Below are 135,304 nucleotides of genomic sequence, written 5' to 3'. Positions count from 1 at the left end.
ACCACTTTAGCACACCTTGTGCGGGGTGAATCACCTTCATTTTGAGCAATATATTCCATTTTGATTTGTTAAAAAAAAAATCACAATTTTTTTTTTTTATATTTTATCTTGTTCTTATCTATACTCCTTTAATCTAACTAGTCGCAATTGAACCGAAAGTTACATAATACATTCATGTTATTTATCACCTGAAAATGGAGAAAGAGAGAAAAATTAGGTGCAGAGGGAGAAAGGCGTGCAAGAGAAATAAATGGAAGGAACTATACAAAAAAATATGTGCTTTAAAATATGTTATAATTAAATAATCTAAGAGACATCTAAACGATGTAATTTAGCCAAAAAAATCTCAATCTGGTTGGGATTTTACACCCAATCTGTAATTAGAGTACACTATGGGTTTTTATTCATAATGCACTCTAATTACAGATGCATGAAATTTATAAGAGGAAAAAAATACATGAAATGAACTTTTTATATGAAAATTAGATCTAAACCGATCAATTAAATGTGATGTTTCTAATTTATATTATCACCTATCACAGTAGCATTTTTTCTCACTTTATATAACTAATTCACAAAAACCTATTTTGCGCCTCCAAACCCCATCACGAGGACACCCATTTTTATTATAACAATCGACGAAATTAGTACAAGTTCCTGTGTTGTAAAATAAAAATAAACAAATATTACTAAAATTGAATGAAATATTGTGTATAAGATAAGAAAACAAAAATATGAAAACTAACTTACTTTGACTCTCGACTACAACAAGATATAGGGAAACAAAAACTATCACAGTATAAACAAGCTTAAGAATTTTATCCATTTTTTCACCTTTGCATATAAGAAATATAATGTTGTTTGAACCCTTTATATAGTAAAAAAGTTTTGTTCCATGTCCATGTCAATTAATTTCTTTTTACTAGTTTATTGTTGTGAGAAATTCATAAATAGAATTAAAATAATTATTAAATTCCCTTTCAACTCAGAATAGATCCCAAGTACAAATATTGATTTTAATTAGAGTTCATTTTTTTCTTACCAACCTTTCATTATTTTTTTTATTTTTTATTTTTTTATTTTTTTTTTGTAAAGTCTTTCATAATAAAGAGATGAGACCAACATTATATTAGATTGGTATGAATGGAACTACTCATGTTTCTTTAAAATGGTATCATGTTCAAATCTTGTGGATAAATAAAATGTAGTTAGAAAAGGAGACCCATTATTTTTTTTTGTTTTTGGTGGTGGTCGGGGTTTGAACCTCGAACCTTGCATATTTTATGCATTGTCCATACCAAATGAGCTATGCTCACGAGGACAGAAAAGGAAACCCATTAAATATGTTCATTAAAATTCTCTGGTCGAGATTAGTGAAAAATAGCTAGTGGATACTCTGTTGCTATAACATGGTAAATAAAAAAAACAAGAATATCAGAAAAGAGAAATAATATTGTAGAACGACGACACATTTAGTTTTAGGAATGATACGCAAATCAAATGATAATATTTTTATGTATTAATTGAATGTTTTGATAAGTATTCATCATATGCAAGTTTTTACTGTCCTTTGCCTTTAACTATCTAAGTTGTCGATTTTTATTAGTTGATTTTAGGAGTTATTTAATATTTATTTTTTTAGATTTTTTTTTTTTACCAAAGCAAAATTAACTATCATTTATCAACCATTGTTCAATACAAGAAGGATAAGAATCAAAAATACGGTGACTAGCCCAAGAATAGGACGCCCTAGCTAAAGTATGAGCAACCATGTTCGCTTGTCTCCTAACAAACTTCACCTCGAAGTTGGAATGTAAAGATAACTGATAAATAATAAGTGAAACAATAGCACATAATTCTGAATCACCATGGACCGGAGACGATAAAGACTGCACTAAAGAAGCGGAGTCGGACTCGAAAACAACCTGGTCCCATCTATTCACATCAGCAAAGTGAATGGCATCGAGTAAAGCTACTGCCTCCCCCTCCAAAACTGTCATATTTGCCCGCTGCCATTTCGTTTGAGCCCGAATAAATTGTCCACGAGAGTCTCTAACACAACACACAAAAGATGTAAATTTGTTACGATCATGAAACGCGGCATCCACATTACACTTCAGCCACGTCTCGCGCGGTTTCTGCCATACTAAACTATTACTTTGCATTATATTTTGTCTGTGTTACACAACCGGTGGTGAGGGATGTTTATGAACCTCTTGCCATTGTTGCCATGCATCTAGTGATGTCCTTCCGATGCTTGTTGAAGTATGATGAACGTCATTCCAAATAGCATCATTACGAGCAGCCCAAATTTGCCAAAGAAGTAAAGCCACCCGACCAGCAATATCTCGGCTTTCTGAACGGCATATATCAAAAACAAAATCTGCTAAACTACTCATAGTTCCAACTTGCGATTGCAGCACAGTCGAAAGCCCTGCGCAATACCAACTCTCACGCGCCACCGTACAACCCACAAAAGCATGCCAATCATCCTCAACAGCCGTATTACACCAGGGACATATCACCTCGCATTGTACATGTCGTGATTGTAATCGGAGATGCGTCGGAACACACTCCCTGCAAATCCTCCATAACAAATTATGTGCTTTATGAGGGGAATTCACATTCCAAATTCCATGCCACTCTCCTTCAACATGGAACAGATCACTATGTAATAACTCCATCATTGCCAGCTTATAACCAGTCTTAACAGTATACCTCCCATTACGTTCCATTATCCACGTTATTCTATCATTATGAACCTCCGTAAACAAAGGTGTGTTGAGAATAGCTTGCACCATATCATCTGAAAACAAAGATTCAATTTTATCAATGTCCCAAATTCGTTCCTCATCGGCTATCAAGTTAGACACACACAAACTATGGACACCTTGACTTTGTGGGGATTGAATCCAACTACCATGGACACCTCGAACCCACGGATCATTCATCACGCTGACATGTTGTCCATGTCCAATTGTCCACCTACTACCAGATAAAAGTAACTGACGCGAATTCCAAATACTCCGCCAAGCAAAGCTCGGGTTATTACCGAGTTTAGCACCCAAAAAAGACGATTGGGGAAAGTACCTCGATTTAAAAACTCTAGCAACCAGAGATTCTGGTTTAGATAGAAAACTCCATCCTTGCTTAGCTACCATAGCGAGATTAAAAGCTTTGAAATTCTGAAACCCCATTCCCCCAAACTCTTTGGGGCAAGCCACGCGTTCCCAAGCCATCCATTTAATCCCTCGATTGTTACTTCTTCCTCCCCACCAAAAAGCATTGATCATATTCTCAATATCATCTATAACTGAATTAGGTAGAAGGTAAATACTCATTATGTATGAGGGAGTAGATTGTAACACAGATTTGATCATAACTTCCTTTCCTGCCTTCGATAATGCTCGTCCCCTCCATGCATTTATTCGTCTCCAGATACGATCCTTGATAAAAGAAAAAACGGACTTCTTATCTCTACCAATCATCGAAGGTAATCCCAAATACTTTCCGGTACCCATCATATGTCGGACGCCAATAATGCGTGACAAATCCTCCTGCGCCGCCCCACTCATATTGCGACTGAAAAAAACCTCAGACTTAGATAAATTAATTTCTTGGCCAGATGCTGCCTCATAAGTTTTAAGAATACTGAGTAATTGTTGTACTTCCACCTCATTGGCCCTACAAAACAAGAAACAATCATCTGCAAACAACAGATGTGACCCTACCGGTGCACCGCGACACACTTGTACCCCATGAATATCACCTTTATTAACTGCCTTATGTATAAGGGTCGAGAGGCCCTCAGCCACCAAAATGAATAAATATGGTGATAACGGGTCACCTTGGCGCAACCCTCGGCCGGGTACAATAGGCCCCACCATGTCAAAGTTCATAAGCACCGAATAAGTAACAGAACTAACACATCATCATCCACTGGATCCATTTTTCACTGAACCCCATTCGCATAAGCACACCACGAAGAAACCCCCAATCCACTCTATCATAAGCCTTGCTAATATCAATCTTGAGAGCCAATTCCCCTCTCCCCTTTGTCTTCCTCTTCATTGAGTGAATTATCTCGGTAGCTATTAACACATTGTCCAGTATAGAGCGGCCCTCGACAAAAGCTGACTGCTCCTCTGATACACATTTATCCAAACAACGTGTCAGACGATTAGCCAGCAACTTCGACACCATTTTATACAAAACATTACAAAGAGATATAGGCCTAAGATCCTTCATATTATCCGGGTCTTCACACCATTTTTAGATCTTTAATTTAACAAGGTGTTTATGCTTTCATTTCCTTCGTTGACTAGGACCTTCTTTTTGTAGTTGTGTTTTCTTTCATTTGTTTAACTAATATATTACTTTACTATTTTTATATTGCAAGAAATTTATCATTGAAATTAAAATAATTATTTAATTCCCCTTCAACTCATAGAATAGATATCGCATACAAATATTGCTTGTAATTAGAGTTAGTTCTTGTTTACCAACCTTTCATAATTTTTTTTTTAATTTTTTATATATCCTTTCATAATAAAGAGGGGAAACCAACATTATATTATTGTGGTTAAATAAAATGTTCTTAGAAGGGGAGACCTCATTAAATGTGGCCAATAAGTTTCATTGGTTGAGAGTAGTCAATGATAGCAAGTGTATACTATACAACTCTAAGATGATGAAAAAAAAGGCAAGAAAAATCATGAAAGAGAAGTAATATTTCAGAGTTGTGCCACATTTAGTTGATGGAATAAAACAGACGTGATGATAACATTTATATGTATTAATCGAAAGTTTTAATAAACCATTTGGATTGACATGATGGTGTTGGCTTGGTACATTGGAGTGTGTTAATGTCTTTCCGTTATCAATTTTGGTAGGTTAATTGTCTTTTGTTATTAGTTAATTTTAGGAGTTATTTTATATTGTTTATTTTTTTAGCTCTTGAATTCAACTGCGGTCTTTAAGAGCGGTTTCTCATTCTATGAATCATATTCATTTTAATCAATTTATAGATGATAATTTGTTGGTTGACTTACCTCTTTGTGGTCATAAGTATACTTGGTACAAAGGTGATGGGATGTCCATGAGTCCTATTGATCGGTTCTTGTTATATGAGGAGTAGTGTTTGGTTTTGCCTAGTTGTATGCATGTGGCTTAGTTGAGGGGCTGTCGGATCATTGTCTTTTATTGTTGACTACTGATGAGGAAAATTAGGGTCCTAGACCCTCCCATATGTTGAAATGTTGGGCGGTTATTTCGGGTTACAAACAGTTTGTCAGTGACAGGTGGAAGTCTTTGCATGTGGAAGTCTTTGTGTTGAAGGAAAAATTGAAGTTAATTAAATTGGCTTTGAAAGAGTGGCATAATTCTCATGTTCGAAATTTTCCAGGAAGGAAGCATGAGTTAAAGGATCATATCTTAGTGTTAGATGGTAAAGGAGAAGATGGCTATTATTTGAAGACAAAATTGATGAATTACATCGTGTCACTTCAAGTCTTCATTCATTTGCTCGTGTAAATTACCATTTGTTGGCTGCAATCTCGGTTGTTATGGCTTAAAGATGGGGACACGGACTCTAAATATTTCCACTCTATTATGGCTGGCCGACGTCGGGGGAATGCAATTTCCTCTCTTGTTGTTGACGGTATTCACGTGGAGGGTGTCCATCCTATTCATGCTATAGTTTTTTCTCATTTTGCCTCTCATTATAAGGCGCCTCAGATGGATAGGCCGGGTGGAGAATCTGATTTTTCGAACTTTGCGTTACACAGAAGGTGCAAGTTTGGTTAAACCTTTTTGTGTAGACGAGGTGAAGGAAGCGGTGTGGGATTGTGAATGTTATAAAAGTCGGGGTCCAGATGGTGTTAATTTTGGTTTTCTTAAGGATTTTTGGGTTGAATTACATGTAGACATTATGAGATTTGTGTCCGAATTTCATCGGAATGACAAACTTACAGAAGGTATTAATAATACTTTTATCGTCTGTTAGCCTGTAATTTCGACAGGCTCATTTAATATGGTCAACATTTGGTTGACCTTTAACTTTGCAGGAATTGAAGTCTTTCTCATTTCAACTTGAGGATTTTGACAAGATGGCAGGCCTAGGGCGCATGGTTTGAAGTTCGGCAAAGCAAGGCTGAAAGAGCGATCACGTTGAAGTCAAGCATTCAAGGCGGGAAAACACGATTTCAAGCTCAAAAGCGGTTCCACTAGTGGAAACGTGGGGACAAGCGGTTGTCCAAGATGGAGAAAGTGCTGATCATGAGATTAGTGTTCGCCAATTATTTTCTTTTAGTATAAATAAGAGTTTCCAAGTTGGAAAATCGGTCGCAAATCATTTATAGAAATTCTACAACACTCAAACTACCGGCGTCTAGGGAAACGAGTTATACATAATGTATAATGTATGTAAACTGATTTGTAGACCACTTTACTTTTAATGCAGTGGATTTTACATTTTCCTTTAAGTTTATGTGTTTAAACTTTTACTCTTTCCTTTGATTTTGTCTTGCTTTTACTTGCAATCTCAAACCTGTCGAGAGACATCGCCTTTTTATTTCAAAACCCGTCCTGCTCTGTAAGTAATTTGAGTGCATCTCGTGGCCTTTTTCAAACCGTTTTCGATCAAAACCTTTGCACAACATGTCCTGAGATTTCTAGTTCGGTCTCGCTTGTAATAATTAAAACTAGCCCGTAGTTTTCCGAAAACACCAGTAAACACCGTCCTTCTTAACCAAAAACACTCGTGCACCCCACAACGAAACACTAGGCTTGATAAATTACTCCTCTAAAAACTCTTCCAACTGCTTATTCAAATCACCCAATTCCGACGCGGACATCCGATATGGTGCTATCGAAATAGGACTTGTTCCTGGAACCAAATCATTTGAAAACTCCACTTCTCGCTCAGGTGGTAAGTCGGTAATGTCATCTGGGAAAACATCTGGAAACTCTCACACTAGCGGCAAATATCCAACTCCTTTCTCATCACCTTCTTTCAACGAAGCAAACATCATAAACACACAAGCTTCACTATCCAAAGACTTCTTCACTTGCTTTACGGTTAAGAACGTCACACCAACTTCATCTACCTTTTGCATCCAAAGATACCTCCCCTTGCCAGATCCACCATGCCTGAAGCATGATGCTTCTCCCCTACTTCTCTCAAACCCACCTAAAAGAACGGAACAACACAACGAGTATCGAAGTTATTCTCATACCACTAGCATACAACATGAAAGATCACCCGGTTTTGGTCCGGACTAGATTGACATGGCTCTGATACCACATTGTAATACTCTAAACCTTTAAAGCGATAAATCACGCAAATAATACAATCATACAAAGGATTTAGATGAACTTCTTCTATAAGTCCAAACATGCATAACTAAATTTTCAAAACATAGCAGCGGAATAATATCATAACATCTCATCAACAGATAAATAAAATCTCCAAAGTAGCCATGCCACATATATCAAAATACATCACCAAATATAAATCTCAAATCCCAACATACTGAGTGATAATCTCATAAAGACATGAAAATAACGACAAACGACCGACATCCTAATCAGAGCCCTAAACTAAGACTCCTAAGAAAAGAGACGAGGTAGCTCCAAAGCTAGCCTCAAGCATACTCACAAGAAAAGCAAAGCAACTAATCCTGCAAGTCGTCTACCCATTCATACAAATAGGCAGGCGGTCAACCAAACGACCGCTAGGGGTTAGATAACATTCAACAATTAAAGTATAATCCAACATAAGAATTCAAGGATTTCATGCATAACACACATACATATTCGTCACTCCTGGAATACAAACATAACATGAATATTATCTCCAATTCAACATGAATCATATATTATCATATTACTATCCTAGCATAGCACATCAAGCATATTCATTCTTTAATCAAATCATTAACAACAATTTAACACCTTAACAACATCAAGCAATACAAACATTTCTCACCTCAGTCCTTGTTCAGCTTAAATCAACTCAACAAGTACAATTCATCATTTCAAAAGTATAAGTAAGGAAATCATCGTCACCAAAGAAATCACCAATCTCGTACATATAATTCAAACTTCATTAATATCACCAAAATAACTATCATCAATTAAAATCACCAAGTGTATAAGTATCACAAAAAATAACAAACATCATAATGTACACATCTGCACATAAATTTACATGTTTCACCAAGCACATAAATCACCAAGTTTCACCAAGTATAGGAATCACCAAGTTCACCAATGCACATAATCACCTAGCACATAAGCAAGTATGACACTCATCAAATGTATGCAATGTGCTCTAGACACGACTCTATATGCATGTGGTACCGATCATCGCGCTATATATACAACTGTATCGTAATCATCCCTCTAGAAACAAAATAGTATCGTAATGATCACCTCTAGATACAAAATAGTATCGCAATCATTGCCTCTGGACTTGACACTTATGAATGCATGAACATATGACTCAATAATGCATACGTTCATTCAACAAATTGTTACCACCCACATCAACATTTTACATACATGCGTTCCTCACCAATATCATCACCAATTTGTATGTATGAATTCATCACCATTTAATAAAACATCATCATTAAAATCATCATCATAATCATCATCAAAGCATAATCACCTCAAAGTCACATTTTGCATAAACTATGGACAACTATCCACATGAAGACATTCATCATATTAAACACCCAATCATCATTGATTCACTCTTAATCTCGCATTGTGAAAGACAATTCAAAACATGTAACACATAAACTTTTTTTAATTTCTTTTCTAATAATCAAATAAATTTGGTTAATCATTTTGCTAAACGACAATCCCTTTGGCAAAGATAATTTACTACTTTATTACTTTTTTCAATTTGGTACACTTTCAACTTGTTCCCACTCTCTCAAGAGTTTGTACATAATTTTTCTTTTCTATCTTGTCGACATCTTCTTACAAGGATTTTAAACCAGGAGCTTGGTAGTGTAACACTCTAGACCCCGAAAGCAATAATCATGCAATAATTCATAGATTTAGATGCTACTTCTACATTTTTCCAAACTATGCATAACTCGGTTTCTTTAAAATTTTGCAAAAGAAGACATTCAACATACACAAAATCTCAGCACCAAGTTTTAAACCTCAAAATAATAATCTCAACATGTCATGTATCACATTTCACAAATACATCATAATACAATTCAATTCTCAGCATAAATAACAATAAGTCTCAAGGTATCAAAATAAAGGCTCAAGACGACACCCCTACATCAAAGACTAACTAGACTCTAAGCGGAAAATAAACGAGGAAGCATCCATGCTAATCCTCAAGCATCAAAGATAGTAGTCACCTCAATCCTGCAATTCACATACGTCATTAAAATAAATGAAGTGGTGGTCAACCGAACGACCACTTGGGGTTAAATATCGTACACATAATCAAATATTATCAAGTGAATAGCATTAAAGGATTTCATTATACACGTAGGCATAAGCATTCATATCATACTATAAAGCTATCAACATGTGAATTGCAACACCCTAAACCCTTAAAGCGATAAATCACGCAAATAATACAATTATAAAAAGGATTTAGATGTTACTTCTTCTATTAGTCCAAACATGCATAAATAATTTTTCAAAACATCGCAGCGGAATAATATCATAATATCTCATCAACAAATAGTTAAAATCTCCAAGGTAGCCATGCCACATAATTCATAATACATCACCAAAATAAATATGAAATCTCAACATACTGAGTGATAAAATCTCATCAAGACATAAGACATAAACAACATACAAACATCATAATTAGAGCCTGACACTAATACTCCAAAAGCAAAAGACGAGGTAGCTCCAAAGCTAGCCTTAAGCATACTCACAGCAAAGCAACTAATCCTGCAAGCTATCTACCCATCCATACAAATAAGGTAGACGATCAACCTAACGACCACTAAGGGTTAGATAACATTCCAAAATTAAAATATAATCAAACATAAGCATTTAAGGATTTCATGCATGACACCTATACATACTCAACATTCCTAGAATACTAACTCCACATGAATATTATTTTCCCCCTAACATATCATATCAAACATATTCATTCCTTAATGAAATCATTATTCAAAGCCCAACATCTTAACAACATCAATAAATACAAGAATTTCTCACCTCATTCCCTATCTTGCTCAATCATTAAACTACGCCACATTTATCATTTAGGAAGTATAAGCATACATGCAACTCTACTCATTTTTTATAAAGCACATATTTTCTCCAATGCATACAATTCATCTAATTCACATCAATCGTATGGATCACATAAACTCTTGCTTAATCAACTCAACAATCACAATTCATCATTTCAAAAGTATAGACAAGGAATTCATCATCATCAAAGAAATCACCAATTCAAATACATATGATTCACTCTTCATTATTTTCACCAAAATAACTATCATCAAATAAAATCAACAAGTGTACAAGCATCACCAAAATAACAAACATCAACATGAACACATCTCCACACAAATTCACATAAATCACCAAGTTTCACCAATTCACATATTCACCAAGTCACATAGTCAAGTATGACACGTTTTCATCAATTATCAAATGCATGCAATGTTCTAGACTCTTCTAGATGCATGTGGTACCAATTTTTGGACATTTGGAGGTAATATTAACGAATAATCCACCCATCATCTGGATTCCCATCTTCGTGATTAATTGGATACAACCAGATTTATTGTTATCGATTCATTCCCCCATCTTCTTGATTTTCCCATCTTCGTGATTACAATACTCAATGAATGCATGGACTTCAAGTAAAAACTCGACAATGTATAACTCAAAACTCATCATCATTATATAATTTACGCCATTATATAATATATGTATATATATATATATCCCATCTTCGTAATTCTCATCATTAACACATCATTTGCATCGTCAAGTAATTACAATCCATATATCACAAATCATCATCAATTAATAAATCATCATCATTAAGATAATTATCATTAATAACTATCACCTCAAGGAAAACAATAATGTTTCAAAATCACATTTTGCATAAAATACGGAAAATTAACCACATCATGACATTTATCATATTAAACACTAAATCATCGTTGATTCATTCTTATTTTATCATGTTATCATGAAGGTAACGCCATATACAAGTTATCCGGTCTTAAAATCTCTTTTTGGTAAAGTTCGTCTATTTTCACAAAAATCAACATCTTCTAAGTAATTTATCAAAGACAAGTCATACATGTTAAAACACCTCAACAAAGCATATCCACATATCACATATAATCACAGTAGCATATACATGTCCACTTTACAAGCCAGTTCTGATTAATTACACAAATTCACTAAGTTCGTTTCATTTTCCCTTTTTTTCAAAAGAAAAACCATTTTCAAAGCAAAACTAAGTTTAAAGCTCGCACACATCTTTCAAAATCATTTTATAATCATTACTACATAAAACAAACCATAACCCTAGCAATTTCCTTGAGAAAAACAATTTTCGGAAAATTATGCGTTCTTGAACATTTTTCAAATAATTTCAATTAAATTCACAAATCCAATCTCAGTTCAATCCATTTGATGTTTCTAAAGGTTTAGAAAGCATAACAACAGTTAAATACATCAAAAGAATCATTTAGGGATGTTTGGAACGACCCCAAATTCCCGGAACCTCCAAAACTGAGGGTTCTGCCTTGTGTCACTCGCCACAACAAGTGATTACTCGTCGCGGCGAGTTGCACAACACACATCAACCCAGAATTTTGGTTTCTCTTAGGAACTCACTCCAAATTTTCACAAAAACCCCAATCCTGATCCTCTTTGACTAAAATTCATTTCCCAAACTTTGTTATTAGTTAACATACATCAAAAGGCAATCAAAACACTTACAAACATGGAATCATAACCTCAATTCACATCAAAATCATCATCAATCTCATTTTTCCCCAAAAACTCATATTTTCTCATTTTTATTAAAACTTTACTAACAACCACACCAATTCAAACCCCACCAACATAGAAACATGCATAATCGTTTATGAAATGAATTTACACATGTTTCAACAATAATCACTCATCAATTCATGTTTCACACTTAGTTAAGCGAAAATCACCAAAACAACTTATCACCAACAACAACTATGAATTTAAGCATATAAACATATCAATTCCATTAAGTTTAACATACCCATAATTACACACAAATTAAGAGCACGAAATTCATCATAAAAAATCACAAAAAGTCATAATTCATAATAATTACTTATGACCCATAATTGAAAAGCAGAAATTATAGCTTAATTGATGAAAGGAATCTATCCCCCTTATCTCTAGGTCTTGAATTAACTAGCTTAATCCTCAATCTCCCTCTAGCTTTCAAACCCCAAGTTTTCTCTAGCTTCCTCTTCTTTCCTCTCTCCAAGTTTGTGATCTACTTCTCTCTTTACCTGTTAAGTTTGTGAAATGAAATAATGAATGACTTAACCTAGTTTTCTCATAAGAGTTAAGTATATATATCACCGTCTAATTGGGCTAAGGTTTCTAATTGTCAAAATGGGATTAACATTCTTACCAACAAATTTTCAACAGTTACTACTCACTTAAACCGCTTAAACACCGAATAATTACCATCTCTAAATAATTACCTCAACTCACTAGTAACTTAGTAAAAATAATCATTCGCACTAAAACGTCTAAAATATCCTTCTTAATAAAAATGACAAATTGACCCTTAATCGCCAAAAGCCCAAAATACCCCTTAGTCTAAAAATGACTAAAATACCCTTCTAGGCCAAAAATCCACTAATCCCAAATAAAATACACACAAAGACAATTAAGCACATATAAACACACATGAACACATATAACAAATAATTAAAATAATTCTAGCGAAAATAGGCTGTTACATGAATAATTAACATAATCAAATCATCACTTCATTCACAATATTCAAGTATACAAACATCACCATTCATTCAAGTTCAAGTACACAACTTCACAAGTTACACAAAATTCATCAACACATAATTTAACCAAGGCACATACTTCACATAACTCATGTGTATATAATTCTTTAGACACGACTCTACATGCATGTGGTACCATTGGATGTCGGAGGTAATTTTACCGATTGATCCCTCTATATTTCTCTGCATATCTCTATATATAGGACTTATGAATGCATGGAGGCCAAATATTGACTCGATAATGCACAACAACAATTTACTCTACATATTCTCCACGTATTTTCACATGTCCCATTATCAAACAATACATCCACACATCAACATTTATAAAAAAAATAAGTCATCTCTTCATATTCATCATCAAGCATTTAACTCCACATATTCATAATCAAAAATCACAACCAATTGTCAAGTATACATTACTACAAAGAAACAAAATCGCTACATATTTTACATAATAGACGAACTATTAACCACATCATGATATCCAAATTATCAAAAAACCAAAAAACGTTAGTTCACTCTTATTTCATCATATTATCATGTCCACAAAGTTATTTGTAAGTTATCCGATCATTAAACCTCATTTTAACAATGTTCGTCCATTTTCACAAAAACTAGCATTTTCCAAATAATTCACCGAAAACAAGACCTTCAGGTTCAAACACATCAACAAAGTATATACATATACCACATATCATCACAGTAGTTCATGCATATCCAAATCATAGCTTAATTCTATTTAATTCCAAAAATTCACTAAGTTCGTCTACTGTTCCCCCTTTTCAAAAAGAAAGTCATTTCCAAAGTACGACCAAGTTTAAGCTCATATACACCATGCCTAATCATTGTAAAATCATTGTTACAGATAATAAACCCTAAGCCTACCATTTTCCTTAAGAAAATTGAGTTTTGGAAAATTTCACCTTCTAGAACATTTTCAAATAAATTTCAATTCGATTCACTAAAATTATTTCAATCCAATCCAATTGATGTTCTAGTATGTTTAAAAGTGGAACGCCCAAAATTATGGGTGTTGCACTGAGCAACTCGCCATGGCAAGCTCCAGCTCGCTAACCCATCCAATTTTCACTCCAAAACTTCGATTTTGATCCCCTTTGACCCAAATTTGTCCCCCAAACTTTGTTATTAATTAACATATATCAAAAGGCAATTAAAACACTTACAAATATGGAATCATAACCTCAATTCACATCAAAATCATCATCAAGTCCACTTTTCACCAAAAAGTCATATTTTCTCATTTTCATTCAAACTTCACAAACAACAACAACAATTCAAACCCCATCAACATACAATCATGTTGATGACAGTACGTCAATACCAATTTTCTAGTCATATTTGTGTCCTTTTTGTAATGTTTTGAGAGTCAAATGCTTGAAGACATGGTTAAATCAGCTCAAGATTCATAAAAGAGAAGTTTTGCACAAATTGGAGAAGAATGCAAGAAATTGGAAAAGAATGCAAGAAATTGGAGATGAAATCGTGCCACAATGGACTTGAATCGTGGCACGTTTGAAGCGTGGAATTTACCTGAAGATACTGGAAAAATCGTGGCACGATGGTTTAGTAAATTTGCTGCCACGTTAGATTAATGAAGGAACCGTGCCACGATGGTCGTGAAACATGGCACGATGGTGGGATTTTCTGAAACCCTAATTCTTTGTCTATAAAAGCCAAATGCGATCAGAAGCTTAGGGTGCGATTTTGGAGACCTAAACAGAGCATAGACAACACCAGGAAACCGCAGAACACGCAGTGGATCTCACCAAACTCATAGTTGGTTCTGATTTATTTATGTTCACTATTTTCCATGTATTTGATTGTTTAGTTATGAGTAGATAAACTCTGAGATTGATTAAGCCATGAGATGAATCTATGTGATCTGTGATGGTGCAATTTGTTAAGAACTCTCTTTAAAATCAATGAAAACCTAGTCTTTATTCAGAATTATTTGTGCTTAATTAATGCTTTTCTTATGATTGTTTGCATGACTACTAACCCTAGCTTCTTTCAACCATATAAATTGATCTTAGGAATTGAATGACTACTAACCAGAGCTTTTAATCCTGAAATAGTAATTCTGTTTAATTCAACATAGGAACCTAGAGATAGGAAATTGAGAGTTATGACTTATGAATTAACGTTCTCACCATGCTTCCGCAGTAATTCAATTGGTTTAAGAGATTAAAATGTTATAACTTAGGAAAGGGTTTTGAGTCAAGAGATTGATCAAAACCACTTAGTTAATCCATCGTAAAGCTAGGTTAATTTCTTTGAGAAAGAAGTGAGCCAAATTACTCACAGTGAGCAATAGAGGATTCAAAAGGCTTGATCATCTGTTTTAATCCAATTATCAAACCATTTTATTTACTTTGTTTAAGTTTTATGAAACCTAATCCAACTGCCTAGGGCAACCTTTGAATTTAATACATCCTTTATTTTAACGCTTTTGCCGAGTAGAAATTGAAACAATCCATGTGGATACGAACTTATAAATTTTATTACTTCGATATATTTTTAGTACACTTGCTAAAAGTCTATCACATGTATAATCATTTATTAAGAGATTAGGAGCAGATTTGAACAATAATCACTCATCAATTCATGGCTTACATTTAATTAAGCAAAAATCACAAAAACAACTTATTTCAAGCATCAACAATGAACTTGAACACATAAACACATCAATTCCATAAAATTTAACATACTCAAAATTACACATAAATTCAACATCAAAAATCAAGAAAGTCATAATTAACACAAAAGCACTTAAAACCCATAAGCTAAAACTTAACTATAAGTGATTATATGAACACAATTATCTATCCCCCTTACCTCAAAGCTTCGATCTCACAAGCTATGGCTTCAATCTCCCCTCTAGCTTGCAATCCCTAACTTTCCTCTTCTCCAAGTTCTTCTCTTCTGCTCTTCTCTCTATTCTTCCCACTTTCACTATCTAGCCTCTATTTGATATGAGATGAAAATGTTTTAACCCTAATTTCTCTACATGAGTTAAGTATATATACTACTCTCTAATTGGGCTAGGTTTATAACGTTCACAATTGGGCCTAACAATCTTACTAACAAATTCTCAAAAGTTACTACTCATTAATCCGTTAAAACATCGAATGATTACCATCTCTAAATAATTACCCCATCTCACTTGTAACTTAGTAAAAAATAACTATTCTCACTAAAACGTCAAAAATAATCTTCTTAATAAAATTACTAATTTGCACACAAAGATACCCCTTAGTCTAAAAATGACTAAAATACCCTTCTAGGCCAAAAATCCACTAATCCCAAATCAACTACACACAAAGACAACTGAGCACATATAAACACACATAAATATATATAATAAATAAATAAAATAATTCTATCTAAAAACGGGCTGTTACTAAAAATGTATGTTACCATAACCATAATAGCTCCATTTGTTGTTTTTGAATTCATTTAATCATAAAGTTATTTTAATACCCAAATTGGGTTCCCACACATTAGGGTTTCCGACATCATAACACAGAGTTTAGGTATCTAATCATTTGGGATTGTTTGTAAGTCTCTAAAAACTTTCTACCTAACATATTTGTGTTGACCTATTTAATGTTTGAGTTATCCATAGTTTAAATTGCTGATGATTTTGCACTCCGAATAAAATATAGATCTTAACGGTGCAAACATGCATCTCACCGAAGCTACAGAAAAATTGTGCAAGATTGGAAAAGAGGTACTTTTACATTGCTGAATAGTAGATTCTTAAGAAAAGGATGAGCTTTCGTGTCTTATGACCAAACATTTGGATGTAAGATGAGCAAAAATTTCATTTTACATCGATAGCTTTTAGAGTTAGATAGAAAAATAAATATGTGTAGGGGTGAGCCAAGTCCTACAAGTCAAGAATAGTACAAAATACTAGTTAAATATTATTTGATGGCTATAAAAGTGATACTATTTGATATTTAAATAGATATTTTTTTGTTTATAAGCAGGAATGATCAAAATATAGATTTTGAGGATGGTTGTGTTGGTAGACTTTTTGTGTCTGGTTAAGATTGCAGGTACATGATATTGAACATATGTGTAATATTGTTAGAGAGAAATTATAAGTGTAATAACATTATGACAACAAAATAAACTGAAAGACTTAGATATAATAGAGAAATACTTTTTACCTTATCTTGAGCATGCATTTACAATAACCATCAACGCATTTAAATGCTATTTGACGAGGACATGAAAACAATTTATAACACTCGGCGTCATCAGAACATTGTCCTGTAGTGTAAAATAATATAAATACAAATAATTAAAAATGGTAGAAAGATTATGTATAAGATAAACAAACGTAAATATGCGAATGAGTTTACTATGTCCTCCACCGTCGACTAGAACGAGAAAAAGGGAAACAAAAAAGATCACAACATAAACAAACTTGAAAATTTCCGCCATTTTTTTAACCTTTGCGTGTAACAAATATAAAATTGTTTGATCACTTTATATAGTAAAAAAGATCATGTGATGTTTAAGTCAATAAAATATTTTTATAATAATTTTGTTATTGCAAGAAATTCTTTATTAAAATTAGATTAATTATTAAACTTATCTAAAGTGGATTGATGTATTATGTTTGTCCCTTTAGTTCATAGAATAGATTTCACATAAAAATATTACTTGTAATTAGAGATCATTCTTGTTTAACAACCTTTCATTATTTTTTTTTATTCTTTATCTATCCTTTCATAATTGATATAGAAAAATCATTATTATATTATATTTTTGATAAGCCAAACCGCAAGTGCACGGTCTATCGAAGTAGTAGTAAAAGAGAGTATCGTTCCGTTAGGGATTTGTTCAATTTAACTAACTTTTAGAGAATGATTAGAGGAGAAAAAAGATTATACAGTGAGAGGTTCAGTTGAGTAAAAGTAAATAACAATAATAAAAAGAGAGCCTTGGGATCATTGGTTCATCGTAATGATGAATCCTTCACAAACAAACCCTTAAACTTATAATTCTACGTAAGTCCAAATTTCTAAAGACAAGTTTCTCTTTAGCGTATCAAAGCTTCTCTCGAAGTCAGTGAGTGTGTTCCTCCAACAACCACACCTATTCTCATGGGTGATTGCCTTTGGAACCCTTGAAGATCGAAACTTTATATGTCTCAAGGTTTGCTAGACTATTCTCATGTTTCACAATCCTTGTCTAAATTCACTTGTTCGAATATCAAAGCTCCGCGTTTGATTTATGAATTGATATTTGAGATGATGAATTAACAATTATCAAACCCTCCGCGTTCGCTTCCACAGTTTGATAATGGTTAATTCATGTTAAAACGGTGAATTTAGATTAGAAATTAAGGTTACATATAATTAAGGTTTAAGGCTTGGTTTGATTCGGATTACGTCATTAGACTTATCCAACAATCCCAAGACAAAGAAGTCTACTTGCTCATGCTCATCGTAGACATGGAGAAGAAGAGAGAAAGCATAAAATAAATAACAAGAAAGTAAAGAAATAAAAAGGAGAACTTTATTAAGAAAACAATTGTCACTATTGAATTCCAAGAAATAAAGATGAAAATTTGTGATGGAGAGCTACTCTATTTATAGCTTACATTCGACTTAAAATCTAAGCAATTACAAGGGCTTTTCGGTAAAACTAAAACAGAGTAACTTGGGCCCTAAGCAAAAGCAGCAAAAGGAGCTTCTAGGGGGTGGCATGGCCGTGCCACATGTTGGCACGGGCCGTGCCAAGCTTCTGACTTAGGGGAATATATTTTTGTTCCCGAATCTTTCGTATTTTCGCTCCAAATCAGCTCCAAACTCCTTTCTTTTGCTCCAAGACTCCTTCCACCAAATATCCATTCCTGAAATATAATAATAGGCAATTGAAGTAAAATAGCTCAAAAAGGAAACAATATTAAAATAAAATAAAACTAAATCTAAATAAAACGAAACTAAATAATATATAAAAATAGACTAAATAATGACTCATCAAACTCCCCCACACTTGAGTCTTTGCTTGTCCTCAAGCAAAAGGCAATAGACATATCAGCAACAAAAAAGATTTAACATGGCAACACAATTGAAAACTCATGTCTCTCTTAAGGTTTTATTTCAAAGTACACTAATCACAATCTCAAGTATTCCTTGTGAACCTATTCAACCCAACACCAAGTCTCAAGTGAGTGTGTGTGTGCAGTCCAACCCTTTTCTTGCTCCTGTATAAGATAGATATTATGAGGAACAAGTTCTAACCTTAACACTAAAGTAACCGAGAAATGTCCTTTCTTCATTTCATATAAGAGAGATGAGAATTTAGGTAGAATTAAATTAACAAGTTAAGCACAAGGGGCTGCAGATTGCTTAGGGGCTATCTATCCGCATAGGAAGTCTTTATGGAGAGGGTGTCCTTTCCCCCTAGATTCAAAATCACCCTAAGTAGTGCTGCAAAATTTTTAATCATCTCCGCGTAGGAAGTCTTTATGGAGAGGGTGTCCTTTCCCCTAGCTTTGATGAATTTATTTCCTCTTTTGAGGGATTTGGAATTTAAGCTCAATTAGGGAGTCACCACCACATTTAGGAAGTCAGAGAGAGGGTATCCTTTCCTCCACATGTTGGTGCCATTCTCCCGCCCCATTTTAGTTTAACATTATAAATATAACAATAAAGCACATTATTTCCCACACAAACTTATACTACTTTTACTCTAAAGACTTTTAAGGGTCTAAGTTACCATTAAAGTTAGATCGTGTTCCTTAAAATACCTACTCATTCACTTACTCAAAGATTGCAACTGAGTGCTTTTCTCATTGGAGAATTTTTCACAATAAAACAAGATGCGGGTATAGAAGAGCACTAAAAACACAAGAAATCACTTTCATGTACAAGAAACAACCTTTTAAGAAGAGACAACAAAAATTTTATGCCATAATTTTCATTAAAAATAAGCTACTTAATTATGCCTTTCGGTATAAAAACAAACAAAAGAATAAAGTTAAAGGGAGTTTGGAACACTACGACTCTAGACACTTTATTAGGTTCCCCCCACACTTAGGAGAAGCATTGTCCTCAATGATTCAATAGAAAAGCAAAATTAAAAGAAAAGAGAAGGAGAAGAAAGAGGAAGAAGAAGAAGAAGAAGAAATAGTAGAAGAAAGAGTTAGAGGAAGAGAGAAGAGAGAAGGGAAGAGAGGAAGAGGAAAGCTCACAATTTATTGAGGTCCGTAAGGAGGACCTTGGAGATGGAATTGGTGCATCATCCTCTGGAGCATCTCATTGTTTTCTTCCGTCATACGGTTGCCCCTTTGGACATCATTTATTTGCCCCAAAATTTCAACGCCTTGCCTTTGTTGCTTGGTGCTTATCCTCTCAACCTTAGTTCGCATCCATGCCCATCGTTCATTGTCATTGAGCTCTCCGGCTTCTTGGTCATGGTGCTCTCCCTCATGGTGCAAGTTAGCACCTTCTCCTTCATCAAGATTTTGCTCTTCATGTACCTGGTCATCATCAACATACAACAAATTTGCTTCCACCTCGATGCTAGTCCGAGATGGGTTAGGAAGTAGTAACAAAATAGGCACATTGAGCTTGAGTTGGTATTTCATGGGTGGACGATGTTTTATGAAATTCATTGCAATGAGGGTGTCTATGTTCAACCTATTGTTTCCCTCAATTTGTTTTATCCCCTCATCTTCACCCACTCCAAATTGCCTAGCTATGTATTTGATGATTCCACCCACCACTATCTCTCCCTTTCCGGCAGGCCTAATACCTACATGGTCAAGGTATTCACGTAAGTAGAAACAAGTGTTCACGGGGTGGTTATAAAGTGATGACAGTGCATCAACATTAGTTATTTAGTCATATTTAGGTCTTTATTATAGCATTTAGAGAGTCAACTGCAATGAATTCATGGTGAAATCAAACCAAAACAGGAACAAGAGCTCAAGAGAAGAAACAGGAAAATATTGCCCAAGTATAAGCAAACGTGCCACGTTGATAACTGGTCGTGGCACGTTGGAACGATGTGGAGTTCATGGTGACAATCTGGAAATTTCGTGGCACGAAGGAAGACACAACGTGCCACGATGGGTTGATGAACTTGCTGCCACGTCAGATTAATGAAGGTATCGTGCCACGATGGTCCCGTAACGTGGCACGATGGTGGGCTTTTCTGAAACCCTAATTTTCTTTCTATAAATATCCAGCTGCTAGCAAGGGTTTTGGTACTGATTATTATTGCGATTTTGAGCACTAAGGACGACAGGAGACCAAGGAACGAGCCCTGAATCTCATACCAACACCCCGTTGGTTAGATTTATGTATGTTTTCTCTTGTTATTTCTTATGATCGTTTAACTATGAGTAGCTAAACCTTTAGTTTGGTTAGGCCATGATGAAACTCTTGTAATATATGATTTTGTAGTTGAACTCTCTCTATAATCAATGCTATTCAGTTTTTATTCAGAATTACTTGTGTTTATTGCTTTTCATGATTATTGTTTTGTATGACTACTAGCCCTAGCTTCTTGCAATCACATGAATTGATCTTAGGAATTGAATGACTACTAGCCCTAGCTTTTAATCCTGAAATAGTAATTTTGTTTAACTCAACACTAGGAACCTAGAGATAGGAAATTGAGGGTTATAATACATGAATTAACGTTCCAAAATTGGTTCCGCGGTTATTCAATCACGTTAAGAGATTAATAGGGTTATAACTTAGGAAAGGGCTTTGATGCGAGAGATTGATCAAAGTCACTTAGTTAATTTATCGTAAAAACTGAGTAGCAATTGAGAGTAGAGAGAGGAAGACTTTTTCATATAAAGCAATAGTGGATTCACCGGCTTAACCATTCATCTCAATATAATTTTCTTTCAACTCTTTCAACTTTAATCAACTCTGATTAAAACAAACTTTTTCTGCCTAGGGCAACCAAATATAATTTTTACACATCCTAACGTATAACGTACTTGTTATAATTGAAACTAACACAGTCCTTGTGGATCGATATTTATTACTACTTCGATAGTTTTTGGTACACTTGCCAGATATCTATCAAGTTTTTGGCGCCGTTGCCGGGGACTGTTGATTTATTTCAACAAGGCAATTACGTTATAATTTAGGATTTCTGCAATTTTATTTTCTGTTTTTAGTTTTATTTTTTCTGTTTCAGTATTCAATTGATTTCTTTGTATTGTGCAGTGCTACTAAGGTATTTGCTGTTTATGCGAGGTAAAGGGAGCTCCAAAGATCTCGAATTCAATCCAGAAATAGAAAGGACTGCTAGAGCACTCCGGAAAGCTACCCGGTTGAAAAGGTTGTCTCATTCTGTTCCACCGGGTGTTCGAGAACAAATACCTGAGCCACTCTCACTTGAATTTGAAACATCTGCTTCTCCTCAATCTGCTATCATGGGAGAACCTGCACCAAGACCAAAGCTAGGGGACTACGGGTTAGCAACTCATCGCGGTCAACTGACCCACACTTTTCAACCAGCTAACCCCGTTGCTTTCGACATCAAGACAGCTGTCCTCAACGGTTTGAGGGACAAGCAGTTCGACGGGACTGAAGCTATGAGTCCTCATGAACACTTGAGCCGCTTTGCTGAAACTTGCGAGTTTTGTGTGCAACCAGCCACCGTGACTGAAGCACAAAAGAAACTAAGGCTGTTCCCTTTCACCTTGACGGGAAGAGCAAAAGATTGGTTGCTAACAATTCCAAACGGGACTGTCCAAACATGGGAAGAGTTAGAGCTGAAGTTCTTGGAGAAATATTTCCCTATGTCTAAATATTGGGAAAAGAAGATGGAGATCTCTAACTTCAAGCAAGGAGAAGGAGAATCATTGTATGATGCTTGGGAGCGATTCAATTTGCTTCTGAAGAGATGCCCTAATCATGAGTTCACCGAGAAACAATACCTCCAAATCTTCACTGAGGGGGTGACACCAAACACTAGAATGTTCTTAGATGCTTCCGTGGGAGGAAGTCTTAAGAGCAAGACTGATCATGAAGTTCAAGCCTTAATTGAAAACATGGCGGGCAATGAATATCGTGCTGAAGCTAAGAAGAAAGAAAGAGGAATGTTTGGGGTAAGTGAACAAACATCATTCCTAGCTAACCAAGCAGCCATGAACAAACAAATAGAGGCTCTAACTAAGGAGTTTCAAGGGTTTACTTTGGCTTATAAGCAACAACAGGTGGCTGCAATCAAATGTGACTTATGCGGTGAAGAACATCCCAATGGTGAATGTGTTCCAGAAGGATCAAGTGAGGAAGCTAATTTCATGGGAGGTTATCAAAGGCAAAATCAATACTACAACTCAGGTATCAACAAGCATCCAAATCTCAGTTACTCAAATAACAACGCTTTGAACTCTCAGATGCTTAATCCTCCACAACAACAACAACAAAGGAAGCCTTCAGATCTTGAGGAAACTATGATGAACTTTATGAAGATGACTCAAGGCAACTTTGAAGAGATGAAGAAGAGTCAAGAGGCTGAGAGAAAGAACAATGAAGCCTCCAGGAAGATGCTTGAAACTCAACTTGGGCAATTAGCTAAACAATTGGCTGAACAAAACAAAGGCGGATTCTCAGGTAACACACAAGACAACCCTAAAAATGAGTCTTGCAATGCTATTGAGTTGAGGAGCAAGAAGGTATTGACACCTCCAGTTCCAAAAGTTTCAAAGAAAGCTGATGAAGCAGTAGTGGAGGAAGAAGAAGAAGGTGAAGTTGAAAAGAATAATGAGGTTGTAGTTGAAAATGAAAGGAAGAAAAAAAATAGAGGGAGAAAAAAGTGAGAAATTGATTGATGAAGATTCAATCTTGAGGAAGTCTAAGAGTCAAATATTGAAGGATGGGGATCAGCCACAAGTTGTTCCATCATATGTGAAGCTTCCATACCCTCACTTAGCCAAAAAGAAGAAGAAGGAGGAAGGTCAATTCAAGAAGTTCATGGAGCTTTTCTCACAACTTCAGGTGAACATTCCCTTTGGTGAAGCTCTTGATCAAATGCCCATGTATGCTAAGTTCATGAAAGACTTGCTGACTCGAAGAAGGAAACCAAAAGATGATGCAAACATTGCACTTTCAGAAAATTGTAGTGCAATTCTTCAAAAGAAACTTCCACCCAAATTAAAAGATCCAGGTGCTTTCACTATTCCTTGTTCTATTGGATCGGTAGACATTGGTAGAGCGTTGTGTGATTTAGGGGCAAGTATCAACTTGATGCCTCTTTCAATGATGAAGAAGCTTGGATGTGGGAAGCCAAAGCCAACAAGAATGACCATTACTCTAGCTGATCGGTCAATCTCTTACCCTTTTGGTATACTTGAAGATGTGCTAGTTAAGGTCAATGAGCTAGTATTTCCTGCTGATTTTGTAATCCTAGACATGGCTGAAGATGAAGACATGCCACTCATTCTTGGAAGACCTTTCCTTGCAACCGGTCAAGCTTTGATTGATGTTGAAATGGGCCAGCTTATGTTAAGATTCCACAACGAGCAAGTTGTGTTTAATATTTTTGAAGCCATGAAACATCAAGCTGAAAATCCTAAGTGCTACCGAATTGATGTTGTTGATGAGATAATTGAAGATGATTCTCGTAAGCCTCAACCAACACAACCTTTAGAGAGAACATTAGTTAATTCTATAGAGAATGATGAAGATACTGAAGATATTGAGGTAAAGGATTGTGTCAAGCAACTTGAGGCAAGCAAGCAACAAATGCACCACCCGCCACTTGAAAACATACTTGGTGAAAAATATGGGGGATCGAAAACATTGAACAATGAAAAAGAAAAAAATCCAGAGTTAAAAGAACTCCCTCCACACTTGAAGTATGTCTTTCTTAGTGAGGATTTTTCCTAACCAGCAATCATCAGTAATACATTGACACCTTTAGAGGAAGAGAAACTAATGAGGGTGTTGAAAAGTAATCAAGGCGCAATGGGATGGAGCATTTCTGATCTAAAGGGTATTAGTCCAGCCTATGGCATGCACAAAATACATATGGAGGCTGAATACAAACCTGTGGTTCAACCTCAAAGAAGACTAAACCCAACAATGAAGGAGGTTGTCAAGAAGGAAGTATTGAAATTGCTCGATGCAGGTATGATTTACCCTATTTCTGATAGCTCTTGGGTAAGTCCTGTTCATGTGATGCCTAAGAAGGGAGGAATGACGGTAGTGGCTAATGAAAAGAATGAATTGATACCCACACGTACCGTCACTGGTTGGAGAATGTGCATAGACTACCGGAGGCTGAATTCTGCAACAAGGAAAGATCACTTTCCATTACCATTCATGGATCAAATGCTAGAGAGATTGGCTGGTCAAGCCTTTTACTGCTTCTTGGATGGGTATTCAGGGTATAATCAGATTGCAGTGGCTCCGGAAGATCAAGAAAAGACTGCTTTCACCTGTCCGTTTGGTATATTTGCTTATAGGAGAATGCCTTTTGGGCTGTGTAATGCGCCGACGACCTTTCAAAGGTGTATGCTCTCCATCTTCTCTGACATGATAGAGAAGAACATTGAGGTATTCATGGACAACTTTTCTGTGTTTGGTAAGTCTTTCGACCAATGCTTGTTCCACTTAAATGAAGTACTAAAAAGATGCACCGAAACTAACCTTGTTTTAAATTGGGAAAAATGTCATTTTATGGTTACCGAAGGTATAGTTTTGGGACATAAAATAAGTGCTAAGGGCATAGAAGTGGATCAAGCAAAGATAGAGGTCATAGAGAAACTTCCACCACCTGTTAATGTTAAGGGAGTTAGGAGTTTCTTGGGGCATGTCGGTTTCTATCGGCGTTTTATAAAAGATTTTTCAAAAATTTCTAAACCCCTTTGTAACCTCTTGGTCAAAGAAAATGATTTTGATTTTGATTCTGAGTGTTTAAACGCTTTTTCTTTGATTAAAACCAAGTTGGTGACTGCACCAATAATCATTGCACCCGATTGGGATTTACCGTTTGAACTTATGTGCGATGCAAGTGATTATGCTGTTGGTGCAGTCTTAGGCCAACGAAAGAACAGATTTTTCCATGCAATTTACTATGCAAGCAAGGTTTTAAATGAAAATCAAGTTAACTATTCCACTACTGAAAAGGAGTTGCTTGCAGTAATATTTGCATTGGAGAAATTTCGTTCTTATCTAATAGGCTCCAAAGTCATTATTTTTTCAGATCATGCAGCTCTTAAATATCTCTTGACAAAAGGTGATTCAAAGCCTCGGCTGTTGAGGTGGATCCTATTATTGCAAGAATTTGATCTAGAGATTCGTGACAAGAAAGGAGTGGAGAATGTAGTAGCTGATCACCTTTCAAGGTTGGAAAATGAGGAGGTGACGAAGAAAGAGAAGGCTATCACAGCAGAATTCCTAGATGAAAAGCTGATGGCGATTGAAGAAAGGCCTTGGTTTGCCGACATGGCGAATTTTAAGGCCGGTAATATAATTTCGGATGACATGGAACAGCACCAGAGGAAAAAGTTTTTCAAGGATGCAAACCACTATCTGTGGGATGATCCTTATTTAATTAAGGTAAGTGCTGACGGTTTGATTAGACGTTGTGTTGCAGGTACGGAAGCTAATAGTATCATGTGGCATTGCCATAGCTCAGCTTATGGGGGCCACCATAGTGGAGAAAGAACCGCTGCGAAAATCTTGCAAAGTGGCTTCTGGTGGCCCACTCTCTTCAAGGATTGCCAAGAGTTCGTAAAGAGGTGTGATGAATGCCAAAGAACAGGTAGTATCTCAAAGAGGAATGAAATGCCCCTAACTGGAATCATTGAAGTTGAACCTTTTGATTGTTGGGGCATAGATTTTATGGGACCATTTCCCTCCTCTTACTCTTATCTCCATATTCTCGTGTGTGTTGACTATGTTACCAAGTGGGTTGAAGCGATACCATGTGTTGCTAATGATGCTAAAACTGTGGTTAATTTCTTGAAGAAAAATATTTTCACTAGGTTTGGAACCCCTAGAGTTTTGATCAGTGATGGGGGGAAGCACTTTTGCAACAATCTTCTTGAAACTGTGCTTAAAAAGTTTAATATCAAACATAAAGTTGCAACTCCCTATCATCCTCAAACTAGTGGTCAAGCGGAGGTTTCAAACCGTCAGTTGAAATAAATTTTGGAGAAAACTGTAGCGTCTTCTAGGAAAGATTGGTCTAGGAAGTTAGATGACGCTCTTTGGGCATATAGAACTGCGTTTAAAACGCACCTTGGGATGTCCCCTTATCAGTTGGTTTACGGAAAGGCTTGTCATCTCCCGGTTGAATTGGAACATAAAGCTTACTGGGCTATCAAAGCCCTAAATTTTGATCAAACTTTAGCTGGAAAGAAAAGGTTATTAAAACTTAATGAGCTAGAGGAGATGAGATTGCGTGCGTATGAGAACGCCGTAATTTACAAAGAGAGAACTAAGAGGTATCATGACAAGGGGTTGGTGAGGAGAGAATTTTATATTGGACAACTTGTTTTGCTGTTTAATTCCAGGTTGAAGTTATTTCCCGGGAAGTTAAAATCCAAGTGGTCCGGACCATTCGTGATTGTAGATATGTCTCCTTATGGAGCAGTGGAGCTTAGTAAGCCTGGTGAGCAAGAAACTTTCAAGGTAAACGCACAAAGGCTGAAACCATACCTTGGAGGTGAACTCCCAAAGAATAGAGCGGGAGTGGTGTTGAATGATCCTTAGGGGTCATCATAAGTCAAGCTAGTGACGGTAAAGAAGCGCTGGATGGGAGGCAACCCATCGGATTTAAATCCACTCAGGTATTGTTTTTATTTATTTATTTATTTCATTTTCATAAAACAAAAACAGCAAAAATATTTTTAGAAAGTTGAAAAGAATTTTTTTTGTGAAAACCTAGATCATCGTGGCACGATGGTTCTTCATCGTGGCACGTTTTGAGAGTTGCTCCAACATTGTTTTCCACTGGAAATTTCGTGGCACTAACACTCTCAGAACGTGGCACGTTTGCTGGAAGAACTAAGAACGTGGCACGAAGGCTCTATGATCGTGGCACGAAGCTACCCAAAACGATGATCGTGCCACGCTTTTTTGCATCGTGGCACGTGAGTGGGAAGTTTTAAATTTTTTAGACCATTACAAATAGCTTCGTGGCACGATATCCTTGTAACGTGGCACGATGGTCCTTATTCCATATATACCTAGTTCACAAACTTCTCATCATTTCCATTTCCCCTACCAAAACTCTGCCAAATTTTCGTCTCACTCATCTTCAACCTCAAAACTTTGTCCTTTAACCTCAATTCATCATCTCCATCACCCCTACAAACAACCTAACCCATACATATATCCAACCAATTAATCTTTAACCTCAAATTCAACCAAACCCTTTTCTCACTAACCCTAACTCCGAATCTTCATCTTCCTCTACCCCAAAACATCCAAACCATATAACCTAACTCCACAAATGGCCTCAGCATCCAAGAAACGCTGCAGAACAACCCGCAGCACTCAATCAACCCAACCACCACAACAACCCGACTACGAGAAATTTCAGGATGACGAACATGCCGAGAGGTTTGAAAAGATCAAGGGGTTTAAGTTTTCTGGTGAAAGGAGGTTTGATTTCATCAACCTTCAGAGGTATCCTCAATTTGAAACAACTATAAGAACGCTTGGGTGGAAGAAATTGAACGACATGGTTGAAAAAGAAAGCAATCGCACCATTGCCCTTGAGTTCTTTGCTAATGCCTTTGGAGATGAGGATAATGTGGTTTATGTCCGTGGAAAGCAGATAGATTATAGCCCTAGAGCCATCAATGCATTTCTAGGGCTAAAGCCTCCAAGATAATGTCACGTAGAAATGAGGAGGTCCAGGAGCTCGAATAATTTTCCTTCTGATGATGTGCTTCAGCAGATTTTGCAGGAAATTGGCGAAGAGGGTGTTGATTATGTTAGGTCCAGAGCTACTGGGTTTCCTACTAGGATGGATGTGGTGGACCTCAAGCCACAATACAAAGCTTGGGCTTCATTCATTCATTCTACCTTGGAAAGTGTTTCTGCTACATCTGAGTTGCCTATGGAGAGGTTGTATATTCTAGAGGCCATTATCTTTGGCTATGGGATAAATGTTGGGCGACTGATCAATTTGAGTATTAAGGAAATGGCAAATTGCGGGACTTCGGTGCATTTGGGGCATGTTTGCTTGATTAATGCTTTGTGTAAGAAGGAAGGTGTCCCGGAGGAGCTTGGAGACATCATGCTTAAGTCAAAGGGAGCTATTGATGATACTGCTATGGTGAAGTTTGAGAAGAAGAAAAGTCGTGAAGGACACCCGGTTCAGCGAGAGCGTGGAGGACCATCTCAGGCACAGCCCATGCAGGAGGATGCGCCTCAATACCCACCACTACACCCGATGATGCTTGATTACTTGGGAGGTATGGCTTGCTGGGGCCCAGGATACATCATCACAGCTGTGTGTGGACGGTCCTTACTTTGGAGCGGAGCTTTCTCTTGCCGCTGATCAGCACCGTCAGAGGTCCCTTCAGAGCAATGCTTTTGATAGGTTTGGCATTGAAGCCAACATGGAGGACTACATTATGGAGCAGAGGAGACGTGCTGGAGAGAGAGAGGGTCGCCTTCGATCCGACTTTGCTCGTGGGAAGGCAGCTAGTGATCAGAGTGTGAATGAATTTTATGCTGGCTTGCAGGGTGATCAGGAGGCCACTGATGATGATGAGCAGTGATGGACTTCGAGTCCAATTTTACTTTTCAGCTTTCAATATTTTGTTCTTTTTATTTTGATGTAATTTTTTTTATTCCGTTTGAACATTTTGTTGGTTTGCACCTTGTTTAACTTTAATCCCTCGTTTGTGATGCTTTCCTTTGTTTATTATTAATGAATCTGTTTGTTTGTGGAATTTTATCAGTCTCATAACAATGCTATACCAATGATATGCCAAAGAGTTCAAGGAGGATGATGCCTAATTGATTCAAAGGGAAGTGTACGTCAAAGGAAATAGGTAGCCACAACTCCCAGATATCTCAACTCGTAAGGTCCATAGCCAAATTTTTATTTTTTTCAATTTTACATATATGAGTGTTCCATGCAACTGTTGTTTCTAGAACTTGCGATATTTCTCTATTTGTTGATTGGTCTTGTTTTGTACACACTAAGGCAAAATGCTTGATACCTTGAGCCTTTTTGAGCCTACCTTGATCTATGCATTATTTATCCTTTGTAAAGCCAATTTGAGCCATTAGGTATAGATCCTTTTTGTTCGGTGACGAGCCACATTACAAACCTAGAAGACCTTAGGATTAAATGTCCCAGTTATTTGTTTGAAGTAAGCTCTTTAGGTTGTGAAATGTTCAAGTTTGGGGTTGCTTCTGGAATTAGCAACTCACTAAGTTTGGGGTGGGGGTACTAGAGAACTAAGAGAAGAGAAATGATTCAATTTTATTAGTTATCTCTTGAAAATAAAGCAAACAGCACTTGAAATGGTGCAGAAAAAAAAAATGATGAATGAAAAGAAAAGAATCTTGTGTATGAGACCAACAATGTTTATATGTCTCAGAAAAAAAATAATAAGTTCTCTAGTACTCTTTGTATTAAATTTGAAAGGAAGGATTGGTTTTTTGTGATGTTACCAAAGATATCCAAGTAGTATGAGCTTAACTTCATTGTTTTATAACACTACTTCCCAAATATATCCACCTTTCACCTAAGCCCCGTTATAACCCTGAAAGACCTTAAAGTGTGTACTTGACTCTGACTTTGATTGACAGTTTAGAAAGTTTTCAAGCTTATGGTAATACAGCAGACCTGCATGATGATTGTGTGACCCTATTCAAACAATTGCGTGGAGTTGTGGATTTGGGAAAGAGTTAGGGATCCGGTACATCATTACACCAGAAAGGAGTGAACTTTTTAAGCATATCATTGGTTGGTAAGTTGTTATCTCACTGCGATTTTTCCATTTACAAATTGATTCCTTGAGGACAAGGAATGGTTTAAGTTTGGGGTTGTGATGACAGTGCATCAACATTAGTTATTTAGTCATATTTAGGTCTTTATTATAGCATTTAGAGAGTCAACTGCAATGAATTCATGGTGAAATCAAACCAAAACAGGAACAAGAGCTCAAGAGAAGAAACAGGAAAATATTGCCCAAGTATAAGCAAACGTGCCACGTTGATAACTGGTCGTGGCACGTTGGAACGATGTGGAGTTCATGGTGACAATCTGGAAATTTCGTGGCACGAAGGAAGACACAACGTGCCACGATGGGTTGATGAACTTGCTGCCACGTCAGATTAATGAAGGTATCGTGCCACGATGGTCCCGTAACGTGGCACGATGGTGGGCTTTTTTGAAACCCTAATTTTCTTTCTATAAATATCCAGCTGCTAGCAAGGGTTTTGGTACTGATTATTATTGCGATTTTGAGCACTAATGACGATAGGAGACCAAGGAACGAGCGCTGAATCTCATACCAACACCCCGTTGGTTAGATTTATGTATGTTTTCTCTTGTTATTTCTTATGATCGTTTAGCTATGAGTAGCTAAACCTTTAGTTTGGTTAGGCCATGATGAAACTCTTGTAATATATGATTTTGTAGTTGAACTCTCTCTATAATCAATGCTATTCAGTTTTTATTCAGAATTACTTGTGTTTATTGCTTTTCATGATTATTGTTTTCTATGACTACTAGCCCTAGCTTCTTGCAATCACATGAATTGATCTTAGGAATTGAATGACTACTAGCCCTAGCTTTTAATCCTGAAATAGTAATTTTGTTTAACTCAACACTAGGAACCTAGAGATAGGAAATTGAGGGTTATGATACATGAATTAACGTTCCAAAATTGCTTCCGCAGTTATTCAATCACGTTAAGAGATTAATAGGGTTATAACTTAGGAAAGGGCTTTGATGCGAGAGATTGATCAAAGTCACTTAGTTAATTTATCGTAAAAACTGAGTAGTAATTGAGAGTAGAGAGAGGAAGACTTTTTCATATAAAGCAATAGTGGATTCACCGGCTTAACCATTCATCTCAATATAATTTTCTTTCAACTCTTTCAACTTTAATCAACTCTGATTAAAACAAACTTTTTCTGCCTAGGGCAACCAAATATAATTTTTACACATCCTAACGTATAACGTACTTGTTATAATTGAAACTAACACAGTCCTTGTGGATCGATATTTATTACTACTTCGATAGTTTTTGGTACACTTGCCAGATATTTATCATAAAGCATTGCCCAAAGCATGAAGAGTTCATCGGTTCTAGTGTTCCCTAACTCGGTTCTACCCCAAATAGTGCAAGTCATAACCCTCTGAAGGTACCTAAGCACGGGGTTTTGAATGTTACTAGCTTTGTTGGCTTTAGAGACAAAGTCCCTACGGCTGGTGATACGTTCCCAAAAGGCAGCGGGATGATAGTCATCCGGCTTTAAACTTTGATCCCAAGAATCATGGATATACCCCTCGTTTGCAAAGCCTAATGCATCACAAAAGTGCTGAAGAGACATATCATAATCAACATTCATTAGCCGAAAAGCAACTCTATGGTTAGGGTTATCATAATTCAACCTATCCTTAGTGAAAACAATAGAACTTAGAAATTCATAGGTGAAATTCTCATAACCTCGCATAGGTCTCAGCATATCAATCCAACCTAGATTTCCTAGCAACTTATAAACATCATCTCTAATTCCTAGCACATTCAAACTATGAGAATCAAGATATTTAGAAGGATGCAAGGGTTTAGAGGTTAGAATTTTGTATCTATCCCTTTGCTTGTTGTCCTTGAACTTGATTCCATGATTCTTTTCTTGTGCTTGCTTTTTTGAGGGAGGTCCTCCTGATGAGCTTGCTGGTTCTTTTCCACTTCTCCTTGAAGCCATTTGACTTTAGGTTGCCTTTGTGTGGTTTGGTGAAGGTTTAGGGTTTGGAAAGAATGTTGATGAAAATGGTTGGTTTAGGTTTGGGTTTGATGTTTTAGTAAGGTTTATGAGTTTGGGTGTGGAGATTGGTTAAGAATTTGTGGTTTTTAGGTTAGGGTTAATGGAATAAGGGTTTGGTGAATTATGTGTTTGGGTGGATGAAAGTTGTTTTTGATGGAAGGGTTTTGTTTAGAATGAAGTTTAGAGTTGATTTAGGGAAGAAATTGATTGGTATGGTGGAGATTTGATGGAGATATGAAGGTTTGAAGGTGGATGGTTATGGAGGTTTAGAGAGAAGTTTGAAAGATGAAAGATGTTTGTGGTTTAGAATGAGGAAGAAGAAAGAAAGATTTTTAGGTTATAAGTGGTAAGAAGTCGGGCACGGCCGTGCCACATTTTGGCACGGGCCGTGCCAAGTTTCTGGAGTTTGTTGGGTTTTGGCTTTGAAAATCTGGCATGGTCATGCCAGCCTTAGCACGGGCCGTGCCAACCTTCTGGTCAAGGGAGTTCAAAATTTTCAGTTTTTCTCGAATCACACTTGGACAATTACCTACAAAACAACTTAAAACAAAGGAAAACAAACAAAACAAAAGCAATTAAATGCGTGGGTTTCCTCCCACGAAGCGCTCTTTTAGAGTCATTAGCTTGACGGTTAGAAAGAGTCCTTAGAATGGATCAAAGAGATCATGTTGTGTAGATGACACTATGAAGCGTTCTTTCACATCATGATATTTAAACAATGCACAAGAGTAAGGAACGGAACCTTTCATATCATTTTCCAACTCAAAGCCTACCATTTTATCACTCACTTGAAAGACAATCCTACCATTTTGAACATCCACAAGGGCTCCCGCAGTTGCGAGGAAAGGTCTACCTAGGATTATAGGGACGTCATCGTCCTCTTCAATGTCAACTACCACAAAATTAGCTGGGATGTATATGTCTTCTATCTTAACGGGTATGTCTTCAACAAAACCAACTAGATTTATAGTAGAGCGATCAGCTAACTTCAAGACCAACTCGGTAGGTTTCAACTCTCCTATTCCCATCCTCTTAAAAAGGGACAAAGGTAACAAACTAACACTAGCTCCTAAGTCACACAAGGCTTTGTCAACGGTCTCACTCCCGATCATACAAGGTATGGCAAAACTACCTGGATCTCTAAGCTTAGGGGGTGTCTTTTGGATAATTACACTAGTGTCCTTAGCTAAAGCTATTGTCTCACTATGCTCTATAGCCCTTTTTTTTTTGAAAAAATTTCCTTTAAAAACTTAGCATATAGAGGCATCCTAGACACCGCAAAGGGGATCTCAAAGAAAATTTTCTTAAGGATGTTGACAAATTTATTAAATTGACCCTCTAAGTTGAGCTTAGAAAGTTTTAAAGGGGAAGGAGCTTGGGTCTCATCAATCGGTTTCTCATTTTCTATCACTGTTTTATCACCTAAACGCTTGACACTCTCTTTCTCAATGTTTTTAACCTTAGCAATAGTTTCTCCTAACTTTCTACCCCAAAAAGAAATATCATTGACATGGGCTTTGGGATTGGCTTCGGTTTGACCAGGAAAGACTCCCGGTGTTTGAGAAAGGGTAGCCACTTGTTGGGCTATTTGGGAGATTTGGGTTTCAAGCATTTTAGAATGAGTAGAGATAGAATCGACTTTGGTATTGAGCTTGGAAAGGGAATCAGTCAGAAATCCAGTTTGGTTTTTGAGTTCTAGAAGTTGTTTAGATTGATTTGCAATGGAATTTTCCAATAAAATTTCCAAATTAGATTTCTGAACGACTCTCTGGTTGATTGCATAGCCAGGTGGTGCTACTTGTCCATAGGGATTTTGAAGATTTTTATAAAATTTTTGGTTTTGTCTCATCCTTTGGTTGTATTGAGCATAGTTCATTTGCTCAACACCATTGATAGCACTACCGAGTTGGCAATCAACACCAACATGACCAGATATACCACAGATTTCACAAGAAGGAGATGCAGAAGTAGAAATGATGGCACTAACATTTAGTTTTTCAAATTTTTGAGTTAGTGCATCAAGCTTAGCAGCAAGGTGATCATAGTTATAGACTTCGTACATACCTGCCTCCTTTTTGGAGGGTGAAGAACTAGTGATGGCTCTCTCGTTGGTCCACTTGTAATGATTTTGAGCCATATCTTCAATCAAGGCATATGCCTCCGTGTAGTTCTTGTTCATTAGAGCTCCACCTGCAGCTGCATCAACAGAAATCTTAGTGGTATTATAAAAAGTGTGGACTATGAGCCACTTCTCTAAACCATGGTAGGGACAAAGTCTAAGCATTTCCTTGAAATGCTCCCATGCATCATAGAGAGATTCCTCATCTTTTGGATTGAACCGTGTGATTTGGTCCCTTAGTTTAGCAGTTTTAAAGGGGGGAAAGAATCGGGCAAGGAATGCTTGCCTCATTTGATCCCACGAAGTAATGGAACCGACTTCAAGGGAATGGAACCAAGTGCTAGCTCTATCCCTTAAGGAAAAGGGAAAGAGTTGAAGTCTTATGGCCTCTTGGTTCTCCTTTATGGTTCCACTAATTCTTAGGAAAACAGAGATGCGACGATGGGGATCCTCGACGGGGGATCCCGAAAACTGATTTTGCTGCACCAAGTTAAGTAGGGCAGGCTTGATTTCGAAGTTGTCATCCTCAACCGTTGGGTACACAATAATATCTTGTGGCTCAGCCGTAGACGGCGTTGCATACCCTTTGAGAGTGCGGTTAGCCATGGCGGTATTATTTCGTGCGTCTCTCTTTCTTCTATGTAAAAACCTTTCGATCTTGGGAATGGATACCACTCGATTTCTGGTTTTTTGGATAAAAAATTGAGAACCTAAGAAGTTAACGATAACAAAAAGAAAAGAAAAGAGTAAAAGAAGAAAACTAAAAGAAAAAGAAGAGAATTCTAATCACTAAGAAAAAGTTAATTAAATTAGTTAACTCCCCGGCAACGGCGCCAAAAACTTGATAGGCCAAACCACAAGTGCACGGTCTATCGAAGTAGTAGTAAAAGAGAGTATCGTTCCGCTAGGGAGTTGTTCAATTTAACTAACTTTTAGAGAATGATTAGAGGAGAAGAAAGATTATAAAGTGAGAGGTTCAGTTGAGTAAAAGTAAATAACAATAATAAAAAGAGAGCCTTGGGATCATTGGTTCATCGTAACGATGAATCCTTCGCAAACAAACCCTTAAACTTATAATTCTACGTAAGTCCTAATTTCTAAAGACAAGTTTCTCTTTAGAAATTAAGGTTACATATAATTAAGGTTTAAGGCTTGGCTTGATTCGGATTACGTCATTAGACTTATCCAACAATCCCAAGACAAAGAAGTCTACTCGTTCATGCTCATCGTAGACATGGAGAAGAAGAGAGAAAGCATAAAATAAATAACAAGAAAGTAAAGAAATAAAAAGGAGAAATTTATTAAGAAAACAATTGTCACTATTGAATTTCCAAGAAATAAAGATGAATATTTGTGATGGAGAGCTACTCTATTTATAGCTTACATTCGACTTAAAATCTAAGCAATTACAAGGGCTTTTCGGTAAAACTAAAACAGAGTAACTTGGGCCCTAAGCAAAAGCAGCAAAAAGAGCTTCTGGGGGGTGGCACGGCCGTGCAACATGTTGGCACAGGCCGTGCCAAGCTTCTGACTTAGGGGAATATATTTTTGTTCCCGAATCTTTCGTATTTTCGCTCCAAATCAGTTCCAGACTCCTTTCTTTTGCTCCAAGACTCCTTCCATCCAATATCCATTCCTGAAATATAATAATAGGCAAGTGAAGTAAAATAGCTCAAAAAGGAAACAATATTAAAATAAAATAAAACTAAATCTAAATAAAACGAAACTAAATAATATATAAAAATAGACTAAATAATGACTCATCAAACTCCCCCACACTTGAGTCTTTGCTTGTCCTCAAGCAAAAGGCAATATACATAGCAGCAACAAAAAAGATTTAACATGACAACACAATTGAAAACTCATGTCTCTCTTAAGGTTTTATTTCAAAGTACACTAATCATAATCTCAAGTATTCCTTGTGAACCTATTCAACCCAACACCAAGTCTCAAGTGAGTGTGTGTGTGTGTGCAGTCCAACCCTTTTCTTGCTCCTATATAAGACAGATATTATGAGGAACAGATTCTAACCTTAACACTAAAGTAACCGAGGAAAGTCCTTTCTTCATTTCATATATGAGAGATGGGAATTTAGTTAGAATTAAATTAACAAGTTAAGCACAAGGGGCTGCAGATTGCTTAGGGGCTATCTATCCTCATAGGAAGTCTTTATGGAGAGGGTGTCCTTTCCCCCTAGATTCAAAATCACCCTAAGTAGTGCTGCAAAATTTTTAATCATCTCCGCGTAGGAAGCCTTTATGGAGAGGGTGTCCTTTCCCCCTAACTTTGATGAATTTATTTCCTCTTTTGAGGGATTTGGAACTTAACCTCAATTAGGGAGTCACCACCACATTTAGGAAGTCAGAGAGAGGGTGTCCTTTCCTCCACATGTTGGTGCCATTCTCCCGCCCCATTTTAATTTAACATTATATTTTTGGCACGGGCCGTGCCAAGCTTCTGACTTGGGGGAATATATTTTTGTTCCCGAATCTTTCGTATTTTCGCTCCAAATCAGCTCCAGACTCCTTTCTTTTTCTCCAAGACTCCTTCCATCCAATATCCATTCCTGAAATATAAAAATAGGCAATTGAAGTAAAATTTCTCAAAAAGGAAACAATATTAAAATAAAATAAAACTAAATCTAAATAAAACGAAACTAAATAATATATAAAATAGACTAAATAATGACTCATCAATTTTCTATGAGTAGAACTAGAGTCACATATCTTGAACTAGAGTCACATATCTTGAACCAACGATGACATCACTGGATTGTTAGCCTGTGTTTTTAAAAGTTGTTCTCGACATGCAGTTATTCTAGTCGAAGTTAAGTTTATATATGGTGTTAAGTTGGAGGAAAATTATATTCGACAGTGTGTGGTGAATCTTGACATTTTTCAGTGTTCAACTTTGACAAGATAGAATTCAAATTCTTTATGAAAAGACAAAGTCAAGAGTCAAAGACATGTAGAAGCACGTAGAATATGTCTAAAGCTTTTGGTTTTTGACCATTAGTTTTAGTTATTTCTTTTCATGTATATATAAAACTTTTTCATAAGAAATAGGGGTCAAAAATCATAATCAAAATTCTTACACTCGAATTATCCAAGCATACGGAGAGAAAAGAGTAACAAGAATGTATGTAATTGATTTGATGAACCATTTTACGTAATGCAATGACAATTCATTCATTTTAAGTCTTGTGCTTTCATCTTTAAAGTCTAGTTTCCTTTTCAATTTCTGAAAAACTTATTGGATTCTGTCGAACATGGCAACAATCTTCATCTTCTTCATGTTTAATCTCAAGAACATCATGAACATTCAAACATTTTCTGGAAAAAATCATTGCACAACATGTCTTAGGATTTCTAGTTTGACCCTACAAGTAACTAATTTAAAACTAGCATTTTGTTTACCAAAAAAACAGGTAAACAAATTAGCCTGACCAATGGGACCCCGTTTGTGCAATCTTTTATCAAGAAAATTCCATTTCTTAAGAATTTTTTTTCAAGTGTGTTGATAATTGTTCTTGGCAAAAAATCTTTTTAAAAACAATTCATTTTGTATATGCGTTTAAGAAGTGGCAAGACCTTTCTAGAAATGGCTAGTCCAAATACAAACATTTCTTCTACATCTAAAACACAAAATAATCCTTAAACCACACAAGAACAGTCAACCCATGTGCCATTTAATATGGCACTAGTGTGTCAACTGCTATGGGAGTAACTGCTCCCACACCAGTTTTGACGGTTATTGGGGTAACTACCCCCATATCTGTTACGAAAACAGCTACATTAACACAACCAAAATTAGTGGCATTCCTGCCACCACCGTTAAGTTTCCCAATGACCCCTAGGGGGTACTAATCCCTTAATTGCACTTTCTGTGGATACTATATTCCCTTCTATGCCACAATTTACATTACCAATGGTCACTAGCTAGGATTGTCCCTATGGTATGCCAACAACAATGATGACATACCTACAAACAAATGCATCTACGTATGTAGATAATGCAACAAATACAATTTCCCCTTATAACACACATTTGGGCTTAGGTTCAGCACTTAGCAATCCTAGTCAAAATAGTCAACCATCCTTAACCACAACTTCTCTCATGTCATAATACGTTATTCTTAACATGTTTTTCAGTCAATTTCAGTAGGTTTTACAAGCGGAATAGAGGAGTATTAAAACAATTGCTTATGATTTTGGGACATTTGTAATGTTTTCTATATTCGAGTCTGTAATTTTATTCTTCCCGAAACATAGCAATTTTAGGATGTTTGCTTGTAAATTCACGAATAAATCATGCATATCGGCAAAGCAAGACATTTGAAGATTTGTTAAGACCTTGGAACAAAGGGAGGAATTTTGTTCCCAAGTTCCAGGACATCTTACATAGAAGCAATCACCCAAAAAAGGTGAAGAAACGGACTATTTCAGCACTTGTCGCACTCACATGCTCCCAGACGCACAGATGGGGGCTTCATGCACCCTTAAATTTGCACCGGGGGACCTGACGCATGAAAAGAGGTGCTTGACTTGACACTCACATACGCCTAGCGCATGACCCTGGGTGCCTGTGCCTTGCGGACCAAGGCACTGTTTTGTGACTTTTTGGTGCAAAAAACCCTTAATCCTAGCCTAAGTTCAGGTGGAAACTCTCCCTATAAATATCATATTCCTCATTCAAAATTTCTCATTCAGAACGAAGCGGTTCAAGAGGAAGTCAAAAACTAGGAGCTTCAAAGGAGAGTATCTCTCCTTACTCAAGGTTTTTCTAGGGTATGTTTTATTTATTTTGTAATTTGTTTTTAGTTACCATGGGTAACTAAATGTTTTTAGGCTAGGGTTCTAAAGTCTTTTATTCAGTTATTTTCTATTCGCTATTTAGTTTTGCAGTAGTGCTTAAGATTTCTCTCCTCTGAAGCATAATCCTGATTTAGGCACTTAGGTAGTGGCATGGCCTAATACTGATATTCATATCTTGATATTTATATCTGTCTAACAGGAAGTAATTAGTTAGTAACTAGCGAAACAAACCGCAAGATGTAACAGCCCGATTTTCGCTAGTTTTAATTTATTATTTATTTGTGTGTATTATATGTGCTCATGTGTGATTATTTGCCTCTGTGTGTATTTTTGGTTGGGAATTGTAGAATTCGGTGTTAGAAGGGTATTTTAGTCATTTTGGACTTGGGGGCATTTTGGTCATTTTGAGAGTAAGGGTAATTTTGTAATTTTGGTTGAGGATTATTTTTAGTGCTTAGCGAGTGTTATTATTTCACCAAGTTACTAGAGAGGGTGTAGTAATTATTTTATTTACCGGTAAGTGACCGTTAGTGTGATGTTTTACCGTTAAGTGAGTTAAACCATTTTTGGGTGTTAGAATAGAAATGGGTGATAGACGTTTGGCAAGTGCACCAAATACTATCGAAGTAGTAAAAATATCGATCCCACGAGGACTGTTTTAATCTCAATTCAGCAATAAGGTTAATATTTAGGATGTGTAAAATATTTTGTTTGCCACTAGGCAGTAATTTGATTTGATTGCATAAAATTAAATAACATAAAATAAAGATTCGGTTAGAAAATAAGAGAGAGATGAGATCAGGTCTTTCGAATCATCTATGTTTCCCTAATTGGTATACTGCACCTATTCTTATGAATGATTTTCTAGTTCCACGATAGTTAACAAAATAGTCCTAATCAATCCCTTGAGTTAGGACCCTCTTCTCAAACTACAACCTCTAATTCCTTAGGTGGTCTAATAATCTTTGAAGGTTTAAGCACGTCAACCTAATATCACTAACAAACGATTATCCATTCCTATACTAACCCTGTTTATTAGAACAATTCAATTAGGTCTAAGTAGAAAGCTATGGTCAGTAGTCATTCATTCTCACTAAATCATGTTTATATTTGATCAGGATATAAAAAGCATTAAGAACAATTGAATTGAATAAAAACTAGATTATCATTCACAATAAATAGAGTTTCACAGCAACATGGATCAATTAGGGTTACAAAGAATCATCTCAGACCTAATCCAAGGAAATTAGCTAGACATGATTAAATACATAAACAACATAGTAAAGAAAATAAACCGATAGAGTTCCGTCGATGTCAACGTTGCTCCTCAAATTAATTCCAATAGTTGGTGTTGAGTTGTCATGTATCGTGATGCTCCTTTTGTTACTTGCCTAGCGTTTTTCTACTCTCCTCCAATTGTGATTCACCGGCTGCGTTTCTTTCCCAAGCGTGATCTCTCAGCCTCCTAAACGTGAATCATTGTTACTTTGACGCTTCTTGCTTTTATAGGCTTAGCATGTTACGTTTTCTTTTCTTTTTGCTCAAGCCACATATTTCCTTTTTATTTTTATTATAATGACCCATGATAACACCAAGCCCACTTGTTTCTTCTTTTCACACCTTCCATTTTGTGACATTCTTTTGTTTCCTTGTGCCTGAAACTGACTTTTGTTTAAATTGGCAAATCTGGCCGCGCCAAAATCGTACCACAATTTGGCCTTAAACCCTAAAAATCCTTCCAGATCCTTCTTGCAATCGTACCACGCCAGGAGGAATCGCACTGCGATTTGGCTTCTTCAAAAACATGCGTTCTGACTTCAAAAATCGTATTGCGATGGTGAAAATCGCAATACGATTGGCAGCTTGCAGTTGTTCCAATTTTCTTGCTTTTCTTGCTCTTCTTGCTGCTTAAACTTGCTTGTGAACTCAAAAATATCATGAAAAAGACTCTAAAAATAGTGCATGACTGACTGTCATCACAACCCCAAACTTGAACCATTCCTTGTCCTCAAGGAATCTGGTTGCAATATTGACAATCGACAGTAAAATAACAATTACCTGATCAAGCGATAGTACCCAAAAGTTCAACACCTTACTAGCTAAAGATGAGCTAGTTTGACTTGTTCGCTTCCACCAATTCACAACTTCACGCAACAATTTGAATAGGGTTCACAGTCGACATGCAATCTACATATTATCATACGCTTGAAAAGTTTCTAAACGTCAATCAAAATCAATGTCAATGCACACTTTGAGGTCTTTAAGGGTTATAACGGGGCTTAGGTGAAGGTGGGATAATATTTGGATAAGTAGGCTACACAAAATTTGAGTTAGGCATTCCTACGGAAGTTAAAGCACAAAATTCAATCCCTCATTCATTCACCTTGTGGAAATACAATCAATGCAAAGGTACTAGAGAATATTTTTAACATTTAGGGACAATCGAGTTTGAAGTTACTCGGATTTTCAATGTTTTGTCCCTTTTTTCAGCATTCATTTTCATTTTTTTTTCATACACCATTTTTGTGTATATTTTGCATGGCAATTTCATATTTCTTTCATTTTTGTTCTCTTATTCTCTAGTACCCCCCACCCCAAACTTAGTTGGTTGCAAATTCCAATAGCAACCCCAAACTTAATCTTTAGCAACATTCTACAATGCCTTAACTCAGAAAATACATTAAGGGACAAGTCCTAAAAGTCTCTAGGCTTGTAATGTAGTTTGTCACCGAACAAAAAGTTCTAATCCTACCGGCTCAAATTGGCTAAGAAATGGATAATATATAACAATTAAAATCAGGGTAGGCTTCAAAAGGCTCACAGGACCAAGCACTTTTGCCTCAGTGTGCCAATGACAAAGATCAATCAACAATAGAGAAAAATCGCAAGTTCTAGAAATGTAGATGCATGGAATATTCTAATATATGTAAATTGAAAAATAAAATTTGGCAATGAACCTTATGGCTGAGATTTCTGGGAGTTGTGACTACCTATCTTGAACTTCCGTACACTTCGCCTTTGAAATACCAAGTCACTCCTCCTTTTGAACTTTTGGAATATCACTTTGATCAAACATTTGTTACTAAGCTGGAAAAAGTCAACAAACAAGCAAATTCATCAATAATAAACAAGTTTAAGAACAATTACATTAACGGGGGGTATAACCGAGTTAAACAAAAATGAAAATTAAAGACAAATTGTTTGACTCAACAGTAGAAATAAAATTTGAAAATAAAGACATAATAAAAAGGATGGGTTGGCTCCCACCAAGCGCTTTCTTTTACGTCATTGAGCTTGACGCTTCAACCACTGTTAGGGTGGCAAATATGTCAGAAAGAACACATCATCCTTCTTCTTCCTCTTGTTTGGTAGGAAGAAGTAGATGCTCCCATGCGCTCACAGTTAAACCTTTGGAATTTAAGCTCTCCCACCTTAGAGAAGGACAATCAACCATCTGCACACGAGTGATTTCCTTAACCCCTGTTTGTTCAGACTTCGGGAAAATGTCAGCACTCCTCACTTTTGGATTTTCTTCCACCACAAACTTGTGACACTCAATCTCCATCTGAACCAGCTTCCTCTGAGACTCATGTGCTTTCTCAACAAGATCACCACACTGAACATCAAACTTTTCAAATAAAACTTGATTTGACACCAAGAAATCATCTAAAATATTCTGAAGTTGAGTATTGTAATCGATGTTGATCACCTCTTTCTTCCCTTCACCATCACTACCTGGTTGATTCGCCTCATAATGACCACAACTCGAGATTTTGTGGTCCAAAATTTTGATCTTAAAAGATAGCATATATTTTTCATACTGCAACTTAGCAATCTCTTCTGTGTCATAGAGGAGTAACCTGTCTATCATAGCTGCAAAACTTGGATAAACTTTTCAGTAGCACAGTACAATGAGAAAAAACAAAGAGCATAATATTTTTTTCTTATATATATACAAAAATATAAATGACTGAAATCCTAAATAAAAACAAAATTGCCAAATTGAAATGACTCAACAGTCCCCGGCAACGGCGCCAAAAACTTGATAGACGTTTGGCAAGTGCACCAAATACTATCGAAGTAGTAAAAATATTGATCCCACAAGGACTGTTTTAATCTCAATTCAGCAATAAGGTTAATATTTAGGATGTGTAAAATATTTTGTTTGCCACTAGGCAGTAATTTGATTTGATTGCATAAAATTAAATAACATAAAATAAAGATTCGGTTAGAAAATAAGAGAGAGATGAGATCAGGTCTTTCGAATCATCTATGCTCCCCTAATTGGTATACTGCACCTATTCTTATGAATGATTTTCTAGTTCCACGATAGTTAACAAAATAGTCCTAATCAATCCCTTGAGTTAGGACCCTCTTCTCAAACTACAGCCCCTAATTCCTTAGGTGGTCTAATAATCTTTGAAGGTTTAAGCACATCAACCTAATATCACTAACAAACGATTATCCTTTCCTAGACTAACCCTGTTTATTAGAACAATTCAATTAGGTCTAAGTAGAAAGCTATGGTCAGTAGTCATTCATTCTCAATAAATCATGTTTATATTTGATCAGGATATAAAAAGCATTAAGAACAATTGAATTGAATAAAAACTAGATTATCATTCACAATAAATAGAGTTTCACAGCAACATGGATCAATTAGGGTTACAAAGAATCATCTCAGACCTAATCCAAGGAAATTAGCTAGACATGATTAAATACATAAACAACATAGTAAAGAAAATAAACCGATAGAGTTCCGTCGATGTCAACGTTGCTCCTCAAATTAATTCCAATAGCTGCTGTTGAGTTGTCATGTATCGTGATGCTCCTTTTGTTACTTGCCTAGCGTTTTTCTACTCTCCTCCAATTGTGATTCACCGGCTGCGTTTCTTTCAAAAGCGTGATCTCCCAACCTCCTAACGTGAATCATTGTTACTTTGACGCTTCTTGCTTTTATAGGCTTAGCATGTTACGTTTTCTTTTCTTTTTGCTCAAGCCACATATTTCCTTTTTATTTTTATTATAATGACCCATGATAACACCAAGCCCACTTGTTTCTTCTTTTCACACCTTCCATTTTGTGACATTCTTTTGTTTCCTTGTGCCTGAAACTGACTTTTGTTTAAATTGGCAAATCTGGCCGTGCCAAAATCGTATCACGATGACAATAATCGTACCACGATTTGGCCTTAAACCCTAAAAATCCTTTCAGATCCTTCTTGCAATCGTACCACGCCAGGAGGAATCGCACTGCGATTTGGCTTCTTCAAAAACATGCGTTCTGACTTCAAAAATCGTATTGCGATGGTGAAAATCGCAATACGATTGGCAGCTTGCAGTTGTTCCAATTTTCTTGCTTTTCTTGCTCTTCTTGCTGCTTAAACTTGCTTGTGAACTCAAAAATATCATGAAAAAGACTCTAAAAATAGTGCATGACTGACTGTCATCAATGGGTTAGGCCCATTAAGGTGTGGTGAGTTAAGCCCAATTAAGGGAGCCTATATAAACTAATGTTAGTGGAGAGATAGGGTTTTACCACATTTTTTCAATTGAGAAGAGAAGAGTTAGAGGCTAGAGAGGAGAACAAGAACAAGGGCTAGAGCTAAAAGAGGGGATTCATCATCTAGGAGCTAAATTGAAGCTTGGGTTAGAGAATCTTGGTGCTAGAGGTAAGAGGGTTAGGTTTCACTCATAATTTCATAACTTTTCCCTTTTACCCATTTTTATGAAATTGATTAATTGATTTTAATTGGTCTAAATTCGTGCATGATTGTTGTTGTTATGTTTGAGAACATGATTTGTATGATAATTGTGTTGTTGTTGTTGAATTTTATGTCAAAATGGGTATATATGAATATGATATGTTTTTGTGTGAAATTGATGAAGAATGAAGTTGTGGTTGTTAAATTGTGGATGATTTCATGATTAGATGTTTTTGTTAGATGTGTTGTTGATGAATTGATGCATTGGGTATCATGAATTGGTGAATTATGATGAGATTTGTTGTTGTTGTTCAAATTTGTGAAGTTGTGTTAAGTTGTTCATGTGAAGGACCAAAATGAAGTTTTGATATATGAAGTGGTTGACTGAGTTTTTGATGTTGTTAGGTGAGTTTGACTTGGTAGGATTTCTATTTTCATGTTATGATTGTGTTAGTCGAGTCGTTTGGGAGAAAACGGGATTTTCGTGTGAAAATTCGAGTGTTAACCGTTTGAAAAATGAGTGTGATGTGAGGTTTTGTAAAATGATTTTGGGATGGTTGAAACTTGAATTTGTCTGTACATTATGTTAGAGCTAAGTGTCAGGAGCGCGTAGGCGAAAACGGCATCGAAAACGGGTTAACGGTTTGGATTTTACGCGCGAAAACGTGAAAATTGGAAAATCTGATGCTGTCTGTCAGGTGGCCATCATACTACGATTTTGGCCATTGTACTACGATTTTTGACCAGTTTTTGGAGTGTTTTCGCACTGGAAAAATCGTACTACGTTGGAGAAAAATCATACTACGATTTTGCCTGACCAGAAACTTTGAAAATGCATTTTTCTTCAACCAAATTGTTTCCAAACCTATTCCTAAGTGTAGGAACTTTATCCTAATCATCTAGGGGGTGTTTTTATGAAAGAAATAACTTTGTTTAAGGGGTCTAATGAGTTCTTGTGTTGCTTTACATTGAATTCAGTAATTATGAGATGATGTATGAATGTTGTTGAGTGAGGAATATGATGTTTGTGATCATATGTTATATTTGTTCCTTTATTTAGATTGTAAGGAATTATGTGGAAATGTGGCAACTATATGTTGATTTATGTGAAGATGATTGTTGGTGTATTTATGTGACAACTACATGTTACTTGTGTTGTGAATGTGTTGGTGATTGTATATATGTTATGTGGTGGATTGTTGTTGATTGCATATATACAAGTATTGTTGGTGTTGAGGTGAATTGTTTGTGTGAACATATGCATTGTAGTTGAGTCATATGTTCATGCATACATGACTGATGGTGGTGGATTTTATATCCAGTTGAGGTGATTACGATGTTTTTGTTGCATCGAAGGTGACGATCTGGAGGTGTTTTGGTACCACATGCATCTAGATGAGTCTAGAGTCATTGCATAAATTGTTGGTGAATTGAATTGCATTGAGATGTGCTTGATGGTTGCATTGCTAATTGTAATGGTGAATTGAATTGTTAATTGTTAATTGTCAAGGTGAATTTGTAATATGTGTATGATACACTTGTTGATATGAACTTGGAATAATGGTAATGAATGATATGAATGTTGTTGATACTTGTGAGTATGTGTATATTTATTAATCATCATGCTTGAATGTATCTTTCATTTCCAATGTTCTTGATTAAGTCCTTTATGGATTATGATGATGTAATGCTAACCCTCAGTGGTTTACCACCTACCTTTGTGTATGGACGGGTAGATGGAGTGCAGAATGCTTAGACTATATGCTTGATGTTGCCGAGGAGCGGAGTTCCTCTTTTTATGTGCAAGTGTCTAGATTATGGCTCTGATCTAGGATAGTACTTGCATGCTAGTTTTTGTTTTGACTATGTAGTTTGGTGTTGTGAAATTGATGTATCTGAGAGATGTATTTATTGTCATGAGTTTTGGAGATGTTACTCATATGGTTTTATATATGTTCTGCTGCTATGTTTATGAGACTCGACAATTTATACATATATGTTGTTTTTTTGTTTGATGACGTAGCATCTATTTCTAGAATATATTTGTATATTCGCGTGTTTTACCACTTATTAGAAGTAGGGTATTACACAAGTGAGCGTACCCTGATAGTACATACTTAGGGAGGTGACATTGCTAATATTGATGAACATGTTGAAATCAGATAGTAACTAGTTAGTAATTTAGGAAAATATATATATATATATATATATATATATAAACACACTTTTTTTTTAAAACAAAACCACATTGAAGTCGATTGATGATTGAATTATTCATTTTTATGCATTTAAATTCACACCGTTTGTTGACATTTTTAAAGTTAAGAAGGAAAATTCTTACTTAATTGGTATTTTTTTAAGTAGTTAATTTGTATATCTATGTTTGTTATAATTTTGGTTCTTGCATTGGATATTCACCTCAAATATAATATTTTGTTTAAGATATTTTTGGAGTATTAGATACAAAATGAGAATTCACAAAATACAAAGACGGCGTCCAATGAACAGTCCTGAAAATGTTGAAAAGAAAAAGGAAAATGGAGTGAGGTGAGAAATAAATGTTGAAAAGACGGAGTCATATGCTAGGCAGACACAAAATGAGGGGGGAGAGAGGGGAGAATGGAGTGAGGTGAGAAATAAATGTTGAAAAGAAAAAGGATTAGTGTATCAAGGACAATACAGACAGAAGAAAGGCAGCTGTGAAGGAGGTTTTGGTAGGGATGAGGATTTTGATTCAGGTTAGTTTCAGCAAGGGAGGGTTGTTGATCGATTTCCATGGAATTATGGAGAACCAAGTGATACCTCATATCTAATATTCAAGGAAACAAGGGATGTAAGTGTTAAACCGATTAGGTTACGAATAAATGTGGTGGACGATTTTTATAAGTGATAGATTGTTAATGTTGGAAAATGCCTGCATAATTTCCCTCCTTTGTGAACTTAAAATAGGCACTTTAGCGGAAACGTAAAATGACACACAACAAAATTTTAGCGTGGAAAACCTTCTCAATGTGAGTAAAGAAAAACCATAGGACTCGTAGGCCACCTAAATCTCCACTATAATAATAATGGGAATACAACTCTCTATAAGCTTGTAGATACAACTTCAATTTGTAGATACAACTCTCACAAATTGGCTTACTATATTTTTCTCTCACACTCCTATGAGGAACTCTATTTTTCTCTCAACTCTCTATAAGTGAGGATTGTTGTTGTGTTGTGGTGTGTTTGCTGAAGCTCTTCTCTATTTATAGAGAGATTTGAACCACAAGCATTAAATGCTTGGTTCTCACATTCAAACACTATACTCCACCGTCCTTGACTTTTGTACTACCATTTTCCATGCTTTCAAATTGCTTCTAACACAGATTGAAGTTAAGCACCGCAAGCTACATTCTATAGGCATGTAGGAAAAGAAATTTCAACATCTCTCATAGTGCCTTACTATGGCTGGACCCCATAAATTCTTCCCCTCCATCCATAGGGGTACTATCTTTAGATTAGTTCGGGGTTGCTGCCATGCCTACAACTTCTTTACAAAACTCTATCTTCTCTTTTGGTAGAGCTTTTGTCATCATATCTGCTCCGTTGTCATTGGTATGAATTTTCTCTATTTACAGCAGTTTATTCTCTAACGCATCACGTATCTAATGATACCTCACATCAATGTGTTTTGACCTTGAATGGTATGTCAAATTCTTGCTGAGGTGAATTGCACTTTGACTATCACAATAGAGAACATAACTTTCTTGATTATGGCCTAACTCTTGCAGGAACTTCTTCATCCAAATCATCTCCTTACAACCTTCAGTGATTGCGATGTACTCTGCTTCTGTGGTACTTAAAGAAACACACTTTTATAGTCGCGATTTCCATGAGACAGCTCCCCTTCAAAAGTAATCAAATATCCGGATGTAGAATTTCTTGAATCTACATCTCAGGCCATATCAACATCTACATATCCAGCGAGCATATGATTTCCCTTGCCAAAACATAAGCACTTTTTGGCAGTTCCTTTTAGATACCTCAGTATCTATTTCACAGCACTCCAATGTTCCTTTCCTGGGTTTGATAGGAATCTACTCACGACTCCTACATCGTAACCGATGTCTGGCCTCGTGCAAACCATGGCATACATAAGGCTACCCACAGTTGAAGAATAGGGCACCTTGCTCATTTCTTCTTTCTCTTGGTGATTCACATTATGTCTTACTGAGTTTCAAATGACTAGGTAGCAGAACATGCACACGTGTCTTACTGACTTCCAAGAATCTTCTTCAGTGCACCCAAATAGCAAAAGATTTGCTCAATGCTTTCTTTAAAGCGGAAATCTTTGCCTTATCTTTTCCAACAAAAAACATATCATCAACATACAATAAAAGTATGATGGATTCTCCATTTTCATAGTTCTTCATAAACACACAATGGTCTATTGACGTCTTTGTGAAGTTGTATTGGGTCATGAAGAGATCAAACTTGTTGTACCATTGTCTTGGAGCCTGCTTTAAGCCGTATAGACTTTCCTTCAAGCGACACACAAGGTGTTCTTTGCCTGGTTGAACGAAACCTTCAGGTTGCTCCATATAGATTTCTTCCTCTTGGTCTCCATGTAAGAATTTTGTTTTAACATCAAGTTGTTCTATCTCTAAGTCTAGTTTTGCAGCTAGACCAAAGATTGCTCTAATGGATGTCATCTTCACCACCGGTGAGAATATTTCTTCAAAATTAATGCCTTTCTTTTGATGGCACCCCGTCACGACAATTCGTGCTTTGTACCTGGGGTTTGGGTTGTTCTCTTCAGACTTGAGTTTGAACACCCATTTATTTTTCAATGCCCTCTTTCCATCTGGTAATTTTACCAAGTCATACGTCTCATTCTCCTTTAGGATTACATCTCTTCTTCCATGGATTGCAACCATTTTTCTTTATTGGTTGTCTCTATGGCTTCCATGAAGCTTTGAGGTTCCTCTTCCTCAGTTAAATTTACATATTCACCTGAGAAGTATCTTCTTGATGGTTGTCTAGATCTTGTTGATCTTCTCAATTGAGGTTCTTGTTCCATCTCAACATCATCATCATCATCATCATCATCTGCCATCTGCTCTTCATGCATTGCTTGATTTTGTTCTATCTGATCAGGCTCCTCCATCTGATTGGGTTCTGTTAGCTGATCACGATCGTAATTCATTTGAGGAATCTCTCCCCCTGAATTGTGTACCACAGTGGTCTTTGGCTTCTTAGATTGAATGTCGTGGATCGTCTGATCTTTATAGAATACCACGTTTCTGCTTCGAACCATCTTCTTAGTTGCAGGATCCCATAATCTAAAGCCAAGTTCATCTCTTGGTGAACCAAGGCATATGCACTCCTTCGTCTTAGCATCTAGCTTTGCTCTTTCATCTTTTGGAACATGCACAAATGCCCTGCATCCAAAGACTCTCAAATGACCATATGAGGCTTTTTTTCCATACCACACTTCATCTGGTATCTCTCAATTTAAAGGTCTTCAAGGAGACAAATTAATCAAATCAACTGCAGTTCTCAATGCTTCACCCCAAAATGATTTGGGAAGTTTTGCTTGAGAAAGCATGCTTCTGACTTTCTCTGCAATTGTCCTATTTATCCTTTCAGCTACTCCATTCATCTGAGGAGTCTTGGGAGGAACTTTCTCATATCTTTATTCCATGAGATTTACAGTAGGCTGCAAATGGGCCTATATACTCTCCACCATTGTCTGTTCTTAAACATTTCAGTTTTCTTCCAGATGCCCGCTCTACAGAGGCATGGAATTCTTTGAAAACATGAAGAACTTGATCTTTCGTCTTCAATGGATACAACCACACTTTTCTAGAGTGATCTTCAATGAAGGTAACAAAGTATTTTGAACCACCAAGGGACCTTTCAGATGTAGAGTAAACATCTGAATGAACAAGATCTAGGATATGCTTTCTTCTTCTTGCATCATCGATCTCTGAAAAGATACTATGTGTTGTTTGCCTGCTAGACAATCTTCACAGGATTCAAGTTGTTGACCCTTGATGTTTGGAAGATGATTCTTAGCAAGAATCTCCAAACCTTTCTCGCTCATGTGGCCAAGTCGTTTCTGCCACGGTTCTTTGCTCATGTCTTAAGATACATTGATATCTCCCTTGGTTATCTTTCCCTGCATAACATACAGAGAGCCTTCCTTTTTCCCACGAACAATGATCATGCATCACTTACTGAGCTTCCAACTACTAGCTCCAAATTGGTTTATCATACCAACATCATCTAACTTTCCTGTCGAGATAAGGTTTAGACGCATGTCTGGAACATGTCTAACCTCCTTCAACATGAGCTTATAGCCATTCTCTATAACCAAAGTCACCTCGCCAATGCCAACAATCTTGCTTGTGACTTGATTGCCCATCTTCACCATACCAAAGTCTCCTTTTTGATATGATGAGAAGAATTCTGCATGAAGGGTTACATGAAAGGATGCTCATGAGTCAATTATCCAAATGTAGTCATCAGATGCTACATTTAGATAGTTTTCATCTTCAACGAGAAAGAAATTCTTGTTAGTTGCTACGACTGCTGTTGTGGTACCATCTTCTTTCTTCTTTGGATCGATTATATCAGGATGGATCGTTCCAGCCCGCTGATCTCTCTTAAAGAATCTGCACTCAAACTTTCTATGGCTTGGTTTTCCACAATAATAACAACTTAGTTTAGTGCGAGTCTTTGATCTGCCTCGTGATTTTTCACGACCACCTTTTTCATGGTTCTTGCTCCTTCCTCTATTGTCAACGACGTTTACTTGGAACTGATTGTTCAAGCCTCTTTCCCTTCATCTTGACTCTTCATTTAACAAGAAATCAGTAACTGAATCCATGCTATGTTTTCAATCAGGAGCAGAATTGCTGAGAGTGACAACTAGAGTGTCCCAACTCTCAGGTAAGGAGTTGAGAAGTAGAAGTGTTTGCAACTCGTCATCTATCTTCATTTCTGTTTTTGTCAGCTGATTTACAATACCTTCGAAGGTATTTAGATGCTCGATCATGTTTTGACCGTTTGAGTATTCTAACTTCACTAGTCTTCTAACAAGGTGTGCTTTATTTCTGGGTGTCTTCTTTTGAATCAACGATTCAAGCTTCGTCCATAACCCGTACGCATTGGTATAAGTTGATACATGCTCAAACAAGCTTCGATCAATGTATTTTCGGATCATAGCCACTGTTTTCCGATTCTCCGTCTCCCATTCCGTGTCAGTCTTCTTCTCAGGTTTATCCTTTTGGGTGATTGGCTCATGGAAGTCTTTGCAATACAAGTGGTCTTCCATCATTGGCTTCCAATACGTGTAGTTGTCAGCCGTTAGCTTGAACATATCACAATCATGGCTGATTGAACCCTCCATCTTGAGTTACACATGAAATAATTTCTTTATCCAATGTGACTAGTATCGTATACTAGAAAAAACTATGAGTTCGTGAATAGTGCACCAGGAAAGTTCCCATGTAAGAGAGGCGGGTCAATAGAAACGCTTAAATACCAAGTTTTCCTTGCCAGAACAACTAGACATGCAATATATCACTACCTCACTTTATTTCTAGTGACAAGAAATTTCTTTTCTGATGTGGAAGATCAAACAATGTAGCTATTTTGCCATTCAAAAAAAAAACAATGTTGCAGCCACAGAGCATACTAATAATTATCTTGTAGATACGACACCTCAGAGTCGCAGAGCAACGAGTGCTCTGATACCACTGTAGGGAAATGCCTGCATAATTTCCCTCCTCTGTCAACACAAAATATGCACTTTAGCGGAAACGTAAAATGACACACAAAAAATTTTAGCGTGGAAATTAAAACCTTCTCAATATGAGTAAGGAAAAGCCACGGGACCCGTAGGCCTCTTAAATCTCCACTATAATAATAATGGGAATACAAATCTTCACCCTCAGGTGGACCTAACTATGCATCTCAATTTGTAGATACAACTCTCACAAATTGGCTTACTATATTTTTCTCTCACACTCATATGAGGAACTCTATTTTTCTCTCAACTCTATAAGTGAGGATTGTTGTTGTGTTGTGGTGTTTTTGCTGAAGCTCTTCTCTGTTTATAAAGAGATTTGAACCACAAGCATTAAATGCTTGGTTCTCACATTCAAACACTATACTCCAGCGTCCTTGACTTTTGTACTACCATTTGCCATGCTTTCAAATTGCTTCCGACACAGATTGAAGTTAAGCACCGCAAGCTACTTTCTATAGGGATGTAGGAGAAGAAATTTCAACATCTCTCATAGTGCCTTACTATGGCTGGACCCCATCAGTTAAGCACTAATAAACAAGGTTGCATTAGTGAATATTATTAAGATGACTAGATTTAATGATGGTTAAGACCTTCGTTGAACATCGAATGTAATGATTGATTTTGGTCCGTGTACAAAGTAACTAAATGTTTCAAGGATCTGAGTTTGAATTTATTCAATGTTTGAGTGTGAGTAAGGTATTTCCCTCATCAAATAGTTGTATGATAAAAATATTAAGTTCTTAAAGAGACTAGGTGTTGAAATTTAGGAGAATTGATTTTATAAAACATGAGATAAGTAAAGTATGTGGTGTTAGGCATTTATATTTGGTGTGAGTTTGTGAAGCTAGTGTTGGTAGTTAGATGTAGGTGAAGGGTATGTTTCTAGGGAGTCTTAGAAGTAGTTATTTTGATCTTTTTATTATCGGAGACATTTAAGTTGGTACTCTAGAAATGAATGGGAACTATGAAGGATTTTGGTTTCACACTTTGGTATCATTTGGAAAAATCTATTGTTGCTACTAATCCGTTAAGTAGATGAAGCGGTGAAGTGGAACGACATTGATGGTTATTCAACAAGTACTTTTGGCAATGTTTAGTGATTTTCAATTGCACAAAATTCGCAAGAGTAAGATGAGTTTTCATACTCATCTTACTTTCGAAATTGATTGAAAAGGTGTATTTTGGAATGGTGTCGAGAAATGGTGAATAATACATGGATTTTGTCAGTATGAAAGAGATGCCATGATATCTGGATGACCTTAACGATTGAAGTTAAATCAGAAACATGAAGAGTATGACATCTACAAATATTATTCATTAGTAAAATAATATTTAATAGGTTTGTATAGGGATGTAATGTTGTTTGGGATTAGCGAATTCGATATTTATGTTTGTTCAGACACCAACCCCAAATAGTTGGTGTCACATTGAATGATTGGTAGCGGCCCATTGATGCTAATAGGGTTTTTAGGTGTTTAAATGCATCTTGACGTGTTAAAGGTGTGTGTATTAAGATGCAAATGGAATATAACATTTTAGATTAACTTGAAATTTACTTGAAATGTAACGATTTATTTTTCAAAATATTTAACTCAAAAATTTCCATAATTTCCTGTGTTTAAAAGATTTTCCGAAAAAGAATATGCCTTACTCTTTTTCCCCAAATTAGCCATAACAAATCAAGATTACTACAAACACGAATAGGATTCAATTTCCACAACTTTTTATTTTGCTCCATTACATAAAAAAAATTGAAATTGAACTATGAGATTTTTCTTGACAATAAATTTGTCTCTAAACTACCATCTTGTCTTCTCAAATACTAAAACAAAACTATTTTGATCATCAATTTACTACTTATTAATACCCAAAATTAATTTAGCAACTTTAAAACTTCAAGTTCTAAATGTAAAATAATTTTTTTAGCTTCTTAGATGATTATAATTATACTCACAGTAAAATACATAGGTAATTGTTTATCAAGATCAAAGAATATAAGCTGAGACCGAATTATTAAATATGACTATGATGCAGGGATATAAAATCCTAACAATCAAATTTAAACTTAAACTATAATCGAAAACACATTCAAGAACATCATAACACTCGTGTGAGAATAATACTCAACTTTATTCTTGTGAACAAACACCTTGATATTACTCCACAATGTCCTCCTTGGAATAGCCATCATATAATTCATACAAGAGAAACATATAGGTATGAAGGGGTGAGATATGGTGCATGTGATTTAAAGTAGTATATCTATATAAATTGATGGAAATATGTTAGAACACTAGTCATTCTAGTGAAGAAAGTTGGAAAGAAAAACACTATGAAAGAACTAGTGTGTGGGTGTGACTTAAAAATGTCCCACATTGGAGGGTCACCCCAACTAGTAAGTGTTTATATATGGGCAAAGTGATCTCCAAGGGTGTGCCCTTGGGGTACCCAATTTTGTGAACGGGTGAACACTTAAAAAAAATTGATATTTATATTTTTTTGACACTTGAAAATGTTAAATTAATTAATTAATTAATTTAATCATTATCCGTAAGCGCTACGCGTAACAAATAAATTTGTTACGATCCGACCCGATCTAGAAGCATATCCAGAAACTTCCGGATATATCCAATTAAGAAACAAAACGCGTTTGCTTAAGGATTAAGCAGACTTAATCCCCAAGTCACTCGTTTTTTGTTACAAACTCTCCCTATAAAAGGCGAGCTCGCCCCATTTGATTCTACACACCGAAAATTCACAGTCGATGCTTCCTGTGTTTTTTCCTCTCTTCTCCCTCCGACTTGTTTTTAACAAGTTTCTTCTGCTTCTACTCCTTTCTGTCCCTTCGGTATTAAGAGTGTTCTTAAGACCATAGTCCCTTGGTCTTAAGTTCATAGTCCCTTCGATAATATATGATTCTTCGGAATATAGAGTACTATTAAGATCATATTAAAGAATGATCTTAACAGTATATATATATATATATTATTTTCCAGAGAAATGGTGGTATCACCATATTTGAGTGGTCGTAGTGCCATATTCATGTTTTGGAGAAGTTAGAATGGTGGTAACACCATATTTGAGTGGTCTCAGCACCATAATAGAATGGTAATAATACCATATTAATTTGAACGGTTTCGAATAGAGCGGTTACGTACCGTATCGAGTGGCTTCGATCAAACAATTGAGCCATATTTTGAGGGTGTAATTCTCGAACGATTTTTCTACAGTGCAGTAGTTAGTCGAACAGTTGTAGCTGGGCTTGTTTTATCCTGGAGGCGGCGTGGTTGATAGTCTACCTTGCACAATTTTGGGTAGTGCCACGAAACGTCTTAAAGAGAGCGACCTGGTCGTGACTCAACCAAGTAACAACTTCGGTAGATAATAGAATTTGGAGATCCAAATACAACAGTTTGGAAATCCAAAAACAACAAAATATATGCACAATGATACATTAATAACACCAAACCATCTAAGGTTTGGATATAACAATATAAGAGAAATATAACAAATGCAGTGTTCTTACTCTTATACTCCTTATGCATGTTGTACCAATAACTTATACTTAATAAAGTAAACTCAGTAGAAATGATAAGTCAAATAAGAAGAACACGTCTCTAGTTGGATTTCATTACAACACAATCTTTTGTGCAATATTGGTATGTGACTCGTTAGGGATGTCTAGCTTCATAAGTAAGCCCCATTAATAGGGTAATAACAAGAGTCATTTTGATTTAACACTGAATCATAATCACCCCATGGTACGCTCAACAAACCCCATGGGACCTAAACCATTCAATGAATTTAAGACATTGACTTGCATGTCTAATAACCTACATGTGATGCATGTTTCAAAACATAAAATAAAAACAAATATCATCCTTTAATTAGCAATATCTTAAGCTTGAAGGAAGTATTTCAATTAGGGAATCCTTAGTAACAAATTGCAAACTGTTTGCTAGCCTACTTTACTAAATATATCTCACTTTGAGCCAAGCCACAATATAACCTTATTGACTTTGAATGACCATTTAGAATTATTTCAAATTCATAGCTAGGTAAAATCACACGAGGACTGGAGTGCGGCAAATTGCTTGACCGGTCTAACTTGCTTTATGAGATACATAAGTGTGACTTAGAATTGAATGTGGTTGAAAGTATGAGTATCTTCTCTAAGCTTATCCTACTTGTATGGAAGTGGTAAATTAGTCAAGTTTAGAAATGGGAAGAGCAACAATTTGAGTACAATTTCCGAAAAAGTATGTTTAACTTCTGAAATTCATGTAAATTCTAAGTTCTTGCTATTTTTTTGGTTGAGGACAAGCAACAGTTGAAATTTATGGTTAAGATGATGGAGCATCATATTATGTTTTAGGTTATGTTTTTAAGTTTTTTTTCCTATCATTTGAAGACAAATAAGAGGTCATTAAGAGGAGTTGTCAATGGTTTGAGTAACATTTGTTGTTGTTTTCATTCGAGTCGTTGTAATTCACTTTCATCCATAATCATGCAGTTTCATAGGTGTTTTGAGTCTTTTTGTTGCTAAATCTTGTATTTCGTCAAAGCAGACACCACATGAATGAACAAGGGATATGCAGAATGCATTTCAATATTTCTCTCTCCAGATTTTGTCCATATATTTTCTTTTCTTTCTTGCCGACATCTTGTTACAAGTAAGGATTCTGAACCCAGGAGCTTGGTAGTGCTCTTTTTCTACTGAAAATGTACGTTACCTTAACCATAATATCTCAATTTGTTGATTTTGAATTCATTTAATCATATAGTAAGTTTATGTATTTAATAATTTGGAATTGTATGAAGTCTCTAAAAAATTTCTACCAAACCTATTTGTGTTGATCTTTTTTATGTTAAGAGTTATCCATAATTTAAGAGGTACTTTTACATTGTTGAATGTTTTTGTACTCCGAAGCTAAAAAAAATTGTGCAAGATTGGAAAAGAGGTTCTTTTACATTGCTGAATAGAAGATACTTAAGGAAAGGATGAGCTTTCTTGTCTTATGACCAAACATTTGAATCTGAAAAACATTATGTGTAATATAGTGAAATTATGTGTAATATAGGGAAATTAGAGAGAACATGATACTGAACATATGTGTAATATAGTTAGAGAGAAATTATACGTGTAATAACATACGAGCAATGATACGTGAACCACCATATGTGGCATACCACTTCCTACACCCTTCCACTTGTCACAATTAATTATAAAATAATAAGTCTATGCCTTGTCAACAAAAAAAATTGAAAAAAAAAATGAATTATTTTGTTTGCTCTCTCTCTCTCTCTCTCTCTCTCTCTCATCTCATCATGTATGTTCTCTCTTCGTCTCCTACCCCTCCGATTGCGAAAACCCCATGCTTCGTCTCCTCCCACACGCCTGGCAGTGCCGTCACGTTCTCTTACTGTCGTCGTCGGAAACTCAATCTCTTCGTCTCCCCCAATTACCGGTGACTTCACTACCTTTGTCGACAGACTGTCTCTGATATTGATTATGTGGAAGGTGAGCTCTATCTTATTGTTGATTCTTCAATTCATGGGTGTTGATGGCTTACATTTAGGTTTTTTTGTGGTTTGAAGTTTGTTTTCAGAAATTGGTAAACACTTGAGTGAAGCTTAGAAATTAGAATACAAGTTTAGTTTTATAAATCAATTCTGATATGTGCACATAAAAATTGAAGAACCCTAAACACTAATTTTAAAATTAGTTATCCAAAATTAAAAATTAGTTTTGAAATCCTAAATCCAAAATTGGGGAACACATAAATTTCATTCCTCGTTGTTGATATCAAAACTACGGTCGTGATAACTTGCCGTTGCCTCATCTATACTTTCTTGGCTTTGTGTCATCTTCAAATTCATTGTTTGTCTAAACTCTAATTTGGTTTTCTTCTCGTAGGATTGGATTATTTTCAAATCAGTGACATATGCTTGATAGATTTAAATGATTTTGTATTTTGTTATTTTTGTGCCCTTTCTCCTGATCTCAACAAACAATTTGTGTTTATGTTAAATGATATTTGAAATTTTATAACCTTTTGTTAAATAGATCATTTTGGTCAAGTTTCTCATATATATTAAGAGTCACTTTGATGTATGCTTCTAGTTTAAGCTTATTTGATAGCAGTTTTTGGTTTCTTTGTATTCTGCTTATGGTTTTGGCTTGGTGTAATAATTGTGCTTATGCTTGTTCCTTTTGATATATGGAGCTGGTTATACCAATGTTTTAGTAGGACAAGATTTTGCAAGTAGTTTTTTTTTTTACATTCCTGCGACATCCGTATGTTTTGTCACAAACGTGCGTTTCATTCTGTTCAGCTTCTGCTTGCCCTGTGTGCCACTGGTCATATGTCCATTGTATGTAATTATATATTAAAGCTATTATAATTTGATTCAGTTTAATTCGTGTGTCATTGGACCTTTGAGAGATGTCGGTAAACACATAATCTTTATAATTTGTGTGGCATGGTTTTAGGACCATATATGCAATTTAGCTAAGATATTGAAGATGTGTAGTTAATGGTGGGTGGAATTTGATGTTATCAGTGTTTGAGTTTGATCGATAAAATCTTTAGAGACTGGATTAGTCTCTTAATAACGTTTTTATGGAGATTGAGTTAGTTTCTTAGTTAATGATGGAGGCGTAATGCATATTAGATTTCACAATAAGATGATTCAATAAAATGATTCAATAAAAATTTATGTTGTGAGGTTGATAAACTTATAGGTGACCATCTTTGAATGCATAACAACAATTTGGTTACGCCTTTGAAAATTTGTGGTTATATGCTTCAATTTTTTGGTTATATGTATTTTTCTTGTGAAAACAATATCATTTTTCCAATAAATATCAAAAGTGACCACCTTCTATGTTTCTTTATCTCTTAATTCTAGGCAGAATGTTATGGGTGATAGAATTTGCTAATTTATTATAGTGTGCCTAGACATAAATATGAGTCCTTGCTTTGGTAAAGTTGTTGCTATGCTAAGTTTAAAGTAATGTTACCAATTAGACATAGATACGAGCCCTTAATTTTCTCACTATGATGTTGGGTCTGGTTTTGTATTAATAAAATTTCCATGTTTCCGAATAACAAAACAATTGTTTGGCTATAGATTTTTAGCAGACACGTGAACACTATTGATTTGTTTTAGAACTAGTTTAGTGGTAACCAAAAGCACTTTTATCAAACTTGTGAACTAAACTCCCATGGCTTGTTGTTGCGTGAGAAGTAAATTTATCTCGTAAAGAGAAACATGATAAATGCAACCATGTTGATAGTTTAGTAATTCTTATATCATATTAACCTCCACAGGTTAGTGAAGAGTTGAGTGCAACTTAAGAAGAGGCTGCAGATGAAGTTGTTAGGGAGGCGTTAGACCGGTCGCCAAGTGGATATATTAAATGGAAGCAAATTCTTCTCACGGTCAGTTAGTTGCTAACAATCGGAAGTTGCGTGAGGCTAACAGTCGGTTAGTATTTTAAATTGTAGTAGTAGCTTATCAAGATATTCAAATAATTGTTGCAGTGTCTTATATTAGATTTTAATGCATTAGGTTGGTATCAACTAAATTCTCTTTTGATTTTTGTATAGATCATGCCTCTTAAAATAAAAAAAGTAAGAAGGTCAATATTCCACCAAAGAAGCGGATGATTTTGTTGTATATAAGGTGTCAATTGGATGCAAGTTAACACCATGGCAGCGGAAGATTTTTCTTGTAATGAACATCTGCAAGCATCAACCTTGATCACTCGAAATAAAGATAAGCCAAGCAACCGTGTGGAGAGTGGGCTTATGCGGACACCATGGGTGAAGGGTGATATGAAGACGAGGAATAAAGATAGTGAAGTGCCATGATGAAATGGTTAAGTAAATTATTTTTAAATGTTTTGAATTTCCTAGGACCCTGTCATGGTGATAGTATTGGTGAAACATAATATGTTTTTAGCCAATGTAATGCCTTTAATGTGATATCCTTTTAATTGATGTAATTACTATTAGTTTTCAAGAAAAACTTAATTTTGTGCCACACAAACAGGGAATCGGAAAACTTATGGCCCTCCATGTTTCCTGGAATCTAAATTGTGTCTTTGATCTCATTTGACACCTTTTATAAGCTGCGAGTATTGCACGCATATGGACGGACAACTTATAAATTCTGGAAAATAATGGTCACGCACCTGAAAAATTATGGTCGCACAGACCAAAATATTTGGTTAACTATCATTTTCCCGTAAAAATAGTGACATTTTAGGCCAATCGAGCGATGAATCACGTTTTATCACGGAAGTTACGGTATGTTGGACCGTTAACATAAGTTATTAACGACTGCTAACCATGACTTAGGTGAATTATTTTATATCTATGACAGTCTTTAGGAAAACTAACCACATTTCTGATGCAGTTAACCACTAAATATCAAAGGCGTAACCACAATTTCTTTCCCTCACCAACTTGTCGTTCCCATTATTCCTCCACATGATATGAGGGAAGAGAATATATTTGGACACACTTGTGAGTAAAGTGATGTTAATAAAGTGAGAGATGCAATATCTTGTAAGTTTGACAGACTTTACAAATACTAACCAAATCGAGGAAACATTTAACAAATATTTATCAAATGCGTAACTACTATTAGTTTTCAAGAAAAACTTAATTTTGTGTCAGACAAATAGGGAATCGTAAAATTTATGGGCCCTCCATGTTTCTTGGAGTCTAAAATACGTCTTTGATCTCATATGAAGTTTGCGCGTAAAGATGAACACTTAGAAAACCTACATAAAATAATGGTGACGCCTCTTAATAATTGTGGTCACATTGTTCATTGTTTTGGTTATCTAAAATTTTAGGATGGAAAAACTTAATTTTGTGTCATACAAAGAGAGAATCACAAAAGTGGTCACTACTCACTACTAATATTTACATGATAGGTTGGCTTAAAATGATATAGTTTTCAGAGGATAATTTGAGATAACCAAATATTTAAAATATATAACCACAATTTTACAAAGGTGTAACAATCTTTTTTTCCCGTGTTCAAAATTACTCGTCTATAATTTTACTAACCTCACAAAAGAAGTTATTTATGGTTGGAAAGACTTTTAGTGCAGTGATCAAATTAGATTATGTGTTAGATTCACCTAAAACAAGATTATTTATACCTGGGAAAGATAAACTAGCCAAATATATGGTCTGCGTGACCACATGTTTTAAGGTGCGTGACCACTATTTTTTCAGAAATTAGAACTTGTCCGTCTTTAGGCGTGATAAACTCGCAGATTGTAAAAGAAGTTATTTATGGTTGGAAAGACTTTTAGTGCAGTGATCAAATTAGATTATGTGTTAGATTCACCTAAAACAAGATTATTTATACCTGGGAAAGATAAACTAGCCAAATATATGGTCTGTGTGACCACATGTTTTAAGGTGCGTGACCACTATTTTTTCAGAAATTAGAACTTGTCCGTCTTTAGGCGTGATAAACTCGCAGATTGTAAAAGAAGTTATTTATGGTTGGAAAGACTTAGTGCAGTGATCAAATTAGATTATGTGTGTGAGTCGCCTATAACGGGATTATTTATACCTGGAAAAGATAAACTAGTCAAATATATGGTTTGTGTGACCATATTTTTACAGGTACGTGACCATTATTTTTTCATAAATTATGACTTGTCCATCTTTAAGCGTGATAAAATCACAGATTGTAACAGAAGTTATTTATGACTTGACGCTGCACTACTAAGATTACCCATTAAATCTTCATAAAGACGAACAATTACGAATGCAGAGAAAAATAATGGTAAGGCATGTTAAAGATTACAAGTAACTTACAATTAGTGTTCAGTCATTAATACTACTGCTACAATAAAGCTCTAAAGAACTAAATATTTACCCACAAAATATAAAAAGTAAAACAATACAACACAATTTAAGCAAATAATAAGATTACATCCCAACTGTTCCATCTGAAACCCCTCTAATAGAATCTGAATTCTGAGAAGGGAACAACACATTGTCATAAAGAAGACTAGCAACAGTTGCACCAACCAAAGGACCAACCCAATAGACAGCTTGATTCCTGCATGTTCTAGCAATGGAAGCAGATCCAAAAGCGCATGCAGGGTTGATTGACCCACCAGAGAATGGACCTGTTGCTAACACACCTGCTCCTGCTATTAAACCAATTACAAGTGTTCCTGTTGAACTAACTTGACCATGCCTAGTGTCCCTTACATCATAAATTGTGTACACTAACACAAATGTTAGAATACCCTCTAATATTGATGCTCCAAATCCTGTCATCTCTTCTGCAATTGAATATGTTGGCACATGCTGCAAAAAATATACAAGAGTGTATGGGCCATTATTGCATAAGTACTAAAAAGATGCGCATGTCCTGATAAGAAATCTCACTTCATCCATTAGTGAATTAAGGGTAACAAATCTCACTTCACTTACAATCCATTCTTTAAGTAAAACTTCAGTGGACTAATCATCCTATCATGCATTTTGATGTGAACATAAGAGTATGAATTTTCATATTAGAACGTACCGCGAACCGAAATAACGTACCGACTATGCATACCCCCCACGTACCAAATTCTTTTGAGGGTTTGATGCTTCATAGTCTTCAATGTCATAACATTAGCTAACAACACACTTGTACTCTCTTGATTTTCTTCCATATTCTGAAATTTATAGTGTAGCTCTTTTTTTTCCACCAACAATTATTAAAATACACACATTACATCATCAAAGCACTAACATCTACAACTAAACAACTATTGATTGACAAGAATACGATGACAAGTTAATGTAACCAGTTTTTAACTAAAGTGTAACCACAATTCTTTTTATTACAAAATTATTGCCAAGTCACGACGTGATATCAGTGAGGGGAACAACTAAAGTGAAACTAAATAATTGAGAGAACACTTGTGATTTTTGACTAACAATAGTGCAATGACAAGTCAAGTCAATGTTATTCTATGTTTGACAGGTTTCAGACGAACTAACCACAAATGAGCTGCACTTAACTGGTTTATAAAATAGATATAACCATAATTCTTTTCATTACCAATTGGTGGCTATTCAATGAGTCAGAACCTTTTTTATAGCTTTGAAATGGAAATTCGTTTATGTAGCTTTGAAATCATAGTGAAAATAATGTTATTCAGAAAATCTAAAATATTATGTGTTCTTAGTTTTAGTAACGTTCAAAGACTGCAAATATTACTATCCAATATATTCTAGTAAACACTCACCACAAATATTAAAAGAAAAATTGAAAAATAAGTTAAGTGTTTGCATAAGCTATTGTAATCTACCAAACTTTCTTATTCCTTAGTAGAATCTACATTCAGTTTCACAACACACAAATTCTAAATACCAAACCTTATTTTACTAATGGAAGAACAAATTGGTGACCTTCCACGGAGAGAGTAAGTTTCAAACTGCGAGATACAGAGACCGTCGACGAAATGAGACTGTGAGCCGGAGGAAATCGATGGTGGGTTTTGATCTGACAGCAACATGCACAAAATCGACGGTGACTCTGCGTGGTGGTTTTGATTCGACGGTTAATTGGTGGAGATCGGTGGTGGTTGGAGACCGGGGTTTGGGTTGGTGGGGGAAGATGGAGAGAGATAACGTTTTGAGAGAGAAGCAGAGGCTTTGTGTTTTGTTGAGAGAGAGAGTGAATAGTTATTAAATGTTTTTTTTATTGGCTATTTCTTTTACTTTTCTTTTTTTAATTCCTCTTTACCATGTCAACATGAATCAATTTTTAATCATTTTACTTGCCATGTCAGGAGTGGTAGAATGGTGTATCACCAAAAGGGTGTTCACCAATCTTTTTCCATAACATTATGACCACCAAAGAAACTGTTGGAACATGTGTGGAAATTGAGTAAAAAGACTATAAACACAAATTCCCATGTTGGGTAGAACTAGTGTTGTGTGAATTGAAAAAAAGTGGAAGTCCCACATCGGATGGAACACACACATTAGTAGTGTTTATATAGTGGGGGTGTACCTCTAATTAATGGGGGTACATAAGCACTAGAGAAAAAATATATATTGATATATATTTTATTATTTGGAAATGAAATGATAAATTAAATAATTAATTTAATCATTATTAGAAAGTGCTTTCTTAGTCCCCAAGTTTTGCTAAAATATTTTGGTACATAATATAATATATTTTTGTACTAAATTTAATATATTTTAGTACTCAATTAAGATATTTTTGTACTAGATCTAATATGTGAATTACTTAATCGCAAAGTAATATGTTACTTGTTCCCAAAGTTTCTCATATTACTTGTTCCCAAAGTTTCTCACTTATTAGTTGTGAATTTTCTCTATAAATAGAGAGCTCACACAGTGCATTCTACACACCGAAAAGAATTTCATTGAGTTGTCGGGAATTCTTTTCTTCTCTTCTCCCTCCGACTTGTGTTAACAAGTTTCTTCTGCTTCTACTCCTTTCTGTCCCTTTCGGTTTCAAATAGAGCGGTTACGTACCGTATCGAGTGGCTTCGATCAATCGATTGAGCCATATTTTAAGAGTGTTCTTAAGACCATAGTCCCTTCTTCGGTTTAATGTCCCTTCGGAATTAAGAGTGGTCTTAAGTTCATAGTCCCTTCGGAATATAGAGTACTATTAAGATCATAGTCCCTTTTCGTAATACTAATGTCCCGTCGGAATTAAGAATGATCTTAACAGTATATAAATTATTTCAATAATTTTCTATTTAATGAGAAATGGTAGTATCACCATATTTGAGTGGTCGTAGTGCCATATTGATGTTTTGAAGAAGTTAAAGTTAGAATGGTGGTAACACCATATTTGAGTGGTCTTAGCACCATAATAGAATGGTAATAATACCATATTAAAGTGGTTTCAGTATTAAAGAGTGGTCTTAGTACCATATTTGAGGGTGTAATTCTCGAACGGTTTTCTACGGTGCAGTAGTTAACCGCACAGTTGTAGCTGGGCTTGTTTTATCCTGGAGGCGGCGTGGTTGATAGTCTACCTTGCACAACTTTGGGTAGTGCCACGAAACGTCTTAAAGAGAGCGACCTGGTCGTGACTCAACCTAGTAACAACTTCGGTAGATAACAGAATTTGGAAATCCAAATTTAACAGTTTGGAAATCCAAAAACAACAATTTTAAGACGTTTCGATCTGCTATGTCTACCGAAGAAGTTACTTATTAAGGTTAAGTTGTCCCTAAATACATTAAGGATAAATCAAGCTATAGAAATACATCTTTCGACAGAAACAATGAAGTTTCTGTTGTTATAACAACAACACTAATAAATTCACATATAGCTTTTAATGGTAAAGCATGGAGTTAATTGTGTCCCTCCGGATATCCATATAGTTCGACGTATATTGCATAACAGAATGCTAGTTAAATCCTATTTATTTGATAGAAGGATTAATTATGCATGCAATCTACACCATGAAATTGCTAACCGCATGTTTATGGTGCTTAAGTAATATGAAGTGCTTTGCTTTCCGTCGCCTATTAGAATTATTTTTAACCGATCCTGCTCTAATCAAAGCTATTTTTATATAGCTTGAATGTACCAAGCATGTGGAGGACAATTTTACCAATCATTACTATTTATATGTGAAATGTGAACATTGAAAAATCAAAGAATGAACTTATTCAAAGAGGTTTTTTCGATGAACTGGAAATTATACGAGAAATTTGTTCCAAATGTTTCGTATAAATAAGAAAGAATCTGAATTTCAGATTTCTATTGAATAAGACTGAGTTGACTCAGACTTAAGAGAGACTTGTGTACCATGCATTTTTGTGAGAAAAAATTGCGCCTTTGATGGTATGTTAAAAATTAAATTCTCCTTCTATTTTGTTAGTTGTGTGATTTTAATATTTGACATATCAAAATTGATCACGAACAAGTGTTTAATTTTAAACTTGAGTAACTTGGAATTAATTCTAAAGTTATATGATTGAACAATTTTATTTATTGCAGTCAAGATATATGAACCAAAAGTTCATATAAATCAGAATTTAGAGAATATGAATCTCTAAACATAATAAATTATGATATGTGTGAATTTGATGACACATAAATTAGAAATGATAAAATGATATTTTTATCATATTTATTAATGACTGTGAATTTTGGAAAATAAAATTGATATGCTTGAATGTTCAATTTTTATAACGAAAATTGAAATTTATAGAGTACTCAAGTCTAAGAACAAAAATTCTAATTAAGAATTTTTTTTGAAGAAAAGACAATCCAACTTGTCTTATTTTTGAACTTGGGATTGTCTGAACTTGTCCTATTTTTGAACTTGGGATTGTCTGAACTATATTTGGATTCTGGACCCCGAGAGTTGAACTCACTAGTAGAGCCTATGAATGTGTATTCATCGGGTATGCGATAAATATCGAAACATATAGGTTTATGACCTAAATGTTAAAGTGATCATAGAATTAAAAGATGTTGATTTCTATGAAGTAAGTACCCCTGTAAATTAAAGTATAGTGGGGGCACTAGTGGGGGTTAACTAAATTCCCTTCTAAAAATTAAGAACTAGTGGGGGCACTATATCTAATCACATTCATGTAATTAGAAATAGTTATGAAAACATCATATGAGATGTTATAGAACCTCAAGGAGGTAAGAAAGCTAAAATTGCTAAAGAGTATGAACTTGGTTTATACATTGGAAGAAGATTCATTAAGCCTTAAAGAAGTTATATCCTCATTGGATGCTGAATTATGGCAAAAAGCAATAAACGATGAAATGAATTTTCTAGAGTCTAACAAAACGTGACACTTGGTTGACTTGTCTCATAGTTGCAAAACCAATCGGTTGTATTTGGATTTGGAAAAGGAAACTAAAACCTCACGGGACGGTTGATGAATACAAGGCTCTCCTTGTAGTCAAAGGTTTTAGACAAAGAGAAATATAGACTTCTTCGACATTCATTCACCAGTCACGAAAATCATATCCATAAGAGTACTAGTCCCTTTAGCCGCCGTTCATAACTCGATAGTACTCCAAATGGATGTGAAAGTTGCCTCTTTTTATGGTGATCTAGAAGAAGAAATCTATATGAAACAACCTGAAAGTTTTGCGATTCATGGACAAGAAAACAAAGTCTGTAAGTTAGATAATTCTTTGTATGGTCTAAAATAAATTCTTAAGGAATGACATGAAAAATTTGACATTCTAATGTTATCAAATGAGTATAAAGTGAATGTAAGTGACAAATAATATTTGCACGATCATATGTCTCTATGAAGACAACTTGCTCATATTTGGTTTAAAGATTCATGTTATGAATTATGTGAAATCATTGTTTATCAATAACATTGATAAGAAAGACCTAGACAAAATTGAAGTAATTCTTGGTTTCAAGATTACTAGATCAGAAAAGATAACTTTTTTGATAAATCTCACAAAGTTGAGAAGTTCTTAAGGAAATATTATTATTTCACCGTAAACTTGCAATCATATATTTTGATCAAGTGTAAGAACACTTGAGATGGAGTTAGAAAAACTGATGCGAGCATCATTGGCAATACTTAGGTATGTCACTGAATGTATTAGACCCGACATTGCCGATGTCGTAAACCTCTTGTGCAAGTTTACTAGTAGACGGATGAGAAGCATTGCCATGCTATAGAAAGAGTCATGAGGTGCCTTAAGAAGACTATGACTCTAGAATTACTTCATGAGGAGTAACCTATTGTACTTAAATGGTACAAGATATAAAATAGAACATCTTTCAGATGAATATTTAGCGACTAGTGTTTGCATATTGAGCATCACTAGAGGAGTTATTTGTTGAAACAAATGATATTGACTCAGTCCACTATGGAATGAATCTGAGATGAGAACACTAGAGAAAACTAGTGAAGAAGCAAGTTGATAAGATACTTGCTAGTTGAAATCCCTTAGTGGATAAAACCGTTTCCAGAAGTGTTAATTTATTGTGATAGTCTGCAGCTATTACAAAGTTGAGAATCGTTACCACAATGGTAAGAGGCGATTATTAAGGCACGAACACATAGAGAAATAGAGAGCTAGCTACTCTCAAAAGGAACGGTTAAAGTAGATCATGTACGTACTGATAAAGAATTAGTTAATCCTTTGACGAAAGGAATTACTAAAAAGAAAGTCCTAAACACATCCAATAGGATGGGACTTATGCCCAAAGGTCACAAGTGATGGTAACCCGACCTACATGACTGGAGATCCCAAGAAATAGGTTCAATGGGTAATAACAAGTCACAAGTGATAGAACATGCTATGATAAAAGTAAGAAAGCATGATTCCTGCAGTGATAGAAGGATGAGATAATAGAAACTCTTAATGAGATCTATACTCTATTTGGAGTGGAGTACATAGCTACAGGAGTACTCTTGATAGACTCACCTATATGAATGTGGAACTAAGGGCCGGTTCCTATGGGATTCAGGGCAGAATACCTAGAGCGTTCGTTAAAACCGGGATACACGTGCAAGGCCATAAACGCACGGGCTTTTAGAATACACCTTAAGAAAAGGTTTGTGTGTGGGTTCTATGTCTGAGATAGAGTTCAATGCTGTAAGCAACTCTTGTTAATCAGAATTTTACTCGCTATGCAAAGGTTCAAGTTGTAGGCGACACCTTTGTTTACTAGCAAATCTTATGGAGACGTTTTTGACGTTATTTATGAAACCATTTTTTAAATTCAAGTGGGGGATTGTTGGAACATGTGTGGAAATTGAGTAAAAAGACTATAAACACAAATTCCCATGTTGGGTAGAACTAGTGTTGTGTGAATTGAAAAAAAGTGGAAGTCCCACATCGGATGGAACACACACATTAGTAGTGTTTATATAGTGGGGGTGTACCTCTAATTAATGGGGGTACATAAGCACTAGAGAAAAAATATATATTGATATATATTTTATTATTTGGAAATGAAATGATAAATTAAATAATTAATTTAATCATTATTAGAAAGTGCTTTCTTAGTCCCCAAGTTTTGCTAAAATATTTTGGTACATAATATAATATATTTTTGTACTAAATTTAATATATTTTAGTACTCAATTAAGATATTTTTGTACTAGATCTAATATGTGAATTACTTAATCGCAAAGTAATATGTTACTTGTTCCCAAAGTTTCTCATATTACTTGTTCCCAAAGTTTCTCACTTATTAGTTGTGAATTTTCTCTATAAATAGAGAGCTCACACAGTGCATTCTACACACCGAAAAGAATTTCATTGAGTTGTCGGGAATTCTTTTCTTCTCTTCTCCCTCCGACTTGTGTTAACAAGTTTCTTCTGCTTCTACTCCTTTCTGTCCCTTTCGATTTCAAATAGAGCGGTTACGTACCGTATCGAGTGGCTTCGATCAATCGATTGAGCCATATTTTAAGAGTGTTCTTAAGACCATAGTCCCTTCTTCGGTTTAATGTCCCTTCGGAATTAAGAGTGGTCTTAAGTTCATAGTCCCTTCGGAATATAGAGTACTATTAAGATCATAGTCCCTTTTCGTAATACTAATGTCCCGTCGGAATTAAGAATGATCTTAACAGTATATAAATTATTTCAATAATTTTCTATTTAATGAGAAATGGTAGTATCACCATATTTGAGTGGTCGTAGTGCCATATTGATGTTTTGAAGAAGTTAAAGTTAGAATGGTGGTAACACCATATTTGAGTGGTCTTAGCACCATAATAGAATGGTAATAATACCATATTAAAGTGGTTTCAGTATTAAAGAGTGGTCTTAGTACCATATTTGAGGGTGTAATTCTCGAACGGTTTTCTACGGTGCAGTAGTTAACCGCACAGTTGTAGCTGGGCTTGTTTTATCCTGGAGGCGGCGTGGTTGATAGTCTACCTTGCACAACTTTGGGTAGTGCCACGAAACGTCTTAAAGAGAGCGACCTGGTCGTGACTCAACCTAGTAACAACTTCGGTAGATAACAGAATTTGGAAATCCAAATTTAACAGTTTGGAAATCCAAAAACAACAGAAACTGAAAAACTTGGACATAATAGAGAAATACTTTTTACCTTAACTAGAGCAAGCATTTACAATAACCATTAATGCACCTAAATACTAGGTCATGAGGACATGAAAATATTTTATAACACTCGGCGTCATCAGCACATGGACCTGTAGTGTAAAATAAAGTAAATACAAATAATTAAAAATGGTAGAAAGATTATGTATAAGATAAACAAGCGAAAATATGAGAATGAGTTTACTATGGCCTCCAGCGTCGACTACGACAAGAAAAAGGGAAACAAAAAATATCACAACATAAACAAACTTGAAAATTGCAGCCATTTTTTTAACCTTAGCGTGTAACAATTATAAAATTGGTTGATCACTTTATATAGTAAAAAAAGATCATGTGATGCTTAATTCAATAAAATATTTTTATAATAATATTGTTATTGCAAGAAATTCTTCATAGATTATTTATTAAACTTATCTAAAGTGGTACAATGTATCATGTTTGTCCCTTTACTTCATAGAATAGATCTCACATAAAAATATTACTTATAATTAGAGATCATTCTTGTTTAACAACCTTTCATTATTTTTTTATTCCTTATCTATCCTTTCATAATTGATATAGAAAAACCATTATTATATTATATTTTCTATGAGTAGAACTAGACCCACATATCATGAACCAACGATGATATCACTATCCTTTTGCATCCATCACTTGGAGAATGAACCCCAACATCACTGGATTGTTAGCCTGTGTTTTTAAAAGTTGTTCTCGACAGGGAATTATTCTAGTCGAAATTAAGTTTATTTATAGTGTTAAGCTGGAGGAAAATTATATTCGACAGTTTGTGGTGAATCTTGACATTTTTTAGTGTTCAGCTTTGACAAGATAGAATTCAAATCTTTGATGAAAAGACAAAGTCAAGAGTCAAAGACATGTAGAAGCACGTATGATATGTCGAAAGCTTTTGGTTTTTAACCATTAGTTTTAGTTATTTCTATTCATGTATATATAGAAGTTTGTCATAGGATCCGAGAGCATTGAGAAAGCTATGTTTGATCTAGGAGCAAGTGTCAGTTTGATGTCATTGTCCTTTTGTGAGAGGATGGGTATAGGGGAACTTAAACCTACAATTAGTAGACCGTTCTGTTAAGTACCCAACTGGAATTATAGAGGATATCCCGGTCAAAGTAGGAGGGATTTACATCCCGGATGATTTTGTTGTGATGGAAATGGAGGAAGATATCCAACTACCAATTCTTTTGGGAAGACCTTTCCTTGCTACCGCAGGGTCCATAATTGATGTTAAGCATGGTAAGTTGGCATTTAATGTTGGTAAAGAGAAAGTTGAATTTGAATTTGCTAATCTAATGAAGGGTTCTTCCATTAAGGACTCCTGTTGCATGATAGATGTAATTAACCGTTGTGTGAAAGAGTACTTATTAGCATCACCTACACAAGATGGTTTGGAAATGTGTGTCGCAAACAATGCAAGTACAAAGCTGAATGGAGATGCCCAAGCCTATGAAAAATTATTCGATGAAAATCCTCCCATGAAGGGCTTGTGTATAGAAGAATTGATTGAGGAGAAAGTTGTCCCTCTTCCAAAAGAAGCACCAAAAGTGGAGCTTAAACTACTCTCACCAAATTTGAGGTATGAATTCTTGGGCCCTAACTCTACCTACCCTGTCATTGTAAATGCAAGCCTAGATGAGGGTGAAACTGAAAAATTTCTTAAAATCCTCAAGAAATATCCTAAAGCTATAGGGTATACTATTGAGGATATTAAGGGAATAAACCCCTCAATGTGCATGCATAGGATACTACTTGAAGAGGACTATAAACCCTCCATTGAACATCAAAGAAGGTTAAATCCTAACATGAAAGAAGTTGTGAAAAAAGAAGTTTTAAAACTCCTAGATGCAGGTGTTATTTATCCAATTTCTGATTCTAAATGGGTTAGTCCGGTTCAAGTAGTACCTAAAAAGGGTGGTCTCACAGTTATTAAAAATGATAAAAATGAATCCATTGCCACTAGAACTATCACGGGTTGGAGAATGTGCATCGATTACAGGAAGCTTAACAAAGCAACCTGTAAGGATCACTTCCCACTCCCTTTTATTGATCAAATGGTAGAAAGGTTAGCTAAGCATTCACATTTTTGCTACATGGATGGTTATTATGGATTTTTCCAAATACCCATCCATCCTAATGACCAAGAGAAAACAACTTTTAAATGTTGTTTTGGCACTTTTGCCTATAAGAGGATGCCTTTTGGTCTTTGCAATGCTGCAGCTACCTTTAAAAGATGCATGATGTCTATTTTTTCTGATTTTGTTGAAAATATAATGGAAGTTTTTATGGATGACTTTTCTGTGCATGGATCCAGTTTTGATAACTGTTTGTCTAACCTAGAGAAAGTTTTAGAGAGATGTGAGAAAGTGAACTTAGTCTTGAATTGGGGAAAATGTCACTTTATGGTAAGAGAAGGAATTGTCCTAGGACACTTGGTCTCTGAACGGGGTATAGAGGTAGATAAAGTAAACATTGAAATTATTGAAAAAGTGCTACCTTTTACCTCGGTCAAAGAAGTAAGAAGTTTCTTAGGCCATGCAGGTTTCTACCGCCGTTTCATAAAAGATTTTTCATTGATTACAAAGCCACTAACAAGCTTGCTCCTTAAGGATGCATATTTTATTTTTGATGATTTGTGTCTTAAGGCATTTTGCAAGTTGAAAGAAGCTTTGACCACTGCCCCAATCATACAACCACCAGATTGGAACTTGCCTTTTGCAATAATGTGTGATGCAAGTGACTATGCGGTTGGGGCGGTGCTAGGTCATAGAAAGGAAAGGAAGATGCATGCGATTTACTATGCAAGTAAGACCCTAGATGGGGCACAAGTGAACTATGCCACAACAGAAAAAGAGTTGTTAGCAGTAGTTTATGCCATTGACAAATTTAGGTAATACTTGGTAGGATCAAAAATCATTTTCTACACAGATCACTCGGCAAAAAAATATTTGTTAAACAAAAAGGATGCCAAGCCGAGGTTGATCCGATGGATTTTGCTCCTCCAAGAATTTGACCTTGAAATAAAAGATAAAAATGGTACTGAAAATGTTGTGGCTGATCACTTGTCCCGTCTTAGGGAGCCCAATGGGGACGAGTTGTCTTTAGATGATTCCTTCCCGGATGATCAACTCTTCTCATTGGCACAAACTAACGTACCTTGGTATGCATATTTTGTTAATTTTCTTTCAGCAGGGGTGCTACCCCCGGATTTGAACTACCTGCAAAAGAAGAAGTTCCTTCATGACCTCAAGCACTACTATTGGGATGAGCCCTACCTCTTCAAAAGAGGCTCGGATGGAGTTTTCAGAAGGTGCATTCCTGAAAATGAGGTTAGTGACATTCTAAACCATTGTCACTCTTCTTCTTATGGTGGTCACGCTAGTACTCAAAAGACTTCTTTTAAAATTCTTCAATCTGGTTTCTGGTGGCCATGACTTTTTAAAGATGTGCATCTCTTTATTTCAAAATGTCACCAATGTCAACGCACCGGTAACATTACCAAAAGAAATGAGATGCCCTTGAACAACATCCTTGAGGTAGAAATTTTTGATGTATGGGGTGTTGATTTCATGGGGCCATTTCCTTCTTCTTTTGGAAACAAATAAATATTGGTGGCAGTTGACTACGTGTCCAAATGGATTCAGGCCATTGCCTCTCCTACCAATGATGCACAAGTGGTGATAAAACTGTTTAAGAAAATAATTTTTCCAAGGTTTGGGGTGCTAAGGGTTGTGATAAGCGATAGAGGATCTCACTTCATCTCTAAACATTTTCAAAAACTTCTACAAAAGTTTGGAGTGAGACACAAAGTTGCAACACCCTATCACCCTCAAACAAGTGGCCAAGTTGAGGTTTCAAACAGAGAAATTAAAGCAAAACTTGAAAAAACTGTTTCAATTTCTAGAAAAGATTGGTCAATTAAGCTTGATGATGCTCATTGGGATTATCGGATGGCATATAAGACTCCCATTGGAATGACTCCATTTAAACTAACCTATGGGAAGTCTTGTCACCTTCAAGTTGAGCTAGAACACAAAGCTTATTGGGCAATTAAAAATCTCAACTTGGATCCAAAATTGGCAGGTGAGAAGAGAAAAATTCAATTAAGTGAGTTGGAAGAACTTAGGATGGATGCTTATGCGAATGCACACATTTACAAATAAAGAACTAAAAAATGGCACGACAAGTAAATCATCCAAAGGGATTTCAAAAGCAGTGATCTTGTGCTTCTATTCAACTCCAGGTTGAAACTTTTTTCAGGAGAGAGCTGACAAGATCTTCAACACTTAAAGTGTTTAAATCCTTAGCTTCCTCAATAGCAGTAACCTTAGTTCTCCATCAAGCAGGCAAGCTTCTTAGTATCTTGCTAACATGATCAGAAGCAACATAACCCTTCTTCAGTATTTGTAGTCCAGAGACTAAGGTTTGAAACCTTGAGTACATCTCCTCAATAGTTTCATCATCCTTCATCTTGAACAACTCATACTGATGAACAAGCATAAAAGCTTTTGCTTCTTTGACCATCTTGCTGCCTTCATAGTTAGAACAAAGAGAAGCAAACATTGCTTTAGCAGTGAATTTGTCACTCATCTTCATATACTCTGCTTTAGGTATAGCAGTGACAAGTGCTCCTCTGATAATATGATGCTTCTTGTAAAGTTTCGTCAGAGCAGGAGTGTGTTTCTTTCTATCAACAGCAGCTCCTTCTTCTACAAGAACCAAGTCACCAACACCATCTTCAAATATGTCCCATAGTTCTTCATCTAAACCCATGATATAGTTGTAGAAGTTGGTTTTCCACCAAGAAAATTCATCAGGATCTCCATTGAACTTAGGAATCTTTCCAAAGTTAGACTTCTTGTTGTCACCATAGTCAAATGGAACAGCATTGTTGTGCGCAAGTCCAACATTGGAGGATTCACCAGACATGTCTTTCTCAGATCTTTTTCTGTTACACTGTTAAGTGTTAAGACAACAGACCAATGCTCTAGATACCAATTGAAGGTGAGAAAAACACAAGAAGTGGGGGTTGAATTGTGTTAGCTTTTTCTTCTAATTCTCCTAGCCTGAAAACACTTGGTCAGAAGCAGATAGAGTACTACTTCTGAAGTGATGTTCAGGACAAACTTGCAGCGGATAAAAACAGAGAGAGAGAGAGAGAGAGAGAGAGAGAGAGAGAGAGAAGAAAGACACAAAGCAATTATACATGTTCCTTCCACAAACCGGAAGTAGTCCTGTCCCCGTTGCACTTCCAAGGAGAGTTCACTATAATGTAATATCTGATTACAACTGCTCACTGCTACAACTAGCAAGAGACTTCAAATTGCTCAAGCACAACTGCAAGAGAATTCCTATGCTCCTGAACACAATCAAGAGACTTCTAATGCTCAAGCACAACTGCAAGAGGCTTCTAATCAAACAAAATTACAAAGAAAAATGTTTGAGGTTGAACACTTGATATACATTCAGTGGTGTTCACAATACAAATCAGATAGAGACTTTTAAGACTATAGAATTTCTAAGATATGAACTATGAAACAGAAATTCTAAGTGAACTTTGAATTGCAGAACAATTTCAGCATAGTTTTGGCACTTGTAAATTGTTGTTGAGTCTAATATCAATCTCTAAGTCTTCACTCCTTTATATAGAGGTGTGAAAGAGACGTTGTGAAATTGCCAGCACATCAAAAAGAGTCGTTTGAAGCTTTGATCAATCACCAATGATCTTTTGCCTGATATGGTAGTTGTCCTATGAAGGATCAATTTCAAATCCATTCCCATTGTGAAGGAACATCGTTGCAGGCAGAGCTGTTTTTCTTGTCTTGTAGCAGAGACAAAATCAGGTAGTGGAGGTAGTGGTTGTACACTTCGTACAATTGTACTTTGTCAACGCTTTTTGAAGATAAGCATCCAATGCCTTCAAATCCTCTCTAATTGACCGTTGCTTTACATTTCCAGTCTTCTACAATGCTTAGGCGAGTTTAAATCCATTGAACAGCCCTTGAAGCTTTAAGTCTTGCATCTCCTGAAGAACTTCAGCTTCTGGTGATCTTCAGCTTCTGATGAGATGCTTCTGATGAACTTGCTTCTGATGACGTCATCACTTCAGGAGCACTTTGTCTTTAGGAGCACTTTTTACTTCAGGAGCACTTCTCTTCAGACGCTTTAAGCTTCCTTTTTGTTGATACTTTAGCTCTCTTTTGTTCATCCAAAACCTATTTAAGATGTAAAATTTTGTCTATGGTCCTGTACACTTGAACAAATATTAGCTTATCCAATTGACAATTTTTAATACTTTGTTATCATCAAAACTCTCAAAGGTTCATTGTTAAACACATTTTGTTCCAACAAAGATGGTTTTGTCCGTTTCAAGTCCGCAAGGTTTATCCTTTTGTGACAATTGAGATTTTTTCTGGAAAAACCAGACCATTCAAAGTTAATCGCCAAAGGCTAAAGATTTACAATGCAGGGGAAGACATTGAGATGGGCGCCGCCTTGGCCCTTGTCGACCCCACTTGAGGAACAAGTTCCCCCCTTTCGTCAAGCTAGTGACGATAAAAGAGCGCTGCATGGGAGGTAACTCACGGTTTAATGTCGTTTCTTTTGTTTATGTTTTGCTGAATAATAGAAGAAAAGCCACATGAAAGTAGGTAAAGCACCTACCACACTAAATTGTGAGCTCTCTCCCTCCTATACCTTGTTTTTTTTATCTTTCAAATCATTGAGGACAATGTTTAGCCCATGTATGGGGGGAATTCAATAAAGTGTCTAGTCTAGTAAGTGTTATAGTGTTTCGAACTCCCTTGACTTTTAATTTTTTGTTTTGTTTTGTTGCGGAAGGCATGTAAGCAGCTTGTTTTTGTTGTTTTTATTGTGACATTAAAAAAAAGGTTTCTTCCAAAATGGCTGTTTAAGGATGATTATGTACATGAAAATGATTTCTTGTGTTTTGAGTGTTCTTGTTATACCCACATCAGTTTTATTGTGAAAATTCTCTTTGTGAAAAGCACAAAGTTGCAGTCTTTGAGTAAGTGTGTAGGTAGGTATTTTAAGGAGCATGTTCTAACTTTAGTGGTAAATTGACCCTTGAAAGTTTTTAGAGTAAAAGTAGTATAAGTTAGTGTGGGGGAATAAAAAGATCAAGGTGACCAAGTGCCCAAAACTGGTTGGCCACCAAGACATTAATCAAATGATCAAGTGCCTAAAACTGGTTGATTACTAAGAGGGTCGGAAGCTAAATAGGGGACACCATTGACTTGGGGTGTAGGAGCTGCCCTCACTGGCTTCCCAAGGAAGATTTGGTTAACCTAAAAACTCATAAGAAGACATCATTTACTTTGGGGGGTAAGAGCTTCCCTCACTGGCTTCCCAGGGAAAGTGTTGTCATCTTGAAAACCAAAAGTAGCTTCTGGAATTCATTCTTACTTGTAATTGTCAAAAGATCATAAATGATTCCCACCTCTCTAATATGAAATGAAGAAAGAACTTTTCTCGGTTGGTTTAGTGTTAAGGTTAGAACCTGTTTCCTCATAAAATCTCTTACACAGAAGCAAGAAAAAGCTGGACTACACACACAATCACTTGAAACTTGTTGTTGGGTTGAATAGGTTCATGAGAAATACTTGAAGTTGTGATTAGTGTATGCTGAAAACAAAGCCTTGGAGGAGACAAAAGTTTTTAAATTATGAATTGATGTGTTAAATGTTGTTAATGCTGCTAATGTATATGTCTTTTGCTTGAGGACAAGCAAAGATTCAAGTGTGGGGGAGTTTGATAAGTCATTAATTTAGTGTTTCTAAGTGTCAAGTTTATTAGTATTTTATTTTTTCAAAATTACTTTCTAGAATTTTGGTACTTCAATTTGTTTGTTATTTAATTTTAGGAACAAATATGGTGAAAGATTGAGTCTTGGAGCAAAAGAAAGGGTTTTGGAGCATGGTTAAGGAAAGGAAGGATCTAGATCATGATTTGGAGCTGAGTGAAACCAAAAATAAGAAGATCCTGTACAAATCTATCACGCACGGTCGTGCATGCAATTGCACTGACTGTGCGCCCTTGCATTCAGAACGTGCCTATAGGACCAGAACCTTGCGCACAGTTCGTGCTCCCACACGCACGGTTGTGTGCGACCTCCAACCCCTTTTTTGTTGTTTTGCTTTGAAGACATGCAAGGTCCATGCCAAGCTGAGAACGACTGTGCCAAGCTGTGAGATTAGACAAGGGTTACGAAACATGAGAATAGTCTAGTAAACCTTGATACCTTAAAGTTTCGTTCTTAATGGATTTCAATAACGATCAACCATGAGAATATGTGTGGTTGTTATTGAAACACACTCATTGATTTCAAGAGAAACCTTGATATTCTTTAAAGAAACCGGTCTTTAGAAATAGATTTAACATAAGATTTAGGTATAGGGTTGGATTGTGAAAGATATGTCATTATGACGAACCAATAATCCCGAGGCGCTTTTTACTATTATTTTACTTCAATCAAAATCCAAACTTTTCAAACTTTAATCTTTTAGCTAATCACCATTAAAAAGAGAATCATAATTACAACAACTCCCTGTTGGAATGATACTTTTACTACTCTGACACTTGTCATCCAAATCATTAGTGCCCTGGTGGTAATAGTTATGGAATGGAAGCTTGAGGATTTATATATATATATATATATATAAACTTTATTTTTTTTAAAACAAAACCACTGTGAAGACGATTGATGATTAAATTATTCATTTTATGCATTCAAATTCACACCGTTTGTTGATATTTTTAAGGCTAAGAAGAAAGATTCTTACTTAATTGGTATTTTTTTAAGTAGTTAATTGGTATATCTATATTTGTGATAATTTTTGTTCTTGCATTGGATATTCACCTCAAATATGATATTTTGTTTAAGATATTTTTTTAGTATTAGATACAAAATGAGAACTCACAAAATACAAAAACGATGTCCAATTAACAGTCCTAAAAAAATGAGAGCTAGAGAGAGAAAGAGAGAGTGGCGACGGCTACATGCTTAGCCCTTTGCCACTACCTCGGTTTTCTTCAATAGAGGAGAGGGAGTCATATGCCAGTGAGGCACAAAATAGGGGGGAGAATGGAGTGAGGTGATAAATAGATGTTGAAAAGCAACAAAATCAGTGTATCAAGGACAATACAAACAGAGGGAGGAAGCTACCAAGGAGGTTTCAGTAGGGATGAAGATTTTGATTCAGGTTAGTTTCAGTAAGGGAGGGTTGTGGAACGATTTCCATGGAATTATGGAGAACCAATTGATACCTCATATCTAATATTCAAGGAAACAAGGGATGTAAGTGTTATACCGACTAGGTTACAAATAAATGTGGTGGATGATTTTTATAAGTGACAGGTTGTGAAGGCACTAGTAATCAAAGTTGCATTAGTGAATATTATTAAGATGGATAGATTTAATGATGGTTAAGACCTTCATTGAACATCGAATGTAATGAGTGATTTTAGTTCGTGTACAGAGGAACTAAATGTTTCAAGGATCAGAGTTTGAATTTATTAAAGGTTTGAGTGTGAGTATGGTCGGAGTTTAAGATATGTGTTTTTAGGCATTTCATTGATTTTTGGTGTGAGTTTGTGAAACTAGTGTTGGTAGTTAGATGCAGGTTAAGGGTAGGTTGCTAGGAGTCTTAGAAATAGTTATTTTGATCTTTTGATTACCGGAGACTTTTAAGTTGGTACCCTAGCAAAAAATGGGAACTCTAGCAAAAACTAGGTATCATTAGGAAAAATCTATTGTTGTTGCTAATTCGTTAAGTAGATGTAGCGGAGCAGTGCGAACGACATTGATGGATATTCAACAAATACTTTTCGACAATGTTTAGTGATTTTCAATTGCACAAAATTTGTAAGAGTAAGATGAGTTTTCATATAGGACTGAAAAGGTGTATCTGGAATGGTGTCTACAAATGGTGAATAATATATGGATTTTGTCTAATATGAAAGAGATACCATGATCTTAGGATGACCTTAAAGATTGAAGTTAAATCAGAAACTTGAAGAGTATGGCATCTAGAAATATTATTCCTTAGTGAAAGAATAATGAATGGGTTTGAATAGCGACGTAATGTTGTTTGGGATAAGCAAAGTCAAGATTTATGTTTATTCAAAGACCAACACCAAAGAGTTGGTGTCAGACTGAATGATTGATAAAGACTTATTGATTGTATAATCTTGTCGAGCTGAAATTATTGTACACAAATCCCTTTAGATTTATCAATGATTCAATGGACACGAGCCGTATCTTTCATTTAATACTAAAAACGCATCCCGAACCTAAGAAAATTTTCTAAGGTGCTTTTTCACTCTAATTTATACTAAAGATGAATGAAAATGACTAAGTACAAAATCTCAAGTTGTTTCGAAAAGAAGTAAAAAATGCACATTCCTTATTAAAAATCGGGGTGTTGAATTAAACAAGCTAGAAAATTTAACAAATATTTCATCATACATGAAAACAAGAATCATGATGTATCATCAACATTAAATGATGCATATATTTACCATCAGGTACATAAGAAACATTTACCTCATATATTAATATGTGATAAAGTACAACACACATAACTTTGATATCTCAATGTTTATATGTTGGATATTTGTGTGTTGGCTTCACTTTTGCTAAATCAATTATTCATGTATGATGTTGGATACAATGTTCTAACATCTTGGCACAGTTCAGTGTGCCCTGTTTATGTGGCTTGATTTACGCACTTTTTAAGGAATCCACGTGTTATTTCTTGTTGGCCAAGCTGCGTGCTTTTTGTGCAGAACTAGATGGTTTCCTATTTCCTAAAGTTATGGTAACCATTTAGGAAACTATGGATGTTTTTGGTTTGTTCCTAAAGATGTTCCTACTTTTTAGGAGTTACCATATTTGTTACCGATTCTTGTGTAACAGATCATTGTTTGATTTGGATTGTTCTGAAGCCCAACAAGATGTTATAACCTGTATTGCTTCAGTAAAAATACAAGACTACAAGACCTAATTCATTATCGAAGCCGTCATTGAAGATTAGTGCTATTTTTTAGGGTTTTGAGTCATTGTTTTTGTGAGCCTTTCATGTATCACCTTGATACATGTTAAGGACTGTTTTTTTTTGAGTTGTAAGTTGTGTACTACTCCAAAGTTGTGAAGCACGGAGTTAGGTAGTTTTGTTTGAAATTAACTTCATCTTTTGTTGTGTTGATAACCTGATAATCACAGGGGCTGCGATTGGTTGTAAGGAGTGAGATGGGATCTCAGATCTAGGAGTTCCTAGGTTGAAGTCAATACGGGTAGGTCCTAGGTCTTTAGTGTAAACGAGGAGTTTGCTAAGAGCTAGAGAATAAGGACTACTCTAGTGATTTCCTCCTGGCTTGGTAGCCCCCAGAGTAGGTGACGTTGCACCGTACTGGGTTAACGAACTCACTGTGTCATTTACTTTCTTGTCTTTTATTTTGTTGTTTTATTTATGTCCACTGCTAGCACGATGTTCTAAACATCTCATTCAACATCTGTAATCTGTGCCGAGTGCTGGAACATCTCGTAGAACATTCTGTTGCTAGCCAGCTAGAATTTCAATTGTCAGAGTAGGCACCCTGCCTGTTTTAGGGTGAACTCCAGAGAAGATACTTTCTGGCATTATGGACAAGGAAGGAGGATTTGTGAACAGACCACCTTTGTTGGATGGCTCCAACTATGATAATTGGAAATCATGCATGAGTGCTTTCCTAAAATCCATAGATAACAAGACATGGAAAGTTGTTTTGAAGCGTTGGGAACATCTTGTTGTGCTTGACAAAGATGGAAACAAAACAACTGATCTGAAACCAGAAGAAGAGTGGTCAAAGGAAGAAGATGAATTAGCTATTGAAAACTCAAAGGCTTTGAATGCTTTATTCCATGGAGTTGACAAGAACATGTTCAGATTGATCAAGCAATGCATTGTGGCTAAGGATGCTTGGGAAATTCTAAAAACTACACACGAAGGTACATCTAAAGTGAAAATGTTAAGGCTTCAACTTCTAACTACCAAGTTTGAAAATCTTAAAATGATGGAGGATGAGAACATACATGACTTTTACATGAATATCCTTGACATGGCTAACTCCTTTGACTCACTTGGGGAAAAGATGTCTGATGAAAAGCTTGTAAGAAAGATTCTCAAATCTCTACATAAGAGATTTGATATGAAAGTGACTGCGATTGAAGAAGCACAAGACATCTCCAGTATGAAAGTTGATGAGCTAATAGGATCACTTCAAACTTTTGAATTAGCCAATGGATATAAGAAGAAAAACATAGCTTTCGTTTCTAACACCAATGAGGAAGATGTTCAATGTGAAATGGAGACTGATGAAATTATTTTAGATGCAGTTACGCGTCTTGGTAGAGAATTTAACAAATTGTTGGAAATGATTGACAAAAAGTCGAGGCCAAATGTTCAGAACATCTCATTAAACATCAGCAGAAATAGTGAGTCTCAAAGAAGGGATAGAAACGATGATGAATATCCCAATCGTGTAACATCTTTGACCGGAAGATGTGAGTCCGATGAAGATGTCCCAAAAAGACATGATGAAAGTGAATCTACTAAGAAGATGACTGCCATGACTGGTATAGTTTTTTCTGACACTGAATCATGTGATGAAGAGTTAGCATATGATGAGTTAGCTGCTTCCTATAATGGATTATATGCTAGAAGTGCTGAGATATGCAAGATGCTAGAAGAACAGAAGAAGATAAATAGCCAACTGCTAGCTGAAAGAAGTAATCATCTGCCAAAAATCTCTGAACTTAATGATGAGGTAACACTTCTGAACTCACAACTTCAACATGTTAAGAAACAAGTAAGGATGATGACAACTGGTACTGGTGTTCTGGATGAAATTTTAGAAGGTCAAGTTAAAGGAAAACCAAATGGAATAGGTTTTAATTATGAACCTCTAGACCAGAACAACAGAACATGAATTTTTCTTATGCCTTAGAAGACCATGGGTTGATAAGAAAGCAAAAGCAGGACAAAGATATCAAATTTGTAGGTGCTGCAGGAACAAATGTTGCTTATTTTAGCAAACCAATGTTGAAGCATCCTGAAGAACATCAGATATCTAAAAACAAAACGAAATCACCTTGGATATGTCATCATTGTGGTAGATATGGTCACATAAGGCCGTACTGTTATAAATTGTATCCTCAGCCTCATGTTCAACCAAAGGTCAGTGGTAAGAGTGTACAAGTTAGTAAAGAATGGAAACCCAAAAATCCTAAAGTAATTTCTTCTGTGACTTTTTAAGGAATCCATGTCTTATTTCTTGTTGGCCAAGATGCGTGCTTTTTGTACAGAATCAGATGGTTTATTGTTTCCTAAAGTTGTGGTAACTATTTAGGAAACTTTGGATGTGTTAGGTTTGTTCCTAAAGATGTTCCTACTTTTTACGAGTTACCATATTTGTTACTGATTCTTGTGTAACAGATCACTGTTTGATTTGGATTGTTTTGAAGCCCAACAAGATGTTATAACCCGTATTGCTTAATTATAAATACAAGACTACAAGATTAGTGCTATTTTTTAGGGTTTTGAGTCATTGTTTTTGCGAGCCTTTCATGTATCACCTTGATACATGTTAAGGACTGTTTTTTTTAGTTGTAAGTTGTGTACTACTCCAAAGCTGTGAAGCACGGAGTTAGGTAGTTTTGTTTGAAGGTAACTTCATCTTTTGTTGTGTTGATAACCTGATAATCACAGTGGTTGTGATTGGTTGGAAGGAGTGAGATTGGATCTCAGATCTAGGAGTTCCTAGGTTGAAGTCAATACGGGTAGGTCCTAGGTCTTTAGTGTAAACAAAGAGTTTGCTGAGAGCTAGAGAATAAGGACTACACTAGTGGATTTCCTCCTGGCTTGGTAGCCCCAAGAGTAGGTGACGTTGCACCGAACTGGGTTAACAAACTAACTGTGCTATTTACTTTCTTGTCTTTTATTTTGTTGTTTTATTTATGTCCACTGCTAGCCCGATGTTCTAAACATCTCATTCAACATCCGTAATCTGTGCCGATTGTTGGAACATCTCATAGAACATTCTGTTGCTAGCCAGCCAGAATTTCATTATATTTGAGAAATGCTAATAACACACATTTTTACCCGCACTTTACAACACATTCTTTTTTTAAAACTGCAAATATTATTAGGTTAAGCTAGCACAAGATGCACTATACATACTAAGGAGGAAAAAGAGTAAAAAAGAGAGCCGAAATAACAGAGGCACCTCAACACCAAACAAACTCACTAAAAACCTCCTACTTTACTGATTCATAAGAGATTAGGAAGACAAATACAAAAACAAGAATCAAAAGCAACACCTAAAAACCGGATAGCCTCTATAACAAGCCACCAAAATAACACCCCTGCTGCCAAAGCCTTGAAGCCAAACCAAACAGCCAAAACCTACACAGACCGTGCCTCACCAGCAGCTCCCAAACACGACAGAAACCTGCCCAAAGCCAAAACAGCTCCTTGCAATCCTGCAGCCCCTACTGTTAACTCTGCTGCACAGAAATAGCCCCTGCAGAAGCCGCCCAGACCAGCCACCAAAAACCAAAAAAATCCACCCAAAAACCAGTCAAACACAAGATAACGAACAAGACACACCATAGGATTCCAACACCATTCGTAAAAAAGGAAAGTCGGACTTTTTAAACGAGTTAGATACCACCGCCACGACAACACTTTAATATCCTTTACCAACTCCAACACCTCCATCTCCTTGGTATTGAAGATTTTATTATTCCTAGCTTTACAAATCATCCAAATGGTAGCATGCCAAACGAGTCTAAGTCATCGGGTAACCTTCTTGTTCGATGAAACTACATTTCAACATGCCCAATGATTGAGCAGATTTTGGGGAATAATAAACATGTTTCTGTCGGTGTAAGCCCTAGAGGCCAATAGTTTATGTTAAACTTATCTTATGTATCATGACTTTTATTTTTGAATAATATATGGCACTCTTTATTATATTTATATAATGTTAATAAAGTCCTTAGAATAGATAGTTCGTGTAATAATATATTAAGTGTGACTTAATCATGAGATTACATTATCATAAAGAACGTTATTCTTAAATGTATTTGTAGTCAAAGCTTTAATATGAATAAAGGATAATAATAAAGCGTCGAGACTATTATGTATGTAGACTGATGACCGCATCTCATGGGTCATAAATATGAGATATTAAGTCTATACATAGGTATAAATGTTAGGAGTAATATTTATACTGGATTGACCCACCGTGAGAATACTACATAGTAAGTTATGAAATTGTCATAAGATATTCTCACAATGATAATAGTGTATATCGCTCTTAGACCTGAAACCACTATGATCCCTAGATGTGCACTCAAGTGCTTTGTTGCTATTCTAACGTTGTCTGTAAAAGGATAACCATAACGTTGGTTGATGGGTACTTGATGAATCATGCTGAGGGACATGAGTGTCCTAGATGGGATTTGTCCCTCCTCATAAAAAGGAGATATATCTTTAGGCCTCTTGATGAAATATGATTGTAAAACTGCATGCCCATGTCGAACTAAGTCAATATAAGATATTGGACTTATTCGTTATTCAGTATATTTCGGAATCAAGAAATATAAACATTGATCTATATAAGGGGGACAATATCTATGCCTTGGGATCAATAAAGATATCGAGACAAAGGAGTAATTGTACACATGTGTATTATCATGGAAAGGTTTCGTCAGATCACTTGACATTCTTGTCACTTGGGTAACAATGATGTGTTGCTAGATACCGCTCATTGTTTATAGTATTAAATATTAGATTTTATATTATTGCCAATGTGACTAGAACCTATAGGGTCACACACAAAGAACAGTCAAAAGAGAAATATATAAGTATGACTTATATAAGGGGTGCATTTAGTAAATAACGCTAATTAGTTAACAGAATTACTAAACTCGTTATTGTGCTTACTGAAGCTCAATAGTGACTTCTGACTTGCTGAGCACACTAGAAGTTCTATAAATAGAACCCTAATGCTGAAGTTTTTGGTTACACGTTTTGGAGCAACACTACTTCTCTGAAACTTCTGATTACTTGGCTAGCACCGAGATTTGGAGGAGCATTGTTCGTGTGGGCTTGCTAGAGGCTTTGCTGCTTGCTTTGCTGTGATCGTGATTCCAGTTTCAGGTTTTCAATTTCCAGACTCCACACTTTCGAGGTAACAATCGAAACTCTTGCTACCCCCACAATGCATAAAAAGATGACCTTTCTTCGTCTCTTTCACACAAGACACAACTCAATGGGACCTCTGGAGGAAGTGCATTCCGTCTACTAAGATTTAGTCGAGTGGGGATATGATCTAACAACAACTTCCACGAGAGTGCCAACACCTTTGACGGAGTCGGGCTTTTCCACAATTGATGAAACACTCTCTTCTCCTACACTCCCCACATATCTTGCATAATTAATGTTGGAAAATATATAGTGTGAGGAGAGGTTGTGGTGGAGTGTTTAGTATTATGGAAAGAGAAGATGACACACATTAGGAATTAGCTCATTGTAGGAGGAGAGGATATGATATGGTGAAGCCTTCAATATTATTGACATTGTATCTCAAAGGCTTGAATACAATTGCACATATATAAGTCTATTTATTTATAGGTGGTAGTAGATGTTTCTAGAACTAGAATAATCTAGGCCTTAGTTTTCCTTATCTACACAAGATTATTATAGATATTTCTAGGCTTTAACTTAACCTAGACATTAATAGAACAATCTAGAAACATGTAGCAATTTTATGTTATTCTAGTTTTCTCTAATGTATTCTAGAAATGTGCATCATATTTCAACACTCCAAATGTAGTACATAGTTTTTTTTTTTGAAGAAAAAAATGTAGTACATAGTTGTTCAAACATAGATTTGTGATATCATCTCCTCTTGCATTAATACTCTTCATATGTGATCAATTTGACAGGCGTTAGCTCCACCATGGTAGAAAATTTGTGCCACCTCTTGCCATAATATTTGTTATTGGTCTCCTTGTCGGTCTTGTTGAAGACTTCTGCATAGACCATTCTTGCTCCTTAAGCACTCTAGTAATTTTCCTTGTTGGTCTTGTTAAAGACATCTAACAAGGACCACTTCTGCTTCTTAGTTGCATGTGAATCTCCTTGTCGAAATTGTTGAAGATTTCTGACAGGGAGCATTCCTGCTTCCTAGTTGCTTGTGAGTCTCATTGTCACTCATGTAGTAGATTCTTGACATGGACTCATTCTTGCTCTTAGTAGTTACATTTTTCTTCCTAGGCTTGTACTCAAGTTGAGCATCAGAGATCGCATGTATCCATTTTAATTTATTGCCTGAACTTGTGATCTGTCTGAACTTGAGTCTTATACGCCATAGGTTTGCAACATTAGTTGAAGTTGAACTTAAGAGGATGGAACTGGTAGGCTATCTGAACTCCTTTATTTCCTTCTTAAATTTGGGTTTAAACTCAAATGTAGTAGAGCCTTATAGCTACATCTACTCCTTTTTGTTTTGAGTCATAGATTGGATTATCTAGTTTAGTAGGATAGTAGATTTCAAGTTGTAGAATAAATAGTTGGTGAGACGATATCATATTTTGCTACGCCCAGTTAATGATCGAACGCAACTCTGATACCACTTTTGATAAATATATAGGCTTTAACTTAACCTAGATATTAATAGAAAAATCTAGAAACATGTATCAACTTTATGTTATTCTAGTTTTCTCTAATGTATTCTAGAAATGTGCATCATATTTCAACTATTAACAAGACTTCTAATTTCTTTTACATGGACTTGACCGTAAACCCACCCTCCTCTTCCCACTTCCACACCCAACCGTCTTGCTCTTGATTTCACACATGACCCCCCCAGCTCCTCCAACAAGATAGCTGGAAGTTGTTCCTCCCAAATTCAATACACTCTCTTTGATTAATTAAAATTCACATGGGTCCCACCAAATCATGTGGGACCAATATAAATTTGGTGGAACCGATGTGAAATTTAACCAAATCAAAGAGATTGTGTTAAAAAGTATGTGTTAAAATGTGTGTTATACTACCATTTATCGTTTATATTTATGTAAAAAGTTGGGATGCCCTTACGCCTTTAGAACTCGAATAGTAGTTGTTCTGTTAAATATCCTATGTTCACTCCCATCTTTAATAAATTGTGAGTTAATTTGAATCAAGTCCAACACTAGGATTTTTAGGTGTTTAAATGCATCTTGACGCATTAAAAGTATGTGTATTAAGATGCAAATGGAAGAAAACATTTTAGGTTAACTTGAAATTTTCTTGAAACGTAACGATTTATTTTTCTATGCGTTTAAGTCAAAAAAATTCCATAATTTCCATAGTGTTTAAAAGATTTCCGAAAACTTAGCCATAATAAATTAAGATTATTACAACGGTGCCTTACCCCATTTAATATAGGGTATTTTCCGGTTTATCCCCTGTAATTTTTTTTATTTACCCCCTGTAATATTTTTTTTTGATTTACCCCCCTAATAGATAATTCAAAAACGAAAATGTTTGCAAAAAAAAAAATATTACGAAGGGGTAAATAAAAAAAAATTACAGGGAGTAAACCCGAAAATGACATATATTACAGGGGGTAAACTACTATTAACCCTTATTACAAACTCGAATAGGATTCAATTTCCACAACTTTTTATTTTCCTCCTTTGCATAATTTTTTTTTGAAATAGAACTTTAAGATTTTACGAAAATGATTTTGTCTCTAAACTACCATCTTGTCTTCTCAAATACTAAAACAAAACTATTTTGATCATCAATTTACCACTTATTAATACCCAAAACTAATTTAGCAACTTTAAAACTTCAAGTTCCAAAGGTAAAATAAAAAAATCAGTTATGAGTAAAATATATATGTAATTTTTTTTTGAACAAGGCAAAACGATATATATTAACATAAAAATCTGCTCCCTAGCACAAGGAGTGCAGATAAAATATATATGTAATTGTTTCTCAAGATCAAATTAAACGATTATTAAGCCTGAATATGATGTAGGAATATAAAATCCGTACAATCAAATTTAAACATAAACTATAATAAAAAAAAAACATTCGAGAACACCATAAAACTCGTGTGAGAATAATACTCAACTTTATTCTTGTGAACAAACACCTTGATATTACTCCACAATGCCGTCCTTAAGGTAGTCATCATATAATTCATACAAGAAAAACACAGGAAAGAAGGGGTGAGATATGGTCCATCTGATTTAAAGTAGTATATATCAATATAAATGGATGGAAATAAACACACAATGATACATTAAGAACACCAAACCATCTAAGGTTTAGATATAGCAATATAAGAGATGACAAGTCAAGTAAGAAGAACACTATCTTTTGTGCAGTATTGGTGGGTGTCTCGTTGGGGTTGTCTAGCTTCATAAGTACACCCCATTAACAGGGGAATAACAAGAGTCATTTGGATTTCAACATTGAATCATAATCACCCCACGGTAGGCTCAACAAACCCCATGGGACCTAAACAATTCAATGAAATTAAGACATTGACTTACATGTCTAATAACCTATATGTGATGCATTTCTCACAAAATAAAATAAAAACTAATATCGTCCTTTAATTATCAACATCTTAAGCTTGAAGGAAGTATTTCAATTAGGGAATCCTTAGTAACAAGATCCAAACTGTTTGTTACCCTACTTTACCAAATATATCTCACTTTGAGCTAAGCCACAATATAATTGAAAAGACCTATATGTGTGTATGGCAATATTGCCTTTGAATGAACGTTTATAATTGCTTCAACTTCAACACAAGTTACACGACGACTGGAATGTGGCAAACTCCTTGACCAATTCAACTGGCTTTAGGAGATATAAATGTGTCCCTTGGAATTGAATGTGGTTGCAAGTATGAGTATCTTATCTAAGCTTGTCCTACTTGCATGGAAGTTGTAAGTTAGTTAAGTCTGGAATTGGGAAGAGCAACAATTTGAGCACCATCTCCAAAAAGTATGTTTAGCTTCTGAAATTGTTGTAAATTTTAACTTTTTCCTATTTTTTTGGTGGAGGAGAAGCAACAGTTGAAGTTCAAGGTTGTGATGATGGAGCATCATATGATGTTTTCAGCTATGTTTTAAGTTATTTTCTTTCATATGAAGACAAATAAGAGGACATTTAGAGGAGTTGTACTTGGTTTGAGGAACATTTGATGTTGTTTTTATTTGATTCACTGTAATTCACTTTCATCCCCAATCATGCAGTTTCGTAGGTGTTTCGAGTCTTTTTGTTGATAAATCTTGTAATTCAGCAAACCAAGACACCACATGAATGAACAAGGGATATTAAGAATGCATATCAAAGGTTCTTATAATTTTTTTGAAGACAATACAATTTGGGAGAAATTCATCTCAATTTCCAAGGCATTTCTAGACCAAAAAACGCCCTAAAAGGGACAAAAATTTCAAAATTTGTGTGCTAGCTATGCAGTTTTAGCTTGTTTTCCAAGTTGGATCGGAGGAAAAAGTTCAGTTCTGATCTCTTAATCACCAAGTAATGAAGACTATAAATAAAGACCCTTGCACACACTTTTATTCATTCGGAATGTTGGTGGTACAAGGCAAGGGTCAAGCATTAGAGCTTCAAGGAGGAGTGTTTTCACTTCCTCTTGTTCTCTCCAGGGTATGATTTTTTTATTGTTTTGTAATGATGTATGTTACCATGTGTAACTAAACATCTCTTGATTAATGTTCTACTACGAACCTCTACTTATTTGTTAGATTCAATTAAGAGAAATTCTTACATGAACTCTTACCTAAGATATCATTCTTACACCCAACCAATTAAAATCAAACATCTCATTAAAATAATAAAAATAATTAATATCATAATTTTTTTGACTAGTGGTTGACCTAGACCATATGTTAAGGTATAAGACTGACTTAGTAAATTGGTTAATTTCTAATTAAATTCTATAATTGAATTCTATAATTGAATAAGAGTAAGATTGTCAGGGTTATGATCCATCATTACGGGAAGTCGAAAGTATAGCCCTTGTCTACCCGCACATACTAAAACTTCCCAATGTTAACCGGGGTCATATCAAAACGTTCATTTATCAAGGCTAGGTCCTAACTAATAGTAAACCAATTAATTCCAATAAAGAAGGTATATAGGATTCAATGAAACTCTAATCGTTGTTAATCATTTGAATCAATCAAACTTAATCTCGCATTGTGCATGACAATTCAAAGCATGTAAAACGTAAAATCTTTTAATTGCTTTTCTAATCAAATAAATTTCGTCAATCGTTTTGTTGAACGACAATCCCTTTGGCGAGGATAATTTACTACTTTATTACTTTTTTTAATTTGGTACACTTTCCAATTCGTTCTCTCTCAAGATTTTGTCCATATTTTTTTCTTTTCTTTCTTGCCGACATCTTGGTACTCTTTTTCTACTGAAAATGTATGTTACCTTAACCATAATATCTCCATTTGTTGATTTTTGAATTCATTTAATCATATAGTAAGTTGTTTTAAATCTCAAATTGGGTTCCCACGCATATTTGGGGTTTTCGACATCATAACACGGAGTTTATGTATCTAATAATTTGGGGATTGTATGTAAGTCTCTAAAAACATTCTACCAAACTTATTTGTGTTGACCTTTTTTATGTTAGAGTTATCCATAATTTAACTTGCTAATGTTTTCGAACTCCGAAGCTAAAAAAAATTGTGGAAGATTGGAAAGAGGTATTTTTACATTGATGAATAGAATATACTTAAGGAAAGGATGAGCTTTCTTGTCTTATGACCAAACATTTGGATCTAAGATGGGCAAAATATTCGTTTTACATCGATAGCTTTTAGTGTTACATAGAAAAATAATATATGTGTAGGGGTGAGCCAAGTGCTACTAGTCAAAAATAGTATATAATACTAGTTAAATATTATTTGATGACTATAAAAGTGATCCTATTTGATATTTATAGGGTTATTTTTTGTTTATCATCAGGAATGATCATAATATAGATTTTGAGGATGATTGTGTTGTTAGACTTTTTGTATGTGTGCATAAGATTGCATGAACATGATATTGAACATATGTGTAATATAGTTAGAGAGAAATTATAAGTTTAGTAACATTATGACAACCAAAGAAACTGAAAGACTTGGACATTATAGAGAAATACTTTTTACCTTAACTAGAGCGTGCATTTACACCAACCATTAACGCACTTAAATGCAATTTCACGAGGACATGAAAATATTTTATAACACTCGTGGTCATCAACACATTGTCCTGTAGTGTAAAATGAAATAAATACATATAATTAAAAATGGTAGAATGATTATGTATAACATAAACAAACGAAAATATGAGAATGAGTTTACTATGTCTATTTCCTCCCCCGTCCCTTTTTCCACCATCGACTACAACAAGAAAAAGGGAAACAAAAAAGATCATAACATTAACAAACTTGTTAATTTCAGCCATTTTTGTAACCTTTGCGTGTAATAAATATAGAATTAGCTGATCACTTTATATAGTAAAAAAGATCATGCGATGCTTACGTCAATAAAATATTTTATAATAATTTTGTTATTGCAAGAAATTCTTCATTAAAATTAGATTAATTATTTTTTTTTGAAGGATAAAATTAGATTAACTAGTAAACTTATCTAAAGTGAAATGATGTATTATGTTTGTCTCTTTAGCTCATAGAAGGAACATATCTCACATAAAAATATTACTTGTAATTAGAGATCATTCTTGTTTAACAACCTTTCATTATTTTTTTATTTCTTATCTATCCTTTCATGATTGACCAAGAAAAACCATTATTATATTACATTTTCAATGAGTATAACTACATTCGCATATCTTGAACAAACGACGATCCATCTCCATTATACAAGCGGCAGTTTGCTCGGATAGATCCCTCAACTTAACCTTGTGGTTCATCTGGAGGGCTTCCAATTAGATAGTACATTTCTCCTTGGATGTCGTAAATGTAGTTAGGAATGAATGCATCTTCTCAATCGGTTTGCATGATCTAGACTCTTTTTGCAGACCAACTCCGATAATGTGCGCTTGGTCACCTCTTTCGACTTCTTCATACGCACTTTCGATGTATCCCATGAAGTGGAGGTGTTTTTCAATGGCTCTTCTAAGGCATCCTTATCCCTATTGATTTCCGATAGTTTTTGTTTCAAATTAGCATTCGCCTCCTCGAAAATTTGAGTTTTTTACTCATTGATACCTCGCACCTCGGTCGGAGTGAAATAAAGAGCATGATCACGATCTTAAGAAAATAACGAATCTCCTCTAGCTAAAAGGACACTGGAGTAATGATGTCTCTCATCTTCTTAGCATACCATGGAGTATGAGAAAATGCTTCATAAAGGAAGTGTGGCAGAGAAACTCTTGAGACATTTGGAAGAAAAAGCCTACGGCATTTGATGGACAATTTGGCAAGTGTAACAAATTGCAAAAGTATTAAAGCATTAAGTAAAAATCGTATCCACATGGATTCTTATTTCTACTAGAAAATTAAACTAAACTTAATTATAAACAATAATTTTAGGGGATTTTAAAAGTTGGGTTGCAATTGAAAATAAAATAAAGGTCAAATACCTCCCCAAGTCCTTTAAGTTTCATGTTTGTTTCAGATAGATCCTCTAAGTTTCTAAGGTTTCAGATAGGTCCTTTAAGTTTGAAGTTTGTTTCGGATAGGTCCTTTAAGTTTCTAAGGTTTCAGATAGGTCCTTTAAGTTTCGTTTTGTTTCAGATAGGTCCTTTCTATCAACCTCCGTTAAGCCAAAGTTGATTTGATAGAAATGACTTATCTGAAACAAACTCGAAACTTAAAGGACCTATCACAAACCTTAAAACTTAAAGGACCTATCTGAAACAAACGTGAAACTTAAAGGACCCAGGGAAATATTTGTCCAATAAATAAAATAAAACTTGATTTAGAATGATGAAAGGCTATTAGGTTTTCCTCAATTCCCTTATGTACTTATTTGGTAATACTAGTTCGTAATTCAATAGAAATTTAAGGTTTATGTTCACATTGTTTAATAAAGTAGACCAAGACCTATTACAATTCGAGATCTTGTTCATATAATATAGAAACCTAATGTCCTAGGTGATACTCATATTATCAAAGGCATTATAGAATGTTAAACTAAACCACACTAACTAATTTTCCAATGTCTGGGCCAATTACCTTAGTTAAAAATGTATCTAGTCCAGGTTACAAAACCTAGTGTTAACAATGAGCTAACAAGATATATTGAATAAACACTCCACACTAGTATAGTGAGACTAGAAGTCACTACTGCTCAGTTCGAGCTCAAACCTATTATGTTCCAGATGTTGTAGACTATTGGCTAGTTTTCAAGGTAAATCACAGATGATCCTCATCTTCACCTTAAGAAGTTCACTGAAGTAGCTGAAAATTTCAAGATTTCAGGAATAGAATATGATGGTTTCAAGCTGTGGTTGTTTCCTTACTCTCTTGACCAAACTCTTACATCCCATGGACAGAACTTGCAGAGAAGTTTGTAGTCAAATATTTTCCTCTTGTCCTTAATGCCATAAAGAGGAATGACATAACCTCTTTTATGGAAACCAATGAAGAAACACTCTTTGAAGCATGGGGAAGGTACAAAGATATGTTGAGAAGGTGTCCTCGTCATGGGATACATGTGTGCATTGAAATGGAGACATTTTCAATGGGCTTGTTCCATTAACAAAGCTTATGCTAGATGCCTCTTCAGGAGGTGCACTGTTGAGCAAGTCCTATCAAGAGTGTTATGAACTAGTAGAAAATATAATTGCTAATAGTTATCAATGGCCTACTGAGTGTATGCAAGCACAAGGCAACGTTATAGCTCCCTCCTCAGCAGAAAACAAAACACGATGTCTTTTCAGTGTATCTGAAGCTACAACTTTCACTACTCAAATTGCTAGTTGACACACTATGTTAAGAAGCTGGCATCCAAAGATGCAGCGAATGAGGAAGAAGATACAACACCTGCACAATAGATAATGTTGTCCGTTGTGTTTATTATGGGGGAGGGTATGAATATTAAGAAGGTCTTGGGAACCCTTTATCAGTCAACTATGTTGGGAGTCAACGAAACATGGCGTACAACCCCTACTCCAACACATACAATCCTGGATGGGCAAATCACCCTAACTTCTCATGGGGTGGTCAAAAGAAGAATGCTCGAGCTGTCAAACTAAATCCTCCATTAAAGAGTGATTTCCAAGAGAGTATGCAGAGACTCTTCAAAGAGTTCTTCGCCACGAATGATTCAACAAGTTCTAAAATTGCAGAAGCCTTAGGTGTGTTTGGATTGAGGGTTTGGGAGGGGAGGGGAGGGGAGGGTTTACTTTTCGTTTTTAAATTACGGACTATATAACATGTTTTTCTAAAATAAATTAAGTGTGGTTGAAGTATTATATGATTGTTTATCATGTTAATGTGTTAATTTTTTATAAAACATTTCATAGTGTCCGTAATTTAAAAATGAAAAGTAAACCCTCCCCTCCCTTCCCCTCCCAAACCCTCCATCCAAACACACCTTAGTTTTTATAGCTGGATTGCATAAGAATATGGAGAATCAGCTAGCACAAATCCATAAAGCTGTATATGAAAGACTTGCTGGTTCCTTACCTGGTCAACATGTGATTGCAGCTACTAAGGAGAAGAAGAAAAAGAAAGTAAATGCAATAGGACTCAGGAGTTGTAAAGCAATTGATAGATGCTGAGAAGGATATGGAGTTATCTGTGAATGCAAAGCCCAAATCCAAACAAGAATAAGTCATCTCAGAAGAGGAGATGTAGCCTGATGCAGCTTTTAGTTCAGAAGAAACAGAGATACATACTGATGTATCTCCAACACTAACACAAGCAGATATGCGAACCGCTGCATCTCCAAATGCGAAAGAGAATTCCAACGGTGTCCAAGCTACAACATCGGACTTTAGTCAGTACACCAAGCATCTTGATCCACATTTTCCTCAAAGGTTGGTGAAGGCTTCCATGGAAAAACAGTACAAGAATTTCATGGAGATCTTGAAGCAACTCCAGATTAATATTTCTTTGCTAAAAGCTTTGCAGCAAATGCCAAATCATGCAAAAAAAATTATGAACATTATCACTAAGAGACGAATATTGGGAGACTTTGAGAAAGTAGTAATGAATACTGAAAGACCCAGGTAGCTTCACCATTCCTTATTCTATAGATGAAGTTTATTGTGGTAAGGCGCTTTGTGATTTAGGGGCTAGCATCAAACTAATGCCTAAATAAATTTTCAATCAACTGGGAATTGGTCAAGCCAAGCCTAGTGCTGTGAATCTACAACTTGTTGATAGGTCTCTGGTTCACGTTGAAGAAAGTATTGATTATATGCTTATACAATTGGACACATTTGTATTTCATGCATACTTCATCATACTTGTTTTTGAAGCTTATGAGAATGTTCCTATCCTTTTGGGGAGACTTTTCTTAGCAACATGAAGGACTCTTATTGATGTGTATAACGGAGAACTGATTATGAGAATGAATGACCAACAAATCAAGTTCGATATTCCAAAAGCCCGTGGAATTTGTAGATGATCCTGAAGTGGTATCCATGATAAAGACTGTAGATCACTTGGCCTAAGGATCCAATCAAGATCTTAAGGCAGAGCAACTTGAAGACTAATAGTAATGACATGTTGAACCATTTGATTCAGATAATCACAAAGTTATAGCTTGGCAGATTACTCACATGAAAGGAATAACCCCTGTTGTCTGCATGTATAGGAAACCACCAAGTAAGAGTACTAAAGCTCATGGGAAGGTGAGTCCTATCATGAAGGATGTGGCAAGGAAGGCAGATGTCATCGAGTGGGTAAGTCAAGTTCATCTTTGGCCTAAAACTAGTCTAGTAAATGAGGCAAAGGCCTTCCAAACTAATGATACTGAGGTGTTACATGAATTTTCAATTGATAATAATCTCAACAAAAGTACACCTCTAGATGTCATTAGTAAGGAAGGTAGTACACATTGAAATATAATGTTTAAAAACATATTGAATAAATATGGGTTCAAACATTCCATTATCAATGTCTATCATGCTACTAAGTTTAAAGTTACGAGATGAAAGTGTTCTAAAACTCAGTAGAGAAAGTCCATAGTGGAGGAGAAATCTAAAAGCTCTATATCTAAGTTATATCTTAGAAATCATAAATGGTTTGGATCTGTATCTCTCACTAGAGCTATATCTCTGAAGAAGAACAATGGCCATGAGTTTATTGATGTGAATGAAAGAATGAAGCATAATTGGGGTGACTCTCCAATGGGTTCTTGTTGTACCTTAGTCACCATGATATGACTCCTCTTGGGTTCATAACCGTCGGCAAGAGGACGTTAAACTAAGCGCTTTGAAGGAAGGCAATCCTTTGGCAACAAAGAGGACATCCCCCCCTCCTTATCTAATGTTTTTGTAGTTTTTGTTAGTATGATGTGAAGCATGTGAAAGATATAGCTCTTGTTCTTATGCTACGGTGTGGTCCTATAGTTATAGCATGTCATATCCTTGGTATTGGGGGAGAATTGGATTTGAACTTTCAAGAAAGAAAATGAAAGGGTGAGAACATTGTGCAAACTGTAACTGCAAGAGGGCCATGTCTGCGCACAATTGCAGAAGAGGTAAGGTTTGATGTGTGTAAATCCGCAAGTGCACGATTTACAGAAGTAGTAATAAAGAGTATTGTTCCGACAAGGAGTTATGAATTCAATTGACTTTTAACAATGATTAGAAGAGAGTTCAAGTTGAAAAGTTGGGATTTTTTTAACGGTTGAAAATAATAATAAAAAGCGTCTTGGGATTATTGGTTCGTCATGGTGACAAATCCTTCACAAACCAAACCCTAAACCTAGAACTTTATGTTGGACCTATTTTCTAAAGACAAGTTTTTCTTCAGCCTATCACATCTCCTTTTAGTCTCAGTGAGTGTGGTTCGTTACCAACCACACCTATTCTCATGGTTGATTGTTATTGAAATCCTTGAAGCACGAAACTTTATTGTCTCAAGGTTTGCTAGACTATTATCATGTTTTGCAATCCTTGTCTAATTTCACTTGTTACAATATCAAAACTTCATCTTTCGATCATTCGCTTGAAATTTGTGATTAATCAATAACAACTATTAAACTTCATCTTTCGATCCTTCGATTAATACTTGTTATTGATTATAAAAACGGTGAATTAGATTAAAAAATAGATTTACATAAAATTAGGGTTCGAGGCTTGGTTAGATAGAGATTAGGTCATTAGACTCATCCAACAATCCCAAGACAAGAAGAGTCTACTCACATATGTTCATTGTAGACATAGAAGAGAAGTAGAAGAAGAACATAAAATAAAATAAAGATGAACTTTTATTCAAAAGGAAACAATTGTCACTATTAATTTCCAAGAACAAGAGATGATTCAATATGTCTGCTAGCTGCTCTATTTATAGCTTACAACTACTTAAGCCCCAAGAAATACATCAATAGAATGTTCCACAAGAAACCATGGGCTTTAGGTTTGAAATAAACTAAACAGGCAGCTTGACGAAAAAGCAAAAGCACCAAAAGGGGGTCTGGGTTGCGCGCACGGCCGTGCCTACGGTGGCACGGGCCGTGCCAACTCTCTGACTTTGGCCAATAAGCTTCAAACTTTGATGGCATGGCAACGCCGCTGTCCAGTATGGCCATGCCTGATATTTTTGCAAAGAATCTTCATATTTTTTGCCTGAATCAGCTCCAAATCTCCTTTCTTTTTCTCCAAGACTCAATCTTTAAAATATTTGTTCCTGAAATTAAATAACTTGCAATTGAAGTAAAATAGTCATAGAAAGGAAATAAAAACACATAAAATCTAAATAAAATAGGCTCAAATAATCTATTAAAAACACTAATTATTGACTCATCAAGGTTACATCTTCAAACATGTGCCACTGAATAACTATGAAGTTGCATATTTCATTTTTCACGGGCCCAATAATCCCAAAAGCTATAACTCCTGTCATCATTACCTACACATAACTGTTGCCCCCCACAAATTTCAAAACCACCACTCTCTCTGCAAAGTTCCAACTTTTCTTCCCTTCGATTTCCTCATTTAACTACAATCCTACTTCAATAAATACTAGCACCAAATCTCTCTCTCTCTCTCTCTCTCTCTCTCTCTCTCTCATTTCTTGTTTACGATCTCTTACTAATTACTTTAACTTTCTCAATCCTTTCTCAAAGCACAAGCCCAGATAGCCTTTTTCCTAAACATAATGAAAATTGCAAAAGGCTCAACTTCAAAATGCTCAAAATTCCCCACTGAATCATCTGAGCACCAACATGCATCTTCGCATTCTAGTGAGGAGAATCAACTCCAAAAGGCTGAATCTCATTTAAAAAAGGAAATTACCTTCACAAAATTCCAAACTCAAATAGCTAAGAGAGAGATTTACCCAGAAAAGGGGTGAACTTCTCCAACCCATTCCCTTATCTTTTACCGACCTCTCTCGCTACAACATAGGATAACTTAAATTGAAAAAATGTAGTGTCTCATCAAAATTCCTACAATGGGACTTTGGTGAAGGAATTCTACTCTTCTATTCTCACTAAGGAATATAATCCCGTTCTAATCAAATACCATCTACTACCACTTTGGCCTCAAATGTGGAGTTGAAAAATAAATTTAAAAAGAAGCTAGACAACCTTTCAGAAAAGGAAAGAGATGAAATCAAGTATTTTTTTGGCCTATGCGAACACAGAGTGGTAAATGGATTCAAAGTGTGAGCCTGCAGAGATTCACAATATGAACTTAAGTGGGAGGTGGAGATTCACTACAAGATGGTGCACGCTAGTGTAATGCCTACATCCACCAATGAAAAGATCATTGTATCAGAAATGGTGTTGATGTTGTTCTTGCTTTATAAAAAGAATATCAATGTTGGCAAAATCATTGAGAAAGATATCAAAGACGTTTGATAGGGCCAAACCGCAAGTGCACGGCCTATCGAAGTAATAGTAGTAAGTAGAGTTATCGTTCCGCTAGGGAGTTGTTCAACTTAATTAACTTTTAATGAATGATTAGAGGAGAGAAAGTTGATAAGAAAGAGTTTGATTGCTGAAGGTAAAAACGATAATAATAAAGGGCCTTAGGATCATTGGTTCATCTTAATAACTAATCCTTCACTAGACAAAACCTAAACATCTAATTTCATGATTTACACACTAATTTCTAAAGACCGGTTTCCCTTAGCCCCTCACCTTTCCGATGAAAGTCCGGTGAGAGTTTACTTCTAGCAACCAAGCCTATTTCGCTGACATGATTACTAGAAGATGCATAGAGGATTGAAACTACTCTTTGTCTCAATAATTGCAAAGACTATTTCACTGTTTTGCAATTATTGTCTAGATTCACTTGTTCCAACATCAAGACTCCGCTCTCGCTTTATGAATTGATGTTTGGGATGATGGATTAACGATTATCAAACCCTCCGCTTTTGCTTCCACAGTTTGATAATTGTTAATCCACGTTAAGATGGTGAATCTAGATTAGAAATTAGGGTTACATAGAAATTAGGGTTTAGACATGTTTTGTTTAGGATTGAGTCATTAGACTCCCCAATAATCCTAAGACTAAGAAGTCTACTCACTCATGTTCATCGTAGACATGGAGGAAGAAGAGAGAAATACGGTAAAGTAAATTGCAAAGAAAGTAAAAGGGAAAATAAAGACTTTTATTAAAATAGCAATTGAAATAAACAAAGTAAAGCATGATTGTTTATGGTGGAGAGCTACTCTATTTATAGCTTTACATCTGACTTAGAAACTAAGCAACTAGAAGGATAAAACGGTAAAGCTGCAACAGGGTAACTTGGGCTTGAAGAAAAGCAGCAAAACAGGTCCTGGAGACGGGCACGGCCGTGCCACATGTTGGCACGGGCCGTGCCAAGCTTCTGAGTTTGGGGGAACTTATTTTTGTCCCGTATCTTCGTATTCTTGCGCTGTATTTGCTCCAGTCCTCTTTCTTTTGCTCCAAGGCACCTTCCACCATATATTTATTCCTAAAATAAAATAAAAGACAATTTGAAGTAAAATATTCTAAACTAAAATAAAATGCAATAAAATAAAATCAAATCTAAAATAAAACTAAACTAAATAAGGCAATAAATAATACTATCTATGACTCATCAAACTCCCCCACACTTGAATCTTTGCTTGTCCTCAAGCAAAAGGCAACAAACGTAGTAGCAACAAAAGATTGATTATGGCAATATTAAGAACAATGTGTCTCAAAAGAAAGGCGTTGCTTCAAGTACACTAATTACAACTTCAAACACTTCTTATGAACCTATTCTACCCAACATCAAGTCTCAAGTGAGTGTGTGTGTGCAGTCCAACCCTTTTCTTGCTCCTGTATAAGACAGATATTATGAGGAACAGGTTCTATCCCTAGTGCTAAAGTAACCGAGAAAAGTCCTTTCTTCATTTCATATAAGAGTGATGGGAATTTAAGTTAAATTAGATTAGATTAACAATTAAGCACATGGGGCTGCAGATGCTTAGGGGCTATCTATCCTCGTAGGAAGTCTTCTCGGATGTAATTGTCCTTTCCCCCTAGATTCAAAATCACCCTAAGCAGTGCTGCAAAATTATTATTTGTTTCATCTCCGCGTAGGAAGTCTTTTTGGATGTAATTGTCCTTTCCCCCTAGCATTGATGAATTTGATTCACATTAAGTTCAAATTAGGGAGTCACCACCACAATTAGGAAGTTAGGATGTAATTGTCCTTTCCCCCACATGTTGGTGCCATTCTCCCGCCCCATTTAACATTAACAAATTAATAAGAATATAACAATTAAGAACAATTTGATTAATTTTCCCACACAAACTTATACTACTTTTACTCTTAAGACTTTAAAGGGTCTAAGTTAACACTAAAGATAGAACGTGTTCCTTAAAATACCTATTCATACATTTACTCAAGGATTGCAACCGGGTGCTTTTCTCATTGGAGAATTTTCACATTAAAACAAGGCATGGGTATAGCAAGAACATAAGAAACACAAGAAACTACTTTCATGTACAAGAAGCAACCTAAGGAAGAGACAAGACAAAAATAAAATTTTTATGCCATATTTACATTAAAAACAAGCTACTTTAGTTATGCCTCTTGCTATAAAAACAAAACAAAAGAATAAAGTTCAAGGGAGTTTGGGAACACTACGACTCTAGACACTTTATTAGGCCCCCCCCCCCCCCCCCCCCCACACTTAGGGGAAGCATTGTCCTCAATGATTCAAAAGAAAAAGAAATTAAAAGAGAAGAGGTAGAAGAAAGAAGGAGTAGAAGAAGAGTAGGAGAAAGAGATGAGTAGAAGAAGAATGAGAGAGATAGGAAGAAGAAGAAGGGAAGAGAGGAAGAGGAAAGCTCACATTTGTTTATTGAGGTCCGTAAGGAGGACCTTGAAGTTGTAGGTGTTGCATCATCCGACGGAGCATCTCATTATTTTCATTATTGACACGGTTGCCCCTTTGAACTTCATTGCGAAGGCCGGAGATCTCAACACCTTGCCTTTGTTGTTCGGTGCTCATCCTCTCGATTTCATTATGAATCCATGTCCATCTTTGATTTTCATTAAGCTCACCGGCTTCATGGCCATGGTGCCCCTCTTGGTGCAAGTTAGCACCTTCTTCCTCATCATGGTGCAAGCTAGCACCCTCTCCTTCATCATCTTATTGTTCTAGGACCTGCACATCAACATATAACCAATTTTCTTCCACCTCGGTGGTAGTCCGAGATGGGTTAGGCAATAAAAACACAATTGGCACATTTAGCTTAAGTTGGTAATGGAGAGGTGGACGATGTTTGATGAAATTCATAGCAATAAGGGTTTCTATGTTAAGCCTATTGTTTCCCTCAATTGGCTTGATCCCCTCATTTTCACCTACTCCAAAACACCTAGCTATATATGTAATGATGCCACCCACCACTATGTCTCCTCTACCGGCCGGTCTAGTACCGACAAAGTCAAGGTAATCAATCAAATAAAAACAAGTATTGACGGGGTGGTTGTGGAGCATTGCCCATAGCATGAACAATTCATCGGTTCTAGTGTTTCCTAGCTCGGTTCTACCCCAAATAGTGCAAGCCATTACCCTTTGGAGGTACCTAAGTACGGGGTTGTGGATGTTGCTAGCTTTGTTGGCTCTAGGAACATAGTTGGAAACGCCGGTGATACGTGTCCAAAAGGCAGCTGGGTCATAGTTATCCGGTTTAAGGCTAGGATCCCAATGATCATGAATATATTCCTCATTTGCAAAACCTAAGGCCTCACAAAAGTGCTGAAGTGACATGTCATAATCAATATTCATCAACCGAAAAACAACTCTATGGTTAGGGTTATCAAAATTCAACTTATCTTTAGTGAAAACAATTGAGCTTAAAAATTCATAAGTGAAGTTTTCATAACCCCGCATAGGTTTCAGCAAATCAGTCCAACCTAACTTTCCTATCATCCTAGAAACATCATCAAACAGCTCTAGCACATCTAAAGTATTGGGATCAGGATAACGAGAAGGATGCAAGTGTTTAGAGATTAGAATTTTATACCTGTCCCGTTGCTTGTTGTTCTTGAAGCTTATTCCATGATTCTTCACTTGTGCTTGCTTATTTGGGGGAGGTCCTCCTTGAGAGCTTGCTGGTTCTTTATCACTTCTTCTTGAAGCCATTGACCCTTGTTGGAATTGGTTTGGAAGGTTTAGGGTTTGGGAGGATTTGTGGTGGAAAGGATTGGTTTAGGGTTGGGGTTGATGTTTAAGGAAGGTTTGTTGGTTTGGATGTGGAGATTGGTTAAGGTTTTGTGGTGTTTGGGTTAGGTTTTGAAAGATTAGGGTTTTGGTGAATTATGGGTTTGAATGGATGAAGGATGTTTTTGATTGGTGGTCTTTGTTTTGGTTGAAGTTTGTGGTTGATTGGTGAAAGAATTGAGTGATTTGGTTAAGAATTGAGGGAGATATGAAGGTTTGAAGGTTTGAAGGTTATGGAGGTTTAGAGAGAAGTTTGAAAGTAGAGAGAGGTTTGTGGTTTGAGAATGAGGAAGAAGAAGAGAAAAATTTATGTATATAGGCACAAGAGGTCGGGCACGGCCGTGCCACCTATTGGCACGGGCCGTGCCATCTTTCTGACTTCAACATCATTTTTTTCCTTAAAAACTTGGCACGGCCGTGCCAATTCTAGCACGGGCCGTGCCACCTCTCTGCTCCTGGGGGCTTCAGAATTCTTCAATTTCTTGATTTTTTTTCGAACTACACTTGGACAATTACCTACAAAAATGCTTAAAACAAAGAAAAACAAAACAAAAGCAATTAAATGCGTGGGTTGCCTCCCACGAAGCGCTCTTTTAATGTCATTAGTTTGACGGTTAGAAAGAGTCCTTAGAATGGATCAAAGATATCATATTGTGTAGATGACGCTATAAAACGTTCTTTCACAACATGATCGTTAAGCATGCAACAGGAGTAAAGAGCGGGACCTTTCATAACGTTTTCCAACTCAAATCCTACCATCTTATCACTCACTTGAAAGACTATCCTACCAAGTTTAACATCAATGAGAGCTCCTGCAGTTGCAAGGAAAGGTCTACCTAGGATTATAGGGACGTCATCGTCCTCTTCACTGTCAACGACTACAAAATCAGTGGGGATGTATATCCCTTCTATCTTAACGGGTATGTCCTCGACAAATCCTACAAGTTTCATGGTAGAACGATCAGCAATTTTCAATTCCATCTCGGTAGGTTTCAATTCTCCTATCCTTATCCTTTTTAGAAGAGACAAAGGCAGTAAACTAACACTAGCTCCTAAGTCACATAAGGCTTTGTTTATGGTTTCATTTCCAATTTCACATGGTATGGCAAAGCTACCTGGATCTCTAAGCTTAGGGGGTGCTTCTTGGATGATTGCACTAGTTTCCTTAGCCAAGGCTATTGTCTCATTATGCTCTATAGCCCTTTTCTTTGAAAAAATTTCCTTTAAAAACTTGGCATATAGAGGCATCCTAGACAAAGCTTCAGCAAAGGGAAGTTTAATGCAAATTTTCCTAAGTATGTTAACAAATTTTTCAAACTTACCCTCTAGTTTAAGCTTTTCAGGATTTAAGAGGGATGGAGTTTTGTTTTCTTCAAGTGGTTTTGCTTCTTCTATCACAACTTTATCACCTAAGGGCTTGACATTTTCTTTCCCAATGTTTTTAACCTTAGCAAAAGTTTCGCCTAACTTACTACCCCTAAAAGATATGACATTAACTTGGGCTTTGGGATTGGCTTCGGTTTGACCAGGAAAGACTCCCGGTGTTTGGGAAGATGTAGCCACTTGTTGGGCTATTTGGGCGATTTGTGTTTCAAGCATTTTAGAGTGAGTAGCAATAGAATCAACCTTGGTATTGAGCTTGGAAAGAGAATCATTCAGAAATCCAGTTTGGTTTTTAAGTTCTTGAAGTTGTTTGTTTTGGTTGGCAATAGAATTTTCCAACAAAATTTCCAAATTGGACTTCTGAGTGAATCTTTGGTTGTTTGCATAACCGGGTGGTGCTACTTGTCCATAGGGATTTTGGTTTTTATAAAAATTTTGATTTTGTCGCATCCCTTGGTTGTATTGAGCATAATTCATTTGCTCAACACCGTTAATAGCACTACCTAGTTGGCAATCAACACCAGCATGACCAGTTATACCACATATTTCACAAGAAGGAGTAGAAGCAGAATTGATAGCACTAATATTGAGTTTTTCAAGTTTTTCAGTTAGTGTATCAATTTTAGAAGCAAGGTGGTCATAGTTAGAGACTTCGTGTATACCTGCCTCCCTTTTGGAGGGTGAAGAACTAGTGATGGCCCTCTCGTCGGTCCACTTGTAGTGATTTTGAGCCATGTCTTCGATCAAGGCATACGCCTCCGTGTAATTCTTGTTCATAAGTGCTCCACCTGCAGCTGCATCAACAGACATCTTAGTGGTATAAGACAAGCCATTATAAAAAGTGTGGACTATAAGCCACTTCTCTAGGCCATGGTGGGGACAAAGTCTTAGCATTTCTTTGAAACGCTCCCATGCCTCATAGAGAGATTCCCCATCTTTTTGGTTGAACCGCGTGATTTGGTCTCTAAGTTTAGCGGTTTTAGATGGTGGAAAGAAACGGGCAAGGAATGCTTGCCTCATCTGATCCCATGAAGTAATGGAACCGACTTCGAGGGAATGGAAACAAGCGCTAGCTCTATCCCTTAAGAAAAAGGGAAAGAGATGAAGTCTTACGGCTTCTTGGTTCTCCTTCATGGTTCCACTAATTCGTAGGAAAACAGAGATGTGAAGATTGGGATCCTCAGTGGGGGATCCCGAGAATTGGTTTTGCTGCACCAAGTTAAGTAGGGCAGGCTTTATTTCGAAATTGTCATCCTCAACCGTTGGGTACACAATAACAGCTTGTGGCTCAGCCGTAGACGGCGTTGCATACTCTTTAAGAGTGCGATTGGCCATGGCGGTGTTATTTCGTGCGTCTCTCTTTCGTCTATGCAAATACCTTTCGATCTCGTTGATTATTACAACTCGATTTCTGGTTTTTCGCATAAGAAATTGAGAACCCAAGAAGTTAGTGATAACAGAAAAATAAAAATAAAAATAAAAACAGAAAAAGAAAGAGAAGAAGAGAGAATTCTAATCACTAAGAAAAAGCTAATTAAATTAGTTAACTCCCCGGCAACGGCGCCAAAAACTTGATAGGGCCAAACCGCAAGTGCACGGCCTATCGAAGTAATAGTAGTAAGTAGAGTTATCGTTCCGCTAGGGAGTTGTTCAACTTAATTAACTTTTAATGAATGATTAGAGGAGAGAAAGTTGATAAGAAAGAGTTTGATTGCTGAAGGTAAAAACGATAATAATAAAGGGCCTTAGGATCATTGGTTCATCTTAATAACTAATCCTTCACTAGACAAAACCTAAACATCTAATTTCATGATTTACACACTAATTTCTAAAGACCGGTTTCCCTTAGCCCCTCACCTTTCCGATGGAAGTCCGGTGAGAGTTTACTTCTAGCAACCAAGCCTATTTCGCTGACATGATTACTAGAAGATGCATAGAGGATTGAAACTACTCTTTGTCTCAATAATTGCAAAGACTATTTCACTGTTTTGCAATTATTGTCTAGATTCACTTGTTCCAACATCAAGACTCCGCTCTCGCTTTATGAATTGATGTTTGGGATGATGGATTAACGATTATCAAACCCTCCGCTTTCGCTTCCACAGTTTGATAATTGTTAATCCACGTTAAGATGGTGAATCTAGATTAGAAATTAGGGTTACATAGAAATTAGGGTTTAGACATGTTTCGTTTAGGATTGAGTCATTAGACTCCCCAATAATCCTAAGACTAAGAAGTCTACTCACTCATGTTCATCGTAGACATGGAGGAAGAAGAGAGAAATACGGTAAAGTAAATTGCAAAGAAAGTAAAAGGGAAAATAAAGACTTTTATTAAAATAGCAATTGAAATAAACAAAGTAAAGCATGATTGTTTATGGTGGAGAGCTACTCTATTTATAGCTTTACATCTGACTTAGAAACTAAGCAACTAGAAGGATAAAACGGTAAAGCTGCAACAGGGTAACTTGGGCTTGAAGAAAAGCAGCAAAACAGGTCCTGGAGACGGGCACGGCCATGCCACATGTTGGCACGGGCCGGGCCAAGCTTCTGAGTTTGGGGGAACTTATTTTTGTCCCGTATCTTCGTATTCTTGCGCTGTATTTGCTCCAGTCCTCTTTCTTTTGCTCCAAGGCACCTTCCACCATATATTTATTCCTAAAATAAAATAAAAGACAATTTGAAGTAAAATATTCTAAACTAAAATAAAATGCAATAAAATAAAATCAAATCTAAAATAAAACTAAACTAAATAAGGCAATAAATAATACTATCTATGACTCATCAACGTTGCACTCGACACCAAGAATCTGTTATTTTATCCTTGCTTGATCACATGATTGTGTAGGAAGAATCATGTCAAACAGCTAAGCACATACAAGATTATGACAAATAATGGTATGATCGACAAGAACGCGATTAAAAGACATATGCAAGGTGAGAAGCCTGCAGAATCACCCAACATGATTGGAACCCCAAGAAGCTACAACTCTCATCCAGAAGGTCTAATTTCCAAAAGAGAGTTTGAAGAATTTAGATAAGTGAGTCAGGAGTTCTTGAAGTTTATGAAAGGATGTGGTGAAGCTTGGAGAAAGATAAGATTTGAGTTTGAAAGCTATCCACATGAGAGTTTCCCTAAGTTTCGAGATCAGATTCTGGAGAGCAAGGTTCAGCAAGTTATCCCATAACCTAAGATACAACAAGATGAAACTTCCAATCAGGATGCTACAACTTCGAATAAAGTAGTAGGTGCATGAAAGAAAAGGGCAAAGCAAAACAAAGTGAGCCAATAGAAGAAGCTGGTGATGAAATGCAGGATGAACCATCTCAAAACATCCCATCTGGAGAAGATACCAGCAGGAAGAAGGAAGAATCAAAGAAAGAACATGAAAAGAAAGTGAGAAGAAAGGTTCAAAAAGGAAATCAGAAGAAAATCAAGATAATGAAGTCTTGGAAGATGTAGCTCAATCAAAAACAAAGTAGAAGACAGGAGGAAATGGAAAGCTATTAGAGGAAATAAAGCCGATGAATGAAGATGATCTGAGCGAGTCGGAGGATAATTTTAGGAAACTTTTGACACGTGAGAAGGATGAGCTTGAGGAACCAGGGGAGAAACACTCAAAAAAGGAAATCATGGGAGAAGAACTAGGTCAGAACACAGATGAACCATAAAAATTTGTGGAGAAGGAAGTATCATACGATTCATTAGCTAAAGAGGATTAATCTGAAAGAGGAGATTCTAAAGAAGGTTCTAAAGGAGCCTAAGAAGAGGAAAAAGCAGATGAGGATATTCAGAAGGATGTAGTTATGGAGGAACGCATTAAAGTGTCAAAAATTGTTGTAGATCTCAATGTGATGCCCATGCTTCTGGAAAATGTAGCTCCTCCAAAAGTTGTATCTCTCTAGAGCTCAAAACAAGATGCAGATACTGAACAGATTCCTTCCACTGAAGTTCCTGCTGCTCTAGAAGAAAATAGCACAGAAGGCTACAAAACTTGATGAAGCTGAAAAGGAGCGTTGCTCCAAAAAGACAAATGATTCTGATGCAGACAAATCTCAATCTGAGTAGCCAAACGAGGGAGCATGCCATATAAAGGAAAATCAGCATGTATCCATTAGGCAAATGCCTGCTCCTAAGTAAAGTAGTTCAGAGTTGTAACTTTGTAACAGAGCAGTGCTACATCGCCTTACTTCTTCTTAAATCTCTATCTATTTTAAATCAAGCTTTAGTATTAATATATTAATGAAATCAGTATTTTTATCTTGCAATTTTAATTTTAATTTTAGATAGCCATAACTCCTTATTACAAACTTTGAAAGTGAGTTTGTTTCAGAACTTATTTCAAGTTTGGGGAAGGGATTAGAAGTTGTGGCCCTCAAGTAGTCTTCATTTTTCTATTTTTCATTTGAGACTACTGATTAAGTATTGAAGCTTTTGGTTTAGAATTAAGTTAAGGGCCTATGATGATTATATTAAGTGAATATTGTAGAAAATTAGGATAACAATGAACAATAAGAACTGTGCTAGTAAATGTAAGTATGAAATGAACAAAAAGTAGCCTAAGTTAGAGTGGGAAATTTGAAATGTAATAAGGTGTATAGAAAAGGGGCTCAGAACTAAGGGTCATCTATCAAAATAAGATTGGGGTGATTCACGCTCACCACTTTCCTAAAATAGGTGGGTCGTCCAAAAAAAGAAAAATTGGCTGCCTATTAAAGTATGATTGGGGTGATTCACACTCACCACTTTCCCAAAATAGGTGGGAAGCCCCCAAAAATAAAGAACAAACCATTGACTTAAGATGGGAGTGACTCACCCTCACTAACATCCCAAGAATGACGACTTGGTTTGAACTCTTGATAATTAACGAGGTTATTGACGTAAGATGGAAGTGACTCACCCTCATTAACATCCCAAGAATGACCTGACCTTCCTCTTGGAAAAACAAAAAGAATTATGATGCTGCTCTACAAAGCTATATCCCTGAAAACACCAAATTGAATAAACATTCCCACCTAGCTCAAGTAAAAGAAGTTGTGTCATTTGATTCATATGTTTGATAGCATGGTTAATGTTTTGCTTTAGGATGATGTTTATATATGAGCAATATAAGCTGCAATGTGCACACACACAATTTCAATGTGGGGAATAATCACAAGTTATATTGTAGGGAAGTGACTAGGATTTACTTGAGAAGCTATAGTTAAGGTTAGTTCACTCAGGAAAACCCAATTGCATGATTACTAAGAGTGGAGTATGATTCAATAACTATTTTAGATCAATGCTTGAGCTGCATCAGTCGAGGACGAGCAATGTTCAAGTTTGGGGGTGTGATAACCGGCAAATAAGTTAGTTATCACGTTGCACTTATCCCCTATAATGGACAAGTAATTGTTCTATCTGCAAGTGTTTGAGTAACATTGGATGGTTGTACCTGAACTCTCTCGATTTTTTTATCATCAATGACGGAATCGGGTTAATGCCTTCACCAAGACCACACCGAGCTTCTTTTATGGATAGCTTTCCAATAGAGTTGAAACTTCCTAGGTCCTTCTTCGTTAGAGATAATTGTACATCAACTTCTTCGAGGTTTTGCCATCTACTCATTTTCAGAATAGATTCCTTTTCGATCAAAGGTTTTCTTAGCACTTGAGCTTATTTGTCTTGTACAACGCGTAGAGTGGTCATGCTTCCAGGATCTTGTTCTATTAGATGAGTTACTGTAGGTAAGCAATAGTGTTCTTTTTGTTACCTGCGACATCTTGCACAAAAATCTGAAGAGAAAAAAAGATTTATTTGGGGTATTTTCATCTTTGAATTATCCCTCCAGAGATGTAGCTGACCAGCTTCTTGTTGAGCTTCCCGATTGTCTCCTTGGATTCTTTCCAAATACTCATTCAAGACTTTCTTTTCTTCTTCCATAAATCTCATGAATTCTCCGTAAGCATCTTTTACTTTTTAGTTTTTTGCTGGAGCGTTGATATGCGGATTAGGCAAGGTACCAAATCATTACCAAGTAATAAAGTGATAAGTAGAGTATCGTATCCACAATGATTGTCGTTTCATCCAAACAATTCGTGTTACTTATTTTAAGTTGACGATATAAAATAAAATAGTTAAGGGTTAGAGATTTACAATTTTTATATGTTTGCAACAGAGCAAGTTACTTGTTTTTGGTTGCAAAAAAGTAAGCACCGGTTAGGATTCATCGAATCCCCCCTGTTTATATTGTTGGATATTAAATAACAGTAATGTTGTGTTCATTTATCTTAGGTAGAGTATACAAGTGATGAGGTCGTTGGGACGTTACTAACCTCATCGGTCGTCAAGCTACACCTACTGGTCACATGGTGATCTTTACGTGTGGGGTCTATACTTCTCGGTTGACTAGGGTTATCCCTCCAATGTTTGGTTGCACCTGCTGGTCACACGGTGATCCATACGTGTGGGGTATTACCACCTCAAAGGTATTTGAAAGCATAAACTTTATGTTGGCTTTCCAAGATTTCCCAAGGCAATGAAGGTCAAGGTCCTTGTAGGTCTACCCATCTATGAATCTTAGGACACTCAAAACACAAACACTTTCTCTCGCACTTAGTAGTTCTACAAACGGACAGCCATATACGCGTCTACCTAACCAAGGGTTTAAGAGAATGGTTCTACTAGGCTACGACTTAAACAAATATAAGCGTCTATCCATCTTGTAAATTCTTTTGCTCTCATTTTATAAATTTTAGTATATAAACATGCACACTTGAGCAAATATTTGCATATCCAATTGAACTTTTAATACCTTATTATCATCAAAACTTAAGGTGGCAATGTTAAACACATTTTGTTCCAACAAGTTCTAGGAGTAGACTATGTTTTATTTTGATTTGGCATTTGACTGTGTGGACCCTCTAGAATGAACGTAATGGTTTTTTTTTTTGCGGGAATCCAGTGAGGTTAAGCAACCACCGAACATAATTTATTCTCTCTCTAGGAAGTGGTTTTTAGGTAGACACTTTGGTCGCCAATGTTTCCTTTATGAGTGGGCGGAAGATCCAATTCTTTGTTGGCCAATAGGGTTTGTATAGGTGTCAGAGATGGATTCAACATGCTGGGGGGTTTAGATATTTATTGGATCTCTGAGTCTTTTCTGTCGATGTCGTTTCTGGCTTTGGTCCTTCCTTTGGTGTTGGTGCTTCTGGCATGGTTGTTCTTGATGGAGTGTATTCAGTGACACTGGGTGGTTTTGTTTTAGTTATTTCAGTTTTTTTCTTTTGTACTTCCCCTTCCATTGTTTATAGTTTTGGTTTTTTATAGGTTGCATCATCTCTTCTATTGAATAGTCTTGTGAGTTGGTTTAGTGTTTTTTTCGTTCTCAGCTTTTTGCCGGTTTCTCAATCAATTACAAGTTAAATCAAATGATTAGATCTTCATAGTTCCAGGTCCAGAGATATTAGTATATCGGTCACTTTGATTTTGTCACATTGTTTATAGTTTTTTTTTTTTTGGTTACAACACATTGTTTATAGTTAGCGGAGTAGTTAAATAAAATTGCTATATTAATAGAAAAAATAATAAATGTTGTATTAATATTTTAAAGTAACAATTATTTTAAGACAACAAAAAAAATACAAAAGTAAAACTTATTCTGAAAGAAAGAAAGTATACAGTTATTAACCATCATGGTTGTTCTCCTTGATTGTCTGCTCCCAAGAATACAAGGTTATTCCCTTTCTCATGTGACTACAATAAATGGTCCATAGATATGTGCAGGAACTATTCATCAATGGCTGCAGCCATTATGAAAGAGAAAGATACATTAGCTAATGTAGGAATTAATTGCTGAGTTATAAATACTAATTAAAATAAAAGTTATAGTACAAAATTAAGTTCTAAAAAAGGCATTCAACATGTACAAACCTGTAATTGGACTGGAATGAATTTGAAAGTCACAAAATCACATACAGGCAAAAACAGCTTGGCAATAATTTCAGGTCCATTTTCACCTGATTTGAATAGGTTGGCTATAATTTCACGCATATTTTCACCTGATTTATGCATCAAAATGGAAATTCAGATTGACACAAAAAAATGTAAATTCAGAATTACCAATATGGTTTAAATAAAATAACAAAAGTAAAATAAACAAATCACCAACGACCTTTGCTTCTTTAGCCAAAAGTGAAAGACTGTTAGGTTTTCACATGAAGATATTTCTCACATCCGGGAACCTAGACATTAGATGCAATTAGAAACTGTACTAGTGAATCATATATAGCATTAGGATTTTGAATTGAGAAGTAACTAGGGTTCGAGTTAAGACTGTAGTTTTCGTGTTTGGGAACCCCCGATGAGATCGTTGATTTTACCCCCATTGTTCATTATTTTTACATGAAAAGATTTTCAATGCAGTGGCGGAACTGGGGGTGGCAAGGGGGAGCCACCGCCACCCCATCCTTAATGTGAAATTACTATTATACCCTTAGTTAAAATTAATATTTTCCAATTCAATTTTCATTTGGTCGTTCAATTTCTCTTTCATCTGAACAAGAACAACCCGCTTTCTCTTCTTCTCCAACCAACAAAGCAAGCAAATCGTCGATCCACCATATTACCACCACACCACCACCGGCCAGCCACCGCGACCACTCTCCATCTCCATCTCCATCGTCGATCTGAAGTGAGAACAGAGAGATATCTCCATCTTTCTCCATAAACCCTAATTATTGGAAATTGTAAGGTAATGTGAAATTGAATGTTTTTTTTCCTTCAAATATGATTCTTCTTTGATGATTACTTCTTTAATTGATTGCCATGCTATGATAACTTACAAGTTTAAGGCTTTATGCAATGCAAATCGACACATTGTCTGTCTCTGATTTTGATAGATACTAGATGGTATAGTTTGTTTGTTTCCTTCTTAAAAAATAGTTATAATTTTTTGGTCATCAATCGGAGCTTTCTGCTTTGCATTTGTAAGTTGGCGTATGGTCCTTTTTCAAAATTTGGAATTTGAAACATCTTTAGTTGAAGAAAATAAAAATTTGATTAACTTAAAGCGACTATTAAATAAATCAGCTATTCAAAATTAAAATTCATAGCTGAATAATTCTTTTTGTTTGTTAATGAATTTGATTTTTGATTTGGTTTTCAATTTCAATTTTTACATAACCCTAATCAAAACAAAAGGGGATTTTTTATTTTTGATTTGCAAATTTGTCATTTTGTTGCAACTTGCAAGTAGCTAGGGACGAGGAGAAGGAGAATAGAGATGTTATTAATTGTTTGTTCTTTATACAAATAATTAGTCCTCTATGTAGTATGTATGTTCATGCTATATTTTTAGTGCAGAACAAACCAGAACAATAATAGTGCAGAACTATAGTGCAGAACAATAATAGTGCAGGCTATATTTTTAGTCCTCTATGCAACTTGTACAACAATAGTGCAGAACAAACCTATATGAATTAATCATCTTATTTGTTACCTATATGAATTAATCATCTTATTTGCTACCTATATGAATTAATCATCTTATTTGGTATTAAATGTTTGCTGTGCAAATCTGCCAATGCTAATGAAAATATACTTATATGCTGTGCAGGAAGAACAAGATGAAGAATCGACAAATCCATACGTTTTACAAGAGGAAGGCCAATGATATTGTAAGAGATGAAGAAGTTACAATTATCGATGATTTCAAGTCACCCGGAAAGCGTAAAGTGCATCTTTAGGTATATAATGATCGACTTTATATATTATGTAGTTTAAATTTGGTTTTTAGTTTATTACGACTTAAATTTGTTGTATGCAATATATTTTATATATTATATTTTAGTTTATTTTGATGGCGGGATGGCGGCCACCCCAAACTTTTTTGGCTGGCTCCGCCACTGTGTGGATGTCGCTGCGGAGTTTGTTTACAACAAAGATGTTTATGCTGTAATTTAATTAAGAAGGAATCAATGAGATGTAATGCTATGTACTTTTTTTTTTTTTTGATGTATATGACTCTGAGGTGGTTTTATCCACATATATATTTTTTTTTTTAACAGCAAAATTTATTGAATAAGATGATAAACGTATAAAGAGTACAAGGGGTACTCTACGCACAAAAGATTCCTCAAAGCATAGGAATTAAGACAAGAATAGGCTTTGAGAATCATTCATAATACAAACAAGACCTCCTTTTACCCTAGCAATAAACCACCTACAAGTAGTTTTTATCTCTTCTACATTATCTTCCTCCTCCGTAGATTTAGAAGAGAAAATAACCTCCTTCCTAGCCTCCGGAGACCACATATAAATACTATTTATGATTATCATTGTAAAATATATTTTAGACATGTAATATATGGTATTACAGAAAGGTTCCTAATGTTCGGGGAATATCCGAAATAACTTCTATTCCCGTAGCTTCTAGAACTTTCTAGAAACTATAAGTGTGTGAGAAGTGTAATTGAGTCATTCAATCTATTGTGCCATGGTATCCTATCAATAATCTTCTAGAGTCATTGGCCCATATTTTTCACCTCTCAAACATGAGTTCATTCATCATAATGCCGTACCAAGAAGGTACGACTATAATTTCAGCTAATCTACTATGATATTAAACATGCACTTCATCTTTCTCTACTACTTTGATCCAAAATATAAACTATTTCCCCAGTTTCCCCCCCTAATCTGCCACTCCTTTTCTCTTAAATTAAATAGTCTATTCGAACCACAGTTTTACGACAAAAATCAGAATGACATATCACTTTCTGAAGTACGCATTTTTGCAAATGACACTTATAACAAGATCAACGGAATACCTAATAGACAGACAAGGGATATATACAACATGACCATGGTTCTCCACCCTGAGTCTAAGTGGGATCATGAGAAAATTAACAAAAATAAGGAGACATAGATGAAACCCATAACGAAACTTGATTTAGCCCATTTAATGAGCCCTAGGAGATCAAATGCAGAACCATCACTATGAATAAATAAAATATTGGTTTAGATTTTAACAGTTTTGTGCTTCCCCTCTCAAAAAACAAATTTGTGGTTTGTTTCCATGTTAGGCAAGTATATTACCACAATTGTAAACCTTTGTTTTTGTTTTAATGACAAATGTTAGTAGTTAGTTTGTTAGATTAATATTTTCTTCTTGGTCCAGATTTTGTACCCAGGACCTCCTACTCTTTTTCGCTTCGTTTAACATAGAATCGTAACGAAATCTCCCAACATTAGTGAATCCAAATCCAAACAAATTCTTGCTATCTTATATTGGATTACATAAATCAATTGAGAATTACCATTTAATGAAATATCATAAAAACTTAGGACAAGGATTAAAGAGCTAGAATTACCATTTAATGAAATATCATAAAAACTTAGGACAAGGATTAAAGAGCTAATAAGATTAACCATTTAAAATATGAAAATTACCTTGAAAACGATTGTCGTCGTAGGAGAAGAAAACATGATTGAGGTAAGTTTTCATCAAGGTTGATACCAAACCTCTCGTAGGTAAAATATTGGACAGAAAATTGAACCAAAAATGCTGTGATGGTCCCAGGATTAGTAACCCATATACTGCATCGCTGAATGTACTTTTTAAAGCATATGAAGTAGAAGCTGGTTTTCTAATCATCTAACATGAATAAATCAATAGGTTAGTAAATTTATTAGATTGACACAACATTTCATAAGATGTTCTGAATATGTTTTTGATCGCTATAAATATATTATTCCTAGTTTACGAGACGATCAAATTAGCTGACGGAAAATACTACCATTGTTTAAAGGAGGATTTAGAGGACAACAAAATTGTTTAACCCTAATAACTATAACCCTAGATGAGGTTATAACCAAAAATTTATTGTTACCTGTGAAGAAAGATCAGCAGCGGCGCAAATAAGCGAGGAAGTAACGGCCTTAGTGATAATCGGGTTAGTTTTAAGCTTATCCAAATACCAAGCAACAAACTCAGATTTCTTAAAGGAAGACCAAAGATTGGGCGTTGGTGAGAAAGAAGGGTGTGAATATTTGTGATGGAAATGTGTTTTATTTTTCAATGCGTGATAACGATATCGTCGAATGTGTTGTGATAAGCAATGTTGTTGGAGGGTAGAGAGGGTGTGGAAGAATCGTTTGGCCATTTTTGGGAGTGAAAGATTGGGAGAGACAAAGGGAGATGATGGTTTGTCAAAAAAAAAGGGAGATGATGGTAATGTAAGGTGATTTCGATAGATGACTCATTCCAACAACTTCACCAACATGTGTTTTTTGTATTGTGTTTGTCCTTTTAATTTTTTTAATTTTGAATTAGTCTTTTTTTTTTTTGGTAGTGAATTTTAAATTAGTGTATATATATATATATATATATATATATATATATATATATATATATATATATATATATTAGTTTTTTTTTAAATTAGTCTTTTTTTTTTAAGGATCTTTTATATATATATTAGCAAAAGTGAACAAATTAGTCATTTCATCCTTCAAAAAAAAAAAATTAGTCATTTTATTTTATTGCGTTAATTGTTCAAAACGATAATGTAATATACGGGAGGTTAAAAAATGACTTTGTCAAGAAAAAAAATACAAAATTTAACCCTACAATATGAGATTTTGTTTCAATATTCACATGGCATGATTGTTGAAATTGTATTAAACAATTAAGTACTTATACAAACACACAATTGTATTAAACACAAATTTTTCCATGATAAGTATGAGTTAAATAGTCCTCGTGAACGTAGCTCAGTTGGTTGGGACAATGCATAAAATATGCAAAGGTCTGGGGTTCAAACCTCGGCCACTACCAAAAAAAATATGAGTTAAATAAAAATTGAATACTACATATATATTGTATATTTGTAAAACAAAATATCTTACTACATCTACATAATATAATTTTTTTTTCTACAAACAACTGACATATTTCCAGCCATATGTGTCTAAACACAAATGTTTCTAATTAAGCAAGACTTCCCTACTATCACTCTATATACATGGGTATCAATTGCTTCAATCATTTAAATAAATTTGATGACATTCCCATCTATTCATGTAAATCCACGGTTTACAATTGTCTTACATAAAATAGATAGACCTACATAAATTTCGCTTGATAAAAGAGAGTATTAAAGCTAGTTAGGAGGATAATTCTCTATCAAATTAACAATAAATAAAATATGATTTAAAACCCAAAATTCAAATTAATTTCAAACAACAATAAAATGATATAAAAATGGATATAATAAAATAAATAAGAATAAAATCTTTGGCATCTTCTAATACTACAATCTCATGTCAAAAAAGTAAAACAAGAAATCTCTATTCAAAAAATTTAAAACCCAAAAAATTCACATAACTTAAAATAACTATAAAATGAGACCGCAACTCAATTTTTCTGGAATGCTTGTTGTTTGGTTCTTTATGGTTTGTTGTGTGTCGTTGGTTAGGAATTGCATCATTTAATCCTCATAATTTAGTAGATCATTTTTTATAGTTTGGTCACATTGCCGGCATATCTCATATGAAACGTTATATTTTGGATATGATTTGGTGTGTTTATATTTGGACTATCTGCAAGGACAGGAATAGCATAATCTTTTCAAATAAACTACCTACCACTATTCTGCTTATTGATTGCGTTAACCCTATTATCTTCTGGGTGGTTAAAAGCTCATTTGAGTAATTCTACTTTTGATTTTCATCATTGGTGTTGTAGCCCTTTGATGAGTATGGGCATTAGCTAGCATTTTTGGTTTCCTTTTGCTTATGTTTTCCATTATTGTAAACTTCGTGTAATTTGTGGTTTTCTTTCGAGCACGCCTTGCACTTGAGTATGGTAGTAATATAATTCATTATGACTTCTTAAAAAAAATGATAAAATGATATAAAAATGAACATAATAAAATAAATTTATGAATTAATAGTGTGGCAATGTGGCATCCCATCCAACACTATAATCTCATGTTAAAAAAAATAAAATAATAACACTAGAATCTCTACGGAACAAAAGAGAGGTATTTCATTTATTTCAAAATATAAAAAATGAAAGAAAAAAAAAGAGGTATTTTGAACAATTATTTTCATGCACATTCAAGATCATAATCACATTTATTTGCCAGATTCGAACATGCACATTCAAGATCATAATCACATTTTTCGAACCAAGGTCTTGCAGGTTAAGTCTAAGACAATTACCACAGAGACCAGGTGAACCAGCGGTTAATTTTGCATAATGATGAAAAGTTCATCCTTATCATTGTTATTGAAGTTAAATAACTTAAAGTTAAATAAGTTGAAAAATAAGTTAAAAATTTCATCCTTATCATTGTTTTGTAGATATCCTTGTCATTGTTGTTGAAGTTAAATAAGTTGTTGGTCCCTAATTTCTTATAAATATCTCAAATTTTATTTTTAATCTTTTGAAAAAAATTCAAAATTTTTTGTTCCTCCAAATATTTTCCATCATAACTTTTGGTCTCTGTTTTTTTTTTTTTTTTAACTCAACTAATGTGTAACTTTTATATTTTTTTTTTCAAAAAAAACTTTATAATTTTTTATGAAATTTTACGAAAACAGGTTATAATATTATAACAGTCTCATCCACAAAAATTTTAATTTTTTTTTTTAACAAAATATGAAATTTGAAACACTAAAAACATAAAAATTGACATCTAATTCATCCATTGTTATGAAAAATGAGAGAGATGAGGTGGTTTATTCCCTTGGAATTATTGAGGAACAAAAGGCCACTTCGTAGTTAAATCTAGTCTCAATAGTGTCCTCGTGACAGAAAGACAGAAAGTGAAGACATTTCAAGGAAAGAAGACATTTCAACAAAGTACTCAATTCAGATTAAAGAGGGAGGCTAAGAAAGTGAACTAAAAGCTATATACAAAACAAAATTGAATACCAAATTGATACAAAATCTATAAACTTGCCGTTACCATAATTTTTATACCTAGATACATATCCTTGCTGCCAAATAATGCTATGCTATAAAAGATTGCTTTAGAACATTAAATACTTATATTCAACCAAAGAGCTAAGCTTCGGTCAAGTTTGTTCGGTTTGCCATGTAAGTTAAATAAATGGTCCACACGTATGCGCAGGAACTATTCATCAGTGGCTGCAGCAATTATGAAAAAGAAAGATACATTAGCTAAAAATGAAGACAGTTACTTACTGCTGAGTTGAAGATCATGATGAAAATTAAAGTTATAACAGAAAATTAAGTTCAGACAATGGCATTCGTCGACTGTACAAACCTGTAAATGGACTGGAACGAATTTGAAGGTGACAAAATCACATACAGGCCAAAACATAGCACCGCCTATTAATGTAGGGAGTAGATCTCGCTTCAGCCTGGCAACTATTTCAGGCCCACTTTCACCTGATTTCGGCATCGAAAAGGGAATTCAGAAACACCAATAACCATAAACAAACAGAATCACCAATTAATGACCTTAATTTCTCTGCAAAAAATTAGTAAAAAAGCAGTAGTGCACAATCATTCCATATAAATTAAGGTTTAAATATGTCAAGTCTCAAAATATATCATTTTAGCTTTCAACTCCTCTTTATTATGTTTCTAGCATTTGGTTCCTCGGCGTTTAAAAATGACTAGTTTTAGCCACTGGTTTTAAATTGGTTTTGCCAAGTGATGCACATCATCATTGTCATATGTGATCTGTACGTGTCTTTTTTAGTAAATTTATTTACTTTACACAATTTAATGTTTTATTACACAACCATTCAAAAGAAAGAAGAATTTGAAACCCTACAAGTTCAGTTTGTTAGTGTTCTTCCTTATGAGAATTAAATTTGTTTCTCTCTTAACAAAATAGTCTTGTCTTGGTGTCATCATCCTTCCATACTTTTAACCTCACAACCATGAGCTCATTCACCATAATGTGTTACTTGAGTTGACAGAAAACACTCCATTTTCTTCTTCTTTCTCCTACTGTTTTGATCCAAAATTAAAAAATTGTTCCCCCAGTTTTTCCTTAACCTACCAGTCTGCTACTCCTCTTCTCTCTAATTAAATATTCTACCAAACTACAAGCATGACTGATAATTTTGCATTGTCTGAATCGATACTTATAATGACACTTATAGTAAGATGGAGGGAGCATCTATTCGTTAGACAAAGGTTATACAAATTATGCCTGTGGTTAAATTGGCAGTCCTGCACCCTGAGACTATGGAAACCTGATTTCGCACATTTAACGAGGAGACTAGAAGATTATATGCAGAATCATCACCATAAGTATATATAAAAAAATAATAATGGTTGAAAATTCAACAACTTCTGGTTTATTATACATGTCTGCAAGTATTCTACCACAGTCTTAAACCACTGAATTTTTTTAATGAGCGATTACCCTAGCAACATATAATCTTCAGGAATTCTCCTCGCTTTAGAGAATTCATATCCGAACTTATTCTTATATTGGAGTACAACAGAATGAAAATCAATTGAAAACCGTGTCAATGAACTATCATATAACTCACAGGATTAAAGAGTTGAGAAAAGTCACGAATTAAGAAATATGAAAATTACCTTGTAAAGCACCAATGTAGGAGAAGAAAACAGTATTGATGACAGGTCCAAATAAAGCTTGTCCCATTAAAATTTTCTTCAAGGTTGTTGTCACATCTCTGTTAGGTAAAATTTTGGATAGAAAATTAAAATACTTATGCTGTGATGGTCCCAAGATTAGCAGCCCATATATTGCCATGCGGGATGTCCTTTTTAAATCATACGAAGCAGAAGAGGGTAGTGTAATCATCTAACATGAATAAATCAATAGGTTAGTGAACACACAAAAGCCTAAAAATAATAAAAATGATGAGAACAATTTTTTAGACCCAACTCAGAATCCCTAGACGTATAGTGAAAACAGGTATGTAGTTCTATGAAATCAAATTCGTCTAATGATATGGCAAGAAAAAAACTATTTCAGCTATTTTACAAATTATAATAGCTGCTGCCAGCTCACAAATGTGAAATTCGAGTTGAGGAACTGCTGTTTAATGATTTCAACCAGTAGAATCATACAAGTCTTGGTGTCAGATATTTAGGATCACAAATTTTTTAGATTGAAATAACCTTTTCAAAAGATTAAGTTAATATATTATGATAACAAACTGAAACTAGGGCATTCTACAATATAGAAAATCCTCTGAACTCTTTAAGCTATTTCATATTTGTTTAAACATATTCCTCATTTGATCAAAACATCGGATGAGCTTAGGTAGATAAACTTCTCAAGAAGCACTTATGGAACAAGAAATATTTAAAGAATTTTGCAGTAACTTTGGGATTGAAAAAATAATTCATTTATTGAATCAACTGGTACTAAGAAAAAGATTATAGTAAATAACAGTTTTTAAATTTAGGAATGAATGTAGAACATACTCTTCTAACTTATTTTCCTACCCTATTATCACATCCCAACCAACCCTCATCCATCTAATCAACTAGTTAGCTAAATTTAACTAACAGACTACGATAATCTATCACTATTAAGTTGAAATTAGTTTCTTCATCTCAACATTTTGAAAAGTAACGCTCATATGCCACATTATTATAGGTCCACTTTAAGTAGTCTGTCATACCTCACGCCTCAAACCTATGACTTCCTAGTCACAGAAGAAACTCTAATTATTGTGTCAAAGAAATCTAGATATTTAAATATCTAAGAAACTCTAAAATATTTAAGATACAATAAACATACTACAAGATATTTTCTAGATATTTTAGCGGTCTCTCATACATTATCATGGGAAGAGAAGTCGCCATAATTTACCTCTAGGAAAGAAGTCAGAACAAAACGATTGTCAAAGAGAGAAGAGACCACCATTTGGTATGATACATTGCTAACAAAAGAAGTGAAAAACACCAGATTCAAGAATAACTTGAATCATGGTCCCCTATCTCATTCACTTTCTAAATGTTAAAACAAACAATAGCCAAAATAAAAAGAATAAATATAAGGCAGCACAGGTCATAGCAGACTCAACTCCAAAAGTGCAACTGGAGGATAATACAGTAGCCAGAATATGAAACACTTCCCAACACACCATAAGGGCCGCCAATTGTGTGAGGCTCCCATTACATAGGGTCGGGTAGGAAGATTACTCAGGTACACGATTGTACTCCCGTATGCCGAGAAGCTATTTCTAGAGTTTGAACAAACCCTATTGATACTAGAATAGAATCCTCAAGTCCTCACCATATATTTAAACAGATAAAGAAATATAGTTAAATTTAGAAACTAATGCTAAGAGGTCGTCTAAGATACTCGAAAACATTTTACGATGCAAAGATTGAAACATTTTCTGCATCTTGTAGCATTTCATCCAGCAAATAGCAATATGACTGCAGATGAAATTCATTCTCTTGGTTTCAGATATCTTGAAACAAACATTCACAATCATTTGGAAATAAATTTAGCATACACAAGACTGACTTGACACTGGTAACAAATAATTTCAGAAAATGACATAATTGAATGTAATAATATGTATCAAGTGTCGGACACCAGATACGCCTTCAATCGGAAGTGACAATGCTTTAAAAGATAGTATAATAACTAATCTCATACCAGTAATAATTTAAAAAATAACATAATTGAATGCAAGAGGAGTGCTATGAACACTTTATTTCTAAACACTCACTCTCTTGGTGGATGAAACTCGTATGAGCCGCGTATTTTAGAAATGGATCTACATAAAATGATGAGATCCAAGAAAGTTCTACCCAAAACGGAAAATGGTGAGATCCACGTCAGTTTCACCCAAAAAATCAATAAAAGAGCAAGTGTTAAAAGAGAGTGTTAGCATTTATCTTGGATGTATTTATATCCGTCGGTGTTGTGTCAGACACACCTCCAATCAGAAGTGTCGTGCTACAAAAGATAGCATAATAACTAACATGACATCGGCAGTAATCTTAAAAAATGACATAACTGAATATAATTATATGCGTCGTGTCACTATCAGACACCAAACACAATTTCGATCAAAAGTATCAATATAACAAAGATTATATTATATATAATAACTATAAAACAATATATATGAGTATAATGAAAGAGTTATTAGTATTACCTGTGAAGTAAGATCAGCAGCAGTAAAAATAAGCGAGGAAGTTACACACTTAGTAATAACAGGGTTAGTTTCAAGCTTACGCAAATACCAACCAACAAACCCAAGTTTCTTAGAGTTGTTAGAACAAGAAGAAGAAGAAGAAGAAAAAGAACGATTATGCGTTTGTGAAGTAATGTAATGAAAATGTGTTGTTTTGTTCTTTGGGTAATAACGTCGAACATGTTGTGTGCAATGTTGTTGGAGAGTAGTTGAGAAAGTGTGGAAGAAACGTTTCGCCATGTTTTTTTGTTTGTGTCTGTGTGAGATAGAGAGAAATGATGATGTAAGGTGATGTTCAGTCGGTTAAGACGTGATCCGGTGATTTCGATAGATAGATCATAGATGACTTACTCCAACAACTTCGGGAACATGTGTTTTTGCCTTTTGGGTTACATAATGTTTTTTTTCTTTTGATTGTTGTTGGAGTTGGAACCTGAATATAGTATATATTGTTTCTGTCCTCGTGAGTTTAGATCAGTTGATAGAGAAATGCATGATATATGCAAGGTTTGAAGTTCGAATCTCGACCACAATAAAAAAAGTATGTATTGTTCATATCAACCGAGTTAAGTTTACAAGGACGGGTTAAATAATGTATATTGAATTAAAAACGTTAAGAATACTCTCTTTTTTTAACATATTTTTTAAATATTCACTTTTTAATTTAGTGAAATTTATGTGAGTCTCGTCACATTATGTGAGATCCATTTTAAATGTGTCCTCATGAGCATACCTCAGTTGGTATGGACAATGCATAAAATATGCAAGGGTCGGGTTCGAATCCCGGCCACCACCAAAAAAAAAAGATTCATTTTAAATGTGTGATACTTATTTAGATTTCACTCAATAAAAGAATAAATGTTAAAGAAAATTGTTAAAGAATGTCAATAACACTCCTCATATTGACCTCATGTTATTTGAACGGGTTTTGATATATCTCTTAAAAAAAAGTTGAGATTCTCTCGTATCATTTTAAGATTCTTTGATTTTGGTCTTACCAATTTTGATTGTGCAAAATGAATAATGTCCCACGTTGATTTAGAATTTTTTATTATTTTTATTTCATTTGAATTTATTTTATTAATTAATACATTAAAAAAAACAAAATAAAAACATTAAAAACATCAAATAAAATTAAAAAAAGTATCCCAAGAACATTGTCTTTCTCTCCCATATGCACCGCAAACACAAGAAAAAATTTCAACCCATAATTTCTCTCGGTTTAGATCAAAACTTTATAACGACTGTACAATTGTATTTTTCATATTTAGACCCAACAACATTTTCTCTTAAATCTTAAATGGTGTCATATCTTAAGTGTGTTTGTTTCAAATTTACCAAATTTATTTTTAGGAATAACATTTCTTGGAATATATAGATGTAAATTTTATTCCATGTTATTTAAAAAAAAAAGATGTTTGGTTAACATTATAATGTTTCAAGGAACTTTAAAAATAGGGATTATAATAGGTAATTATACATGATTTTATTCCATCTCCTAGGGAACTTTATTCCCACCATTTTCTTTTGGAATATTTTTCTATTCCTAAGAACATATTATACCCGAGAATAAAATTTAATAAACTTGTAACAAACATAGGCATATATATTTTTATGATTTTATTCTCAGGAATCTACAATTATAACTTGAAATAAACACACTTGTACGTCAAAAAATCACTTAACTTAGAAGATTTAAACCATTCCGAATATATTTTTAAAATAATATGAATTATTATAGTCATTAATTGATGTGATTGATGTGGTAACACATTATTAAATATATGTGTATGCATTATATACTGATAAAGTATATTAATTGAACTCTTTGTTAAATGTGTTTAATTATTATGAGGTTTAAAATATTTCACACAAACATAAAATGAAATACTATTACACAACTTGATGAGATTTTTATTTAACGGGACATCATTTAATGAGTTACAATCATATGATTTGTCATATTGTTTTAATGACTTAATTACATAATTAGTCCCTTAAATAATTATGAAATTTTGATTAGGTCCCCTTATTAATTTTCGACCCATTTTGGTCCTCTAATTTACCTCCATCCATCGTTAAAATCCATTCTATTAACTTTTGTTTAAAAAACGTTAACATTTATCTTTCTCCTACACCAACTTCATCCTCAAACCCAGAAAATTCATCATCTTCATAACCAAACCCAACAAAATTAATAACCTTAATCAAAAAAGTAAAAAAAAAAAAAAAACCAATATATTATCTTCTTCATCATCATCATACAAAATTAACTCAAATTTAAACCCAAAACTTAAACTCATAAATCTTCAAGAAACAAATAATACAAAATTGAATTAACTGCATAAACCTTCAAAAGTTATGAAGGTGATGATGAACATAATGAGTTTCTGGAAAATTGCAGCAAGAATAAAGTTTTGACCATCTTCACAAGCTTACCAATGGAAGTTTCAACATGATTCGTATGGTAAAAATAAACACAATCATATAGAAAATACTCAAAACCATCCTAAACAAAATAATCATAGAACTGTGTATCTTTGTTTTTCACACCAATTCCTCTTGTGTTCCTCTTGAGGTAATCTTAGTATAGCACACAAAAACAATACACCTATACTTTAAATCTCGCAAGAATTGAAGAAAAAAATGGGGAAATTTTGCAGAATTTTTTTAAAAAAAAATTGAAATCAAAATCAAGTTTATGGCTCAATGATACCAATTGATGTGAATCTAAGATGAAAGTTCAAGAACAAGGATCCACACTCAATTTTTTCATACAATTTTTTAAGATCAACCCTAAAATTCTTCTTCATCTCCAAATCTCTTGAAAATTTGGGAATAAGTTTTAAAGGTTAGAGTTTCGATGATTGTGATTTGTTGAATTTCTATGATTGCAAATTGTTGATTTCATTAAGGAGGATTTTTTTCACATTTTGGAAGGGATTGTTGTGGTGAGAAGAGAGACAGGGTAGAAGATAAGTGATGTTTGTGGGAAAGAGGGAGGAGGGGTGTGTTGCTGTTGTTGTAATTATTTTTTTTTTTTGTTGAGTTTTTTTTTTAGTTTTTGATGAAATTTATTAATTTTTCTGGGTTTGGTTATGATGATAATGAATTATCTGGGTTTGTGGATGAAGTTGGAGGAAGATGAATGTAAACGTTTTTTAACAAAAGTTAATGGAATGGATTTAAATAATGGACGGAGGTAAATTAAAGGACCAAAATGGGGCGAAAATTAATAAAGGGACCAAATCGAAATTTCATAATTATTTAAGGGACCAATTATATAATTAAGCCTTGTTTTAATTGATCTAACAACACAATGTTGAGTAAATATGTAAAAACAATTGTACACCCACTTGTGATTGAAGTTACGGCATCCCCGCCCATGTACTGGCAGCAAACAACATCTTGTGACAGGTGGGGAGAAGGGCAGCGGTGGAGCAGTGACGAGTGGGAAGCGTCCTTGGTTCCTTCTCTATTGTCCCTCTTCCTTCCTTCTCCCACATTGATTATTCAGTTTAATTTCAGATGTATTTGCCTTTGGTTGGGTTGAAATTCTATCAAATGTTGCCCATCATTTCGTATCAACGACAATTTATGTAAATTAACTACTTGCTTGTAAACAATGACAATTGCTGCCTGGAATTACACTAATTTTGTCATGACAGTTGCTTGGAAACAATGAAATTTGCATGGAATTACTTATGGTATGACCAAAGGGATCTGCAATTCAATCACACCTTGGGAGCTGTAATTCAATCGCAACTTTTCCACACCGTTGCACACCAAAACGAATTGGATTTGTGAATGGAGCAGAAAACTAAAGCTATGTGATTGTGCAGAGATGGGTTTGTGAGGAAGGGGATAGAGGAAAGTAGGAAAGGAAACATCCAAAACCCATTTTATTTAACTGTTTTTATTAGTTGCCATTGATCTGTCAATAGAAAAAATTGGAGGGCTAGGATTGGTTCACCGGAGAAAACAGGAGAAAAAACTCACAGGAGACAATCCATTCCCATGAAAGATTAAGGAATTGTGACACTTTATTAAATCTAGTCATTTATGTCAAAATTTGATAAGTTTATTTGTCAAAATATTGTATGTTTTAATAGCTTTCCTTAATAATTGAGAAATGATATTTGTACAACCATTTTGCAACAACTTTTGGACAACTTTCTCTCTCATATTCACATGACATTGTTATCCTCTCTCTTCCTTTTTCTCTCTCCATTGTTTTTGACCAATAAAAAGAGAGAAAAGTAAGGTTGTCAGCAAAGTTGTCATAAATTGGATGTACAAATATCATTTTTCTTAATAATTTAAACTCTAAGACCATCCACAACAGAGCACCTTAAACTTGGTGCTTAAATTGATTTCATATGTCCACATCACTCATTTTACGGTAATACTTAATAGACATCAATTTTCTCCAACTCAGCACCTCAAAAGAAATTATTAAATAAATCCTAGCAATAATTTTATATCATTACATTTCAACAAAATTTATTTATTTTATTAAGATTTATTAAATGGGACCTATAAAAAATGAAAAGATGGATGGTGCTTCCATAACCACCATTCTCCACAGCCACCCATGTAATATACTCCACAATGGGGGTGCCTATTTAATATGGTGATAAATAGATGAAGCACCCATCATTGTGGATGACCTAAAGAGCAATGAGTACACTCTTTGTCCTCTATTTCCTCATTCATTAATATTCATTAACGAGTGTTGTGATAAGAGAGATTGATAGAAAGGAAAAAAAATAAATGAGGTGTTCAGAATTTGAAAATTACGGGTGTTCAGATATAAGGGTTTTTAAGTCATAATTTCATTCCAAAAATTGATCTTTCTGCTCAAATTTAAAATTATTAGTCTTCTTAAGTTTTATAATTATTAGTTAGTAGACAATTAATAACAATCAATTTAGAGATATGGTTTTGTACTGCTCATTATTCATTTTACCTTTGTGCTATTTTTTTCTTTCGTTTTTATGTGAAAATATTAGTTGTGCTCATATACATTATTGAGACAGTTTTAAGACCATTTATGAATACTCCGACATAATGGATGCAAACACTTAACCTTTGGATCCTATAGATTTCAACGGATTTGGGTCAGAATCAGAAAACTATAGCAATTATCATTATCAACATTTTATTGAAACATATAATACCAATTGACTTCCCATTATTGTATTTATGGCAATAACAATGATAATAAAATGATTTCAATGCAAATATATACATACTAGTTTGGACACACGTGCCAAGCACGGGCTAGATTGTCGACTATTTACTTCTATTATATAAACATTAATTAAATGGCAAATTCATTGTGCTTATACATAATATATTAATAGCACATATTGTTATTGTGTTATTAATTAAACATTGTATATTAATACTAACACATGCAACGCTGAAATAATAATCTTTAACGCGGGAAGATCTCACGCGGATAAATAAAATCAAGCCGATATTTTTAATATGGATATCGATAATAAATGGATTTATCCAAAAACAAAGCAAAATTGATTATGGAGATATGAGTTATTTTTTTTGTGTTCTTCCTATAATTGGGGGGTTGGGGTGTAACATCCCAGACTGCTTACAGGATTGCCGACTAACCCCACAAACCAACACGAGTCTTTTCAGCATGCTTTGTTGTAACACCCACGTCGTGGCTTTCGATATCCCGCTAGGTGTATACGAAAGGTTCCCGACCTAAGGGGAACGGTTTAAGCCGCATGGGACCCCCACGACAATAGTAGGAACCGAAACACATCGGAATGAGAGGGATCCGGAGGCCGTGTAGGTATGGGACTACATGGTTGAAGGAAGGCTTATAAGAATTGTTAGGTACTACCCATATCAACAAGATGCATCTTCTTTTCGGGAGCTCAATCCATAGGAACTCCACAGTTAAGCGTGCTTGGCTTGGAGCAGTACTAGGATGGGTGACCTACCGGGAAGTTTCCCGGTAAGCATGTGAGTGAGGACAAAGCATGCTGAAAAGACTCGTGTTGGTTTGTGGGGTCAGTCAGCAATCCTGTAGGCAGTCTGGGATGTTAAACTTGGTATCAGAGCAGACCTCTCCCAGTACGGTGTGGTTCGGGGACGAACCAGGCGGAAGCTGGTGGGCATGTAACACCCACGTCGTGGCTTTCGATATCCCGCTAGGTGGATACGAAAGGTTCCCGACCTAAGGGGAACAGTTTAAGCCGCAAGGGACCCCCACGACAATAGTAGGAACCGAAACACATCGAAATGAGAGGGATCCGGAGGCCGTGTAGGTATGGGACTACATGGTTGAAGGAAGGCTTATAAGAATTGTTAGGTACTACCCATATCAACAAGATGCATCTTCTTTTCGGGAGCTCAATCCATAGGAACTCCACAGTTAAGCGTGCTTGGCTTGGAGTAGTACTAGGATGGGTGACCTACCGGGAAGTTTCCCGGTAAGCATGTGAGTGAGGACAAAGCATGCTGAAAAGACTCGTGTTGGTTTGTGGGGTCAGTCAGCAATCCTGTAGGCAGTCTGGGATGTTACATTTGTCCTCACTCACATGCTTACCGGGAAACTTCCCGGTAGGTCACCCATCCTAGTACTACTCCAAGCCAAACACGCTTAACTGTGGAGTTCCTATGGATTGAGCTCCCGAAAAGAAGATGCATCTTGTTGATATGGGTAATACCTAACAATTCTTATAAGCCTTCCTTCAACCATGTAGTCCCATACCTACACGGCCTCCGGATCCCTCTCATTCCGATGTGTTTCGTTTCCTACTATTGTCGTGGGGGTCCCTTGCGGCTTAAACCGTTCCCCTTAGGTCGAGAACCTCTTGCAACCCACTAACGTGGCTGACAAGAGACACGAGCACCTACATCTTATATTAATCATGTTCATATACATACATATTCATACTTGTTCATAGGCATAGAAGATATTCCTCATATCATAACTCATAATACCTAGAAGGTAATATAACAGTCTAATCTTGACGACTATGCCAAGGCTCTATGTTCAATCACCTCCTTAGATCATCACTACCCATCATGTTTAAACTCTCTTTAGTCGTCCTTGTGACACATGTTAAAATTGCCATGATTCTCGATTCAAATTTCAAGTTACGGTTGGTACATTTTTCTATTAATTTATGAGGACCAAAAATGCCATAACCCAAGTAACAAGCCATTTAGAAATTCAAAGTTTTAATCAAGTCAAGTTTGTTCCAGTTGTAAAATAAGTGAAAACAGCAAAAATATATTCCAAAGCGATCGCATCGGACCCCCACAGGACTGGCACCAAGCACCCGAGCACAAAACAACACGAAAATTGCTCTGTCAGGGGCGCCTGGCGCCAGAGGGTGGGCGCCTAGCGCTAGCTCTCTGACTTTGGGCGCCTAGCGCCCTTGGTCAGGCGCAGCGCTGCGAACCTGCGTTTTCCAGCTGCGGATTTTTGGCATTTTCGACCCAAAACTCCAAATTTTCATCTCCTATATGTACCAACTCATTCCAAATGTTGTTAACAAGTTTATGTACTCAAAATAGCTTACAAAAACATATACAAGATCATGTTCCATGGCAATTTATCATGTAATCATCAAGAATAACTTTGGGGTTAAGAAAGTTCCATAAAACTAAATAAACATAGATACATGATTCTATCACAAGAATATCAACCCATAGGTAGGTAATTTAACTATAGAACTCACCTTGCCCAAAGAAAAGGATTATAAGCTCAAACCAAAACCCTAGAAATCACTACACTTGATTGAGAAAGAAAACTAGTTGAAAAGCTTGCTCCACTACATCCAAAGCTCACTTGATCACATACATCATGATTCTTGAACAACTTTGAGCCAAAAGAATGGAGGATTGGATAAACTAGTTGAAAAGCTTGCTCCACTACATCCAAAGCTCACTTGATCACATACATCATGATTCTTGAACAACTTTGAGCCAAAAGAATGGAGGATTGGATCGGTTCTAGAGAGGGAGGAGAGGAAGAGAAAAGTTTGAAAACCTAGAGTGAGGAAATGGAATGAAAAATGAAGATTTTGGACCCAATTTCCTTATATAGCCCTTAAGCTCAAATGACTATTATACCCTTCTGCTTAAACATGCGTATTTGTATCGTTTTCAGATATTACGTTAGTCCTTAATACGTGGGATATTACATGGGGTCTTGAACTCAACCACGCATATACAATGAATTATCTCTACCAATTAAGTAAAGCTCACAAAAACTTAATAAACTTTTCCGTTAAAACAAAAATAAAAGCAACATTCTATATTTTTTGTCAATTGGTCTCCATATATATATATATATAGACACACACACACACACACATATACACACCCTCCGGTCACTATTATAAACAAAAAATTAATATTTTAGATTCATTCATTAAATGATGTGTGTGGTCTATAATAAAGATCATCTACATTATTAATTGAATGAATCTAAAATGCAAAGTTTTACTTATATTAGTGACCGGAGGGTGTAGTTTCTTTCAAACTCCATGATCTCTTTCACGCATATATTGGATTCACTTAACATCTAACGTGAATTTGTAATTATTCAATCGCGTAAAAAATAAGTATAACAAATAATAATAAAGACAACAACTATTTGAGACCAACAAAATATCGTCAAAAATGGGTTAAAATAATACTCCATAAAACATAATATTAAAGTTCGACATATAAAAAACCTATATCATCTAGAACGACCAGTTAAACGTTCTGAAATACACCACAGTACACAACATTAGTGGTTTCAGTGGACACACAGTTTTCTTCATCCAGTATAAGTATTTTCAATTCCTTTTTGAAAGTAACTTTAGTGAAAATCGGTTTAGAAAGATAGTTTCCAACATTAGATGACGACTGACCTTGACTTTTATTTATCGTGACTGTGAAACATAAAGTCGGTGGGAACTATCACCTCGTTCCATATAAGGAGACTTACGTGATGGACCACCTCTTTCATATGATCCCTCACTTATCGAAACACATAGTTAGTGGAAACTGTCTTAACCAAAGACTCATTAAGTGACTGACTATCATTACTCGCAATGTATAATGAAATATATATATATATATATATATATATATATATATATATATATATATATATATATATATATATATATATAACACGTTAAAAATATTCGTTTGGTATATAACAAAATATGGAAATAAATTTAAACAATATCGAACCTGAAATGCTTGTATTGATTCATAGAC

General features: G+C 35.3%; 3 protein-coding genes, 3 long non-coding RNA genes, 3 other non-coding genes and 1 pseudogene across 9 annotated transcripts; 5 read left to right on the top strand and 5 right to left on the bottom strand.

Moving 5' to 3' along the window:
* The first annotated feature begins 20,313 nt into the window (after positions 1-20,313).
* Positions 20,314-27,935, top strand: LOC146914530 (uncharacterized; annotated as a pseudogene).
* A 4,304-nt stretch (positions 27,936-32,239) lies between these two features.
* LOC146914529 (uncharacterized) lies at positions 32,240-32,968 on the bottom strand. The gene has a single exon (XM_085721083.1). The coding sequence runs from the start codon at positions 32,966-32,968 to the stop codon at positions 32,240-32,242; it is 729 nt and encodes a 242-aa protein (XP_085577209.1).
* Positions 32,969-35,283: 2,315 nt separating this feature from the next.
* Positions 35,284-35,390, top strand: LOC146914528 (small nucleolar RNA R71). Its single transcript, XR_015017102.1, has one exon. It is a non-coding gene; the product is annotated as a small nucleolar RNA R71 (small nucleolar RNA).
* Positions 35,391-58,625: 23,235 nt separating this feature from the next.
* On the top strand, positions 58,626-61,519 carry LOC146914527 (uncharacterized). The gene is made up of 3 exons (XR_015014258.1): positions 58,626-58,985; positions 60,799-60,955; positions 61,078-61,519. It is a non-coding gene; the product is annotated as an uncharacterized LOC146914527 (long non-coding RNA).
* A 29,051-nt stretch (positions 61,520-90,570) lies between these two features.
* LOC146914526 (uncharacterized) lies at positions 90,571-94,191 on the bottom strand. Its single transcript, XR_015014256.1, has 3 exons — positions 94,037-94,191; positions 93,842-93,944; positions 90,571-90,817 (listed from the first exon to the last, which is right to left on the bottom strand). It is a non-coding gene; the product is annotated as an uncharacterized LOC146914526 (long non-coding RNA).
* Positions 94,192-96,244: 2,053 nt separating this feature from the next.
* On the bottom strand, positions 96,245-96,351 carry LOC146914525 (small nucleolar RNA R71). Its single transcript, XR_015017240.1, has one exon. It is a non-coding gene; the product is annotated as a small nucleolar RNA R71 (small nucleolar RNA).
* Positions 96,352-107,753: 11,402 nt separating this feature from the next.
* Positions 107,754-107,860, top strand: LOC146914524 (small nucleolar RNA R71). Its single transcript, XR_015017011.1, has one exon. It is a non-coding gene; the product is annotated as a small nucleolar RNA R71 (small nucleolar RNA).
* Positions 107,861-114,417: 6,557 nt separating this feature from the next.
* LOC146914522 (uncharacterized) lies at positions 114,418-119,072 on the bottom strand. Its single transcript, XM_085717365.1, has 4 exons — positions 118,756-119,072; positions 118,316-118,520; positions 114,800-114,927; positions 114,418-114,669 (listed from the first exon to the last, which is right to left on the bottom strand). Exons 1-4 carry the CDS (start codon positions 119,026-119,028, stop codon positions 114,553-114,555), a joined length of 723 nt encoding a protein of 240 aa, XP_085573491.1. The 5' UTR covers positions 119,029-119,072; the 3' UTR covers positions 114,418-114,552.
* LOC146914523 (uncharacterized) lies at positions 114,988-116,721 on the top strand. The gene is made up of 2 exons (XR_015014255.1): positions 114,988-115,619; positions 116,484-116,721. It is a non-coding gene; the product is annotated as an uncharacterized LOC146914523 (long non-coding RNA).
* A 2,689-nt stretch (positions 119,073-121,761) lies between the features above and the next one.
* On the bottom strand, positions 121,762-126,465 carry LOC146914521 (uncharacterized). Its single transcript, XM_085717364.1, has 4 exons — positions 126,008-126,465; positions 123,456-123,684; positions 122,161-122,285; positions 121,762-122,021 (listed from the first exon to the last, which is right to left on the bottom strand). The coding sequence occupies exons 1-4, from the start codon at positions 126,284-126,286 to the stop codon at positions 121,938-121,940; spliced, it is 717 nt and encodes a 238-aa protein (XP_085573490.1). The 5' UTR covers positions 126,287-126,465; the 3' UTR covers positions 121,762-121,937.
* Between the last annotated feature and the right edge of the window lie 8,839 nt (positions 126,466-135,304).

Source organism: Medicago sativa, chromosome 6 (assembly GCF_051527215.1).
Source record: "Medicago sativa cultivar Bolivia chromosome 6, Bolivia_mono, whole genome shotgun sequence".
NCBI classification, from domain to species: Eukaryota; Viridiplantae; Streptophyta; class Magnoliopsida; order Fabales; family Fabaceae; genus Medicago; species Medicago sativa.
Note: the sequence above shows the minus strand (reverse complement) of the source record. Positions and strands in the feature narration are given on the sequence as shown.

Coding starts and splice junctions, on each gene's coding strand:
- LOC146914529 (XM_085721083.1), bottom strand. CDS start 32,968: ATGGCTTCAAGGAGAAGTGGAAAAGAACCAGCAAGCTCATCAGGAGGA.
- LOC146914522 (XM_085717365.1), bottom strand. CDS start 119,028: ATGGCCAAACGATTCTTCCACACCCTCTCTACCCTCCAACAACATTGC. Junction 118,521..118,755: donor CTGCTGATCTTTCTTCACAG/GTAACAATAAAT, acceptor TATTCATGTTAG/ATGATTAGAAAACCAGCTTC. Junction 114,670..114,799: donor TCATTCCAGTCCAATTACAG/GTTTGTACATGT, acceptor TAATGGCTGCAG/CCATTGATGAATAGTTCCTG.
- LOC146914521 (XM_085717364.1), bottom strand. CDS start 126,286: ATGGCGAAACGTTTCTTCCACACTTTCTCAACTACTCTCCAACAACAT. Junction 123,685..126,007: donor CTGCTGATCTTACTTCACAG/GTAATACTAATA, acceptor TATTCATGTTAG/ATGATTACACTACCCTCTTC. Junction 122,022..122,160: donor TCGTTCCAGTCCATTTACAG/GTTTGTACAGTC, acceptor TAATTGCTGCAG/CCACTGATGAATAGTTCCTG.